The sequence below is a fragment of the Mixophyes fleayi genome, chromosome 9 (genome assembly GCF_038048845.1).
Source record: "Mixophyes fleayi isolate aMixFle1 chromosome 9, aMixFle1.hap1, whole genome shotgun sequence".
NCBI lineage: Eukaryota > Metazoa > Chordata > Amphibia > Anura > Limnodynastidae > Mixophyes > Mixophyes fleayi.
The window spans coordinates 122,999,710-123,141,299 of NC_134410.1; the positions used below are offsets into that span (position 1 = coordinate 122,999,710).

At 42.7% G+C, this 141,590-nt stretch overlaps 8 protein-coding genes across 8 annotated transcripts; 3 read left to right on the plus strand and 5 right to left on the minus strand.

Moving 5' to 3' along the window:
• Positions 1–7,030: 7,030 nt before the first annotated feature.
• Positions 7,031–46,969, plus strand: TPRN (taperin). The gene is made up of 4 exons (XM_075185471.1): positions 7,031–9,880; positions 35,142–35,346; positions 42,176–42,285; positions 43,594–46,969. Exons 1-4 carry the CDS (start codon positions 7,220–7,222, stop codon positions 43,654–43,656), a joined length of 3,039 nt encoding a protein of 1,012 aa, XP_075041572.1. The 5' UTR covers positions 7,031–7,219; the 3' UTR covers positions 43,657–46,969.
• A 10,093-nt stretch (positions 46,970–57,062) lies between these two features.
• Positions 57,063–60,045, minus strand: TMEM203 (transmembrane protein 203). Its single transcript, XM_075186095.1, has 2 exons — positions 59,961–60,045; positions 57,063–57,650 (listed from the first exon to the last, which is right to left on the minus strand). Exon 2 carries the CDS (start codon positions 57,555–57,557, stop codon positions 57,147–57,149), a length of 411 nt encoding a protein of 136 aa, XP_075042196.1. The 5' UTR covers positions 57,558–57,650; positions 59,961–60,045; the 3' UTR covers positions 57,063–57,146.
• A 117-nt stretch (positions 60,046–60,162) lies between these two features.
• On the plus strand, positions 60,163–78,993 carry NDOR1 (NADPH dependent diflavin oxidoreductase 1). The gene is made up of 15 exons (XM_075185472.1): positions 60,163–60,244; positions 60,786–60,920; positions 61,050–61,127; positions 63,805–63,902; positions 64,713–64,811; positions 69,357–69,458; positions 70,518–70,718; positions 71,065–71,186; positions 71,919–72,139; positions 72,513–72,620; positions 73,143–73,257; positions 74,255–74,398; positions 74,496–74,614; positions 75,082–75,176; positions 77,530–78,993. Exons 2-15 carry the CDS (start codon positions 60,786–60,788, stop codon positions 77,672–77,674), a joined length of 1,782 nt encoding a protein of 593 aa, XP_075041573.1. The 5' UTR covers positions 60,163–60,244; the 3' UTR covers positions 77,675–78,993.
• Positions 78,994–83,067: 4,074 nt separating this feature from the next.
• LOC142101713 (ring finger protein-like) lies at positions 83,068–87,296 on the plus strand. Its single transcript, XM_075186096.1, has 2 exons — positions 83,068–83,474; positions 85,793–87,296. The coding sequence occupies exon 2, from the start codon at positions 85,850–85,852 to the stop codon at positions 86,993–86,995; it is 1,146 nt and encodes a 381-aa protein (XP_075042197.1). The 5' UTR covers positions 83,068–83,474; positions 85,793–85,849; the 3' UTR covers positions 86,996–87,296.
• Positions 87,297–97,988: 10,692 nt separating this feature from the next.
• On the minus strand, positions 97,989–99,053 carry LOC142101884 (P2Y purinoceptor 4-like). Its single transcript, XM_075186313.1, has one exon. The coding sequence runs from the start codon at positions 99,051–99,053 to the stop codon at positions 97,989–97,991; it is 1,065 nt and encodes a 354-aa protein (XP_075042414.1).
• A 5,347-nt stretch (positions 99,054–104,400) lies between these two features.
• Positions 104,401–107,521, minus strand: LOC142101714 (P2Y purinoceptor 4-like). Its single transcript, XM_075186097.1, has 2 exons — positions 107,438–107,521; positions 104,401–105,520 (listed from the first exon to the last, which is right to left on the minus strand). Exon 2 carries the CDS (start codon positions 105,501–105,503, stop codon positions 104,439–104,441), a length of 1,065 nt encoding a protein of 354 aa, XP_075042198.1. The 5' UTR covers positions 105,504–105,520; positions 107,438–107,521; the 3' UTR covers positions 104,401–104,438.
• Positions 107,522–110,707: 3,186 nt separating this feature from the next.
• On the minus strand, positions 110,708–113,939 carry LOC142101715 (P2Y purinoceptor 4-like). The gene is made up of 2 exons (XM_075186099.1): positions 113,832–113,939; positions 110,708–111,827 (listed from the first exon to the last, which is right to left on the minus strand). The coding sequence occupies exon 2, from the start codon at positions 111,808–111,810 to the stop codon at positions 110,746–110,748; it is 1,065 nt and encodes a 354-aa protein (XP_075042200.1). The 5' UTR covers positions 111,811–111,827; positions 113,832–113,939; the 3' UTR covers positions 110,708–110,745.
• Positions 113,940–127,430: 13,491 nt separating this feature from the next.
• LOC142101716 (P2Y purinoceptor 4-like) lies at positions 127,431–128,658 on the minus strand. Its single transcript, XM_075186100.1, has one exon. It carries the CDS (start codon positions 128,652–128,654, stop codon positions 127,530–127,532), a length of 1,125 nt encoding a protein of 374 aa, XP_075042201.1. The 5' UTR covers positions 128,655–128,658; the 3' UTR covers positions 127,431–127,529.
• Positions 128,659–141,590: the final 12,932 nt, after the last annotated feature.

Genomic DNA, 141,590 nt, shown 5'->3' on the forward strand with positions numbered 1-141,590 from the left:
TGGGAGGGGAGAGGAGAGGAGAGGAGAGGAGAGGAGAGGAGAGGGGAGAGGAGGAGAGAGGAGAGAGGAGAGAGGAGAGAGGAGAGAGGAGAGAGGAGAGAGGAGAAGAGAGAGAAGCGAGGAGGAGATTTTTTTTTTTCATATTCCAGCTTTCAGCCAATGAAAACTGCTCTGGTGATGACTCCCACAAATTGCCAGGGCACAGACTCGTGCAGTATGAATGGGGTCAACCCGGGAAAGTCCCGGGTCCGAGGTGCAGTATGAATGGTGTTTCTGAGCTGGGACGCTCCGAGCCCCTGCAAAAACCCGCCTTGAAAAACCCGGGATATTGCCGGGGTAGCAGTATGAAAGTGGTATAACTGACTGATAGCGTGGTCTATATCCTAGATAGCCTACATCTGGCTGTATTAGGGCATAGAGCAATATATATCATAAAGTGAGACCTAGCTGTATTTGTATAAGACTAGTCGACCAGCACACATGATTACAAAGCAATAAAACAGAGAGATAAAAGGTTATTTACGAACCATGCTCAAAATCTGCAAATAGGCACTAAAACCATAGCAACCAATCAGCAATTAGCTTGTACTTATCTGGTGCAGGTTAGACAATGAAAACAAAAGTCTGATTGGCTGCTTTGCTTTTAATGCAGAGTTGCACTTTTGAGCAATGACATTAAATAGCCCTCAAATACTAACTCAATGTTTTTATTTGATATTTTTCTATTGTATATATGAATGGACAAATTAATAAAATATTCTAGTGGCACATTACCTAGTTACTATGATTGGCATTGTTTGACCTTTCTTTCCTATAATCCCTATTCTATAATAGCTTACGTGACATTTTGTTATTTTTGGTGTACGTATAATTCTTGTTGTTACAATGATAATGGGGGTACCCTATATTTGGATTTACAAACTTTGTTGCATTTGACATCACCATCTTCCTGAAAGTTTTGACACAAATGCGGCACACATCATCATCAATTTATATAGCACCACTAATTCCGCAGCGCTGTACAGAGAACTCACATCAGTCCCTGCCCCATTGGGGCTTACAGTCTAAATTCCTTAACACACACACAGACTAGGGTTAATCTGATAGCAGCCAATTAACCTGCTAGCATGTTTTTGTAGTGTGGGAGGAAACCGGAGCACCCGGAGGAAACCCACGCAAACACGGGGAGAACATACAAATTCCACACAGATAAGGCCATGGTCGGGAATCAAACTCATAACCCCAGTGCTGAGAGGCAGAAGTGCTAATCACTGAGCCACCGTGCTGCCCAGTAGCTTTGTGCCGTTAACATTTAGATACTTGAATTGGCTTCATGTGGGTCTAGCCCCTATCCCTACAAGTGTGCTACACAGCGGTTCCCATACCCGCTACAGTCTCTCAGCTCTCCTGCTGTGCCTGCATATCCTCGTTGGACAAGCTTCTCTACTCAGCAGCGGTATCCATGGCTGCACGGTGGCTCAGTGGTTAGCACTTCTGCCTCACAGCACTGGGGTCATGAGTTCAATTCCCGACCATGGCCTTATATGTGTGGAGTTTGTATGTTCTCCCTGTGTTTGCGTGGGTTTCCTCCGGGTGCTCCGGTTTCCTCCCACACTCCAAAAACATACTAGTAGGTTAATTGGTTGCTATCAAAATTGACCCTAGTCTCTACCTGTCTGTCTGTCTGTCTGTATGTGTGTGTCTATATTAGGGAATTTAGACTGTAAGCTCAAATGGGGCAGGGACAGATGTGAGTGAGTTCCCTGTACAGCGCTGCGGAATCAGTGGCGCTATATAAATACATGGTGATGATGATGATGATGATACCCGCTATAGACTATAAGCTGTTAAGCTGCATATCTGTTTGAACAAGCTTCTCTACTCAGCAGCGATATACATACCCGCTATAGACTATTAGCTGTGACGCTGCATAGATGTTTGGGACTAGCTCCTCTACTCTCCAATTGTATTTATACAGTTATAGACTCTTATCTCTCCTCCACTTATTCGCACCTGGACAAGTCCTCACCTCATCACAGCAGTGGTACAACTTGCTATCCGCAGACCACTGACTGTACCGCTACCTACCTGCACCTGGACAAGTCTTCCCTTCACAGCAGTGGTACAACTTGCTATACGCAGACCACTGACTCTCCCGCTACCTACCTGCACCTGTTCACGTCTACTCTACTCTCCTACCAGTACAGCTGCAAGTCGCTGACTCTCCTACCAATATAGCTGCAAATCACTGACTCTCATCTATTCCATTGGCATTCTCTCTCCATCTGCTGTTATATACGTTCCTACTATTCACCCTACTGCCAGAGGACCGCTGTGTAAACCCCGCCCCTCTGGTAAGCATTATCAACTGGTGAATCCTGGGCAGAACTCCTAGTGCCCGTGACAACATTAAAATAGTGTATTACCTATAAGAAGGTCTCTATGTGTAATGAGTCCTGCATAGGCAGTAAAACATTTCCCACATTCTGAGCATACAAATGGCTTCTCCCCTGTGTGAATCCTTTGGTGCGATGTATTCCCTGACCAACCCGTAAAACACTTTCCACACTCAGTACATGAAAGTGTTTTTTCACCTGTGTGAATTCTTTGATGTGCTACAAGACCTGTCTTATAGTTGAAACGCTTCCCACCTTGGGAGCATGAAATTGGCCTTTCTCCTGTGTGAACCCTCTCATGGCTGACAAGATTTGATTGACTAGCAAGACATTTCCCACAACGAATACAAGTGTAGGATCGCAGTTCGGTGTGAATCCTCTTATGTACGTAAAAAACCCTCTTATGTCTATGAAGTCCTGAACTGTTTGTAAAACATTTCCCACATTCAGAACATGCAAACGGTTGTTTCCCTGTATGATTTCTCTCATGCACAGTAACATTAGAGCAGGTGGTGAACCTCATAGCACAGACAGAACAAGCAAATGGTTTTCTCCGTGTATCCTATGGTGAGCGGCACGTTCTGATTTCCAGATAAAACATTTCCCACGTTCGTTGCATGAGAATGGTTTATGGCTTCTGTGAATCTGCAGATGTGCTTTAAAATGAGTTTCATGCTTATACGACTTCCCGCAATAAGAACATTTAAATAGTTATATGGATTTCTGTTGTTCTGTAAGACCAGATACATCAACGAGTCGTGTTAAACATTATCATCATTGTGAATTGCTCTATGTGTAAGAAGATCTTATTTGCTTGCAAAATGTTTCTGGCACTCTGATTGGTTAAGTACTGCCTCTGCTGTAGCAGTTAATTGGCCAGTTGTATTTGCTTGCTTTCTAGTGCGGTCACTGCTGTAGTGAAGCTTGGCCACGTATTTAGACGGTATAATCTGGACCAGTTAAGTTTGCAATGTCTGTAAGACTTCCTTCAACAGAAGACATGGCTTCCTCTTTAACCTCAACGGTTTTACATTCTGTCTGTGAAAGCTTTGCAGGGGTAAAAACTCTAGTATTTGTTAAGTGTTCTTCATCGTCCCAGTCTGGTTCCTTCTTTACGCAAAGAGGAACATTCAGTTGCTGTAAAAATGGGGTGTAGAATGTGAAAAGGACTCCTCCTTAACGCGAGTTGTGGAAAGCGTTTTACGTTCTCCAGGCGCCCCAACAGGGTTACCCTCAAACTCTCTCTCGGAGTCAGATTCTGATTTTGTAACTAGGGGGTATATTTACTAAACTGCGGGTTTGAAACAGTGGAGATGTTGCCAATAGCAACCAATCAGATTCTAGCTGTCATTCTGTAGAATGTACTAAATAAATGACAGATAGAATCCGATTGGTTGCTATAGGCAACATCTCCACTGTTTCAAACCCGCAGTTTAGTAAATCTAGCCCTAGAAGTATATTTTGTCCGTGTAGGTGTCATGAGTGGGTAAGCACTGGTGCGCGTGTGATAATGTGTTCCCCCAAATGATGCAGATTCACTGGTTACACATCGCATGGGCTGCCCTTCTCTGTTCCATGGTTCTGCTCCGCCGTGAATGGCGCCAACATAATTTTTATATTCAGTCCCTGAATCTGGCGCCGGAAGAGTGGTGTGAAAACCGTCTGGCGTGTTACTGGGCATGGCTTTATCCAATTAGAAAAAAAAAAAAAGTTCAAAAAATGTAAAAATAAACCATTATTTAATTAATTAAATAGTGATAGATTAACTTAAGTATGCTGAAGAGCAAGTACCCCAACCAAAGTTTACTCACTCACTCATAGTGGAGGCATTTATAATATACAAGGTTGTACCGAGCCAGCAGCCATTTTGCAGCACATTCATGCCAAGATCGGAAGCAAATTTCTACCCAGTTTGCAGGTAGAATTTCTTTGTTTAAAGTGGACAAGTTTTAATTTTAATTTAATAATTGAAAACTTGAGGATTTGTTAAGGAGACAAAAAAATGAACCCATCCACCCAGCAGAGGGGCCACACTACAATATACCCAATATAGTTGGCGCAGTGCCGTTTACCTTCTGCCACCCTCCTGTTTGTCACTGTTGCCGACCAGTAAGATGTACGGGGACGGTGACGCCAGTAGATAAGATGGAGCAGGGAGATAAAACTCTGCCCTCATGACTCACATGCTAAGTTAGTAACTATAATCCCCCCTAGGTGACATGCTGTTGGTGGTATAGCCTGAAAGGTGGGTGTTAGGGTATTTAGACTGTGAATTCCAATGGGGCAGGGACTAATGCGAGTGACAAATATTCTCTTTACAGCTCCAATGCCTCTGCACGGTACATGCCCCCCTCACCGCCAAACGATACATGCCCCCCTCCGCACTGTACTTTCCCCCTACTCCTCTCCTCAGTACGGTACATGTCCCCTTCTTCTCAGTACTTGTCCCCCTCCTCTCTGCACAGTACATGCCCCCCTCTCCACTCCTCAGTACTTGTCCCCGTCCCCTCTGCACCGTACATATCCCCCTCTACTCAGAACATGCCCCCATCTCCTCCGCACAGTTCATGACTCCTCTCCTTAGTACATGGGCCCCCTCCCCTGCGCATGGTACATTCTCCCCTTCCCCTCTCCTCAGTATGGTATATGACCCCCTCCCCTCAGGGCTGTCTTTCCTATTGGGCACACTGGCAAATGCCCAGGGGTCCCACATACATAGGGGCCCCATAGCCAGGGCTCTGAAGTAATTAAAGCAAAAAAAACAAACAAAAAAAACTTACCTTTCTGCAGTCACACGGCAGCAATCCAGCTCCCTCCCTCCCTCTTCCCCTCCTCCCCGCTGCGGTCACACTGAACGTTGGGTGTGACGTCATCACGCCAGACATGAGGAGCGCAGCACCGAGAGGAGCCAGGAGGGGACGGACAATCAAGCGAGGAAGAAAGAAAAAAGAGAAGAAGGCGATAGAAAGATAAGTGAAGGGGAACATATAGGAGAATAATGGAGACAGTGTGTGATACTGAGGGAGACCCGAACCAGGGTGAAGGGGGAAACAGAAAAAAAAACGTTTATGTGGATTAATCTCTGTAGTACTAAATGTTTTTTTAATCTTTAAACGATGACTTTTTTTTTTATCAAGTAACAATAAATATAAATTTAATTTTATGAATAATTTACATTTATATTCCTGTGAGTGGTTGTGTTAGTACAGTATTGGCTAACCTGCGACACTCCAGGTCAGGGGTAGGCAACCTGCGGCTCTCCAGGTGTTGTGAAACTACAAGTCCCAGCATGCTTTGCCAGTAGATAACCAGCAGATAGGTGGAAAGGCATGCTGGGATTTGTAGTTTTACAACACCTGGAGAGCCGCAGGTTGCCTACCCCTGCTCCAGGTGTTTGTGAAACTACAAGTCCCAGCATACCCTCCCAGCAATAAGCTGCTATATATTGGCAAAGCATGCTGGGACTTGTAGTTTCACAAACACCTGGAGTGTCACAGGTTAGCCAACACTGTGTTAGTAAGAGCCACAGTGCACTGGGGTCATAATGTTGTTAAGATGCCCCCTGCCCCTGCAGAGTACTTGTCCCCCTCCCCAGTACATGTCTCCAGTACACTTATTACCATTACACTCACCTTGTTCTCGCCGCGCACCTCCAGCCTATTAGTGATGGAGGGGTGTGTCCGGGCCCATTACACCTGTACCGCCCCTCCCCCCGATGACGGCTCTGGGCGTGTCATATGTGAAGGCGTAAGATGGAAAGGGCGGGGTCTAGTGTGAGGACCAGGTACCAGAGCCCTGGGAGGAGTGTCCCGTGTGATGACGTAAGCCCATGGGCGGAGTCTAGTGTGACAATAGCAGGTCCTGGGGAGTGTCCCGTGTGATGACGCAGCGCCGGGGGCGGGGCCTCGTGTGACAGGACCATGTACCAGAGCCCTGGAGGAGTGTCCCATGTGATGACGTAGCGCTGAGGGCGGGCCTCGTCTGACAGGACCAGCTCCAAGAGGCTTCAGGGGGAGTGTCCCGTGTGATGACGCAGAACCAGGGGCGGGGCCTCGGGTGACAGGGCAGGTACCAGAACCCTGGGGGAGTGTCACATGTGATGACGTAGCGCTGAGGGCGGGCCGCTTCAGGGGGAGTGTCCCGTGTGATGACGCAGAACCAGGGGCGGGGCCTCGGGTGACAGGACCAGGTACCAGAGCCCTGGGGGAGTGTCCCATGTGATGATGTAGCACTGAGGGCGGGCCTCGTGTGACAGAACCAGGTACCAGAGGCCTGAGGGGAAGTGTCCCGTGTGATGACGCAGGACCAGGGGCGGGGCCTCATGTGACAGGACCAGGTACCAGTGGGAGTGTCCCGTGTGATGACGCAGCCCCAGGGGCGGGGCCTCGGATGACAGGACCAGGTACCAGTGAGAGTGTCCCGTGTGATGACGCCGCTCTAGGGGCGGGGCCTCGGATGACAGGACCAGGTACCAGTGAGAGTGTCCCGTGTGATGACGCCGCTCTAGGGGCGGGGCCTCGGATGACAGGACCAGGTACCAGTGGGAGTGTCCCGTGTGATGACGCCGCTCTAGGGGCGGGGCCTCGGATGACAGGACCAGGTACCAGTGGGAGTGTCCCGTGTGATGACGCCGCTCTAGGGGCGGGGCCTCGGATGACAGGACCAGGTACCAGTGGGAGTGTCCCGTGTGATGACGCCGCTCTAGGGGCGGGGCCTCGGATGACAGGACCAGCTCCCGGAGCCCGGCTCCCTCAGTTAGGTGCTGCGGGCGGCGCGGCGGGCAGATCGCTGAGCACAGTACCGGAGATCCCCCCGCACCGAGCATGGCGGTGAGCGGCGGCACGAGCAGCTGGGCCCGGCTGGAGCCGCACCCGGGGAAGATGCCGGCCTGGAAGCTGGAGGTCCTGGAGAGGAAGCGGGCGAAGATGGCCAGTGCCGCGGCTCCGCTCTCCCGGGGGAAGGACGGGTCCCCGAGCCGCAGGACCCGCTCCCCGTCCGGGAAGGGCAGCCCGGAGCGGATGGTGCTGCAGGACAGCCTGGGGCCGCTCCACGACAACCCCTTCATCCGGCTGGAGAAGGAGCGGCGGCGCCGGCGGCCGCAGAACTACCACCCGGGCAGAGCTACGTCCCCCATCCGCCACCTGCTGGACATGTACGGCAACGTGCCCGGGATCCGCACCATCCGCGCCGAGAACATCATCATCATAGAGTCCGACCCCGGATACTTCAACCAGCCCACCCCCCACACTGACCCCGTGGAGGAGCTCCTGGCCAAGAGGGGCAGCAAGGTGACCGAGATCAGGGCCTCTGAGGTGGTCATCTACGAGCCAGAGCCCCCCAGGAAGGCTCAGGAGCCCCTCAGGAACACTCAGGAGCCCCCCAGGAAGGCTCATGACCCCCAAAGAAAGGTTCAGGAGCCACCTAAGAAGGTTCAGGACCCCCACAGAAAGGTTATGGACCCCCCCAAGAAGGCTCAGGAGCCTCCTAAGAAGGCCCATGACCCCCACAAGAAGGCACAGGACCCCCCTAAGCGGGTACAAGCGCCCCCTCACAACGAGTCTCTGGAGCACAGCGAGGTCCTGGAGGAGGCCGGCAGGGTCAGCAGACTGATGGAAAAGTTTGACCACGGACACGGTAAGCCGGTGAGGTCCAGGAGTTGGGAGAACTTACTGGAGAGAGACTGCAAGCCTCCCTCGTTGCCAAAACCTCCAACCGCCGAGCGGCATGGCCAAGTCCCCCAGAACAGAGTGCCCAAGCGGTCCGGAGACATCTCCCCTTCGTCCGCCTCTTTGCTGGATGAGGATAGTAAACGCTTTCCCCTAAACAACCCCTCCTGGCTTCCTTCCAAGCAGCCTGTTGTCCATTCTCTGCCCGATCCTGGTCAGTTTCAGAAAATGCCCTCCAGCCCGGTGACTTCACCAGTCTCCAATACCCCTCCATCCCCATCTTTTTTTAAAGGACCACTGTCCCCCAGTTATGAGATTACCACCGATGAAAAATGTGTTTCGCCCATTGTGGCCACGTTCAGGGAGAAGTTTGAAGCTGGGCACACGAGCAACAACCTTCCCTTATTGAAACTGATGAATGTCGCTCAGAAGACTGGTAGCAACACCATGATAGTCAACCCAAAAGCTGCATCTGCTAATAAGGCAAGACCTGAAACAACAGATCCACCTCTTCTTACCAATGGTCACGTTGACCCCTCTGACCTAAACTCAAAGGCAGGTAGTTCAATTAAAATTCAAGATCTTCTGTCCAAGAGCAAGCGACCTAGAGGTACCAAAGTCCAGCGTCCCTCAGAGGGAAGTGGTCTAGTGCCATCTTCGAGTGATTCTTCTAATGAGATCCCCAAAGGCGCCAAGACATGGAAGCCAAAGTCTGAGGTGGAGAACCCTAAAACGAACAGCCCTCCCAAATCCAGTGCCACTCAGTCAGAAATTTCTTTACACAACCACTGTGACCAGGCCTTCACCAGTGCCACTCCTAGCCAGCAATTGAAAGTCTCCTCTTCCACCAGTAGTAATGACTCTTTTGAGATTAAACCTGCTCCCAAGCCGGATCTCAATAGCATCCCAGATGACGATATTCAAGCAAAAGCCCTTGCGAACATCCGAATGCAATCTAAAAACTCTTTCGTTTTTATTCCAAAGAAGAGGCAGGCCCCTTCTGAACCACCGAAGAAAGGCAGCGTGGTGCAAAACTCAATCAACGAAAAGCCAAAAGTGAAAAATAGTGCTTCCACGGTTAACGGTCCCAAAGTAGATTTCACAGACTCCGCCAAGAATGGCAAATGGTCCAACGAAGGCCCTGCATCTACTAAGCTTCAAGAAGTCGCCGTCAACGGTGATGACCGGTTAGAATGGACTGTCAATTCCATGACGGTACAAGCGTCCAATGTACCCTCGCTCTCCGATTTCGACTGGAAAAGTGGCCTTTTGCCGTCCAGTTCTTCCACGGAAAGTCTTTCGTTTACTGACCCTGGAGCTAAGTTTGAGTATTTCAGTAGCGCGCACCAAGGAGATGATGTGAACGTCTTGACTGTACCGGTTACAAACCTACATGAGGACATTGTTAAAGCCGATATACCGGTCACCAACATAGATGACATAGTCAATATTGAGGACCAAGGGGTAAAGAAAGAGGCCAAACCTGCTTTAAAAACCACGGACTCCTCAACAACCTCATATCGACCTCATGCTCCCCTGTCCTCCGTTCACGGCAAGGGAAGCAATACATTTACTGTTGTACCCAAGAGGAAGCCGGTTACGGAGCAGGAGGCCTTCAGAAGTCCACTGGTGGACGACGATGATGATGATGAGGCTACGTCCAAAAGGAAATCTTCCGATGGATCTGAGGCTCCATACACCGACCTTGGGTTACTGCTCAAAAAGCGATACCCAACCGTGGATGAAATTCAGGTTATTGGTGGATATCTATCACTGTCTAGATCCTGTCTGTTAAAGAACGACTCCACAAGAAAAAAGGTACGTTATTTAAGGTCAACGCGGTTAATGCCAAAGTTTAACTTTATTTTTCTTTGGGTCACTGGACTCTGTAAACTTTTTAATAGGTCTCTCTTGTTTGTCAGATCAATGATTATTGGAGGAAGTCAAATATTGTCCAAGCTTAAAAAAATGCTGATGCTGGTGCTTTCGTTCAGTTTCAATAAAATGTGCTGTTCGGAATAGGTTAGGGAAAAAGGTGTATGTAAAAGATCTGATTAGCCTCCTAAACTCCATTAATACATTAAAGTTGTTTCAGCTAACAAGTAGATTACAAACATTTAATATATAGTCTTTTTTTTTTCCAACCAGAATGCAGCGGAAACATGAATAATAAAAAAAAAATGCCATAAATTCTTATCAGCTAGGGGATATGAAATCACTTTTTTAATGTCCTAAATATATATTTTTGTCTTTGTTTTTTTTTTTTTTTTAATTAAAAAAAAAAAAAAAAAGAGTTTATAAACGATACATTTCTTAATCATTCCTGAAATCATTGCTTTAATTTTAGATTTTTTTATTTATTTATTTTTTTTTTTTAACAGCAATTTGTATACTAGGTTTTTGAGCGTTTTCAGAACTCAGAACCAATTACATTTTCCAGAACACCCTTACCAGCACTGAAATATCTCCGATCTGTTTGTTATAGCTTGTAACACTTGTTTGAAATGCTGCTGATATGTTATTACAGTCATTGTCTGTCTTTGATTAAATGTATTCATTTAACTTACTACCGAGACTAGGTATGGCCCTTCTGAAGATTAGATAATTGTATCCGGTTGCCCATTACTGTATCGGAGCAACGTAGAGATGTTGGAAACAGAAAAATACTTTAAACTGTAGCAAAACAAGTCCAAGTCCTATCTCCAAAACAGATTTTCGTCCTTTGGTAAATAGGGGGCCAGGTACTTCTAACACTGTTTTTGTAAATATCTGCTGATATGTGATTAGATATAGATGTCTTTCTTTGATTAATGTATTGTTTTAACCCTTTACTGAGATTAAGGGTGTTGTGTGGCTCCTTTGAAAGTTAGAGAGACACCCTTTTGGTCCCTGAAGTCCATCGCTGTACTAGAGGGACTAATGTAAACATTATTTGAAATAAGATTTTGCAATAACGTTGCTCAGTCGAGTGAGAGCCATCCCGTTGAATGCAGAGTACGTTTTGGTGTGAATAGGGGAGTGGTTTAGCAGAAAAGTGGTGGGGCATATTAGCGGTACCTGTGGCACGAAATTTATAAAAGGTAAGGGCACTTTTGCCCGCCAATTTTCGGCTACTCCATTTTTTTCTTCCCCTCAAGCTGATAGTAAATTGATCGTATTATCCATTGTCATTAATATATTATCTTGAATACCCCCCTTTCCTCTATTAGACTGGGCTCTGCTTGGTTTAGTCACTGTCACGGTTTGCAATACTTGGGTAACTTTGCCTCTGTGACCATTTAAACTTTAAAAAAATCTTCATGATGAAGCTTTCACGTTGTCTGCAACGAACTAGACAGACTGGCAGATTTCTGAAATGGGTGAAGGATTATTTACAGCACACGGTCCGTCTTTACTGTCATCAGTTTTACGAGAAATGGAAAGTTACTGCTTGCTTGTAAAATGTGCATGTAACAGTGCGTGTGTTATTTAGCTGTGCAGACAAGTTGTGGTACCATCTGGTGAGGAATTTACATCTAGTTATAGCCAAAGAACCTTGGAGAAGTGACTGTGGGGTCATTTTAGAAATGCCAGTGGTGGGTTTAGGGCAGGCCTCATACAACTGCATATATAAAGGAAAATTCTGCCAGTGACATTGGATACAATTCCCTATGAAACTGAAAATACAGTAACGTGTGTGTGTGTGTGTACGTTTTGGTATGTTCAATATAACTATTATCAGTTTCTCTGTTGCAGTTTTATTGCTTTATTGGACAATACCTTGTGCATTATAGAACAAGCATAATGTCTGAAGCTCAGCTTGTAATTTATTACGCTGCAAATGTTACCATCCGATTCGTTTTCAATCTCGTAAGTTACAAAAAACACATTATGGCTTCACACACGACGGTGTTGATCTGACATGGGGCAAAGACGTTTGCAACGAGGGCACAATGTAGGACGCTTGTAAGATTGTTAGGCTGGGTACACACTACAGGGTTTTTCACCCGATTCTCGGGCCAATCACACGATAAACAACCGTTCTGTCCGATATCGCATTAGTGTGTATGCTCCAATGATCATGTTATCGTTCCAAAGCTCATCGTATCCTTTGGTTTTTTATAAACGGACTAAAAATCTCTATAAGGGATATAGGTCGACCAACCGGCGTCTCCCGCAGTGAACTAATAAGAAAGACTCTGAGACAAGTATTTGGTAAAATTATTTTGGCCACAGCTTTATTAACACTTCCAAACTTGGCAGACAAGCGGCGTGCAAAGCGAATAAAATTTACCACCTTTTCCAGTTCCATCTGGAAAAATAGGGCGTGCATTGGATAAAATTGTATCCACAGAGCAGATCTGTTCTCTTATCGAAGGGCAATTATGGTACAATAAACTTCCTGGGTGATAGAAGTCTCTGGAGGTGGAGATCCCCTTTAAGGAATGGGTAGACTGTATAGTTCATCCTAGGTTTGAAACGCAGTATAACAAAATAAGTATTAGGATTTGGGTTATGCCCGTGAAGGTCTGTAAATGTACAATATTCTTACTGTTCTAAACTTTATTTTCGGTAATTCCCCCAAATCCTGTGCTTTGTCCCTTTGATACATGGGGATAGGAAAGGCCACAGTGTATGCTGGGAGTCTGGCTGTAATATGTAGATTATGCATTGACCAGACTTCCCCGCCCGTGCAGCTACCCTCGTACTTTGTGTTCTGCTCGAAAACTACCAGATGCTTCAGTATCTCACATTCTGCCATTAACTGCAATAAAATCTACATCAGGGGGTAGACTTGACAAACCTTCTAAAACAAGGAAAAATTGGAGGTGCTGCCTATAGAAGCCAATCAGATTCCAGCTATCATTTTCTAGAGTGTATAAGATAAATGATAGCTAGTATCTGGTTGGTTGATATGGGCAATACCTCCACTTTTTCCTTTTTTTAAACGTTTACTAAATTTACCCCTGGTGTAACCCTGTGTGAGGAGGTGGGATAAACATGTACTGTTGGGTGGTCTTAAACACCGATTAGCTGGATCTAATATCTGTCAAGGCTTCTTACCCTCGTGCGCTAAGTTACAGGACACTAGATGAGGCTTTTAGTGGTAGTAGGAGGGTGCAGCGAGGTCCAGGGATGAAACGGCGGCTCTGGGGCCCATCTGGTTGCTTGGCCTTCGTATGGAGTAACCGGACGTTGGTCTACTTTGGCAGACGTGTCCGCTGTGCGTGCTCCGATCACTTAGTGACCACGTACTGGTAGATCACGTTCATTAGATGGCCACGTTTTCAGATGTTGATTGGAATTGCTGATTGCATAACGATTTGGGGCCAATGAGTATAAAAGAACCAAATTTGCTGTCCAGATGGCTGTGCGTATGGTGATCCCCTGCCAGGGGAGAAGACTGATTTAATCATGGAGGTGTTGGACAGAGAACGCTCCTGTATGGTGTAGTATTTTGGAGGTGTGCGGTGCCAGCTCTCTTCTCACACCGCTGCAAGGGCTTTTGCAACTTTCTGTTCAGGGGAAGTTTGAAATCTCCGGTCACCGAAGGTTTAAATGCCTAAAGATATATAAAGAGAGAGAAACATGTGCCATTTCCCCAAAAGCACATTATTGGGGCGTTTCACAACTAACCCAAAGTCTATAAATCTAGTTGTGTTCCGCGATACAGGTTATAGCAGCATTTTTTTGCGTTTGCTGGTATTGCACAAATGTAAAATATTTTCTGGTCTGACAAGTTTCCGCGTTTTGCGTAAATTAGAAGTTCTGTGTTGATCCTGAATAGTTGTTCCAGGTCAGCTTGTAGCAGGAGGGTTTGTACTATACCTAAAACTGCAAATTATAATTTGCACAACTGGTAAGACGAGGGACCGCGCCTGTAACCACCAACCACTCTGTGATATTTATAACTTCAGACGAGAGAGAGAGGTTTCGTGGGAACGGTGCCCGTTGCACTTGAAGCTTCAACGTCCTTAAACCACCAGTTATATCTGTATTGGGTATTTCTCTGGTAATGACACTTAGGTTGCAAATCTCTTTTCTTACACTTCAGAAATATTTTATTTGTCTCCATTATGATCAGTGACGAGTGTAATTATATTTTATTTACTAGTATATAGTGAAACGCAGCCATTTTGTCATATTTCATACTTGTGTTCATTGCTAGTGGATACGGTATATTCTGTGGCTATAACGAATACAAAATACATTACTGTATCTTGCTAAAAATTATCATTCTCGTTACCACCCAACATTGCATCTTTGTTGTCATCATCATCGTTTATTTATATAGCGCCACTAATTCCGCAGCGCTGTACAGAGAACTCGCATCAGTCCCTGCCCCATTGGAGCTTGCAGTCTAAATTCCCTAACATACACACTAGGGTCAATTTGATAGCAGCTAATTAACTTACTAGTATGTTTTTGGAGTGTGGGAGGAAACCAGAGCACCCAGAAGAATGAAGCCCACGCAAACACGGGGAGAACATACAAACTCCACACAGATTAGGCCATGGTCGGGAATTGAACTCATGACCCCAGTGCAGTGAGGCAGAAGTGCTAACCACAGAGCCACCGTGCTGCCCGTAAGTCCCATGTGTCTACGTACATGGCAGGTTTGGTTCTGCCAATCAGCCAGCAGTGTCATAATGACTGACACTGCTGGCTTTGGTAATCGCAGCTGCCCTCGATGTGATATTTCTGGGCATAGAAGCGAGAAGTTTGTCTCCTCCTTCACCAGAATTGATGACGGCAATCGATAAAATAAATATTCTCTGATTACCGGCTAGCAAGTATATATGTTTAGAGAGAGATTGTTTTATTGTTGTAATGGAAATGTGGCAATTTTAGGTATAGGTTACATGACCGGATCTCTTTAATAAAAATGTAAATTCAGACTGAATATTTAAAAATTTATGAGCATTCTAGTTGACGAAGCACAAAACAAAGTATATTATTGTTTGGCGGATTATCTGGCACCGTATCTGTTAATTTGTGTATTACTGTGTTTCTTTTGAATAGTATGTGAATTGTTGGACAATGGTTCCCCAAAGTGGTGGGAGCCATTGTGACCCCAATTGGACAGCACCCCTAAAAAAAATTGTATAATCGTTGCCTTTACCATGCGAACACTTTTCTTATATGTAGAAGCACATTGTTTTATATATCGGCAACATATTTTGCAGCACTGTACAATTCCAGAATATGTATGCATTCACGTCCGTTCCTGCCCCAGTGAGCTTACAATCTAATTCCCTACCATAGTCGCATACACAAGGGCTAGTTTCACCTCTCAGTTGGGTTTTTAGGTTGTGGGAGGAAATGTAAACACCCCGAGGATGTACAAACTCCACACCGATAACACCCTGGTCGGAGTTTATGCCAGGACCCCACGATAGAGAGTTCCATGTTCATTTATCCGCACGAAATGAATACCCGACGTTTCACCTCATTCTGTCAGCTCCTATTCGTCAGCGTAATCTGAAATGTCAACGGTGACGATTCTTAATTTGTGCAAATTGAAGCATTAGAAAATAAGCACATTACAAGTCGGGACAGGTTCCTAAAGCTCCCTATAATTTGATGATGAGCGCCAGTAATAAAACGTAATTGCCCTAACCTGCCGGGAGCCTGATGATCGGGCCCAGGAGATTTCCACTGACAGGCTGGCACAAGATCTAGGAGCCTAAGCTGACTGAGCAGAAATAGAACAACAGATTGGCTCTTGGAAAGTGATCAGATACTTGACGAGCTTGAGACTCTCTTGAACTTAAAGTTTCCTTGCCGTCTATACAAAGTGGAGGCAGCCATTTTGTGCCAACCAAAACTCAGCCTATCGATTCGCTAGGAGCTAGTGACATTAACTGTACCTCAGTGATGTCACTACTTCTCAGTGATTTGATTGGCTGCATTGTCACATGGAGGGCTGGGCAGCCATTTTGTTGGCTGACATGGGAAAGACCTCTTTTCTCCAGGCAGAATTTGACTCCTTGTACATGAAATGGGAATTTGTTGTGTGTCCGCCCCTCTTGGGGTTTCATTGTCATTTCACCTACAATAATTTGGCATAGAAGGATTTGGGAAGTCGGGGAAAACCTGTAACTACTGCCTTGCTGAATTAATGTCAGGAGCGGAGTAACGCGCTTCTGGGGCCCAACTCTTTTCTCAGGATACATCTCTCCTATGGCTCTCCAAAACGCACTGACTGGCTGGAGAATTTTTCCGCTAGTAAAACGTATGTGGTGGTTTGCGTTTGACTTAACACACTGCCAGTGGGCACCTGCGCTGTTCGCTTTTCAAACCTCAGCCGTGGAGAGGATCCGGTGCTGCATTCAAGGGGTTTAATACTCCCAAACTGGGGGGTTTGTGACTGAAAATGTACTTTGTAGGTGAAAAATATCCTTTACATTATAGGAATTGCAAACTGGAGGGACTCGGTGGAGAGATCAATTTTTGTTTCTTTAACAATAAATGATCACAACAGTGTTATGTTGGCTGAGGTAAAGGTATATAGTTTCTGACTATCTGTGTGGAGTTTGTATGCTCCACCCGTGTTTGCGTGGGTTTCCTCGGGGTGCTCCGGTTTCCTCCCACACTCCAAAAACATACTGGTCGGTTAATTGACTGCTGGAAAAAAAAAATGCTCCTTTAGGGTGTGTATGTTGGGGAATTTAGACTGTAAGCTCCTGTGAGGCAGGGACTGATGCGAGTCAGAAATATTCTCTGTACAGCGCTGCAGAATTGGTGGCACTATAAAAATAAATGATGATGGTAGTTTAATTGGCTTCTGAAGAAAATGTACCCTAGTCTGTGTGTGTGTTAGGGAATTTAGATCGTAAGCTCCAGGGGGGCACTGAACGAGGTGAATGATGCGTTATTCTCTTGAAAGCGCTGTGTAATATGTAAGTACTATATAAATAAACGATGATGATAATAATCTTAGATTAGAATCGCTAGCAGGGTAAAATTTCCCTGATGTGAGCTGCAACTTGAGAGACTTCCTCAATCCAGCGTTTCAGAATCTGGAGACTTTTAGAATTCTTCTCTGAATTATAGTATTTTTGTTTAGAGGAAAAATAAAACTAGTGCATTTGACATTTAAATATATATATATATGCATAAAATAATTTGTTTATTTTTATGATGCCGTCCCTCTGAATGCGAGCGAGTTCCTGGAACAGAAGTGTGCTACATGCAATGGGATCTACTTTCACTGTGTAGATTCTTATCTAGAGTGAAAATATTGTGCTGCAGGCGCTGGGGATATGCCGGCATATCGGGTTTCTTTTCTCCCAGCTGAGCGGGCGAGGCTGTCGGGGGAAGTCCGCAGTGACAGGCTGACAGGGACTCTGCAGGTAGGGCATTGTGTCACTCCCTCACTGATAATCCAGAGGATCGTCGCCTCTCTTACGTTGGACCTCTGTGGGTGCAGCCGAGAGAACTATAGCTGCTTTAAACATGAATTGAGCAACCTATGACCTTGCAGCTCTTGTGAAAACTACAAATCCCAGCATGCAGTTTTGGCAGGTCATGCTGGCATCTGTACCTTCACAACAGCTGGTGAGCGACATTTTGCCTAAGCCTGTTTGAATCTGCCAGGCCTAGTTTTGTAGCTCTCTGTGCAGATCTTATACCTTTGCTGTGCATTGGAAGCAATGTGTCTGTAAATTTAAACTGTACGTGAAATAAGGGTGCCTGTTTTCAGAAGACTGATGTGCAGATTTTTGATGGTACATTTGGGGTTACCGGTGATTAATAATCTGAGTGCAGGCTTCCTCGCTTTGTGGTATTAACGCTGTCTGCTGAACCTAAAATATTCATAAACTGCGCCCCCCCCCCTTCCGCGTCGCGCCCTAGGCAGGAGCCCCTCTCTCACAGATCTAGTTACGGCCCTGTTGTCTGTTCCTAGCGAGCAAGAGGCATTATTTTCGCTTCTGTGTTCATTAGCTGAGGAAATGAAACCGGATTAACCATTAGACCGGTTGGCGAGGAGTTTCTCTCCACTGATTGGTCTCTGGACCATCAGCTGATCAATGGGGGGGATCAGATTGTACACTGACTGCAGACGAAGGGGACATATTCAGTCTTCGTTGCCCCAGCGCAGTGGCGATCTTACACCTCATACACTCTGCAATTATTTTATTTCTATTTAATTGTAGTCCATTCGGATTTTTTTATCCTATACAGTATGTGCAAGACTAAACTATTGCATTATTATGCCACATATGGGGAAAATGACTGTAAATAACTAGACTTCTTGTTGTAATAACAAGACTGGAAGAACTTAAATATTTTTCATTCGTTGATATGATGGTTGTGTGTGTAATCCTATAATATTGACTAAAAGCTGCAGTTTGTTTTGATTAACGGTCAAATGATGCATTCAAGTCATATTAAATGTTGCTGGATTGAAGATGCTTTTATTCTTTATCTGAATCAATGTCTTGAACGATCATTTTTGCAAGCTGTATGTCCAGCTTTAGTCTGACAAAGTGCTTTATTGTTCCCCTCTGACCAGCAGTCTGTCCTATATCTTGTATTGGCACCTTTATTGGTCAACAGGATTTAAGCTCATGGGCAAACTGAGGGTGGAGGGGGTTTCCTAGTGCCTGGAAACCCCTCTGCAAGCCTGGGGCACTGTATAATTGAGGTGGCTGGACCCTGCTCCCGCTTCACACGGCTCTGCTTGAAAAGGGAGAGCTGCGTGCACCGAACAGTAGTGCACGCAGCAATGTATATTATGGGGATAGGAAGAGTTGGAGAGCAGCCAAGCACTGTCTAAAATTATAGCCACACCCCCATGCATGCTGGTCACGCCCACTGGTGGCGTGGTGTGGACCCCTCCCCTCTACAAATCCTGCATTTGCCCCTGAAGCTGGAGTGTTTTCTTTTACTTTACTAAATATGTCCACCCCTCTGTGGCAGATTTACATGTTAGGAGGGAGGTGCTTCTCTAACACAACAAACAGAAAGTTACTAACGGCTTGTTCTGCTGAAATACACTAGTGATGTCACAGCAGCTGAAATGACTGCAGGCTCAATGTTTGACTTGGTTTACCTCCCTGCTTCATATCTGAAAATGTAAATTTTGGGGTTTAGTTATCTCTTAAGGATGAAAGTTTGTATATTTCTTGTACTGTTGATTTATTTTGGTCTACATACGATTTTGCATTTTAAACGGTGTCATGTAGTGGCTGAATTATTCTTTTTAAATCTGCTCCAAATTGACTCTACATTGTGTGGGTGACAGGAACAGATGTTATTGTGGTAATCCCACATTGAGAGTTATACTTTAAATAACAAGTTAAGTCAATTTTTTTAGCATGAATCTGATTTTTCTTCGCTTTCCTCTTAAAAAAATAAATAAATAATGATCTGCTTTCAAAGATCTCCGTCTGGCAAATAAAAATGGCCGACAGACAGTCACCGGCTCACAGCTCTCAGTATGTCATGTGATGGCAGGGGGAGGAGGATGGAGAGGGATGTCTGTGCAGACAGAGCTCAGAGGGGTGTTCCAAAGCATCTCTGCTCCCTACATCATGTGCCATGTGACTGTGGTTGCCATGGTAGCCCAGCATTCTATATACCATTAATAGCAGCCTGAAGGGGAAAAAAAGAAAAATGGTGAATGGCAACCTTTTTCTATATCCTGCCACAGTAATTTATGTTAAAAAGAAACACATCCGATGTGTTAATGGGATTGCGGATTTAAGATGTTATTTTTCAATATAATGTACTTTCAATAATTGTGTAAATGGAATTTGCATTTTGCACCAAGTCCCTATATTTTGTTACCTTACAGCCATCGGGCCTTTGTTACATGAACACAAAAACCAGGACACGTTCTCCGTACTAAGAGACTGAGACACAACATAAGCCTTTAATCGGCTTGTACCAATCAGGACCAAAGTCCAGCACAAAGTATGTTACAGCCGGGTTATAAACGCTTGTGACGCTTAGAAACTCTCTTTACTGTTGTAAACCATGAAGATTAGGCCTAAATATAGACTATATATAAGTCCCTTTTACATGTTCCTCATACTGGGGAATTCTGAAAACAATATATAGACCTTTTTATAGGACCAAGTTCAATAAAACATAGTTTTACTAAAGTGTTCATAGATGTATTATACTCTAAAGCAGCGATTCTTAACCTTTTCGTTGATCGCTCCCCGATGAATCTCAAAATACGTTCGCACCCCCCTTGAAAAATGTGTTCCAATTTATTTGTTAGGAAATTGCATGTATTGCAAAACCATTTATTTATTGAAAAATATATATTTTATTTGTTTTATTTAACTTTTTGATACAAATAATAAAAAAACAAACATACAACTAAAAATAAACCAAAACATACTATGACAGTCATTAAATACTAATAAATAACGTTTAAATATGTATATGATCCTAAAAATAAGAAAATCCGTCTAGAGTGGGTCATATTTTCGTAGCGTTTGCCAGCGTATCGTGGCTTTCGTGTGTATATAGTACAATCAAGTCAAATTTTATAATTTTATATTATAAATCTAAAAGTTAAAAACCTATCGTTGCCATTCGCACCCCTAGAAATGCTTTCTTGCACCCTTGCTTAAGAACAGCAGCTCTAAAGTAACCTTGCGGGCTTATTTGTAACCCCTGGCCGTAAGACATAGCAGATTTATAGTCACGGGGGGCCAAAAAGTCAGGATTACAGTGTAATAATTCTCCTGCATGCATTATCTATTTATTTATATAGCGCCACTAATTCCGCAGCGCTGTACAGAGAACTCGTTCACATCAGTCCCTGCCCCATTGGAGCTTACAGTCTAAATTCTCTAACATACACACACAGACAGAGAGGGAGAGACTAGGGTCAATTTTAATAGCAGCCAATTAACCTACTAGTATGTTTTTGGAGTGTGGGAGGAAACCGGAGCACCCGGAGGAAACCCACGCAAACACGGGGAGAACATACAAACTCCACACAGATAAGACCATGGTCGGGAATTGAACTCATGATCCCAGTGCTGTGAGGCAGAAGTGCTAACCACTGAGCCAACTTGAACTATTGAGGCGTGAGGCATTTGGTTCCTAAGGAGTTGACAGGCTGCCAATTCTTGAACATAAATTCATCCCCCCTAAAAATGTCTGTCTCCCAGTCTTTGCTTTGAGTAGGCAGTGGGCACAAGATGATTTAATGGTAATCTGTAGAGCTGGTGTTATGGCAGCATGCACATGGTGTTTTGTTCCTAGAGATATGTTGGTGTCTCGGGAGAATTTACAACGACGGAACAGAAGAAACGAAATTACAGCTTCACTCGTTGCATCATTTAGGCGGAGTAGAGACTACAAATCACTTAATCCCTCTGCAACGAGTGCAACCCAGTGTTACTAAGGGAACGATTTGGCAAGAGGCGCCGGGTGTCCTCTGGCTGTAAAGACTGCTGGGTTTGTGCGTGGTGCAGGGGTGCGTTAACTAGGCCACAGGGGCTGGAAGAGTTGGGTCCTAAGGGTGCACGGAAGTTTCACTTTCTCATTCATCAAACCTAAAAAGTTAACATTGGAGGTGTCCCCCATGGCAACCAATCAGATTCTAGCTATCATTTATCTAGTACAGTCTAGAAAGTGATAGCTGGAATCTGATTGGCTGCTATGGGAAACACCTGCGCTCACAATTCTGTGTGCATGTTTGGTTTTTGCAATGCATAAAGTCAGTTTGTGGGGAGGGTTTGCTGAATATTTCAATTAATATGGGGGGGGGGGGGTCAGGTTTTTTTTTTTTTCTTTTTCGTCTTCTGCCCTGCTTATTGCAAAATACTTGAAGTATGAGACTTGCGGTTTATATTGATACTCTCCGATTGAGAATCCTGCTGTGTTTATAATGCAAATGTGAGTATAAGAGAATTAGAACAGACGGTGATTAGTAATGTAACATATATGGATGTTTTGGGGGGAGGGCGCATATTAGCTGTCCATCTGTCTATAACTGCTTTTATTTGGGGTTTATTTTTCCGAAATGGATTGTTCCCGTTCTGCTTTAACTTGCCTGGTGCTCAAAAATTTCCAGGTAGAAATTTTGAAAAGGAGTTGGGACCGTCTCTTGTTACGGTTGCACGTGATTGGCCAACTGAGGTCCCCATCCAATCGTAAGCTGATGTTGTGTTGGGAATCCCTCCCCCTGTCACACGTTTACCAAGACCCGTGGAATCTGTCGCCAGTTTAACCCAGAGGGGAATAACGTCTTTAATTATATTGTCTGTAAACATCATTTTCTGGTTTATTTGTATTTTCCAGTCTTTATCCTTCCAGTAAGAACTAATGTTTTGTGTGTTTATCCTCCCCGGCTTTTCTATCCATGTGACCTCTCTGGTTTGTTCTCGGTGTTTACACACAAACGCGTCGCATGCATTTCATCTCTGCTAGTTCGCATGCAGAGTCTGGAGACCAAACTCAGCTGCCCTTATACACCTTGTAACCTGCACCCTCCTGTTTCATGTTATTACACACTAAAATGTATTGATTGTTTGGACTAGAGGATTGTGGGAATCTCTCCGCAGCGTGTAACATGGACCTTTCAGAGGCGAGATTTATGGACCGCTTTGGACTATATTGCAAAATTAGGAAAGTCACCATGGGGTCTTTTAAGATTTGCTCCTTCTCTAAAAAATAAAATAAAAAAATAAATAAAAATAAAATAATAAACGGCGCACGCAGCGGCGTCCGTTTCAAGCTCTGCGCATCTGGCGACTTTTTCAGCCGTATTACTACAGATGGGGTGTAAGTGCCGAGTGATAGAGATGACGGACGTTTATACGTGCCGGAACGTGTGTTTTGCAATTAGAAGCAACTGTAAAAATTAATTTTATGTGCTATAGACAATGAGAACAGCTCTATAAATGTATTTGATGAAGAAGAAGAAAATATAATATACATTTTTGTTTTTTTACTTTCTTAATGATTAGATTATTAACAGGCGTATTCAAAAACGAACGTTTTGCGTTCTTTGATGAATCCGGCCCACGATGTCTTGGTAATGTCACGAGCTCTTAGTAAAGTAATTGGCTGCATTTCAGTGAATGTTGGTTCATCTGAGAAAACGGCCCTTTTACTGGGTATAGACACCGTGTGGTTTCGGGGAACTCAAATTAAATGTTCTTATCCGCTGTTCTCACTCTGACCTCAAATCCCCCTCGGACCATTTATAATCCCAGGATTTTGGGCCAATTCTGGGATTTAGTACATTCAGTTCGGAGTCTTTTAAAACCAGTAATCTGCTGCTATGGCACATAGGGGCTGCTATTCACATATCCGCCTGGTTATATAATTAATTAACCTTAATTCTTTTGGAGACGATGTTGATTTAGGTTATAGGTCTAGACAGATATGCAAATCTCTTTAGTGAGTTTGTTGTAGTGGCAATAATGTGCTTCTTAGACTTGGGGTTTTTGTTTTTTTTAGCACTTATTTAAATATATAACAGCCTTTCAGTGCTGCCCAATGTAAGATTATTTTGAATATTATAATCTGATTTACTCTGTGTCTTCCACTTATGAGGGATTGGGTGGGTCGCTAACATACCCGCTATTTATGGCTTTAGTGGTCACTGAGGGGCCCCCCTGGGGCGTGCCGCTGTTTTGTGAGTGTTTCGGAGTTGCCCGGCACCCAGACCATGGGAACGCAAGTGCATTTGACACATTCCATTCATTCCACTGATTTTTCAAGTTACTGGGTCAGGCCGCTTAAAGCGTAATTAATAACTGGAGCTGTATAAACCCAAATGAATAAGCTACAAGAAGCCGCAGCTGCGGTGTTGTTATGGAAGATGAAAGCTGGCGAGGTCTTTATTGCTGGTTGTTCGATTTTAATTAAATACAGTATCCGCTATAGGGCGCATTCAATCCATATTACGTGTGATTTATTCTAGAATACAGCTCTGAATTATTGCTGACTGACTGTGGCAGGATGCACCAGGACAATAGCTGGAGGGGGAGTGAGACCCTCCCTTCAGTCCATCATACCCTCACCCCCTGGGGTGCGTGTTCTCAGAGCTGTGATTGTTGTCCGACAGCCTGTTGGTTGGAAAATTAAATGGAGAGGAAGACATGCTTGCCTGGAGCCAAAGAATGAGGTTATTGTGAACAGGACGTAGACACTTGTTCCATGTTGAAAACTATTTCCACAGAACCTGGGCTGAGCCTGACCGTGCCAAGATGACCAGCGCTCCGTCTGATGATGTTTATATCCCACAGTCCCCGTGTGAGTCAGCGTCTTCCACTGAGGATGCGTTGCCAAATTGCATTCACAAACCATCCAAACCAGCTCCGGCTGAGGTAAAAATAATGTCCCAGCATGCTCTACTGCGGCCGAAGAACCTTCTATAAATAAAAATTTAGGGCTCTCGCCGAACAACCTGTTTTTTTCAGCGGCTGCGTTCTCCCTATGGGCGCAGCGAGCTCCTCTGTACGCACTTTGCGCTATTCTGCAAGCCGTACGCGTCCAGGGGCGACCAGTTTGCGTTGTCTGTCTGCCGATAAGTTCTTCACATTTGACATTCTACTGAAATATCTCTTCGAACGATTAATAAAATCGTGACCGGACCGATCGGATGCGTCGTTGGTGCGACTATTGTCTATTTGGGAATTTCTTGTATCGTAGCTCCCAATGTTATTAATAATTGCACAAAGATGAGAGCTGTGCTGAATTAATGGGATCTATAATCCAATAATAAGCACTTTGTATTTTCACCCTTACAATGGTATTCTCTAATACCTTTAAAATAAAAAATAAAAAAGTATTTAAGCTTTTAAAATTGCACGCTGCTTGAAATTTGCAGATTAGGCTACCCCCCCATCCAACTTCAGCTATACTTATAGGGTTAATGCCATAACCCTATAAATGCCTGCACCAGGCAGTCAAGCCTTTGCCATGTAAACGCTATTTGGGTCCCCTGTTGCTCTCACTTTCAGTATCTCCCTGCAGCCAGATAAAGTGCTGCTCACAAGGTTTCGTTTGCAGACCAACCAGCAATAATTGATAAGCTGGGGGGTGAAAGGTCATCCTGCCAGACACAGGCCCTGTAATGAGATGGGATTCCTGCTCAATAATTTAGCAACCGGTGCCTGTGGGGGGGGTGCAGGATTGGTGTTGTGTTATTTTAGTGTGGGAGGAGCTAAACTGGGTTTAATGAAGGAATGTTGTCCTAGGACAGTGTTGGCTAACCTGTGACACTCCAGGTGTTGTGAAACTACAAGTCCCAGCATGCTTTGCCAGTATATAACCGCTTATTGCTGGAAGGGTATGCTGGGACTTGCAGTTTCACAACACCTGGGGTGTCACAGGTTAGCCAACACTGTCCTAGGACCTGAGGCCATTTTAGATTTGGTGGCCCTGATTGTATCTTGGGCACAAATAATAATCCAGTGTCTCTTTCCACTCACGTGTCTGTCACTAGTTTTGTTTCTGATGGCAATATCCAACTAATGATTTGTCCCACGTTCAGGAGAGCTGTATATACTGGAATCTAGTGTACCCATCGCCTGCACACTGAGGCGGCGGCCATTTTGTGCCCTGACCCAATATTCATGCGGATACAATCTATCCATCCACTAGGATTTAGCAACCTCACATAATGTACCTCAGGTGTCCATAAAGTTGGCTAAGGGTCCGATCATTTCCAGCTTAATTGAAGCCTGTTGGGGCCATTTCCACCCACAAAATGGCTGCGACTGTTACACGTTTAACGTGACCAGGGTTTGGACCCAAAGCTTCTCGGGGCAAGACAGAAATCTAGCAGTCCCTGGCATCAAGTTTAATTACAAAAACAACCCTTTTTTTTTTTTTTTTTTTTTTATTCATTAAAGCAAATAAAATAAAACATTATAATTGGCCCAAAACACACATTAACTATTTAAATTCAGTTCCTAGGACCTGGTATTTACGATATTCCAGGGCCTATGTTTTGGCCGCACATCTTAAACTATTTTTGGAAGCTGCAAAGGAGCCCAGTTTTTGTTTTGTTTTTGCTGGTGTGTTTTATTTTGATGTCTTATTCTGGGTGATCGCTGTGTGCCAACAGGAAGCTGGCATGACACGAGATGTACGATGAGTGTTCTCTTATCCTCTGCCTCATCTGAGATTTGTACGATGGCTGTGAATCAGCTTTAGGAAAACCCTGATTACTTGGAACTCTTTGTGCTTGATCATAAACCTGTTTGTGTTTGTTTTTCAAATGCCAAGCGACAGCAGAGTACCACTTCTCTTGAATGTTGTGGTTATAACACTCGGAATTCTCACTCTGTATCACCAGCTGCATAGTACAACTTCTCGGGCTTTTAACGCATTCTGTCCTACATAGGCGATCCAATCTTCGGTATTCCTACGCTGTATGTATGGGCATCTAGTTGCACAGTACCACTGCCGTTATTCTGTATATCGAGTGTAGATCCCAGTATCTGTTCTTATACTTGTGCAGCAGCGAAGTCTTAGGCTATAGACGTCCGGCTTATTGTATTGAGTCACTCTACTTTGTTCCAAAGGCACCTTTTGTGTTGGTGTTTTCTGTAGATCAAGCTGCTACCTGAAGATGTGAAAGACACCAGCCCCTCCCTCATAGGTGCGTATTGTTTATAAGTAAATATTTAACTGTGACCTGCACTTTTGTTCCATAATCAGTGCTGGAATAGAAGCGTCTCACATGAACTCCTGCTCAGTGACTGCCCTTGTCACTTATTTGATCCTTAGTTGTTTGTTTTTTTCTGGATTTAATCTGTTCCAAAACGGTTTAAATTGCCATATTGTATAAGCCTCTACCACCTCTCTTGGGAGGCTGTTCCACCTGTCTACTACAGTAATTATTCCTCAGTTTCCCCCTAAACCTGCTACTCTCCAGTGTCGGTGCACGTCCTCTTGTTCTAATATGCCTCTTGCAAAATGATTTCCTCTTGTACCTTGTTAAAACCCCTGATCTATTTGAAAGCATCATCGTATATCTGCCACAGCTCATCCTCTTCTCTGCTGCAAGATTTTGGCGCTCTAAGGGGGAGATTCAGTTCAAGCGTCGTTCCTCTGGAACAATCCACAGAGTCTCTCCGAGATGGCGTCTGTTCTGAAATCTCTGCTGACTTGATTCTTGCAGGGGTGCGCAGACATATTGTCAGAGATTCCACTCCATAATAGGCGGCGGAGTTTGCAGCCGGATATGGCGGTGGTGTCCGGCGCCACATTGCTTGGAATTAAATCTCCTCCTAAGACTTCCAGATAATCTCATGCCAAATTTCACGGTATGTCTGGGTCACTCCCGAATTCTGAAAGTCTCTGCTGAGAGAACAGGTCGTCCTTCAGCATTTGGGACTGGGTCCTCCATGACCTGTTTTGCCAGAAATCATGCTGTTTTGGGACTGTGCCCCCACCTACCCATATTTAGATGATGCAATTGTCTTTGACCCTCTTACACTTGATGCTTTGCCTCTCCTATGGGATCAGAGGAGAGAATAATAAAGTGGGCAAGCGTGGATAACCGTCAACACAAGTGGCCTACTGGTTAGCACTTCTGCCTCACAGCACTGGGGTCATGAGTTCAATTCCCGACCATGGCCTTATCTGTGAGGAGTTTGTATGTTCTCCCCGTGTTTGCGTGGGTTTCCTCCGGGTGCTCCGGTTTCCTCCCACACTCCAAAAACATACTGGTAGGTTAATTGGCTGCTATCAAAATTGACCCTAGTCTCTGTCTGTCTGTGTGTGTGTATGTTAGGGAATTTAGATTGTAAGCTCCAGTGGGACAGGGACTGATGTGAATAAGTTCTCTGTACAGCGCTGCGGAATTAGTGGCGCTATATAAATAGCTGATGGTGATGATGAATAGGTCTTTGGTAGCCGAGATGGTCGGCTGGCCATTGGTAAAATGGGCTAATTTGATTTTCGGACCTCAGTTGGGCTGTATCATCAGAAGGGTGCCTAACTGGGGGTTAGTAGGAATCCACATTTTGAGGTGGACGTGCCCTTTAAAAATTTGGAATTTACAAGGACGAAGTTCGTCTTTAAATGTATCAAACCATCACAAAATACATCGTATGAATCTGTAACGTACAGTTTCTGTGACTAATACTACCCATTGTTTCATGGACTCAATACATCATATACGAAGCGATGTGAGCAATGTTTTTATTACCGAGCCGAGTTCGCTGCCACAAGCACTGGCTGTTGTGGATGCACCCCCCCCCCCCCCAAGGGCCCGGACCCCACCTGGACCAGCTCTTTGTGTCCTGTTCTATATATATCCCCAGCGGCATTGGGCTGTCTCACCTTCACCTGTGACGGGCTCATTGTCTTATTGTGAGTCAGTGTTGGGGACCGAGCACACCTGTCTATTTATTACACTTAAGCCTCCTGTCATTCACAAGGATCTTAAATTAACTCTCTGCTGCGTCATAGCCTGGTGTTCGTTGTGTTGCATTGTAGTGATCTGTATTTCTGGCAGTGTTTGGAAATGTATTTATTCAATGGCTGCAAAAACTATTATGGACGGTTACACAATATTGTTCAAAAAAAAGTCAAATATTGACATGGATTAAGGTCTTTCAGCTGCCAGAGGTATCATGTGCTCATACAATTGTTGGGTATTTAAGTCATTGTATATTAAAGTTCTATTTGGGACCTGATGAGGCTTTCAAGGTTTTATGTAGCCCCCAAATGCACCCGCAAAAAGTCCCTTTAAAAAGCACTAAACCTAAATAGTTAATCCTGTGTTACAAAATGTAACGCAAGTGTATTATAAACATAAATCACTGTAGCACACTATAAGAAGAATCTTGGTCATTACAATGTTCCCTTGTTGTTTTCAGTCTGCTATTAATGAATTATGATTCTAGACTACCATGGCAACCACAGGCACGCCATGTAGTAAGCGGAGAGGCTTTGGAATGATCCTCTGAGCTCTATCTGCATTGTGACATCCACATTCTCCTCCCCTCTGCCATCACACAACATACTGTGTCTGTGTCTGGCAGCCATTTTTGTTTGCCAACCAGAGAGATTTAAAAAGGAGATAATGATTTGTAGGAGGATGGCTAAGAAAAGTATCGGATGCATGCTGAAAGGGTGCTTAACATTATATATATATATATATATGTGTGTGTATCTATCGATCTATCTACGTATAATTGCTGCTTTAAGTTCAATTAAATTCATTCCTGAGCAGAAACCTGATATGCATGGGGAATAAAGTTCCTCTAATTTGATCCAAAACTTATTTCTAATATAATTAGTTGTGATAAGCTCCTGAAGAGTTTGTATATGCAATTGTGTTGCTAATTGACCTGTTAGTTGGTTCAGGATGTTGAAGTGTCTCTGGCCAGAGGCCTGGACTCCTGTGATCTGGCAGCTGAGGTGCAGAGAGTTTACACAAGAGGTGTGACCTCCCCAGTACAGATTGTGATCTCTGCATGAAACATTCCACAGACTGAGTGACATTGATGTTTGTTCACATTGTTCAGTGGTGAATTATAATAAGGCTAATTTAGGCACTATCCCGGGCCCTTGGCTGATAGGGGACCTTGTCGTGTTTTCCTATTTAAACTCGGCATTGTAATTATGTCCTTGACCACCTATGACAGCCTCCCGCTGTACGATTTCATCGCTAAAGCTAGGTACACACTACACGGTTTTCGCCCAATAATCGGCTCAATCAGCCGACATACGACCGCTCGTTCAAAAGTCGGGTCAGTGTGTGCAGTGACACATTGGTCGAAAGTCTGCCCAAATGGACGATTGTCGCCTCATTTGGTTGGTCGTACCATTTAATATTTTCGTTCCAATCTCGTTTCCGTTGTGTAGTGTGTATAAACTTCCGACCGATCCACAACAGTGAGTACGAAATTACAGTCATTGCTCACGACAACATGGCTGTAAAAAGTCACTAAAGGGACGACCGCTCTTCCCTTTATCGTCCTAAACAAGGCTAATGTGTATGCAGTCCATGGACCGAGCGATCGGAACATCAATCGCATGTAAAATCGCTCTGCATAAAAAGTTGGTGGAAAATTCTGTAGTGTGTACCCAACTTTACCCTGAACAAGGCTCACTTGGCCCTGAGGTCTGTATCTTCCGCTCTCCCAAGGGCCAGTAAGCGTAGCCTGAATGGCCGCACACTGGGGCCCTTAGAGGTCGGCTACCGCCATAACCCAACCGCATTGGGCAACATGGCCAATGATGAGTCCATGGGATTGTTATCGGATGTGGAAGTGGCCATAGGACCTCGTACTGCTCTAACGGGCTAATTGCTCTGCAGATAGCCTATTTAAGAGCTATGGCTGTTTTAGTAATTAATCTGTTAAAATATTAAGCTGGGGCCCCTATTATTATTTATTTATTTATTTTACCTGTCGCTGACATGGTGTGAATCATTTCTAATTTAATTTACTAGTTTAATCCTTCAGCCTTTGTTCCTGGGTATGATACGGGTTGGTAGCTACTGAAGCATGTAAATATCTTCTGTTTATAAGAAGGATGATACTGCATTGTACATACTGGAGGGTCTCCTCTGTACCCATCACTATATGTAGTTCCCGGTCTCTCTGCTGATTGCTGGCTTCCTGCATCATCCTGTGCAGCTTGTACACTAATCCTGTTGTGTTTTATGATGTATTCACGCCGTCTTATTCTGGCAGAGATCTGTTTTTAGCCTGTGGTTATGGCTTCGCCGTGATTGTTACTATGGGCCATTGTTTGTTAGGTGACAAGAAGTAACAAATCATCGCCCGTATTGGGGAACTTGAAAGTAGTGAGCTACGAAGTCTGTTTTGGGCTGTGGTTTACTAAACCCTGTTTTGTATTCACCAATTTGCTGAAGCACTTTATCTGGGTTGTGGCTGTGTATTGAGACGGCGTCTTGTTCATCATCACCATTTATTTATATAGCGCCACTGATTCCGCAGCGCTGTACAGAGAGCTCACTTGCATCAGTCCCTGTCCCACTGGAGCTTACAGTCTAAATTCCCTAACACACACACACACACACACACACACACACACACACACACATTAACCTACTAGTATGTTTTTTGAGTGGGGGAGGAAACCGGAGCACCCGGAGGAAACACACGCAAACACGGGGAGAACATACTAACTCCACAAGGATCAAGCCATGGTCGGGAATTGAACTCATGACCCCAGTGCTGTGAGGCAGAAATGCTAACCACTGAGCCACCATGCCTCCACTTCCATCAGGTCACTTATCCTAAACAAACAGATCTGTGCAATTTGGCCACTGTGTGAGGTACAATTGCTCACCGATCTGGCAAGTTGGCTATTAAAACACAGGCATAAAAACTCACCTGTGAATGAGATGTGGTTAGGACAGACATGGAATGTTATGATACATACAGGAACATATACATGAGCATGAATGTTTTTTGCATTGCCGTGAACCCAGCCTGGAATATTCCAATCTCCGTAGATGCGTGTGTGCATAGACAGCGATTAAACTGAACGCACTTAGTCTAATCTGGAATGCACACACAAAGGCCGTCTACTTGCAATCAATACACGCTCCCTAACTCCCAAATGTTATATACCCCAAATCTGTCATATACATTGTTAGTATCCTTAGTATATAAAGTTTCTGGAACTTGGCAGAGCTACAAAAATGCCACTTTGAGCAATAACATGGAAAATCAAGGACAGCAGTAGTTTGACCTCTGCCATATAATAAGTCCAATGTAAAATAAATGCTAAAATCTGTTCTAGGGTGACGAGCCCTAGCTGGCAGTGCATGCTGGGACTTGTAGTTTCACAGCACCTGGAGAGACACCGGTTGTCCAGGCCTGGTCTGCAGCAAGTTCCCTGCCAGACAGGGGAGAGAGGGGGACAGTAAACATTACTTTAACCTATACCTTGTGTATTTATTCTGGTGACCGGATCGGCACGGTTCCCACCTACTCGAACCGCCCCAAACTTATCTCCACTCTAACGTTTGCTGAAGGTGGAAGAGTACAGTGGAAACCAGGACTGTTTTTTGTTTCACTTGGCTGGGGGAATCGAGTGGATTTCGGGTCATTTTCCACTTACAGAACATTCATTTCCTCTTGCAAAAATGAATGGGGGGGGACTAGTAATAAAAGCTTGGCAAGTTAGTACTTTAATACAGCTGGATGATGCATCCTTTCTTTGCATGTCTCTAGAGGTCTCTGCGGACGTTTATTGTTCAATGTAAGCTCCAGGTGGGGGTTACAGACTTCCAGGATCCCCAAACTTTCTGTATTGCACTCCCACGTCCAAGGGGCTGCAAGTGCAAGACACGCTCCACTCTAAATATGTGAGCAGTGTAACAGATTTGCTGGGGGGGGGGGGTGTATGCAGAAAAAATTTACTGACGTCCCCCTCCTGGAGCCATGGGCACGCAGCTGTTTGTCCTGGGGCACTTTTAAGTAAGCCGCAAAAACATTTTTGGAAGTAGTAGTGCAGCTTTAAAAACATAGCACCCCCCCCCCCCCTTTAAATAACTAGAACTAGTCTTCATTCCAGATACTAAACAGGGGGTAATGTACAACAGGGGTTTCTAACCTTTATATCATGTACTTCTATCTAATTGCAGATGTTTAGCAAGTGTGTACACACTAAATAATTTTAGTGTGTGTTTTGTGTATATATACTCTCCATATAATTATTTTTCTATAAGTTTTCTGTACTAACACTCGGGGTGCAGATACTGTAGGCTGAATAACCCTGATGTATAGGAAATGTATGGAGGAGGGGGCAGGCAGTGCTTGTTGCCTAATGCACAGTAAATAAAGTGTGCGGAACGATGGACAAAGGCTGCATGTTTGTCACTTCTCCCCAGGCAGGGAAAGGTCAGACAGGTGCGCAGCTAAACTTAGCACAACAGCCGAAGTACCTGACCTATCTGTATAGAACCTTCTGTCCTGTGTCTTTCAACCTATAAGTCACATGACCGAGTGCCCATATACACGGCAATGTTACCAATTCAAGCATGAAAAATCAACTCTGTCAATACAGCGAGCTAGAAAAAGAATGTCAGTATTCATCATTTTGCCTTCTTTTTTTTCCCATCAGGCTGCTATTAATAATTTCTCATTCTGGAACACCATGGCAACCACAGTTACATGGCACATAATCTAGTGAGCAGCCCCTCTGAGCTCTGTCTGCATTTTGATATCCTCCATCTCCCCCCCCTCTGCCATCACATGACACACTGAGAGCTGTGAGCCTGTGTCTGTGTAGCAGACTGACTGTGTCTGTGTCTGCCAGCCCCCTTTTTTGTTTGCCAACCAGAGAGCTTTTGAAAAGGAAATGCTGATTTGCAGGAGGATAGCTAGGAAAAATACCTTGTTTTAAAGTTACTTAGAATTTTGTTTTCCGTCTTAAAAAAGTTATGTGGGATTGCTGCTTTAAGTTATTTTAGAGCTAATTAGATCCTATTGTTCTGTATTATTGCACCCACTGCCTTCATTATGCAATGCAAAAGTCCCATCCTTTCTTGCCTCTGTTTTGGGTTGGGTGGGGCTGGGTGTGATCACTCCGGCCTTTTAATTCAAACCTGTTACGATTTTATTGTGTAAAGTTTCGGCTGCCAGAGATCAGCACAGATTCAGAGCAGACTGGTTTGTTTTGTTAAAATACCTCGTATTGCAATATGTTCTTTTTCAGGACGTGAAGTCTTTCTAGTTCCCTTCACATCACTTTTTTACTTTCCTGAAAAGCGGTGTCAATTCTGGGCAGACACAGGAAGGTAACGTGTAAGCCTCTAATCAGGGTGACCGGCCGTTCGTAGATTAGATAAATGGGTTTTTGTATCTATTTATTGCATCCAGCTCTGGTAATCCTTGGCACAGCCTGGCGTGACTGAGAGATTACTGGTGACATCAGACCTCTTCTGCCTAGTACAAAGGATTCTGGGAAGTGTCTGTTTTCCAGGTTCTGAATTTTTATTCTGTTGCGGCCAATATATTTACTCCCATCCGCTTCCATAGATGGCACACTTAAATAAAATGTGCTGAAGAGCACACAGGTTGCCCAGTTTTAGTCTCTAGGCCTATTAGAGGGTTAGGGGCATGTTTCGGGATTTTTGGATAAAGCCTTGGCTCGTCAGGTTTTGTGAAACTACAAGTCCCAGCGTACCCTGCCAGTTGTCTTGTGGCAGAGCATGCTGGGGATTGTAGTTTCACAACACCTGGAGAGCCATGGCTTGCTCCAGGCCTGCTCTTGGGCTCTGCCGGGGCTTCTGTTTACATCGGCTGCATCTTGGCTTGTTGTGTTTCTGCATCCACGTAGCCGGGGAGGCTTGTGTGACTCACGTCCCCTGATATTAAATCACTGCCTATCTTCCTACTGCAGATGGAACTGGCTCCTGCCAGGCTGATAGTGGCCATTGTGCAGAGAATTAGCTGCTCACTGCATTATCTCCCGTGTACACTGCCAGCACCGCACCGAGGGAGATAGAGGCAAACAATGCTGCTGTTATCGCTATAAAACCGTCCGTCACAGTGACCTCTAACTGGGTATCTAGCTCCGCGGCCTGTTCGGTGATCTGTACCCCTCCGCTAGGACCCACCAGTTATTCTGTATCGGTGCCTTTCAGATTATGAAGCCCGGGGCAATGGAAAACTCTGGGACCTAGTTATAGGGGCAGGTCGTGTCTGTCCAGGGAGTTGGGTAACAGACGTAACCTGAACGGTCTCCTATTCTGCCCCGGGGCACATTCCAGGCCCCGTCTTAGGTACAGTCATTAAGAGATCACCATACGGAGAAACTGGTCTGGTCTGTTCTAGCTTCGTCCGTCAGGAGATCTGAGACTGATTACTGACTGTAACTAGACAGAACGTACAGAGATAATCACATATATCTCCAACTTCACAACTTGCCAGCCTTTTGAAGCCTCCCATAGTGGTCCCAGGCTTGAAGGTTATGAGTTTTGCATAGAACGTATTTTTTTGATCAAGCAAAAAGTTGAAAATTGCTTTACTGTTTTTTTTTTTTTTTTTCTTTTTGTTCTTAATCTTTCTCACTATTGTGATGTGACGGGTGGCTGTTGTATACCTGTGTATAAAGATTACTATTACTCTGTACAGTGCACAGATCTCACGTTTGCTGTCTCTTTCTCCCGCAGATGAAGATCTCCTTTAACGAGCAGAACATTCACACCATGTTCGAGTACCCGTCCGAAAACTCGCTGGCTGAAGAGGAGGGTGACGACTTGTCCAACTCCGAATCCGACGACGAAGACAAACCGGTGGCTTTCTTTCTCCCGCGCCCGTCGTTTGTGAGCGGTGGAGCGTCTAGCAACAGCCTGCGGGCCAACTCTGCGAACTCAGGTGAGCTCAGGGTGTACTATCATCATCGCCATTTATTTATATAGCGCCACTGATTCCGCAGCGCTGTACAGAGAACTCGCTCACATCAGTACTATGCTGATACAAGTGCGCTCTAGCGCCTCACGCTGGTCACTGTGTGTTTCTCTACCCATCCTAGCTGGCAGCTCCCCAGCTAATGCAAATTGGATGCCAGGTTCAACCACAATCTTATGGAGCCTCGAAGCAATGACCAGAGCAGAACCCACTCTCAAATTTTAGGTCCCAGCACAAATGTTTTGGGTGCATTGTTTATTTGGCTCCTCTGATTGGTCCAGCACTTCCAACTTTAGCTTAGACTTAAGCTGGGTACACTCTAGAGAGAATTACTACAGATGCAATTTCTATAACGATTTCACCAAGGACTGAAAGTCCCGATGATCATGCCGATTCATGTGTACTCGCCTACACGATTTACCTTCAGATCTGTGATCTTCATCTCTCATAACCATCTGCTGAAAAGATCGTGACTCCGTACACTCTACAGAGATCTGCCTACACTGCTGGTCATGGGATAGTACACACTTCTAAGTTTCCCCGACATCGTTCCATCGTTGATTGTGATTTTTAAGTTTATAAAACCAAATCAACAGATGCGATGTGTTTTGGCAACGCTAAAACAAACGGTCGTTTATCATATGAGCTGCACAATAATTGTATGAACAACTTGTAGTGTATACCCAGCTTAATCCTGGCTTGAATTAGTTAATTAATGCAGAATGTTGACCAACGTGCCCCTGGATGTAACGCTGTTGTAGAAAATTGGAAATGTCACCATATCCTCTGATTGTCCCAAAGCTAGTTACGCAGCCTAAAATATCTGCCCAATAGCGCACCCTGAGATTGTGCGCTCTGCCTTGGCGCAAGGAGGCAGAGAGCGGCCTCACCAGGGCTCTCTATAATACATGGTCTGTGTTATCTTGTCACCAATCGGTGGGAACTGAAAAGCGTTAAATCTGCTGTGAGCTCCGACTGTGATAGAAGAATCTCGGCTTAGTGTCGCCAACTTTCATTATAAATCCTTCAGTGCCAGACAATGTTATGTTTTCTAGCAATAAAACCCGTAACTAGGAGTAGTGTCTGTTATGTCTCTGTATGAGGGTGGCAAGGCCTCTCCCAAAATATAAAAAGTTAAAGGAGGTTGCTACTGTCCCCAGGAAAGACTGACCCTGATACACAAAGGCTTTTACTGATTCATGTGCATGATCTATACAGGGCCTCCTACACAAATACTACTGCAAGGTGTGTGCGAGGGAGTGCTGAGGGTGTCTATAAAACATGCTGTATCCAATTATATAAACACAGCCTAATGTACACATCTGTAAACATGATCGTGCGAGCCTGACGGCTGCATATTTAAGTTATTGCTCAGATACCACGGAGTTGAGATTTGTGTGAAGCTGGTGCTTTATTGGATATAAATCCAATATTATACCTTTTATGGAATCCCTGATCACATTTATTTCAGAATTGAATAGGAGCGAGGTTTAATGTAAGATGACAACCAAAAAATTAGTGAGACCAAAGAACCTTTATTTCTTGGACATCCCAATTGCTGTAAGAGGATGCATTAAAAAAATGCAGCGTGGTTTACGTCGCAAGTAAAACAAGCGTGTAAAATGACACACCACGGTAGCGGAGAGACGTGGCTCTAAAAGAAGCAGAGATAACAATATTCGGTTTAGAAAGCGATAATCTATTTAAGTCTGTATGAAACCATAGGCAAACCGAGGGGGGGTTTCCTAGTGCCTGGAAACCCCCATCCAAGCCTGGGGCACTGTATAATTGAGGTGGCTGGACCCTGCCCCCGCTTCACATGGCTCTGCTTGAAAAGGGAGAGCTGTGTGCACCTAACAGTAGTGCACGCAGCATTGTCCATGTATATTATGGGGATAGGAAGAGTTGGAGAGCAGCCAAGCACTGTCTAATATTATAGCCACGCCCCCATGCATGCTGGTCACGCCCACTGGCGACGTGGAGTGGAAACCCCCCTCTACAAATCCTGTGTTTGCCCCTGGAAACCGTGGCATTACTTATTGGCCGAAATATATTTTTATTTATTGAGAACGTTTTGTCCCTTCACAGCCGCCTTTTGTATTATAAACAAAACAACAAAAAATACTATTTCGGTCCTTAAATTGGTCCCAGTGTCTATAGAAAAAGGAATAATGATTAAAAAAAATTGAGTAGAGGATTTTATAGACGGAGGGGATACACTGATTGCTCCTCCTGTTCTGTACTTACCGTGAAAGTTGTACATCGCTTCTCTCCTAGAGTTCTCTATGAATGACTGTACCTGCAACACATTATACAGCGGCTGCACAGGATATAAATTAAGGGACAAGATTAAAGCGCACGTGAGGAAGTAAGAATAGTAAGTACAGGATATCAGTCTCATAACCCTGACAGTCTACAAACACATTTTTAGGAGGATATTGATTCTACATCAAAACGCATAGAACAATGGATATCTACACTTAAGAGGGGGGTTGATTTCAGTACTACGCCAGTTTGCATAGCGCATCTTGCATTAAATTGCTCAGAAGCTTCTGGTGCCGACCTACAGGCATCCTGCGATAGTTGCAAATCATCATCAGTTATATTATAGCGCCACTAATTCTGCAGCGCTGTACAGAGAACTCACTCAAATCAGTCCCTGCCCCATTGGAGCTTACAGTCTAAATTACCTAATACACACACACAGAGAGAGAGAGAGAGACTAGGGTCAATTTTGATAGCAGCCAATTAACCTACCAGTATGTTTTGGAGTGTGGGAGGAAACCGGAGCACCCGGAGGAAAGCCACGCAAACACAGGAAGAACATACATACTGATATGGATATGGCCATGGTCGGGAATTGAACTCATGACCCCAGTGCTGTGAGGTAGAAGTGCTAACCACTGAGCCACTATGCTCGGAATTGTTGCTTTTTTATTGAAAGCAATTTACAAAGAGGGATATCTTCAGAAATTGAATCATTTGGGTTCCGATAAATAGTTGACTTGATCTTGGCAATGCTCAACTTTTGCTATTTACATGCCTTACTGTAACTCCTGGTCCTCTTCTACTTTTCATGAAGTTCCTTTCTATCATTTATCGTTTCATTTGTGTTTCTTAAGTTGTGTGACTGTTCCAACTGTGAATTATTGTGACACTGAAGTAATATGGTATACATTGTATTGGGATTGTATAGGCAATACATTTTAAGTGATTTGGATTCTTATCTTTTCATCCATTAAGAACCTATGTTGATGGCTATATTATGGCGTTCTCAGGGTATATATTATTATTGTAACTATACTGCTTTTCTATTTGGATACAGGGGCAAACGCACCACGCCAGTGGGCGTGACCAGCATGCATGGGGGCGTGGCTATAATATTAGACAGTGCTTGGCTGCTCTCCAACTCTTCCTATCCCCATAATATACATGGGCAATGCTGCATGCACTACTGTTAGGTGCATGCAGCTCTCCCTTTTCAAGCAGAGCCGTGTGAAGCGGGGGCAGGGTCCAGCCACCTCAATTATACAGTGCCCCAGGCTTGGAGGGGGTTCCCAGGCACTAGAAACCCCCCCCCCCTCGGTTAGCCTAGGGGATATACGTAAGGGGGTTGCTATAGCTCAGGCTTTTCAGGTGGCAGGGCACAGTGGGACTTGTAGTTCGACAACAACTGGAGAGCCACGGGTATATTTGCTGACGCTTTCCACTAAGAATTGTGTTCTGAAGCCCCGGTATAGGGTAATACGTCAGTACGAGTACAGTCAGGTTGTACATCTAATGTTCTTATGTTGTGCCCTAGCATATCTCCGATCTGTACACGGTGTGCTAGTCTCGCAGCCCATTGAATGGGCGCAGGACAGGGAGAACGCAGTTTGTTTGTTTACTGTGATTTAAATGACACATTACGTAACCTGTGTTACTGTTTAGAACTCGGCCTTTAATTACTAATCTGCGTTTTATTATTCACAAAAGAGTTCCTGGCTGGCATCCAGCGCCGACGGGCTGCAGAGGTAGCCTGGCGTGAGCAGGAGAGGCTGGCGACGTTGAACATGAGCTTTTTATACGCCCAGGATAAGCTGCTTTAATTGGGGAGTAAAGTCACAATTCCTCGACTTCTATAAATCTTTTTATTCTGCTGCCAAGAGACTGTGTCAATACAGAAACTGTCCTGTTCCTGTTCCCTGACATTGCGGACTGTCAGACCTGAACCTTTATACAGGCCGCTGAATGTGTAATGCTGAGTAATAGACCGTCCTCAGTCCTCCGTGACGGGTGCTCTCACAACTCTTCCTCTACTCATTATGGGGGTCTAGGACCAAGGGGGTTCTGATTATCCAGTAGGCCCGAGCGCAAGGCTTTTGGGGGTGGGGGGATTTTATGCAAACATTTTGGGGGTGCAATATTGCGACAAGGAAAGGTGTAACCTGAAATTCATTTTAAAATATAAGAGAATAGATGTTCTCCCAAGTAAAAAAGAAAACGTGAAAGAATGTCGTAAGGTTTTAATCTTGACGTATTCCGTTGGTAAAGGCTGAAGACAATGGGGTATATTTACTAAATTTCGGGTTTGAAAAAGTGGAGGTGTTACCTATAGCAACCAATCAGATTCTAGCTGTCATTTTGTAGAATGTACTAAATAAATAACTAGAATCTGATTGGTTGCTATAGGCAACATCAACACTTTTTCAAACCCGCAGTTTAGTAAATATAATATTATAACATAAACTTTAGGGGAGGGAGGGGGGGAGCTGGATTTTAAATTAAAGACACTGTGTCAGCCAGGACTCTATAAAGCAAATTCTTGTTAGACCAGAACCCTGATTATATTTGGGAGGCAGAGCCGTGACCCATAGCTCTGCATAATGTTTTCCTTTTTTAATGACTATAATGTTATATATAGTTTGTTATTCATTTGTTCCCACTATGTGGTTATACATTACTTTATGAAGATGGAAATTGTGCTGTAGCTGGTTTATCAGGTTTATATCTCTCGTTATCTACTTAGACTTTGAGTGGAATGTTTCTTATCCCAGCAATATATATATATATACATATAGGTTAATGTGTGAGGACATTCCAGATAGTGACGCAGGTGACACACACAATAATACAAGTGTGAAGTGCTTTGTTTTGTGGCAGTCTTAGTCTGGGCGGGTGGCCACAGTACGGAGGAGGGTTTGTGTCTTCTGCGGGTATGTGAAGCACCCTGGCAGCCAAGGAATACTGCCCAATGTATACTAATAAACTACCAGTACACTGATGGCCAACAAGCGATGTAGAGGACTTTATATGTGTACCACACCTTTAACAAGGTAGTTTGTAGACTATTGTGGTATGTACGTATACATTGTGTTCCTATGTACTATTATATGTATAGTGCATATATCAAAATCCTTCTGTGGTGTTTTCCGCAAGTAAGGGATCAATGGCCCCATGTTCGCTTTTTTTAAAATCCTTTGCTGGCCTTGTTTTTAGCCGTATGGTCTTGGTGGAAACTCTGTTGAATCACTCTGTCAGTCTCTCTACACTGGCTGCCTGTTTTCTACCGAATCCAATATAAAATACTTTTACTAACCTACAAGGCCATCAACAAAGCTGCACCAACATACATCTCCTCTCTTGTCTTAAAATATCTCCCAACTCGGCAACTCCGTTCTGCACAAGATCTGCGTCTCTCGTCCACACTCATTACATCCTCCCATTCCCGGTTACAGGACCTTTTTCGGGCTGCACCCACTCTATGGAATTCTCTCCATCGCACAATAAGACTCTCCTCTGGTCTACAAGCCTTCAAGCGTTCTCTGAAAACCCACCTCTTCAGACAAGCTTATAATATTCCTCAACCACCCTCTTAACCTCACTACATTACCCTATTACCACCCATTACACAATCTAACACAAGACAACTACCCCCTGACCAACATTGTTGTGTGACAGGATCATTTAGCTTATGAGTCACTTTTACCTTTGCAGTCTGGCTGGGCTGAAATGCAAAATGTAGACTTAACCTTATGTATCAAACTCCCATTGCCCCATAGATTGTAAGCTTGCGAGCAGCGGCCTTCTCACCTCTTTGTCTGTTTTACCCAGTTTGTTTATTCGTTTACTGTGTTTGTCCCCAATTGTAAAGCGCTATGGAATATGTTGGCGCTATATAAATAAATGATGATGATGAAGAGTGTACAACGGTCTACAGGTGGTGATCCAGCCATGCATGTGGGTCAGACACTTCGTTCCATCACAATAGATCAGTAGGGGCTGTTTTTCCTCAAAATCCCGCTGTTTAGCCCGATCCCGAAGTCTCCCGGGATGCACCGTAAGGAAGGTCAGCCATGGCCAATTCCAGCCACGGTTATGGAGTTTCGCCGGTCTAGTTGAACAGCTGGTTGTGTGGTCGCAGTCACCTTCAGTCCGGTAAATGAAGTGCGGTTAGTGGTTTGCAGCTGGCCGGCTCATTCTGTGTTTAGTACCCTACGCGTTTCTGCTGAATGTCCTAGGTGCCAGCGCACTTTCTAGCAGTGCTAGGACTTGTCGTTCCACGTGATGCAGGGAGGAGCAGGTGGCTTATGTGAATATATCTGTGTTATGACATCACCCTAGTATGTATATATATATATATATATGTATATATATATATATATGTATATGTATATATATATATATATGTATATGTATATATATATATATATATATGTATATATATATATATATATATATATATATATATATATATATATATATATATATATATATATATATTTATATTATTTTTTTGTTGATTTTGTTTCCACAGGTCTATCGAATTACACCCCCAAACACTCCATGGAGTATAGTAAATGGCAGGATGAGAAGCCGGAGGGTGGGCCAGCGTCTCCTGTCGGCAATGCAGACAGAGAGGACATGGTGAGTACAGAGAGTTCCCTCCGTCTGCTTATTAGACCGCTAAATAAACTTGTTTATAAGGTTAGACATACTTAGTCCTTAATTATTAAGTTTGGATCTTATCAGTTAGCAATTTATGTGTCGTATCCGGATTATAACCAGACGGCAGCCAACCGTAAAGTGCTCGTTGTTCAACCGGGTCACGAGTCTAGAAAAATATAGAAGAGGTATAGGTGCCGATTAGTGTAGTATCTCACAGGTATGAACCAAATATGTCAACACACTCAAACTTATCTGCAGTAATCAAATCTAGGGGTCCTTTGTGTTGCTTCTTATCTCATGGTCCCTCAGATGCAGGGTCTCAAAATGGATATATAAACGGCGTAGTATATATGGTAAAGGCTTTTAATAATGTAAATCGATATCGAATGAACGTACTTTAAAATATTAATAAAAAGCGCTTATCTGAAAGGGTCCTTGGAGTCCTTCTTGCGATATCGATAACTATTATTGCCTATGGTTCAAATCGGGTCTTCAGGTGTTTCAGAATGAACCCAACGCGTTCCAGAGGACGTCTAATATATCGAAATGCGTTGGTGACGATTCTGATTCCCGTACTTGATTAATGTAGATGAACTGGAGTGTGTTCACATCTTTGGTGCTGGGTTCACTATAGCACAACATACCAGTGAAATAATACTCTATTGGGTGCCCGTCGCCCACCTAATCATTGCCGATTATTTAAAGGGCACCACAGATTCCGTAGCGTCGGACAATCATCTGACAGACATGACATACATGAATATATTGAACATGGTAACAGATATGTGAATAAAATTAAGCATGATAACACATACATGGCTAGTTACAGCTAGTATGGATACCGGTGCGAATCTCAGGCGTGTGAGTGAATCAACGGCAGACGATTCATCATAAGACATGACCTCGGTCATATGAGGTGGACGGATATGAGATATAGAGTAGACAGGACCCAGGAGCTTACATTCTAGAGGTAGGGGGTGATGAGTGACAGTAGTTACAAATGGGTCGTTAGTGGATGGAGGAAGTAGAGAGAGTGGACATGAGGCAGCGTTTGAAGGTTGGGAGAGACTCTGGTAGGACGAGGCTAGGCGTTCCATAGGTTAGGATCAGCACAAGAGAAGTCTTGGAGACGGAAGTGGGAGAAGGATAGAGAGATGTCAACCTCCTCAAACCCCTACTATTACCTAAACTAGAAATCTTATGAAAGGAAGTCATCTGCTTGAACAGGGGGAGGGTTGGGGGGGGGAACGTACAAGGTCTCACGTAAACCTACTCTTTCTTTTCCAGCTCACCCCAGCCGACAACAGCTCTCACACAGATTTCCGGAGCGAGCCGGCCCTGTACTTTTAAAGGAGGTGACGTGGGACGGTCAGACACATCTGCGATATGGTCACTGCCCTGACGTCTGTCCTCCGCTAAAACTCCAGCTGGTATTCAGGATCTAACAGCCAGCTGGCGTCAAGGAGACGTTATCGACATCGCGGCCGTGCTGCAGAGGATTCTGGGAATGAACTCTTGCTCTCTTTGCTCCAAGACCCACTTGCACTTACAAAATTGTTCCAAAATTAACCCGCTGTCGCTGTGCAGCTTAAGAAACTCCCTGGGGATATTGGCTAATATTTTTAATACGCCATAGTATATGTAGCAGCTCCTCCGCTGCCTGCAGTAGCTTTGTTAATTATATTAATTAACAAGCTGTGTGTTCAGAGATAAGTGAATGTCCAGGCACCTCTTGGTGACAAGGTGGGGGTACGGTCTATAAGACGTGCGTGTGAGTGACCCCTTCTTTTTGAAATTGTTTGAAAGTACCTTTTTTTTTCCCCGACGTCTGGTACTCTCTGTTTTTGTATTGGCGTCTGCTTGAGGTATGGTGAGAGGAATATGTGGCTACCCCCCCATTGTATCATTTGGGGGGGGGTCAGCGCTGACGGATGATTGGTTTTGGGGTTTAAAAACACTGATTTGTGGGTAATGAGAACTATGCAATAAATCAACCGTTTAATGCTTCCATTATGTTTAGCATCTTAACGGAGCGGAGTATGAGAGACTCCTTCACCAGGGCTTCTGGAACCCCCCCCCGCCCCGTAATAATTTGCTGTACTTAATATTAACACTCCTGTCAGTGCCACAGTGTGCACGGCTTACCCCCCCTCAACTCTTATTAATTATTATATATGTTTATATCGCTACTTTTATAGAAAAAAAATATATGCTCAGTTCTATGCAGTGATCAGGCTGTCGCTCAGCTTTGCACAGGTTCCCCAGTAACGGCGGACGGTTCTCTGTCTTATTCGAGATACTGGTTGCATTCCAGCCCAAAATCTAGAGGAGGGTTATGACCGGTGTGTGTGTGATCGGTGTGTGTCTAGTGGATGTATCCACACTTCTGTATAACAATGTAATACCTGTCTGTATTATCAGTAATGTAATAACATAGAGATTTCCATATTGTCATGGCAGCTGTGACAAGCTGGTAAACCGTCTTTAAATCCGTACAATGTATGATGCGTTGCCTACCTGGGATCCCTTTGAGATATACTGAAGTTCTATGTTCTCTATACCATTGTACTGTGGTTCATCAATGAGCAATGCATTCTGGGAAAGCCTGACAGACGCTCAGGTAGATGAATTAGGTTTTCTCTCTCACAGTACCGGGAGACTTTTCTCCGGTGTATTAATGCTTTGTACATCTAGACCTGCTATGGTAAAATTATATTCTATCTTTAATGTCTTGAAGGGGTTGCCCACTATTGTGCAAACAATTCTTGATTCAAGCTTCCCGCTATGTATAGCAAATAGACGCAGTCCTCCCCTTGTCGCCAGCAGTATCTTAGTCCGACAGTCGCCGCATGTGGCTGCTCTCGGTTTCAGGTACTAGGGGAAGTTCTTGGGGTTGGGAGGTACCTATCGACTATACGTAGGTTTTGTTTTTTTCGGAAGTAGACCGCTCCTTTAAATACTGCTTTTTCATTGCGTCACTACGAAATATGTTGATTGGTTAATTTCTTCTGTACGCTGTGATGTTCCAGCCATTGCTAATAAGTACTACCGTTGCTTGTCGCTGCCGCCAGCGCTGTTTTTCTCTCTGGGTCTCATTCTGGCCTCAAGCGTCTCGTTGGTATTCGGCCTCCGACTGACGCGTTTGGCAAATATGTGGACAGCAGTGAGAAAATACAGCAACTGAGAACCGATGCCAACAGTGGTTGTTCTTCAATGACGGTACTCCCAACTTTGCTGATTGCAAAAATCATCGTACTAAAGAAGCTTTCTACCCGCGGACGACTTTGTTTTTGTTTCCTTGGCTTGTAGATGTCGCTCAGCAACGTTTACCAAGTCTCCGGCTTTGACGGTCTCTCGTCCTTCTGTGCTGGGCAGCCATGCCTTTTATATCTCTAGGCAGCGCTGTTTATTCCTGTTGCCCAGGGAAACGACATCCTGACTGGCGTCAATTACCGGCTCTGCCTGATGATATAAATATAGGACTAGAAGCAAGAGACAGGCAGATACAGCAGGGTAGTAAGTAAAAGTGGCAGTAAGTCCCTTTTACAGAGCAATAAATGAAAGTCGTCTGAGGGTGGACTTTTTCCACTTGATTTGTAGAGGGGAGCGGTAGCTGCAACAGAGCAGGCAGCTGGCATGTAAGTGGTTAAGTCTTTCTTTGACACATGAGATACATATGTTTGTTTGCGTGCTATACTGTGTACGCTGTAATGATTTGCATGTGGTGCTTGTATCTCTAGCGTTAGCCAGACCCCATGCAAATCTCCAGTACATCCCTGGGGGTGGGGGGTCTACCGTCTCCAGATTTTGGTAATTATCTGCATGATGCAGGGGAAAAAGAGACAATAGGCATAACTCCTGGACCATTATATAAAAGCACTTTATTATTGCTATATGTAACATACTGGTCCATCGCTGAGACATGCCACGCCCTATGCTTTTTGGCTATGCTGGGCCTCCGTAGCCTAATGGCCCCTATTGGCCCCATCAGTTCTCCTTCTACTGCCTAGAAAATGTCACTCTCGTCCCCACACTCCATTAATGTCCTGCGACAGCCTTAGGCCAACCTGCAGCTCCTCCAGCTACGTTGAAACTACATGTCCCAGCATGCACTGCCAGCTTGCCTGGATAGGTGGTTCTACCACAGCCGGAGAGCCAACGGGTACCTACCTCTGCCCTACAGTTATCAACTACCTACTGATTTTACCACAAAAGGTCACACACTCCACCCCTCAGTACAGCCAATTCCTCCATTTTGTCCCCTCACATTGACCTTTGTGTGAGTCGTTTTGTGTTTGTATATAAAAATAAATTTAAAAAAAGTCACAAAAAGTCTACTTTGCACTTGATTTAGTAAAGTTTATAAAAAAGTAATGAATAGAATAATATATATAAATATATATAATTAATATTCACTTCAGACATTCCTATTCTGTCTTAGCCAGCTGTGGTTATGTGGCCAAATTCTGTATTTTCAGTCTTCTTGTGTAAACTTGGATTAAATTCTTGACTATCAATAACTATCATTTTTTTTGTCTCTTTGTTTTTTGTTTTTTTTTATTATTATGATTGTAGATTCAGTCCAAGACATTTACTGATGTTGTAACTGAATACGGATGGAAACAGCTTATTGAATAAATATTTTCACTGCAGGAACATTAAACTGAGATTCTTACTTGTATTTTATTTGTACTGTATTCGTTGTACCACAAGGCGACATATCACTGTTTCATTATTTAAAGCTTGATTTGTGCATACTCGCGAAGGAGGCGGCCATTTTGTGGAATGAACCAATATGAGAATACACTTGGAACCAGTGACACATTTTAATCCTTCACATCCATCCCTGCCCCAATGGAGTTTACAATCTATATTCTCTACCATATGAACAAGTGCAATTAAGGAGAGAAGTCTTAATATCATTGTGATGTGTTGTAAACCCAGAACAACCAATCAGATGGTTGCTTTCATTTTCTAAAACGGTGCTGAGAAGTGAATTAGAACCTGATTGGCTGCTATAGGTTACAGTATTTTTGTACACTGCAGCATTTAATTTAAAGAAAAGAAAAGCCCCTTTATGTCTAAACAGGTCACTTTGTTATATCTGGGGACTCAATAATTACCAAATAAATAAAAAAATTTATATTTTGGATGAACATAATTAAAAGTAATATCTATTTATATTTAAGGCACCGGTTGATCGTGCAAAGGGTTTCACAACAGGAAAGAGAGATGGGCGTTCAGGAATACACTCGCTGGTCTCTGTTCCTCATTCTCAGAAATGTTATGTTCCTAAAATGTCATGCTTGCTGGACTGTGCGTGTTGTCATATCATTTCTCCAATGATGGGTTATCTTTGTTTACTCAGAAAAGACACAGAGCCATAATTGTGGTAAATCCTGGGTAATACCTTAGGTCGCTAATTTGGATCAGGAGCTGCACACTTTTCATTACATTATTTCGATGTTTATCGTGCTTTAAAAACATTGGCGGAACGTTTCACTAACGAGGTGCACGAAGCGCTCCCTTTTCAAGCAGAGCCGTGTGAAGCGGGGGCAGGGTCCAGCCACCTCAATTATACAGTGCCCCAGGCTTGGAGGGGGGTTTCCAGGCACTAGGTACCCCCTCCTGCCCCCTCTGTTTGCCTATGATCTGGTCTGCTGTGTTTGGGTGACCGTCTCCTGTGTTTCTGGATTACACCAGGCTTACTTTGAACTTCAGATTGGTGTGTTAGTTGCAGTTGGTTGGATAGCCCAGCCAACCAATCAGCTGTGAGTAACAAATTAGCTGAAACGTGAAGTTCTCCTGCTTCCTGCTCCTGGAGAACTAAGTTACCCAAGCCCCCAGGGGTGAGTTTGTTACCGATGCTGATTGTCCGGTCCTCTGCTGGTTCTACTGGTGCCATTAACAGACGGAACGTTACTGGCTAAACCAATTTGTGCTTGGAGAGATTGTAGTTCTCTTTCAAAACTTGAAAAGGTACACAGGGTTCCGGCTCAGACAACAAGATAGACACAAAGGGCCTGATTCATTAAGGAAAGTAAAGGGAAAAAAAAAGGGAGTAACTTTGCACCTGTGCAAAACCATGTCACATTGGAGGGGAGGCAAATTTAAAATGCGAGGATGGATTTGTAATTGGGGTAGGGCATGTCCTACATCAATTTTTAATATTGGTGTACAAATAAAGCGATCAAGTATTTGCGTCCTACGTGAAAAAACAGCCAGTATTTAACTCGTGCAAAATAACAAACTCCTTTGCACACCTTGCATTGCAACATGGTTTTGTCAAGGTTCAAAGTTACTCTTCTTTTTTTTTTTTTTTTTGCTTTACTTTCCTTAATGAATCCGGCTCAGAATCTTTGCAATTTCCACAATGGATTTTACAGAGTGGAATATGTCTGATATAAAGTATTCCGAACAGCTGTCTGATCTTGCGCTCTGTCGATACTATGTCAATGATTAAACATTCCCTGTTAAGTTCTGCGTAAAATGTTGGCGCTATATAAATTATAACAATACGACGCCTCCAGCATGGTGGCTCTATATTCGCTTCCAACGCCCAATCAGATTGAGAGGAAATGAAGGTAATATGCAATCTCCCTCCTCGCCTGATCTGTTGTTGGAAGTAAACATTGACCCTCCAAGCTGAGGTAAGTGTGCGTTACGCAATCATTCCAATAGTCCATAGTTTGCTTGTTTTATTAGATCATTAGTATGAAAATAACATCCATGTATTAGCATTAGTCATTAATCTACCACTTACTCAGCAAGTGATATTAGGAACTGTGACGTATTTTGATTTACATTTATATGAGTTGATGTAATTTCCTGTTAATGTGGCATAATATCAGTCCGTGGAAATGCAGAGATAAAATATAAAAGCAGTGTGTGGTTTGCAGGGTGTCAGCCAGTACACAGTATGGATGTATGTATACGTCACCTTTCATTTATAAGTGATCTGATCTGCACGTGGTGAACACAGAATTTACTTGGAATAAGGATCATTGATCCCTATGGAGAATCCAGACCGCGCACACGATGCGTATATCAAACGCGTCACTGCTGTCTGATCTCGCGCTCTCTGTCGATACTACTATGTCCGTTGTGGATATTTTCCTCAATAAAGAGCAATAATATGTTTCCAAGTAATACTTTACTGTTTATAAATCCCCATTGTACTATGTGTGCATCCCACAGCTACTCACAGAAGCACATTCTTAACACATTATCTGCTGGTGCTCTTTGAAAAAAAAAAAAACGGAGAACATAATATTACCACCTCAGAAACCAGATAATTAAATCTATTTATTTATTTTTTATTTCCTTGAGATTTCTGTAAAGACAAAACACCAACAACAAACTTTAATTTCACTTGAAACTTTTCTGTAGTCTTTTTTTAAAAAATTTTAAATGATGAGTAGTGCCCCCTAGTGGCCATGAACCATATGGCTGTCGAGATCAGATAATATGACAGGAAAACGGGCATTGCCCGCAGCAACCAATCTGTCCGCAGTCCCAATTTCCTCAGGACGGACCTGGGTTTTTTTGCATGCAAAAATGGGTGTGGTGGGGACTGCTGCAAGTGTTTAGCGCCTTCCTAATAATTGCCTAAAGTTCTGCCCCAAGGCTGTGATTACGTATTGGAGATTATATCACTGGGTGCTTTCTCAAATATTTTTTTTTTACCTTCTACTTCCCTGTTCTTTTATGAACTTTAGTCACAATTATAAAAGATCTCTGGTTGAAAGAAATAAACTTTAGCTTTTCCTGTATGTGATTCCAAAGTTCATGCTCTGAAATAAACCACTTCTGCTATTTAACTTGTAGTAATAAACTGTTACGAGCGTGACGCAGGCAGCGCAGGTCATTAAAGCGCCAATTAAAAGTATTAAACGGAGTTGTCTTATATAAAAGAGATACTTTCACAGATTTATAGGTAAACGGTTCAGAATTTTATCAGGATGGAACATACATGAGAGATACAAAGGAGTAGATTTATCGAACGTTCTAAATAGGAACAGTGGAGATGTTGCCCATAGCAACCAATCAGATTCCAGCTCTCATTTTGTAGAATGTACCAGATACATGACAGCTAGAATCTGATTGGTTGCTATAGGCAACATCTCCAATTTTGCTATTTAGGTTTGATAAATGTACCCCAGAATGCCATGAGTGCACAGCCCTCCGTCATAGTATAAAAACATTTACATGTATATTTGTATTATCTTTTATATAAGGGAATGTGTATTTTATATGTAGTGGCCCTTTAAGTACACACATCCCATATTAAGTAAATGTTATTTGTACTTCTTTGTATCACCGACTTCTAGTTGATCAGAGATTCTGAAAGGAACAACTAAAGCCACATGGCAGTGTTATTATCCTGATACAATGATTAATTGCTGTCACAATATACCTGCTATCAAATGGGACCTACACCCTACACAAAGGTCATTCTGATCCAATATCCTGTTTGTGTAACTGATGTAGAGATCTAGGAGTCACTATTTCAGGTGACATAAAGGCAGGTAAGTAATATAACATAGCAATGAGGAAGGCAAGTCAGATGCTTGGTTACATAGGGAGAGGAATCAGTAGCTGAAAGAAGTAATAATACCACTATATAGGTCATTGGTACGGCCTCATCTAGAATACTGTGTTTAGTTCTGGAGGCCGTATCTCCAGAAGGATATAAATACATTACAGACTGTACAAAGAAGGGCAACTAACATGGTGCATGGTCTACAACACAAAACTTACCCGGAGAGACTAAAAGATCTTATTATGTATAGTTTGGAGCAGAGAAGGGAATGGGGGACATGATAGAAACTTTCATATATAACAAAGGTTATAACAAGGTACAGGAGGGAAACATTCTACAAAGGAAGAGAAGTATTAGAACACGAGGACATGCACTGACACTGGGGGGAAGAGAAGTATTAGAACACGAGGACATGCACTGACACTGGGGGGAAGAGAAGTATTAGAACACGAGGACATGCACTGACACTGGGGAGAAGAGAAGTATTAGAACACGAGGACATGTACTGACACTGGGGGGAAGAGAAGTATTAGAACACGAGGACATGTACTGACACTGGGGGGGAAGAGAAGTATTAGAACACGAGGACATGTACTGACACTGGGGGGAAGTAGGTTCAAAGGAAATGTGAGGAATAATGACTTCATAGAAAGGGTAGTGGATAAGTGGAATAGCCTCCATCAGAGGTGGTAGAGGATAATACAGAAGACCAATGTAAACATGCTTGGAATAGACATAAGAATATCCTTACAAAGACCTAAGGATCAAATAGGGTTTGAGGTTAACATAGGTTAAAAAATGGGCAGACTAAATGGGCTAAGCGGTTCTTATCTGCCTTCTAGTTCTATGCTTCTAAATTGCCTTCTTAGTAATGTGATTTTGCTCATGATTTTTTTTTGCCACCGAAGAGAAATTATTTTCGGTAGATGCAGCATTTGATCCAGGTCAGACGTGGTTTGGGCCTATAATCATCATTATCACCATTTATTTATATAGTGCCACTAATTCCGCAGCGCTGTACAGAGAACTCACTCACATCAGTCCCTGCCCCATTGGAGCTTACACTCTAAATTCTCTAACACACACACACACAGAGACACAGACTAGGGTCAATTTGATAGCAGCCAATTAACCTACCAGTATGTTTTTGGAATGTGGGAGGAAACCAGAGCACCCAGAGGAAACCCACACAAACACGGGGAGAACATACAAACTCCACACAGATAAGGCCATGGTCAGAAATTGAACTCATGACCTCAGTGCTGTAAGGCAGAAGTGTTAACCACTGAGCCACCGTGCTGCCCATAATGACCTTTGCCCATTGCTCTCTGATGTGGCATAATTACAGCATTAGTGCATTGCTCTTATTACTAACTGCAATGGAAAACACTGCCACCTACAGGCTACAAAACATAAAACCATTATAAATATGTTGATAACTTCTGGATGATACATCACACATCAATAGTAGCATTATTGTTCTAGTTAGTGAGAATGGCTCTACGACATACATAGAATTTTTTTTTAACAATCATATAATCCCTTTAAGTAAGTCTTGGAGGTATATTTACTAAACTGTGGGTTTGAAAAAGTGGAGATGTTGCCTATAGCAACAAATCAGATTCTAGCTGTCATTTTGTAGAATGTACTAAATAAATAACTAGAATCTGATTGGTTGCTATAGGCAACATCTCCACTTTTTCAAACCCGCAGTTTAGTAAATATACCTCTTGATGTCAGCACTCTGTCTGAGACTAAACACAAGAGAAATGACTTGAATTAAAGAATGTATTGTATAAAACAAGGTAGAAATTAACAGCCAGGGAGCTGTTCTATCATCTTGAGGAGTTACTGAGGTCCACAGAAGTTCAGTCATCAGCAGTAAAAAAGTGCCCTCAGTTGGTTTATAAAATTGTAGATTTTTTTCGAGAACCCTTCAGTAATATCTTTTTTTTCTCACATTAAATCTTGTACCTCTAATTATTTCAGCACATATACTGCTATCTACCACTCCTATCGAAGTGCTCTGGACACTGCTAAACAAACATACTTCCAATCTCTCATCTATGCTCAGGCTTCTAACCCCAAACGCCTTTATAACACATTTAAATCCAAAAACATACTGGTAGGTTAATTGGCTGCTATCAAATTGCCCTTAGTCTTTCTCTGTCTGTCTGTGTCTGTGTTAGGGGATTTAGATTGTAAGCTCCAATGGGGCAGGGACTGATGTGAGTGAGTTCTCTGTACAGCACTGTGGAATTAGTGACGCTATATAAATAGATGATGATGATTTAAATCTCTTCTCAATTCTCCCACCCCAAACCCTCCGACTAACATCAGTGCACAGGATCTTGCTTCCTATTTCAAGGACAAGATTGATAAGATCAGACTTGAAATGATATCATCTCCCTCAACTAGCAATCGGCTTAAATCCTTCCCAGCATCTTCTGACACCCTCTCTTCATTTGATCCCACAAATGAAGAGGAAGTTTCTATTCTTCTTATCTTCCTGCTCTACCTCCTGATCCCATTCCCTCACAAACTGGTAGTTCCCTGTCTCCTGTGCTCATTCCCCCTCTAACTAAAATGTGTAATCTATCTCTTTCTACTGGTATTTTTCCATCACTATCATCATCATTTATTTATATAGCACCAACATATTCCGTAGCGCTTTACAATTGGGGACAAACATAGTAAACTAATAAACAAACTGGGTAAAACAGACGAGGTGAGAAGGCCCTGCTTGCAAGCTTACAATCTAAAAAGCATGCAGTGATTATCCCTATTCAAATTCTGACTCAAACATTCTCAAATTACCGCCCCATCTCCCAGCTCCCATGCCCCTCCAAGCTTCTTGAGAGAATTGCCTACACTCGCCTCACACACTTTCTTACAGCAAACAACCTACTGGATCCTCTTCAGTCAGGCTTTCGCTCTTAACACTCCACAGAGACTGCGCTGACCAAGGTTGTCAATGATCTGATCACAGCTAAAACTAAAGGTGATTACTGTCTCCTAATTCTCTCTGCTGCATTTGGCACTGTTGACCACTCTCTCCTCATATAAACGCTACAATCCCTAGGTCTTGAAGGCACTGTCCTATCCTGGTTCTCATCCTACCTATCTAATCGCTCTTTCAGTGTTAATTTCTCTGGATCCACCTCTGCTCCGCTTCCTTTATCAGTTGGAGACCACAAGGCTCAGTTCTAGGTCCTCTGCTATTCTCTATCTACACCACTTCTCTTGGAAAACTAATAAGCTCCTTTGGATTTCAGTATCATCTCTATGCGGATGATACACAAATCTATCTATCCTCTCCTGATCTCTCACCATCTGTGTTGTCTCGCGTTACTGACTGTCTTTCTGCCATTTCATCTTGGATGTCTTCTCACCAACTCAAACTCCATCTTTCAAAAACAGAATTATTAATATTCCCACCCACCAACAGAGGCTTCCTGCCTGACATTTCTATTTCTGTTGAAAACATGACCATAAATCCCACCCCACAAGCTCGCTGCCTAGGTGTAATCCTTGACTCACAACTATCCTTTGTTCCCTACATTGACTCTATATCTAAATCATGTTACATACATCTAAAGAACATTTCCAGAATACGCACATATCTCACACCAGACACTGCAAAAACCTTAATTCATGCACTCATCATCTCCCGCATCGACTATTGTAATTCCCTCCTTACTGGTCTTCCCAAAATCAGACTCCAAGCCCTACAATCTATTTTGCATGCAGCGGCTAGATTGATTTTCCTTGCAAACCGTTCTTCCTCTGCTGAGTCGCTCTGTCAGTCTCTACATTGGTTGCCTGTATTTCAACGAATCCAATATAAAATTCTTCTACTAATATACAAGGCCGTCAACAAAATTGCACCGACATACATCTCCTCACTTGTCTCAAAATATCTTCCAACTCGACACCTCCGTTCTGCACAAGATCTGCGTCTCTCTTCCACTCTCATCACTTCCTCCCATTACCGGTTATAGGACTTTTTTCAGGCTGCTCCCACTCTATAGAATTCACTCCCTCGCACCACAAGACTTTCCTCTAGTCTGAAAACCCACCTCTTCAGGCAAGTTTATAATATTCCTCAACTACCCTCTTAATCTCCCTAGGTCCCCACGCCGTGCTTTTTGTGTGTCCACAATACATCCAGCCTGAGCTGTGTTCTGCCACACGGTGGATGCAGCTTCATTTGCAGTAAAGATCATTTATCCCTATGGAAAAACATCCACAGTATCCATAGTTAACGCAAGATAGACAATAGTGGTAAGACAACACAGCAGGTTGCAGTCATCTTCCGTCCAGGGTTCAGTATGACATTGTGCGACCTTCCTCACAGGGATTGATAATCCCTATTGCAGAGGATGTTAAAGCTGCGTTCACCGTGCAGATAAACTCACTTTGTATTTGACAGACCACAGACGTATAGAAGACAAAGCATCAAACCTCTTCTCTTCTGGGTCTCAATTATGGTAGATAATTTCAGGAAACATATGTATGTTTTATAAAGCCCCAATTTTCCGCGACAGTGAAAGTACAGATTTGTGACCTACAAAAGCATCATAGATACCATCGCGGCTCCGGTGTCACCTCCGGAATATGATACTTCCAAATATCTCACAATTATATTTCCTGGTTCTATTCAGATGTATTTCCCAAATAATGAAATGCGATCCAGGGTTTTCCCCGGCTTTGTACTCAGCCTTCCGCCCACGCTGCCTTTGTTACACTATTCTGCTCTTATAGGTATGAAAATTCCACTGAAAAGGGATTAGTAGATACAGCAGATCCATTTTATTGCTCTAAACCTGAGAAATAATGAAATTGAATATCGAGCACAAGTACCCAGGTCACATTCCTACTTGAACAACGGATGGGTTGCTGGAATTATTCAAATAATATGTTTTCAGCTGAGGAGTGGGGAGGGGGGGAGAAGGTTAAAAAGACAACTGGCTCCCCCTGCTGACCAACTTGTGCACTACACTATATTAAAACTATTGGTTAAAGTTCCTCTCTACGATAGCTTAGCTGTTTCAGTCCGATTGATCATTTCCAAATGATTGTGACAACTCATTCTCTTCTTGAACTCCCATCTCCTCCCTAGCAGGAGTTTTTGAGAATTTCCCTCTGTGAAAAACAGTTGAGGTAGTTATTGACACGGATCAATCAATGAAATCTTCTATTCGCGATCAAAGAGCAAACTGCCACCAACACACAGTGGAGGCAGCCATTGGTATAGGCCAGTGATGGCTAACCTGTGACACTCCAGGTGTTGTGAAACTACAAGCCCCAGCATGCTTTGCCAGTAGATAACTAGCTGATAGCTGGCAAAGCATGCTGGGGCTTGTAGTTTCACAACATCTAGAGTGTCACAGGTTAGCCATTACTGGTATAGGCAGTGCACCAAGACTAAGTGCCACTGTGATCTCACAGTTTACTAGTGAACTGATAAGATGCATTCACTCAATAATTCTCTAGGTAATGCAGACAGTGGAATACATTAAACAGTGTGTGTAACTCTGGACCTACTCAGTCCCGAAAAGGCAACCCTGCAGTAGTACTAGATTTGGGGGAGGACAGGTATTTGCCAAAGTTACCATTATTCTTTAAAGGGGGAGTAAATCCATTATTTGCTATTAATATATATTAAAGGATGTGTATTACTGAGTTGAATGATATACATGAAATAACTGCAGTCTCTACACATCATTAATCAAGTCCACCATCCTCACTCCTCTGCAGCAGGCTGCCATGTTAGGTGGGAGGAGCTTCTCTAACTGAGCAGGCAGTGACTGACAGCTTGGCAGACGTGCACAGTGCGGATTGGTTGATTCAAACAAAGGGGCGGGAACGGTGATGTCACAGCAGCTCAATTTTGTCTTGTTAACCCTCTAGTAGATCGGGAGACTGATCTAGGAAGGTAACAATTTACTTTTTAACAGAGCTCTGGTGTGGTGTAAGGGTAACACTGAATGTCGTATTTATTTATTCACCAAAAAACATTTTTAGTTTGTAGTTCAGTGGTGACGACGAGACCTGTTGGGATTACTAGAATTATATTATTGGCTGGTCCTTTTGGTTGGCATAACTAAGTGCTTAATCTCAGACATCTTTCATTCTCAGGCCATTGAGGATATATACAAGACAAACGCTACGATCGGAGAACTATGCACTTTGGAAAATAAATCATGGCTGGTGGTCTACATAAAGTTTTAATAAATAAACATGCAGGAAAGGACACTGTGGACATGTCTGGTTATAATACAATCTCCATCCTCCTCTAGTTCACTCTGCAAGCTCTAATCATCAACAGCTGCAGCAGGATAAATATGGGAGACATAATGAGTCCAAACCAGAGTTCCTTGGTCTTCTCCACCAACTTCTGGCACAAGAGCATCTCGAAGACAAACTTGAGGCTGAGGATGGTGAGGATCCAGAAGAGGCGTAGAACGGCCTGCCGCTTCTCCCCATCCAGGAACAGACGCACCGTGACGATAGCGGTGAAGTAGGTGCTTAGTCCATCGGCAGCGAAGAATGGGATGAAGACGTTCCACCAGCCTAGGTCCGGAAGGAAACCGTCCACCTTGATGGCCAGGAGGATGGTGAATATCAACAGAGATGAGATGTGGATGAAGATTTCAAACTGAGAAAATCCCATCCACTGTACCAGCTCCCTCAGCGAGAACAGCATTTTGGTGGATCAGAAACCGTCGTCTGAGGCTCGGGGCTCTGGGGTCAGCATCGGAGTATGTTGAGAGGGTTGAAATTCATATTAGCGGAGATGCTGAGAAGACAATAATTTGAGTACCTCAGTTATTATAAGCATATAATACATGAGTGTTTATGTAAACTGCAAACAATATGATATACAAGTAAACCCGTGCATGATACTCATGCATTCTAGTCAAATCAAGCTACTTAAGGTGTTAAAAAGGTTCTTGTCATGCATTTGGGGTAGGCCAGGCCTCCTCAGGGGAAGAGCGTTACTTCCTGACGTAAGCGCCCTTTTTTTAACGTGGTTTTGTCCACATGTCACCACCTCATCATTCTTCTTCATCACCTCATCCTTCATCTTCACCGCCACATCCTTAATCTCCATTGTCTTACTGTTCTAAAACCTCTCGATACACAACGTTTCTGCTAAACACCTTATCGCTGTGCTCAATCAGTCTTCCTTGAAGGGCAGTATTCATAACCTGCACTTTCACATCACTGCTTGTCCGTACTCGTGAAAATGCGACATACAATTGTCCATGACCAAACACAGGCTCTGGTAAATAAATACCCACACGGTCAAGAGTTTGAGCCCTCAACTGGTAAATTTAGCCTTTACTACCCCTCCCACAGGGGGAAGGGGGGATGATGGAAGTAAACTGACTTCACTATTATCATTTTTTTGTCAAATAATGTCAGTATACCAAATTTCAGGTCAATTGGATGAGCCCTTTCTGAGAAAAAAGTTTTTTCCACACACACTAACACACGCCGCTAGGCTTATATATATATTAGATACTGGTAGGTTAATTGGCTGCTAACAAATTGACACTAGTCTATGTCTGTGTCTGTGTTAGGGAATTTAGACTGTAAGCTCCAATGGGGCAGGGACTGATGTGAGTGAGTTCTCTGTACAGCGCTGCGGAATTAGTGGCGCTATATAAATAAATAGTAATAATAATATATGGTGACTAGTGATGTCAATAAGTGACAAAGATAACAATATATTTTGCTATGGTGCTCTGTTTAGGACATACTTCATCCACATCATAGAGTGACTTTTCACACTTGTTTATACACAATACCTAATTCTTCTCTGCTTTATCCCTCACTCCTTCATTTTAGTTACTGCAGCTGTAGATTACACCACATACAACAAACCCAGGAATGGTACAAAGTAATGTAATGACCACTCCTGCACCAGGAGCCATACTAGGCATTTCTGCATTGCCCTTCCACAGTGCACACGCAGCCTGTCACAATACACTTACAAAAACACAGTTGTGAGACCGCTTTCCTTTCTGTCATTAAAAAAAAATACATAAACCTTAATATCAATTAAAATGTAATTTTTTTTAGAACGGTTGTAAAATACTAAAGTGTTTTATTTCTTAGTCAAGAACTACTACTGATTTATTATAAGGAATAAAGCACCTTGTACTTTGGTATAGAAGGATTTTAGAAATCAATGAGAACTTCTGTGCCCTGTCGGCCTATGTACTTGTGCTTTTATACTGTCACAGTACTGCCCTGGGTCTTCTAATTTATTATTATTGTTTATTTACGTAGCACTAATCATATTCTATAGCGCTGTACAGAGGGTATATAGTCATTCACATCAATCACGGCTAGAGTGGAGCTTCCAGTGTTAATTCTCTACCACACAGAGACATTACGGTCCATTTTTTTTAGCAGCCTATTAACCTACCAGTATATGTGTGGGAGTGTTGGTGGAAACCAACAAAAACATGGGGAGAACATACAAACTCCACACAGATAAGGCCATGGTCAAGAATTGAACTCATGACCCCAGTGCTGTGATGCGGCGATGCTAACCACTGTACTACCCCATAATAATCGTAGATTTCACAGTAAGGGGTGCAAATATATATATATATATATATATATATATATATATATATTTATTATTGATAGTGTGCCAGCAGTGTACACAGCACAGTGTATGACACCCCCGTTCCCCCATGCATGCTGTGTATATGTATGTATGTATGTATGTATATGTATGTATGTATGTATATATATATATATATATATATATATATATATATATATATATATATAGGCACATACTGCAGAGGTATGGGGGGGGGGGGGAGGGGGGTTATGTACTAACTAAGCTTAGGGAATACCATGCCCGGTCTATACAGGGATAACACTTCCTTGTCCATGTCTGTGGCCTCTGGAGCAGCAGTAGTCACGCTGTGCCCATCCAGGTGAGGTAGAACTACAAGTCCCAGCATGACCTGACTGCACTGCAGTTCCAATCCAGCTGGACTACATCTTCCAGCATGCTGTGCGCTCCTCTCTCAGGGACTGAGACTGATAACACATTATCCCCCCCAGTAATATTATATCTCACCGAGCTCCGGTGCAGCGGTTACTCCGGATCCTCACTTCCGCCATCACCTCCCGGCGACGTCATCACCCGGCGCGGCGCGGGCTGACTGACGTCACTGAAGGGGGCGGGCCAGGTCACTGTACCTGGAGATCTGTGTATGAGAGGGACACAGAGGAGTCATGGAGGGGACAGAGCAGGTGAGGGGGCTGCAGGGGGCGGGGCATACAGGAGGCGGGGCCAGGTCACTGTACCTGGAGATCTGTGTATGAGAGGGACACAGAGGAGTCCTGGAGGGGACAGAGCAGGTGAGGAGGCTGCAGGGGGTCAGTGGTGATCATAATATTGAATGTATAATAATAATACTAATAATAAGGGGTAGTAAGGTATAGTGATAGAGGTGACACAGGGAATGAATGGGGGTCAGTGGTGATTATAATATTGAATGTATTGCAGGTGATTGGATATTATAAGAACATGGATTACCTATGAGCAGTGGGGTATAATTATAGGAGTGGGGTCTTAGGCAATGAATGGGGTGTGTGAGAAGTGGGACTATAACAGAATACTTGGAGACAGTGAGATTATAAATGAGTGAGGAAAAGGAACAAAACATTAAAGCGTAGGAGCGTATGTCCTAATGATTTGGGGGAATATTAGGCACGGGGGGTCCTGTGACTTTTTATAGAGAATGAATGGGGCACAGTGGTCGGGGGCACTCCAGGATTGGGGGTATGTGGTGAACGTGGTATAGAGATATGGCGAAGTGGTTTGGATGTTACGGAGGTGTGGGGTAATAGAATACAGCTGGTAACTGGTTTTATTCATGTTTTTCTCCTTTCACCTAAGATGATGGACAGAAAGATCCTGATCCTCTTTGGGAGTCAGACGGGCACGGCGGAGGATATGGCGGAGAGGATCGGTAGAGAAGCCCGGTGCAGACAGTTTGCCTGCAGAGTGGAGTCGATAGACAGCTACAATGTGGTGAGTCCTCTGATACTGATAGTATAGTATGATTATACCTGTATTATTATTATATCTGTCTGCTATGGGGATTATATTGTTTTATTGATGAGTGTTCTTGCAGTGATGTAGTTCTCTCTTATGATATAGGTGAATCTCATCCATGAGCCGCTGGTCATATTTGTCTGCGCAACCACAGGACAAGGAGACCCCCCGGATAACATGAAAGTAAGTGTCATCTAAATGATATATATTTATATATAAACTACACGGACAAAAGTATTTGACCAAGCTTGTTAGTTATTGAATTGAGATGTTTAAAATCAAGCACCTAGGTATGCAGTCTCTATTTGCAAACATATTCCACAGTCCCCTTCCCCACTGTCTGTCTCGCCCCCTTCCCCGCTGTCTGTCTCGCTCCCTTCCCCCCTGTCTGTCTCGCCCCCTTCCCCGCTGTCTGTCTCGCCCCCTTCCCCGCTGTCTGTCTCGCCCCCTTCCCCGCTGTCTGTCTCGCCCCCCTTCCCCGCTGTCTGTCTCGCCCCCCTTCCCCGCTGTCTGTCTCGCCCCCCTTCCCCGCTGTCTGTCTCGCCCCCCTTCCCCGCTGTCTGTCTCGCCCCCCTTCCCCGCTGTCTGTCTCGCCCCGCTTCCCCGCTGTCTGTCTCGCCCCGCTTCCCCGCTGTCTGTCTCGCCCCCCTTCCCCGCTGTCTGTCTCGCCCCCCTTCCCCGCTGTCTGTCTCGCCCCCCTTCCCCGCTGTCTGTCTCGCCCCCCTTCCCCGCTGTCTGTCTCGCCCCCCTTCCCCGCTGTCTGTCTCGCCCCCCTTCCCCGCTGTCTGTCTCGCCCCGCTTCCCCGCTGTCTGTCTCGCCCCCCTTCCCCGCTGTCTGTCTCGCCCCCCTTCCCCGCTGTCTGTCTCGCCCCCCTTCCCCGCTGTCTGTCTCGCCCCCCTTCCCCGCTGTCTGTCTCGCCCCCCTTCCCCGCTGTCTGTCTCGCCCCCCTTCCCCGCTGTCTGTCTCGCCCCCCTTCCCCGCTGTCTGTCTCGCCCCCCTTCCCCGCTGTCTGTCTCGCCCCCCTTCCCCGCTGTCTGTCTCGCCCCCCTTCCCCGCTGTCTGTCTCGCCCCCCTTCCCCGCTGTCTGTCTCGCCCCCCTTCCCCGCTGTCTGTCTCGCCCCCCTTCCCCGCTGTCTGTCTCGCCCCCCTTCCCCGCTGTCTGTCTCGCCCCCCTTCCCCGCTGTCTGTCTCGCCCCCCTTCCCCGCTGTCTGTCTCGCCCCCCTTCCCCGCTGTCTGTCTCGCCCCCCTTCCCCGCTGTCTGTCTCGCCCCCCTTCCCCGCTGTCTGTCTCGCCCCCCTTCCCCGCTGTCTGTCTCGCCCCCCTTCCCCGCTGTCTGTCTCGCCCCCCTTCCCCGCTGTCTGTCTCGCCCCCCTTCCCCGCTGTCTGTCTCGCCCCCCTTCCCCGCTGTCTGTCTCGCCCCCCTTCCCCGCTGTCTGTCTCGCCCCCCTTCCCCGCTGTCTGTCTCGCCCCCCTTCCCCGCTGTCTGTCTCGCCCCCCTTCCCCGCTGTCTGTCTCGCCCCCCTTCCCCGCTGTCTGTCTCGCCCCCCTTCCCCGCTGTCTGTCTCGCCCCCCTTCCCCGCTGTCTGTCTCGCCCCCTTCCCCGCTGTCTGTCTCGCCCCCCTTCCCCGCTGTCTGTCTCGCCCCCCTTCCCCGCTGTCTGTCTCGCCCCCCTTCCCCGCTGTCTGTCTCGCCCCCCTTCCCCGCTGTCTGTCTCGCCCCCCTTTCCCGCTGTCTGTCTCGCCCCCCTTCCCCGCTGTCTGTCTCGCCCCCCTTCCCCGCTGTCTGTATCGCACCCCTTCCCCGCTGTCTGTATCGCACCCCTTCCCCGCTGTCTGTATCGCACCCCTTCCCCGCTGTCTGTATCGCACCCCTTCCCCGCTGTCTGTCTCGCCCCCTTCCCCGCTGTCTGTCTCGCCCCCTTCCCCGCTGTCTGTCTCGCCCCCTTCCCCGCTGTCTGTCTCGCCCCCCTTCCCCGCTGTCTGTCTCGCCCCCCTTCCCCGCTGTCTGTCTCGCCCCCCTTCCCCGCTGTCTGTCTCGCCCCCCTTCCCCGCTGTCTGTCTCGCCCCCCTTCCCCGCTGTCTGTCTCGCCCCGCTTCCCCGCTGTCTGTCTCGCCCCGCTTCCCCGCTGTCTGTCTCGCCCCGCTTCCCCGCTGTCTGTCTCGCCCCCCTTCCCCGCTGTCTGTCTCGCCCCCCTTCCCCGCTGTCTGTCTCGCCCCCCTTCCCCGCTGTCTGTCTCGCCCCCCTTCCCCGCTGTCTGTCTCGCCCCCCTTCCCCGCTGTCTGTCTCGCCCCCCTTCCCCGCTGTCTGTCTCGCCCCCCTTCCCCGCTGTCTGTCTCGCCCCCCTTCCCCGCTGTCTGTCTCGCCCCCCTTCCCCGCTGTCTGTCTCGCCCCCCTTCCCCGCTGTCTGTCTCGCCCCCCTTCCCCGCTGTCTGTCTCGCCCCCCTTCCCCGCTGTCTGTCTCGCCCCCCTTCCCCGCTGTCTGTCTCGCCCCCCTTCCCCGCTGTCTGTCTCGCCCCCCTTCCCCGCTGTCTGTCTCGCCCCCCTTCCCCGCTGTCTGTCTCGCCCCCCTTCCCCGCTGTCTGTCTCGCCCCCCTTCCCCGCTGTCTGTCTCGGCCCCCTTCCCCGCTGTCTGTCTCGCCCCCCTTCCCCGCTGTCTGTCTCGGCCCCCTTCCCCGCTGTCTGTCTCGCCCCCCTTCCCCGCTGTCTGTCTCGCCCCCCTTCCCCGCTGTCTGTATCGCCCCCCTTCCCCGCTGTCTGTCTCGCCCCCTTCCCCGCTGTCTGTATCGCACCCCTTCCCCGCTGTCTGTCTCGCCCCCTTCCCCGCTGTCTGTCTCATCTCCTTTATTATCTCATTCCAGAATTTCTGGAGGTTCATCTTTCGCAGAAACTTGCCCCAGAATTCGCTGTGCCGGATGGATTATGCCGTTCTAGGTCTGGGCGATTCGTCTTATCCAAAGTAAGATGACGACTACAAGTACTGGGCCAGACGGGGGTATTAATAACTAACAGTCTTGTATGTAGTTATATATTGAGCCAACAGCGGGCAGAATGGCGGCATGTTATGATGGTATAATCTGACCCGGGCACTCCTGTCTCTACGGCCCAATCTGTTTGTTATTTACCAAGTCTACCAGCGATATAACTTGTCTTGTGGGTGATATGATACCTTGCCAAGAAAACCCCCCCCAAAAGATATGTAAAGAGATATTTACATTCTATTTAACTTTTACGTTGTGGTTTCTTATAATTTAATTGGTTATTGCAAATTGCTGGGAAAATACATAAGGGAACATTTATAAAACTAAGAAGTCCTTACAGCATTATTCACCCTCTGGTATAAGCCTTTCTTAATCACCCCCCTCCTCTTTTTTGAAGTAGGGAGGTCCCTATATAGCTAACCTGACCATCCAAAATATTTTACTACTGTTCTGTTGAGCTATGGATGGCACTGCAAGCGGCTCTTGGATTCGGATAACTGGTGACTCTCAAGTTGGGGGCAGGTCCCCTATATATTACATTATGGGGGCATAAGTAGGGGCCTCGCTAAAATGGAGTTTTCTCCTCCAGCAGTAGAGGACACAAACGGTGGGTGAGCTCACTCTCTAGCAAGCAGGGCGGTGAAAGAAAAGCCGACTGTTCCTGTAGAGGACAATGGGGATAATTTGGCTTTAGGAGCCTTTCAAAAAATACAAAAGTTGGATCTTAACTTTGTACGCCAGTACCCAGAATCCTCTCTGTAACTAGCGTTTATACTTTGTTACGACAGGTTTAACTTTGTCGCCAAGAAGCTGCACAAGCGAATCCTTCAGCTGGGCGCCAGCCCTGTTCTGTCTCCGGCCCTGGGCGACGACCAGCACGAACTCGGGTAATGGTCTCTTTGTGTCTTCTGTATTTTCTGGTTTGTCCTAGAGTGCTCAAGTCCAATTTATACCACTATAGGGCTAGTCAGTAACAGGTACTCCAATGCCCATTATACCACCATAAGACTAGTCAGTAACAGATACTCTAGTGCCCATTATACCACTATCATGCTAGTCAATAACAGGTACTCCAGTGCCCATTATACCACTATGAGGCTAGTCAGTAACGGGTACTCCAGTGGCCATTATACCACTATAAGACTAGTCAGTAACAGGTACTCCAGTGCCCATTATACCACTATGAGGCTAGTCAGTAACGGGTACTCCAGTGGCCATTATACCACTATAAGACTAGTCAGTAACAGGTACTCCAGTGCCCATTATACCACTATAAGATTAGTCAGTAACAGGTACTCCAGTGCCCATTATACCACTATAAGATTAGTCCGTAACAGGTACTCCAGTGCCCCTTATACCACTATAAGACTAGTCAGTAACAGGTACTCCAGTGCCCATTATACCACTATAAGACTAGTCAGTAACAGGTACTCCAGTGCCCCTTATACCACTATAAGACTAGTCAGTAACAGGTACTCCAGTGCCCCTTATAACACTATAAGACTAGTCAGTAACAGGTACTCCAGTGCCCATTATACCACTATAAGACTAGTCAGTAACAGGTACTCCAGTGCCCCTTATAACACTATAAGACTAGTCAGTAACAGGTACTCCAGTGCCCATTATACCACTATAAGATTAGTCAGTAACAGGTACTCCAGTGCCCATTATACCACTATAAGGCTAGTCAGTAACGGGTACTCCAGTGCCCATTATACCACTATAAGATTAGTCAGTAACAGGTACTCCAGTGCCCATTATACCACAATAAGGCTAGTCAGTAACAGGTACTCCAGTGCCCATTATACCACTATAAGATTAGTCAGTAACAGGTACTCCAGTGCCCCTTATACCACTATAAGACTAGTCAGTAACAGGTACTACAGGGGTCATTATACCACTATAGGGCTAGTCAGCAACTGGTACTCCAGTGCCCATTATACCACTATAAGACTAGTCAGTAACAGGTACTCCAGTGCCCATTATACCACTATAAGACTAGTCAGTAACAGGTACTCCAGTGCCCATTATACCACTATAAGACTAGTCAGTAACAGGTACTCCAGTGCCCATTATACCACTATAAGACTAGTCAGTAACAGGTACTCCAGTGCCCATTATACCACTAGAGGTATTCCTCACTTAACAACCTACCCATTTAATGACCACTCGGAGTTACGACCAGGTTCTCCCTGGGTCCTCATTGTTATAATTGCTGCTGTTTGTAGAGCTTTACTGTACACATGTTTATTTTCTGTTATGCAGTGTTATGTAATGTAAAGCAAACTAACAAAATACAGTTTTCTTTAGTCTATTTCTTCATTCAGAATCAATAAAAATGATTACAATACATGTAGGTGCATATAACAGTACTGTACTCACTTAGCGACCAATTCGCTTAACGACCTAGTCGTAGGAACGGAACTCGGTCGTTAAGTGAGGAGTACCTGTATAAGACTAGTCAGTAACAGGTACTCCAGTGCCCATTATACCACTATAAGACTAGTCAGTAACAGGTACTCCAGTGCCCATTATACCACTATAAGACTAGTCAGTAACAGGTACTCCAGTGCCCATTATACCACTATAAGACTAGTCAGTAACAGGTACTCCAGTGCCCATTATACCACTATAAGGCTAGTCAGTAACAGGTACTCCAGTGCCCATTATACCACTATAAGATTAGTCAGTAACAGGTACTCCAGTGCTCATTATACCACTATAAGACTAGTCAGTAACAGGTACTCCAGTGCCCATTATACCACTATAAGATTAGTCAGTAACAGGTACTCCAGTGCTCATTATACCACTATAAGACTAGTCAGTAACAGGTACTCCAGTGCCCATTATACCACTATAAGACTAGTCAGTAACAGGTACTCCAGTGCCCATTATACCACTATAAGATTAGTCAGTAACAGGTACTCCAGTGCTCATTATACCACTATAAGACTAGTCAGTAACAGGTACTCCAGTGCCCATTATACCACTATAAGATTAGTCAGTAACAGGTACTCCAGTGCTCATTATACCACTATAAGACTAGTCAGTAACAGGTACTCCAGTGCCCATTATACCACTATAAGACTAGTCAGTAACAGGTACTCCAGTGCCCATTATACCACTATAAGGCTAGTCAGTAACAGGTACTCCAGTGCCCATTATACCACTATAAGACTAGTCAGTAACAGGTACTCCAGTGCCCATTATACCACTATAAGACTATTCAGTAACAGGTACTCCAGTGCCCATTATACCACTATAAGGCTAGTCAGTAACAGGTACTCCAGTGCCCATTATACCACTATAAGACTAGTCAGTAACAGGTACTCCAGTGCCCATTATACCACTATAAGGCTAGTCAGTAACAGGTACTCCAGTGCCCATTATACCACTATAAGACTAGTCAGTAACAGGTACTCCAGTGCCCATTATACCACTATAAGGCTAGTCAGTAACAGGTACTCCAGTGCCCATTATACCACTATAAGACTAGTCAGTAACAGGTACTCCAGTGCCCATTATACCACTATAAGACTAGTCAGTAACAGGTACTCCAGTGCCCATTATACCACTATAAGGCTAGTCAGTAACAGGTACTCCAGTGCCCATTATACCACTATAAGACTAGTCAGTAACAGGTACTCCAGTGCCCATTATACCACTATAAGGCTAGTCAGTAACAGGTACTCCAGTGCCCATTATACCACTATAAGATTAGTCAGTAACAGGTACTCCAGTGCTCATTATACCACTATAAGACTAGTCAGTAACAGGTACTCCAGTGCCCATTATACCACTATAAGATTAGTCAGTAACAGGTACTCCAGTGCTCATTATACCACTATAAGACTAGTCAGTAACAGGTACTCCAGTGCCCATTATACCACTATAAGACTAGTCAGTAACAGGTACTCCAGTGCCCATTATACCACTATAAGACTAGTCAGTAACAGGTACTCCAGTGCCCATTATACCACTATAAGACTAGTCAGTAACAGGTACTTCAGTGCCCATTATACCACTATAAGGCTAGTCAGTAACAGGTACTCCAGTGCCCATTATACCACTATAAGACTAGTCAGTAACAGGTACTCCAGTGCCCATTATACCACTATAAGGCTAGTCAGTAACAGGTACTCCAGTGCCCATTATACCACTATAAGACTAGTCAGTAACAGGTACTCCAGTGCCCATTATACCACTATAAGGCTAGTCAGTAACAGGTACTCCAGTGCCCATTATACCACTATAAGACTAGTCAGTAACAGGTACTCCAGTGCCCATTATACCACTATAAGACTAGTCAGTAACAGGTACTCCAGTGCCCATTATACCACTATAAGACTAGTCAGTAACAGGTACTCCAGTGCCCATTATACCACTATAAGACTAGTCAGTAACAGGTACTCCAGTGCCCATTATACCACTATAAGGCTAGTCAGTAACAGGTACTCCAGTGCCCATTATACCACTATAAGATTAGTCAGTAACAGGTACTCCAGTGCTCATTATACCACTATAAGACTAGTCAGTAACAGGTACTCCAGTGCCCATTATACCACTATAAGATTAGTCAGTAACAGGTACTCCAGTGCTCATTATACCACTATAAGACTAGTCAGTAACAGGTACTCCAGTGCCCATTATACCACTATAAGACTAGTCAGTAACAGGTACTCCAGTGCCCATTATACCACTATAAGGCTAGTCAGTAACAGGTACTCCAGTGCCCATTATACCACTATAAGACTAGTCAGTAACAGGTACTCCAGTGCCCATTATACCACTATAAGACTAGTCAGTAACAGGTACTCCAGTGCCCATTATACCACTATAAGACTAGTCAGTAACAGGTACTCCAGTGCCCATTATACCACTATAAGACTAGTCAGTAACAGGTACTCCAGTGCCCATTATACCACTATAAGACTAGTCAGTAACAGGTACTCCAGTGCCCATTATACCACTATAAGGCTAGTCAGTAACAGGTACTCCAGTGCCCATTATACCACTATAAGGCTAGTCAGTAACAGGTACTCCAGTGCCCATTATACCACTATAAGGCTAGTCAGTAACAGGTACTCCAGTGCCCATTATACCACTATAAGGCTAGTCAGTAACAGGTACTCCAGTGCCCATTATATCACTATAAGGCAAGTCAGTAACAGGTACTCCAGTGCCCATTATACCACTATAAGGCTAGTCAGTAACAGGTACTCCAGTGCCCATTATACCACTATAAGGCTAGTCAGTAACAGGTACTCCAGTGCCCATTATACCACTATCATGCTAGTCAGTAACAGGTACTCCAGTGCCCATTATACCACTATAAGACTAGTCAGTGACTTACTAGAGTCCCCATTTTTACCATGTTAAGGATACTGAGTGATCGATGAGACCTTACATTTTCTGTTTCCCGTCTTCTGTAGCCCAGATGCTGTGGTGGATCCGTGGTTGAATGATCTGTGGAGGAAGGTCCTCTCCTTGTACCCCCTTCCTCCTGGTCACAGTATTATTGGTGATGATGTCTTGTGAGTATTGGGGGGAAAAGGAAAAACATCAGACAGTTAATTCTGTGCTCTCCATTGACTACATTTCTATCCAGAGAACAGCTTCATATCCTATCTCAAGGCAGCGAAATTAACTTTGAAAACGTTACATCTTCTCTGCTCATATAAAGACATAACTGAAAAGCACGGATGAACGCTGGAAATAGTGCAGTGTAATTAAATACATTTTAAGTGTGCACTTAGTCATTTTTTTAGCTGTCCTCCTACAAATCATTATCTCCTTTTCAAAAGCTCTCTGGTTAGCAAGTAAAAATGGCTGCTAGACTTGGTCAGTCTGCTGCACAGACACGATTCCACACCTCTCAGCATTTCATGTCATGGGGGGCGGGGGAGTTACAGTGCAGACTGAGCTCAGAGGGGCGTTTCAAAGCCTCACTGCTCACTACATGTACCATGCGACTGTGGTTGCCATGGCCATCCAGAATCTTAAATCATTAGTAGTCACCTGAAGACAATTAAAAAAAAAACCACACACCTGTTTTTATTCAATGGGTTTGCTGGTTTAATAGAAGATAAATATTTTTGTAAGCCGCAGTGGTTTTATTATGAATTGTATAAGATGTTTGTACAGAGTTGAGAGGAGCTTTCAAATATCTGAAAGAGTTTTAACAACTTACAAGAGGAAATCATTCTACAAAGAAAGAGAAGTATTAGAACAAGAGGACATTCACTGACACTGGAGGGTAGTAGGTTTAGTGGAAAATTAAGAAATATTGACTTTACTTAAAGGGTAGTGGATAGGCGACCTAATCTTCCAAAGGAGGTGGTAGTGGCTAATGCGATAGAGGAATTTAAACATGTTTGGGATAGACAGAAGACTGTCCGAAATCTGCAATAACTGTAGAAATGGTCTGTGAAGTTCAAATTCTATGTTTCTAAATTATACTTTGTTGCTCTATATTAGACATGAGAATAAATCAAGGTCTTTATTAATCAGATGTTTACGTCTGCTCAGTAAGCTGCTTATCTTCAGGGTGTGTAAATTTAAAAAATAAATGTAACACCACATTAATTTTGCAGATTACCCCCAAAGTTTTCTTTCCGGTACCTGAATAAAGAGGGGGCAGCGTGTATCAACGTGGACAGAGACGGCACACAGGAGACCCCGACGGAACTGCGCCCATTCCATGCCCCTCTGGTGACCAACCGGCGCGTGACGGCAGAGGATCACTTCCAGGACGTGCGTCTTATCGAGTTTGACATCACCGGATCTGGCATTCAGTGAGTTGGACTCGACAGTATTGTTACAGTGCAATCGTCACTTACACACACTGCAGACAGCCAAGCTGTTAGCTGAACCTATAGCCATGAGAATGCAGCCAATCAATTCACTGGGAGCTCATGACATCATTGAGCCATGCAGCCTATCAGTTCACCAGGAACTTGTGACATGACTGAGCCTTGCAGCCTATCAGTTCACTTGGAACTTGTGACATCTCTGAGCCATGCAGCCTATCAGTTTCCTAGGAACTTGTGACATCACTGAGCCATGCAGCCTATCAGTTCACTAGGAACGTGTGAATGACTATTTCTTCACATGCATATATGTATTTCTCTGTCCTCGCAGATTTACTCCTGGAGATGTGGTGATGATACAACCTCAGAATTCCCCCCAGGACGTTCAACAGTTCTGTTCCCTCCTCCGGCTCAACCCAGACGCAGCGTTTGTCTTGGAGCCCCGAGACCCAGGTAAGTGCAAGCTCCTCTGTCCAGACAATGTGATCCGGAGAGAAAATAAGAAGTATAGGCAGCCAGCATTCTGGCAGATGGACATTCACAGTTTTAAGCTCATGGTACACTCCTCCTGAAGATCATCATGTGCCTACATGCTGTGTTCCTCCTGGCGGACCTAATTTATTGCAAATTACGACACCTGTACGAGATCTTCCATCTGTCAGTCAGACGAGCCGGATCAGACGGCGCGTGCAATCGTTACCGTTCACGGCACCGTTAGAGCGGCTCGTATGCTTTGGTCCCTGCATTTAACACAATCGCTGAATGAATGGATCTGTTGCCTATTTAGGAACTGTAGACAGACCCCAATTGTATTCATGCAGAATGTCTGGATTTATTCTTAGTTTGAACTGACGGAGAAATTTATCAACTAATATCAGCAAATTGTAGTGTTTTGAAAGATATTTCTCTAGTTTTTAGGGGTTTGAAACCTATTATGTTATTTTTTCCAATCTTACCCCCAATCTTTATGCTTTCTGCAGTATGTTCTATAACGTGATATATTATATTAAATAATGTCCGGGAAGCTGTCAGGCGCTGTATATATAACATTTAGGACAGAGCGTGTTAGTATACCGGTCGGAGTATGGATATTATAGACCACTGTTGAGCAGTTAGCGCTTGTTAGATAAACGTAGAAAGCGCCACGTCTGTGTTATCACCGTTTCTGTTATCGACACCTTCCAGACACCCCGGTTCCCCCACATCTGCCTCAGCCCTGCACGGTGCAGCATCTGGTAGAGAAATATCTGGATATCCGCTCCGTGCCCCGGCGCTCGTTCTTCCACCTCCTCTCCTACTTCTCCAAGGACGAACAAGAGAGAGAGAAGCTGGAGGAGTTCAGCTCGGCCGCCGGCCAGGACGAGCTTTATACTTACTGCAACCGGCCCCGGCGGACCACCCTGGAGGTAAAGCATCATCGATATAAACGTGCCGTGAAGCCCACCGTCATTTCAGGTGGGAGATGACACGTTGTGTCTGTACAAGTCAGAAGTGTGACGCAGTGAATTCACTGGTGGCCGGATGGTTATCCAACGTGGTGTTCTCTAATGGTATTATCGGGTATATTATTTTTGCCAATACAATATATACCATAGCAACCCATCAGATTCTAGCTGTTGTGTTCTAGAATGTACTAGATGAACCAATCAGATTCCAGCTGTAATTTATCTAGTACATTCTAGAACACAACAGCTAGATTCTGATTGGTTACTGTAAGCAACAACTCTGCTCTCCTTTTTAGAAGTTCTATTCCATCTAATCCCTGTTTATATTGACCAGGTGCTGTTTGATTTCCCGCACACGACCTGCAGTATTCCGGCTGATTACCTCCTGGATCTCATTCCCCGCATCCGCCCCCGAGCGTTCTCCATCTCCTCCTCCATGCAGGTGAGAGCCCCAGAGGGGCTGTATGGAATGTGTATATAGGAGATGGACAACAGGAGCTTACAATCTATTGTCCTTTTACTGTATTACACCTTAGTTACATGACAGATTTCTAGTTTGTCCTGTGTGGATTTTTTTTTAGGTGATATCTGTATGTGCACATTGTAGATTCATCATCACCATTTATTTATATAGCGCCACTAATTCTGTAGCGCTGTACATAGAACTCATTCACATCAGTGCCTGCCCCATTGGAGCTTACAGTCTAAATTTCCTAACATACACACACACAGACTAGGGTCCATTTTTGATATCAGCCAATTAACCTACTAGTATGTTTTTGGAGTGTGGGAGGAAACCGGAGCACTCGGAGGAAACTCACGCAAACACGGGGAGAACATACAAACTCCACACAGATAAGGCCATGGTCGGGAATTGAACTCATGACCCCAGTACTGTAAAGCAGAAGTGCTAACCACTACGCCACCGTGCTGCCCAATATCTAATGTTACTCTCTCTCTAAAGGCCCATCCAGACAAACTGCAGATCCTGATGGCCGTGGTGCAGTACAAAACGAAGTTACGTGACGTCCGCCAGGGCTTGTGCTCCACGTGGCTCGCCTCCTTCCATCCCGGAGATGGTAAGTTCGTTACTTAAGTGGGAGCAGAATATACAGCAGATTTATACTCCATTAACGCAGATTAGTGATCAGTCTTAATGTGCAAACAGTCCAAGGCCACCCGATATGTTTTATAATCACCAGAGATGCACCTTCCAGTCCTGGCTCTAAGTTACAGAGCACAAACCTTTAGAAAAACTGTTCCGCAGGTAACGCCAGAAAAGGTACTGTAGCCCATAGCAGCCAATCCAATTCTAGCTGCCATTTTTCTACTAAAGGTTCAAAAATAAAAGCAAATGTCTAGTTGTGCTTACAGCAACTTTTACCTGTGCACAAATTTCGGAGATGTCTGCAATAATGTTTTGCTCTAAGTTTTAAAAAAGCAGCTATTCTGACACCCTGGCATGGCGCAGCGGTGCAATTTACGATGCTATAAAAGATTAACATCATGCTCTTCAGGTCTACACAGAATGGAGAGGGGCAATTTGTGTTGAACCAGTAATCATGACATTCCAACCAATCAGTACACTAGGCACCTGTCAGTGATGTCATGGGTTCCGAGCGAAGTGATTGGCTACCTCCTCCTGATAGCTCCCTCCTGTGCCTGTAGGAGACAAATACACGTCAACTAAAAATGGATTCTCCTGCAAACACAGGGATGGCAATGGTAGAGAAACCCATAAAGAAAACAGGGACTATTTTAGTTTGTTGCTGTAATTAACGCCACAGAATATAATAGATAAATCAAGGTTTTTTGTTTTTTTAATTAAAATAGAAATGTATGATGGACGCTCTATAACAGTGTTGGCTAACCTGTGACACTCCAGGTGTTGTGAAACTACAAGTCCCAGCATACCCTACCAGCAATAAGCCGCTATATATTGGCAAAGCATGCTGGGACTTGTAGTTTCACAACACCTGGAGTGTCACAGGTTAGCCAACACTGCTCTATATACCCTCACTCTGGTACCCAAAGCCACTCGCCGATTTATATTCTCCCTTTGTGTTTTCTATGCAGACCAGCGGGTCCCCCTGTGGGTGAAAAAAGGGAGTATGAAGTTCCCTAGCGATGCAGACACCCCACTGGTCATGGTGGGGCCAGGGACCGGTGTGGCCCCGTTCCATGCAGCTATACAGGAGAGGGCAGTGCAGCAGAAATCAGGTGCGGTATTATAATGCGGATTTAGCTGCAATGATCCTGCACTGACCCCTGCTGGACGAAATGAGTATAACATCCTTTTCTTCTTGTCTCGTTACAGGCAACTGCTTGGTTTTTGGCTGCAGAGGGAAAGAAAAAGATTTTTATTTCCAGGAGGAGTGGGAAGGTCTGGGCAAGAGAGAACTTCTGACCCTATTCACGGCTTTCAGCCGGGATCAGGTCAGTGTGCCGTGTAATGGAGTGTCATGTGTATATATGTACGTGTGTGTATATATATATATATATATATCTGTTGCAGTTCTGTGAGTGAGTGTTACCACCCAATATCTCTGATTACTTACAGCTGTAAATAATTCACCAGCTCAGAGGCTGCAGTAACCTATACTATAGTTGGATATTCCGGCATCACCAGCTACAGTCGCAGCCAGAAGTATTGGCTCCTTTGCACTTTTTGTTTTTTAAATAACTCACAATTTCCTCTAAACATAAGTTCAAGTTAACAGCAGTATTTGGCGTCCACAATTCTTTTCTGTATTAATATTACAGAACCTTTTGGATTTTTTTTATACTGATTTTTATTCGGTGGAAGCCTTGCGTCACGTTATAGATAAAAGATAGTGATAATAAGTGACAAACACAAACTGAAAACAGTTGACCATGAATCATTTTCTTTTCTCTTTCCTCAGGAGGATAAGATTTACGTTCAGCACCGAATCAAAGAAAATGCTGCGTTTCTGTGGGACCTGATTAATAACAAACACGCCTACGTTTACCTAGCCGGGTAATAATCTCATATCAAGCGTAATGCATGTACCGGGGGGTTGTTATAGGGACCTAATTTAGGAGGTGGCCTCTGTTTCGCTCCGTATTTTACTAGGAACGCCCTCGTTTCGCTCAACTCCTCACATCTTCTGCCGCAAACACTACAATCTTTCTCTTTAAACCTGCGCACTTTGGCGGAAATCTAGGACTTTGCAGTACTGCACTTCATAAATATGACCTAATTACTCTTTACCATGAACGCGTCGCCTTAATGGAATTGTACCATTCTTTTGTGATTACTGCCAACCGTGGCTTATGACTGTGATTGACTAGTAGGGAGTTAACAGCCAAAACTTTATTTAATACTGTAGAGGGCGGCATCTGATTGGCTGTGAGCTGCTCACCAATCGGATACAATCTTCCCCGACCTCTGGCTGTCAGAATCAGCGAATGTCGTTTACTGAAAGAGGAGCGTTCAACGTCTTTATCATTTCTGTATAGAACGATACAGGGCAAGGTCTATGTTTCTCATGTTTATTTATTCTAGAAGTGCGTAGTTTTCTAGTTTGATGTTCGTCTGTCTCCTTCGTCTTCCTGGTATTTCCTCCCTAAGGCCATTGACGCTAAATGAGACCGGAGACAGACTTTCTAACCGTATGAACAGAACGATCGCTTTTACTGTTGTCGGGAAGGAAAATAAATTTACAAGAGTCTTTTACTACGGCCAGAGCCGGATTTAGACCTCATGGGGCCCTAGGCAAGATATTGGTTTGGAGCCCCCCCCCTGAAACAATCCATAGCACTATATTTTAGTGTAGCATATACTCCTATAGTTAAGTAGAAGGGTAAGCTATGTGCCGTCGCACATCACACTGCTCCTCCTGCATCACCATGCGGCCCCTCATTATTGTCCCTCTCATCACACATGCTCCCTCTCTGTGCCCAGCACCTTCACACATGCCCTCCTCTCTTTGCCCAGCACCAACACACATGCCCCCTCTTTGTGCCCAGTACCATCACACATGCCCCCTCTCTATGCCTAGCACTTTCACACATGCCCCTTCTCTATGCCCAGCACTTTCACACATGCCCCCTCTCTGTGCCCACACTTTCACACATGCCCCCTCTCTGTGCCCAGCACTTACACACATGCCCCCTCTCTGTGCCCACACTTTCACACATGCCCCCTCTTTGTGCCCAGTACCATCACACATGCCCCCTCTCTATGCCTAGCACTTTCACACATGCCCCTTCTCTATGCCCAGCACTTTCACACATGCCCCCTCTCTGTGCCCACACTTTCACACATGCCCCCTCTCTGTGCCCAGCACTTACACACATGCCCCCACTCTGTGCCCAGCACTTTCACACATGCCCCTTCTCTATGCCCAGTACTTTCACACATGCCCCCACTCTGTGCCCAGCACTTTGACACATGCCCCCACTCTGTGCCCAGCACTTTGACACATGCCCCCTCTCTGTGCCCAGCACTTTGACACATGCCACCCTCTTACACTGCAGCTTCAATCTCACACACACTAGCTCTCCATCACAGTACCCCTTATTCTTACCTTTATCTGTGACTCCAGGAACAGCTGCAGCTCCTGCACACTGACTATACCATAGAGATCCGCCTAACACTGTACCATGTGACCGCTGCCACATGACCCTGTGATGTCAGAGTGACCTGGGAAGGTAGCTAAGCTGAAGCAGCCCCTCCCCAGACTCGCGACACCCAACTCAGGTGCCGCGAGTCGAGGGAGGGGCCGCAATTTATTTATTTATTTTTTTCCTTCTTCTTGTCCCCCTGAGAGCCGCTAGGCCCTAGGCAGGTGCCTAGGTTGCCTAGCGGTAAATCCGGCCCTGACTACGGCAGATAAGTAAATATACCGGCTAGTGATATATACAGAGTATTATTGCCGTTTACAGCGATTACTTCATTTAAAGGAACATAAATCCTGTGGATAAGAAAGGGATTTTTGATTCTTATCATCAGCATTTATTTATATAGCGCCACTGATTCCGCAGCGCTGTACAGAGAACTCGCTCGCATCAGTCACTGCCCCATTGGAGCTTACAGTCTAAATTCCCTAATATAGACACATGCACACACACTAGGGTCAATTTGATAGCAGCCAGTTTTTGGAGTGTGGGAGGAAACCGGAGCACCCGGAGGAAACCCACGCAAACACAGGGAGATCATACAAACTCCACACAGATAAGGCCATGGTCGGGAATCAAACTCATGACCCCAGCGCTGTGAGGCAGAGGTGCTAACCACTAGGCCACCGTGCTTCTTATAGGATAACCAATAAGCATGATTATATTATTTGTTAATCCCGCCCCCTCTCCTGTTTTTTTCTCATTGGTAGAAATGCTAAATCAATGCCCACCCAGGTGTCGGAGGCCTTACACTACGTCTTCCAGTCCGAGGGGGCGAAGTCCGTCTCGGAGGCCGAGCAGTATCTGGTCACACTGGAGAAGTGCGGACGTTTCCAGAGTGAGACGTGGTCCTAACCCACCAGCACTGGAGCGGACGTCTCTGAGATGTCCTAACAAACATACCTCATCCCGACTGCTGGAAACGGACTTCACGCCAACAGCGACATGTTACACGACGTGATACACGGGTTTCATACGACAGAACCCGCAACTGGTGCAATACTCTAGACCACACCGAAGATATAAATATTGGGACCACGCCTAGAATCATTGTTATAGAGATATTAAAATATTTTATTTAAAATACACTGGTGCTTGTTGTTAATGTAAAATGTAATCGCACTGAATGAAAATAAGTTGGACTCCGTTGCTCCTAATTCCTGCTGTCAGTCGTTCTATAACAGGTCTGAGTTTGTTTGTGACCAGGCCCAATTCTGTTTAAGGCCCAGAGGTTAACTTGCTTTGTGTCTCATTGAATCTTGTGCATTATAGGAACAACAAGTCCTAGAGCTGAGGACAGTCCTGACCCGAACAACCAAAAGACCTAAAGATTCACCAGATATCATCATCATCATCATCAGTGATTAAAATCTATATATATTTTTTATATCAAGTCTTTTTATTTCCAATTGAAATGATTATGCATTATAGTAGCAGAAAGACCTACAGCCGGGACAGTCCTGGCCCAGCTTATAGAAAGTCTAGATGTTGCCTATAGCAACCAATCAGATTCTAGTTATCATTTATTTAGTACATTCTACAAAATGACAGCTAGAATCTGATTGGTTGCTATAAACCACATCTCCACTTTTTCAAACCCGCCGTTTAGTAATTATACCCCCCAAGTCTTTATTAATGACATCTGAAATCTCCAGTGTCCTGTGTTTAGTTTCACAATTCCATTATTTCTGTAAAGTTTAACGATTGAACGTGAAAAGAATTTAGGAGATAATAGAAAAGTTAAAAGGTTCAAAAATTGACCGTTGCAATTACTCCGTCTAGAGAGACATTTACCGGAACGTTTCATTCACCGCTGTATTTACAACCACTGACTCTGGGATAAATTTCGAAGTTATGTCATCCAAAATCATTTAATCACATAACTAATTATCTCCTCTTATTTATTTTTTGACATAATTGTGGACTTTTTACGGATCAAACCACCACCCATCATAGTTTCTGTTTTGATTACAATGTAGTATTATATGTTGTGCATTACTATATGCTCATTCTATTGTTCTATATTATTATACCTGTCATGATCCCTTTAATACTGTCCACAAATAATCTATTTTCTGGCTTTGGTTTATTCACAGGACAAAAGTTCTCATCACGTTAAAAACAGTAAAAATAAGACCAAATTAAACATTTTTTTCCTAATGATATTAAACATATTAACCCGTGTTTCATTCTCTTTAATGTTATGTCCGTATCCTCAATTCTCCATATATCTAATGTAACAGCTTTGTGTATCCAAACCCCAGTTTGTATATATAATTCCATAATAAAATTCTTTAAATCACTTTTATATCCATATAAACTACAAACTGAATCGTTATCCATACGGTGCAGTTATATAATTGATTAGAGCATCTGTCCTGTGATAATAGAAGATACAATTGTATTATTCTCCTATACCCCATATATCCTGCTTTAGTGTATTATTGTAACGTCGCTGGATACAATAGATATAACTGGGAAAGATCCTTCTCCCTTTATACATCGGTTCTAATCGTATCATTATTCTCCTGTAATCTATCCTGGTCGGAAGGATAATACCAAGATGACACAGGGTTAAAATGATAAAAATTTTAGTTTAACAACAGGTTGTTTCAAATGCTCCTTTCATGATATAGAACAGAAACTTTGAATGACTTAACATTTTCAGAGCATTTCCCCCCAGGGGCTGCCAGGTTATGCTGGGACTTGTAGTTCCACAATGGTGAGCACACCACAGGTTGCTTATTTAACAAGTTTTACTGTTTACAGCCCTATCACCTGGTCATAAATGTTAATCTCCCCATTAATTTATCATTCACTATCCTGTAATTATAATACAGTCTATGTAAATGGTCAGATGTTAAACATACTGGATCTGATTCATTAAGGAAAGCAAAAAAATGAGTAACTTTGCACTTGGGCAAAACCATGTTACATTGGAGGGGGAGGTAAATTTAAAATGGGATGGATTTATAGCTGGGGTAGGACATGTCCTAGATCAACTTTACATTTCAGTGTATGAATAAAGCTATCAATTATTTGTGTCCTACATGAAAAAACAGCCAGTATTTAACTTATGTGCAACGTAATAAACAAATTTGCACCCCTTGTATTGTAACATGGCTTGTCCCGGAGCAAATTTACTCAATTTTTTGCCTTACTTTCCTTAGTGAAGCAGACCCAAAAGCTCAGAAAAAATAAGTTTAGAAAATATTTGTTGCCAATTCTTGAACTGAATCCACCCCAGGTTACTGGTGGGAACTGGATCTGACTAAATACACCCGGCTTAGTCTCACCTCCCAGGTAATACAGGTACAGGGTGGATGGATGAACACACAGCACCGTCTCTATCGGAATATGGTACATTGTGGAGAGATGAAACACAGCAATAACAGGACAAAGGAAATGGTTTTGTGTTTTATTTCCAGTTTTCCACACCTTGTAATTATATCATTTGAAACCCACAAGAAACATTTGACAAGTTAATGAATGTACAGTTCTACAAACAATGGTTATTTAGCCTGATAAAAGTGAGTAAACAAAGGTTCTACATGTTATATGGTTACCACAACCTCATACACTGTGTCAGGTAAAGTGATTGTCTCAATAGATCTTGATGAATACTCGTACTGGGTCCCAGATTAAGGTCTTTGTCAGGCTGAGAGAACACAGAACTGAGTCCGCCCATCTCAGGGACATAACGTATTTTATGTTCATCTGTAGTTTTATGTCTTTCACTTTACAATATGTAAATATCTAATTTGGGCCCTATGCAATATGACTACTTATATCTCAATGTAAATGTATGTATAGTACAGGTCAGTTACTGTCCCTATATCTGTACAAGGATGGATTACACATCTGGTGTGATACTGAATTTGGTAAATAGTATATATTATATATGGTATAATGGTGTAGTATATATTATATATGGTATAATAGAATAGTATATATTGTATATGTTATATATGTATAATAGTATATATTATATATGATATAATAGAATAGTATATATTGTATATATTATATATGGTATAATAGTATAGTATATATTATATTCGGGTGCTCTGGTTTCCTCCCACACTCCAAAAACATACTAGTAGGATAATTGGCTGCTATCAAATCGACTCTAGTCTCTCTCTGTCTGTGTGTGTATTAGGGAATTTAGACTGTAAGCTCCAATGGGGCAGGCAGAGCCGGATTTAGACCTCATAGAGCCCTAGGCAGGATACTGTTTTTGGGCCCCCTCCCTGCAACAATCCATAGCACTATATTTTTGCAGCCTACCATATACCCCTATAGTTAAGTAGATATGAAAGCATGTGCCGCCGAGGTGAGGGCGTGGCTTGCATCTTTGGGGCGTACCTAACATGTGAAAAGAGCAAGGCCACCCTGCTGCAGAAAAAGGCACCCCTAAATAATTACCAAGCAGTCCCGTTTTTTTAAGTAGTTGGGTCAAAACAACATAATAAATATTGAAGTCAGGGCAGAAATACTTACTTAAGTTGTTTGCAAAAATAATACGCATAAATCCAAGTATGTGCTCTTGTCACTTTTGTCCCTCTATCATCACACTGTGCCCCTTCATTGTCACTTTTGCCCCTTCACAATATCACATGTGCCCTTTCACCATCACCTCTGTGCCCATCACCACCTCTGTGCCAATCACCATCACCACCACTGTGCCAATCACCATCACCACCTCTGTGCCCATTACCACCTCTGTGCCCTTCACCATCACCACTTCTGTGCCAATCACCATCACCACCTCTGTGCCTCTTCACCATCACCACCTCTGTGCCCTTCACCATCACCAATTCTGTGCCCCTTCACCATCACCACCTCTGTGCCCATCACCATCACCACCTCTGTGCCCATCACCACTTCTGTGCCAATCACCATCTCTGTGCCCTTCACCATCACCACTTCTGTGCCCTTCACCATCACCACTTCTGTGCCAATCACCATCTCTGTGCCCTTCACCACCTCTGTGCCCCTTCACCATCACCACTTCTGTGCCCCTTCACCATCACCACTTATGTCCCTTGTTTTACTTACCTTTCTATTGTGCGCTGCTCCTCCTCCGTCAGTCCAGATGTAAAAAAGAAAAGAAAGAGTCACGTGATCGCTCGTCGGGTCCCGGCAGCCTCTCCTCCTCTCTCTATCACTGAGAGGAGAAGAGGCTGCCGGGACCCGATTCGCGGCACCCGACCCCCCCTCCTCCGATTCGCGGCACCCCCCCTCCTCCGATTCGCGGCACCCCCCCTCCCCCGACTCGCGGCACCCCCCCCCCCAGCACGAGTCGCGGGGGGGGGGGGGGGGGGGGGTGCCACGAGTCGGGGGAGGGGCCGAATTTTTTTTTTTTCATTTTTTTTTAAATTACTCCTGTCCCCCCCAGCTGTGCCCCCCCAGAGCCGCTAGGCCCTAGGCAGGTGCCTAGGTTGCCTAGCGGTAAATCCGGCCCTGGGGGCAGGGGCTGATGTGAGTGAGTTCTCTGTACAGCGCTGTGGAATTTGTGGCTCTATATAATAAATGGTGATGATGATGATATGGTTTAATGGTATAGTATATATGGTATAATGGTATAGTATATATTATATATGGTGTGATGGACTTTCACAATGTAACAGTCCATACATACAAACATATATACATACATGCATGCATTTACACATATATACATATATATATATATATATATAAGGACAGCATGCACTCGGTATACACAGACAGAATCACTGTGCAGAGTCCCTAAACAATAGATGTAGATCCACAATCAATATATTGAAAAGACCAACACAACCATAGGAGATATTGAATAGGTAATGAAAAATATAAAAATAGTGTTACATAGTCATCCCATATACACAGACATACATACATTTATACTTATATACATACAGACATGTATGCAGGGGCTGAGTCTGCTCTCCCACTACTAGTGTCTGTCTCAGCATTATATCAGTAGGTTTTGCCCCTTGCAGCTATTGGCTGGACGCACCTGGTATAACTGGCCGGACCGGTTGTTTCACCTCCCTGTACGTGAGGCTGTGTTTGTGTACAGGGAGCTGGACGCAGCTGCTGTGTGTGTACAGGGAGCGCAGAGAGGAGTCTGGACGCAGCTGCTGTGTGTGTACAGGGAGCGCAGAGAGGAGTCTGGACGCAGCTGCTGTGTGTGTACAGGGAGCGCAGAGCGGAGTCTGGACGCAGCGGCTGTGTGTACAGGGAGCGCAGAACGGAGGTGGACGCAGCGGCTGTGTGTGTACAGGGAGCGCAGAGAGGAGTCTGGACGCAGCGGCTGTGTGTGTACAGGGAGCGCAGAGAGGAGTCTGGACGCAGCTGGTGTGTGTGTACAGGGAGCGCAGAGAGGAGTCTGGACGCAGCTGGTGTGTGTGTACAGGGAGCGCAGAGCGGAGTCTGGACGCAGCTGCTGTGTGTGTACAGGGAGCGCAGAGAGGAGTCTGGACGCAGCTGCTGTGTGTGTACAGGGAGCGCAGAGCGGAGTCTGGACGCAGCTGCTGTGTGTGTACAGGGAGCGCAGAGCGGAGTCTGGACGCAGCTGCTGTGTGTGTACAAGGAGCTGGACGCAGCTGTGTGTGTACAGGGAGCGCTAGGGATGCGGCACTGATACAGTGAGATTAGTGCGACCACAGAGGTGAGTGATACGTTCCGGGTCCTGATATCTTCCATGTAACTTCTACTAACTCCGTGTAATCTTTGCAAACACCAGGGATCTCTCAGCAACTCATTGTGTGATCTCTGTAAGATGTCACAGGGCAGTCTGTGGGGGCTGATATGTTTTGGGGGCCTCAAGGGGTGTTAGCATGTAGTGGTCTCTTTCCAGCCCACCCCTGTTATTTGTATGAATATAGTTGTACAGTATAATGTTACTAGATAGTACTATATCACAGTGTACATAGGGCATGTTAGTGCAGGATCACTGGAGGACATAGAACTGGTGTTATAGGAGAATATAGACCAGTGATGGGCGCCAGGCGGCCCTCAAGGCCCTCCCCTGCGGCCCTCAGGGCCCTCAGGGCCCTCCCCTGCGGCCCTCAGCTCCCTCCGGCTGTATTGTCAGATGTGTGTGTTATAGCTGGTAACACTTGTGTATAACACCTGCTGATCTGTTATTACAGATCGGTGTCTCTTTCTTTGATTAAATGTCTTGTTTCAACTTATTAGTGACATTAAGGATAATGTGCGGCCTTTCTGAAGGTTAGAGAGCTGCTCCATGCAGTCCCCGAATTAATTTTGCCCCAGTATCTGCAGTAAGAAAATATATGGGACATAGCATGTTGCTTTTTTTTCCTTTTAAATAAGAAGTGCTTGCACAGCACTCAGCATGTCATGTGATGGATGAGGGGGGACAGATTCACAGTACACAGAAAAGAAAGAGCTCACAGGGGTGTTCCAAAGCTTCTCTGCTCACTACAGCACATGCCATATGACTGTGGTTGCCATGGTAGCCTATGACACTGTGCAGAATTAAAAATCATTAATAGCAGCCGGGAAGACACAAGACAAGAAAAAATGGTAAATATCAACATTCATCTTACCGCCACCCACAGTAATTCATTGTTAAAAAAATACACCACATTTTCATTGGGCTGCTGGTTTAAGGAACATGGGATTTTGTACCAGATAGGATGGGTGATGTTAGAAGGTCATTGGCATAAATGGGGCAGGGACTGATAATATATATAAATAGCTGATGATGATGATATTGTTACCCTACATCTGCCTGGATCAATCATGCGTTACCCCTGCAGCACTGAGAGAGTTAACTGGAGATAACTGATTATTACAGTGTTTCAGTTATAAGAAGTTATATCTATGCAATCATCTCTGCACACGTGATATCATGATGGTGTCTCTCCCCTCACAGTCTATCCAGGAATCCAGATAGGTTTAATTTAGTTCAAGAAAGAAGTTTGTATTTAGCTAATAAAACAACGGTGAACATTTAAGAAATCTGATGTTAAAAAAGTGCTTTAACCTCATAGCAGCTAATCAGATCCTGTCATTTTTAAAGAGCAATTAAAGACAAAGAAGTCATTGGTTATCATGAGTTACACCATCTTGTTCCTGGAGCTTTTCTGCTTAGGCTACGAAAGTTTTTTGCATAATATTTCTTGCTCCACAGCAGCTAGAACCCCCTGAAAATAATATCCACATTAGGGCTACCGCATCAGCCATGTAAATTTAGACACGTATGAATGACACATGCATGAAACTAATTGCAATGCTGCCCGTGTAATTCACGTGTGTCCGTATTTACATAGTTGATCTTTTTTTCAGTGCTGTAAACATTGCATTTAATGTAATTAAGTGATATTGTTCCTGTGTTCTAGCTGGACTGAGCCGGGTTAATTGAGGGACTACTTAAAGGGATATCACCGAGTGCGACTGACACCACTGTGGGCACAGTGGCCTAGTGGTTAGCACTTCTGCCTCACAGCACTAGGGTCATGATTTCAAATCCCGACCATGGCCTTAGGAGGAGTTTGTATGTTCTCCCCGTGTTTGCGTGGGTTTCCTCCTGGTGCTCCGGTTTCCTCCCACACTCCAAAAACATACTAGTAGGTTAATTGGCTGCTATCAAAATTGAGCCTGATCTGTGTGTGTCTGTGTTAGGGAATTTAGACTGTAAGCTCCAATGGGGCAGGGACTGATGTGAATGAGTTCTCTGTACAGCGCTGCGGAATCAGTGGCGCTATATAAATAACTGATGATTATGATTTGTGAAAATAGAAAATGAGTGCGAGTGTCTCATTGGTTGCCTCGGGAAACACTACTGTGTATTATAAAAGCGTAGAGCAACAGTGATTTCTTTTAATAACCGTTTTTAGTACAAAAATCATACTCTGACAGCAAGGTGGTCTTAAGTTTGATCTATTAACATTAGTTATTTACGAGTCATCTGACAAGACTGTCAGAATTAACATGTTTTTTTTACGCTGTCGTACGCAGGTCGCCAGTAATGTAGAACCACAAAGTTTCCGGCTGAGAATTTCATCATTCTAGACAATGGATGAGCCAAGTTTTGAATGTGGGGATCGGATAATGGAAAAGGAACCAAAATCTCCCCCAGAGTTTGGTGAAACCAGTAGACCCTCTGAAATCTGTGATGATGTCTACACTGAGAAACGGCTTAAGGAACCGGAGGAACGGGACTCCGAGCTTGTACAGGTTATCATTTTGGAGAAAAGAGAAGAGTTAGTTCTTCTGCCACCTAAAGGAGGGGGGCTACAGAATGACGTTGAGCAAGAAAGTCTCACAAACCCTCGTAAAATAAATATAGGAAATGGTGCAATTAGAGATTTTCACATCACCCCCGTGTCCCTCGACCAAAACATTGACAGTGGTGGATCTATAGCAGAAGACAGACACATAATGTTGCATGGTGGAGGGAGTCCGCTTATCGGGGACAATGTTGGGTTTGTCCAAAGAGCCTTTCGGGATACTGATGGTGAGGACGGAGGTTCTAATGAAGGAGCTAGTCGTGTTGTTGATCTGTTGGGTGTCTTTGACTTGCCGAGAACTTCTCCTGGTTCTTCTGGGTCTCAAGTTGGCACCAATAAAGACCAGAATGAGACCAGAGAAGGAGTTGAGGCTGAGAAGCCTCCAGTGTCCTTAAGACCACTACTGGAAGAAGAGCGGGAGTGTCCGATATGCACCGAACTATATGACGCCAGTCTCCATAAACAGTCCTTCCTCAACTGCAATCACGTCTTTTGTGACAACTGCATCAAAACCATATTGAGCAAAGCCAATCAGGCCAACCTCGGCCGGCTGGCGTGCCCTATCTGCCGGCAGACGACGCCCATGCCCGACTGGGAAATCCGTAAGATGCAGGAGCGCATGATGGACAGTGGCGGCGTCCACGTTCAGCAGGCGTTCATCCCACCGCCGCCGATCGTCAGAAGACCCGGTCTGTGCGGCGCCCTGGAATACAGGTTCCAGAAACGTTACCGGAGCGGCCGCTTGTTCATCATGCGGCCGTGTGTCCGGTATCCGCACAGATTTATGGACCGGCTGCTCAGGCTGGAGCGGCGCTGCCGCTGCTTGTACCTTTGCGTTTTGGTGTTTTTCCTCTTTGCTGAATTTTTCTGCTTTGCCTTCCTCTTCCTCCCTATTCTGATTTTTGTCTTAATGATTGTCTTTGGTAAGTAAAAACAATGATCTTGGGAGAGCCCGTAGAATGCCAGCTGCGTTTTATAAAACAGCCACTAATAACAGTAACCATGGTTTAGTTGTTTATTGGTACTAAACATATTTTGGAAAGCGTGATTTCCTATGTAATTCACACTTTCTGTTTGTAACCCAGATCACTGATAACAGAGGATAGTAGCTTGCCGGGTTGGCAATGACAAGGTTGCTGGAAAATGGAAAAATCTTAAATGAGGTCGCCGCCTTTAGACAACTTCAGTTTATTGGCTTGTGTGCAACTTTTATTAAATATTGTCTATATATATATTTCTCTTGTATTTTTCAGTTTGGTGGTTCTTATATCTGTATTTTGAATTTTTGACCATTTATAAGCCAAATTTCTACTACATTTTACAATAAAACATCACTTCTTAGCTTTTCTGTTGACTTCTAACACAAGGGCTTCTCGTTTTTTAAAAGAAATGTATTTATAGGTGCAGTAACTTAAGTCTACCAGTAGATGCTGCTGCCATCTACTGTCTGATTCAGCCCCCAGCTAGAACTATAGCTCCACCTACTCCACTACACTGTTAGGCAGATAACAGAGAGCAATAGTTTGCAGTTAAATCTACAGTAAGTGTAATGTTTGTATCTCAAGTTCTGTTGAGGTATGACATCTTATACATAAATCAGCTTTTATTTTAGGCTTAGTGGCCTCTGTTGTTATAGTTTGAGAAAGACGTTTGAAGCATGCAAAAATATATTTAGATTAAGTAATTTTTCGGCAGTGACACGGTGTAAGGGGCCGCTAATTCTAAAAGTCCAGCTTCCTCTTCCACTTTGACTGTTGCTCGGACCAGTCACAAATATATTTGCAAAACGTTTCAGGAACGTTTCTGAACAGAATGTATTTCACAATCTGGAGGGGAAGAGCTATTTCTTACGCACACTTGACTTCCTGTTTTAAACATATTGAATATTTCTGAACCATTCCTGACGGCTGTTCCTATTTCTGACAACCGATAGGGGCATGGTCTAGCCTGTAATGGGCTTGGATTTGGGTGCTCCTGGTTGGATGGGGGCGAGGTGTGGGCTGGTTCGACCCGGATCTTCAATTAGGAACGGTGATATGAGACGAGTTGGCTTCACCCACATAACGAGGGTGCCCTCCGTTTATGTTCTGTTGTGAAGTTCTGTTATCGGTTCACTGAGCTTCTAAAGGTTCCGTGAGGTCTCCAGCTACTAGTGAATTGATTGGCTACTTTCTCATTATATTGGCGCAGGTACCTCTTCATTTTAAATCGACCTTTCTTTTTTTAGGCTACATGTTTCTTTAAAGCATAAAATCCTGAAAATAATCGTCAGCTTAGCGATAAGTTATCAGGATGGTGTCACCGCTACTCCCCAAGGTCACCCTCTTCTGCAGCACATTTAAAGCAAACACTACTATCAGTTTTGTGTATAACATCTCTTTCGGATTAATCATATTATTAATGAAAGCTTAGGATCGTAAAATGTATCTTGTGTAGCACTAGTTATCCCCAAGACCCAGCAGTGGAAACCAATGTATCCTTTTTTTGGATAAGTTAATGTGTTCAGACAAGACACGTTAGTGCTTGGAGCAGATGGACAGTTTGGGTGAATGAAAAATAGAGGTAGTGTTAAAATGTGAACTTCTATTTTCTTTGTTTATTGGTTCTAAGCATACAAGGCAGCAGACCCCAATCTGGTAGCTAGTATACAAAACAGACCACAATCCAAGGGCTTGAATTCACAGACCCTGATCTAACTGCTAATATAGAAGGCCGATCTCAATCCTGTTGGCTAGTAAACAAAGCAGATTACAATACTGGGGAGGGCCGGTTTGCAAAGTAGTCATCTATTCTAAGGGCTAGTGCACAAAACAGTCCTGGTGGCTATCATACACATAGACCCTAAAGAGTACAAGCAGATCCCAATGACTAGTGTAGAAAGCAAATGCCAATTCTGGTGGCTAGTGTACAAAGCAGATCCAAATCATTGCTACTGTATAAAGCAAACGCAAGTCCTGGTGGCTAGTACACAAAACAGATTCCAGTCCTGGTGGCTAGTACACAAAACAGATTCCAGTCCTAGTTGCTAGTACACAAAACAGATTCCAGTCCTGGTTGCTAGTACACAAAACAGATTCCAGTCCTGGTGGCTAGTACACAAACCGATTCTATTCCTGGTGGCTAGTACACAAAACAGATTCCAGTCCTGGTGGCTAGTACACAAACAGATTCTAGTCCTGGTAACTAGTGTATAAAACAGATCCCAATCCTATTGTAAAATGTAGACCCCAATTCCGGTGGCTAGTAATACAAGTTAATCATTTAATTCAAAACATTTATTGTTACTCATTAACAATTTATTATTTTGGACGATTTCTCTATGTTTTGACCCGGGTTTAGTCGATTTTGCAAGGTTCAGACTCCCGGAGAGTGACTGAAGATTCATCTTCATCCAGCAGGGGGCGTCAGCGAGACTTAAAGCGTTTCCTGAATGGGAAAAGATCAGTAAGTGTAATATTCCAATGCAATTTGAAAAATGTCACAAGCAGAATGTTAGGCTATAATTACAAACAACAAGTCACGCTTAAAAGTAACGCTCACAGTTTTCATCTGGCAACTTTTTACATTTTATCCAAAACGTGAAACATTTGCAACAAATGCAGATTTGCATAATCCTGCAGCTCTCGCGTAGGACAAGTACTATAATGGCGTGATTGCGCAATTGCAAAGATGCAGAACAGGGCAAAAGTCGCATGTACGCCGAGAAAAGCCGTATTATTTGCGGGTGGTCAGGGGCAGGTGCAAATAGTGGACAATGACGGACTACGTTAGTAGCAAACCACTTGTCATTCGCTGGTACTACTTGGTGATTTCTTCACCGCCCGGTCATATATAATGTATTTATGCCACTGTTGCTGACCGGCATGCATCTTAAGATAGTTTCTGCTTTGCAAATGTTTGCAGTTCCGTCTTTTTTTTTAATGATCGCACCTGCGATACGAAGCGCTATTAAGTTAAAATTAAGGTAATTTGTTTCAAACATCTAAATTTCCATCATGCCAAAGTCAAAATGAGTGCTACCTACCTCGTGGCCGCCTCAGGCAGTGAATGACTGGCAATCGTGCTGCACTTTCTAAACAGAATTAGGAAGGGGTAGGAAGGGCGCACCAGGGCAAGCCGGGGTCCATGAAAGATCATGTCTCTAAATGGGGCACTGACCCTGGTAATTAGGGCCATTTGGCAAGCATGGAGGAGGATAAGTTAAATATTGCAAAAATATCTCAGACTATTCTCTCTCTTTTTTCAGTGTTTTGTTATTTTTTATTTTGTTTGCACCCAATCTGGGAAAGTTATATTTTTTTGTCGCAAGAGAGTCTTTGTGCACATTTATTTGCACGCTTTAGCTCAGTGTTGGCTAACCTGTGACACTCCAGGTGTTGTGAAACTACAAGTCCCAGCATACCCTTCCAGCAATAAGCTGCTATATATTGGCAAAGCATGCTGGGACTTGTAGTTTCACAAACACCTGGAGTGTCACAGGTTAGCCAACACTGCTTTAGCTGAATGTAGGAGTGTGAAACATAATGCCACGCCCCCACACAGTCTGCACGCATGCACTTACACACGGCTGCCGTTGAACATATCTTCAGCCTTCATCTACGATGAAGCAGCCTAGCATAACATAGATATAAGGGACGGCGTAGACAATGGTGGGATACATCTTTATGTGATGGTTTAAAAACAACAATGTATCTTTAATGACAATTTTGCTTTTAAAACAGCATTGAATACAGACAGGGTTTTAAGACACAAGGGAGGAAAAAGGAGGTTTCTTTTCATTTGTTTTGATTGTGTCTATAAATATTGACGGTAATGTTTGCACAAAGCAAAGTAAACTAACTCATAGCAAAGTCAGGGCAGCATTACCCTGATATTGCAACGCAATGATTGTCTGGACAAGTGATTCTGGCTACAGTGCTCCCAGCTGTGTATACTTAGGGGAACTGGATGCAGATTTATATGCTACACAGAAGATTAATCTGACCCTAGGGTGAGGATGAAGGGATCGGCTTCTAGGTGTAAAATGCTAATTTTACAAAGGTGGAAAGCGCTAGTTTGATTGTTAGCTTGTTGGTTGCGTCTAGCGGTTAGCGGACACCTTTGGTGGACATCGGGTCGCTTTGCATTTTCTAGATGTATCTTGTGGTCTAGGAACATAAATTCTACCCAACCCTCTAAACATTTAACTAGACAAAACTCACCTCATTGGCTTGTATGCACCTTCGTGCAACTTTTATTAAATATTGTCTTTTTGAATTTCTTCCCTTTACATAATTTTTATATCACCTATTGGAAGAACCTGATTCCTACAGTGTCTTCCAACAGGATTACTGCCAGCAAGTCTGCTGTGTTTGGGAAAATATATATAGATATCTCTTGTATTTTTCAGTTTGGTGGTTCTTATGTCTGTATTTTGAATGTTTGTCCATTTATAAGCCAAATTTCTACTACATTTTACAATAAAACATCACTTCTTAGCTTCTCTGTTGACTTCGAACACTAGGGGCTAGATTTACTAAGCTGCGGGTTTTAAAAAGTGGGGATGTTGCCTATAGCAACCAATCAGATTCCAGCTTTCATTTATTTAGTACTTTCTACAAAATGACAGCTAGAATCTGATTGGTTGCTATAGGCAACATCCCCACTTTTTCAAACCTGCAGCGTAGTAAATCTAGCCCTAGGGCTTTTTGTTTTTACAACAAATGTATTTTTAGGTGCAGTAACTTAAGTCTCCCAGTAGGTGCTGCTGTCATCTACTGTCTGATTCAGTCCCCAGCTAGAACTATAGCTCCACCTACTGTTCATGGGCATGTATTGCACCGCATGACATTTCAACTAACAAAATGCCGCGCCACCCAGAAATTGGAGTACTTGCGTTTTAATATCAACAAAACCCTTTAAAAAGCCAATCAAAAATACTAGTGTATGTTTTTTTAAAATAAATCTAGATATACTTTCTGTATTTGACAACAACACGTGCTTTGTGGTACATGTATCCTGAGATGCACCTCGGGCAGACTCAACCTAAATTCTACCCAGCCCTCTGAACATTTAACTAGACAAAACTCACCTCAAGTAGCTCATTGCCCTTCTCAAGAGTGTTTTCCTCTTGGCTGGCCGTGATACGGGATTCTGGGCCGCGGCCTCCTGTACCTTGGCTTTTGAAACGGACGTCTCGCTGTCTACATCCGCGGGGTTGGCGGCAGGTAGCTCTTGCAGCTCAATCTCCATCACTTCCACACTCATCCACTGGCAAGTGTGGCACTGAGTGATATCGGCATCCAAACCGAAAGGAGCGAAAAGGGTTATGCTGTCGCACATGGGGCAGGACGGAGCGCTCGGATCGACGAAGTCTAAGATGTCCGGTTCTTCCGTCTCTTCTTCGATGGTCTCAAAATAGGGCACCCTGGTGTTAATGGGCAGCACCTGTATTCCATCCTTGCCAAAGACATCATTCAACACTCGACATATTGGGCAAGATATACTATAGGCGTTGTCCACCCCCAATTTTTCCAGGCAGCCTTCGCAGAACGTGTGTAAGCATACGGGCAGGATACGAGGCTTGAGGGGTCCGTGCGGCCTGTAGTCCTCCAGACACACGGTACAGCGTAGGACATCGGGAGAGGTGTCGCCCTCCACCTCCACTGACATAATGCCGTGGGTCAAATAACGGAGAACAAATCTTATATCTGAACTGAAGTCACGATAGTCCTATTAATCAGTCTGTGGAATCATCTTCTGTCTGTCACGTCATCCATTGAGCAGTGGAAACCTTGTGGCTGTTGGTTGTTCAGTGCAATAATCGTTGACTAACTAGACCGGTCAACAACGTGAAGTCATAATAAATGGTACATCCATCAATCACACCCAACAATGGTCTCATTCTATTAAAGTTTTCCAAAATCGATCAAAAGTTTTTGCAAAGTTGAAAGTGTCTTTTCCTTCAAACCGTTCTCCTTAGATAAATGTATTTCTGTGTCAGTCGTACATTGATGCCGTGTTACTGTCTCTCCTCTCTTCTAGCTCCAAGTTACTGATCATTAACAATGTAACAGGAGATCACATGTCATTGTATTAGTTTCAATACAATTTAACCCCATCCTGGAGGATAGACTGAAAACCGTTTACATAGGATTACATATTGTTTGTGAGCAGAGGGTTGCTCGTTACCCAGCTGTTGTCAATCTGCCGTCAAGTTGTCGCAGGGGGACCAGCAATATAATTTAAGAGAGGACGCTGTTTGTTGTATTAGAATGGTAAGAAGACGTTGTATTATAAAGACAGGGATTGTCAGCCCAAATTCAGAAAGGGAAGAGTGGACCTTGGGCTGGGTCACCAAAATGAGTGGGAAATGCCTTTCTCATGCATTACAAACGCTAAAACATTTCTATGCATTAGATACATTTGTATTTTTGTTTGCTGTAATCCAATGGGAATTTTTTAATCTATAAGGAGAAATAAGAAAAAACCCATGTACGAAACAGACTGCTGCAAAGGAGCACCCGCAGCAAAATTATTGACACCCCAGTGAGCCAATCTGATAGGCTACCTGTGATTGGCTGAGCGGTCTTAGTGACTGCTCCTGGTTGGCTGACGGTTACTAGCTGAGCTTAATTTTGTGTGGGGTGCTCCTCGCTACCCCAAAGGCCAGGGGTATCGGGAAGGGATTGTACTACTTGGCATTGGGTGCTCGTTAGGGGCATGGCATGATCATTTTTCTGGATTTCCCCAGAATCAGATCACGTGGCAGACTGAGACGGTCTCTCCGGCCTGTTCTTGCAGCTTTGGCTAGCTGCTGCCTATGTCTGCTTGCCTGGATCCTGGAATGTTGGCAACCTGTTTGGAAAAGGGATAGGTGCAATTCAGCTCCTGAAAAGCCCAGCACTCTACCTCCCCCTGCCCAATCAATAACACCCACATTTAAAAAATAGGCCTACTTCCGCCCCAACTAGCCCAACTAGTCCTGACGTTAAGTTATTACTCCCTACATTTAATACAGACCCCACTTTACACCCCACTTTACATTATTAGCCTTGCAATCTATTACAAGCCCCCATCAATCTCACATCACATTACTTGCCCCCACTTTTTATAAGAATAGAAACCCCATATTTAATTAATAGCCCCACAGTTACTGCAGCAATAAATAGTCCTCATATTACATTAATAGAACCCTCCAACTCCCACATTACATTAATAGCCCCACATTACATTTAAAGCCCCACTACACTGTCACAATTACAGGGGGTGGAGGGGGTGGTGGATATGGAGGGGGAACCATCAGTGTCCCCACAGCCAAGAACTTCTATAATATTTACTACCATAAATGACTTGTAGTTAAAAAATGAAACGCAGGCAAAAACGGTTTTGTGAACTATTTGCAACACTATACATATAGAGCCGCTTTACATTTTGTAGTGGGAGACGCTGGTACAAAATGCGTGGGTGGCACAAAATATCTGGGACAATATATCGATCGTGTAAACCGAATAATGGAGAATTTCTCTTTTTTTTAATTTTTTGTTCCAAGTCTTCAAAGTTTCTTTTTTGATGTTTTAGAGTAATATTACCTGTGTTTTTCCCCTATATCACATTGTCTTACACTGATTTAACGTCACTTTCACATTACAAAAGACTGTAAGTGTCAATATAGTACAGAAGATATTTCAACCAATTTTTGGGGACCATTATAGTCTGGTAGGTGATGAACCAATTGATGTAGTGAAGAAAACGATTCCTATAAAGTCCACAAATACACATCACAATCCACATTGTGCTTCTTTAATTACTGAAGTGATTATGAAATGAATCTTAAAATATGACTCATTGAGCAAACCACAAACCTCAATAGGTTTAGTTGATTGAGAGAGCCATTATGCTCTCTCAATTGCTTCCTCAAAACTACCCAAATGTAGACCACGAACAGGAGTATGGTTAACGAGTTAATGGTGTGAAGTGTAAACTTCTATCTGGTATTGAGAAATAGGACATTTCTGCTCCGCTCGGTCAGTATATTTTGCATCAGCTGCACAACACTTACAAAGCCCTCACCAACACTTCTCCCCCTTACAGCTCCCACCTTGTCTCGAGGTTCGTACCTACCCGGCCACTACACTTCACCTCTGACCTCCGCCTCAATTCACCTCATTACCTCCTCCCATGCTCGCCTGCAAAACTTCTGCCGTGCTGCCCCTAATCTTTGGAACTCCCTACCCCATCTGACTCGACTCTCCCCCAACCTTCAGTCCTTCAAACGCTCACTCAAAACTCACCTTCTGAAGCTCGCCTATCCTACCACCTCCTAACCATTATATCCATCACCTCCTCTTCCTCACCTACATTTTCCCCCAGTTGGTCCTACTATCTCTTACCACCCCTGCCTCTAGAATGTAAGCTCTCACGGGTAGGGTCCTCTCTACCTATTGTCCCACGTCTGTCCACTGTCTGACTCCTCGTACATCCTGTCATGTCTTTTGCTGCACTCAGTGTGAGTCCCCATAACATTACTCACACTCATCTGTGCTACTGATGTGTATTACCGCATCTATTTTTGGCACCTTTCGGTAATAACTTGACTGTGGCTACAGAGTGGTTTGTGGTGTGACTGCAATGCAACATCAGCAATTACTTAGCAGATTAAACACATATTTATTTATTTGTCGTGCATATACATGTATATAGTGCATAAATATTTGAAAAGAAAAAGCACAGATATATGCAGCAATACAGAAGTGCGCCATGGTCAAAAATGCAATACAATCATTCACATTTCTTCCTTTAAAACATGCTGGACATTTCTGAGAAGAGATAAGATCTTGTAAATGCGGATGCCTTAGTGAAGCTGTACATAACATACACATATATAACTCTCTAAGGTTCCATATTCTTAGTTACTCTTTCCGCAGGAAATGTTCACAATTCATTGGGCAACATTAGACAACAGTAGCTGCAACTTCCAGCTCAGAAATATACAACGAGTTACATAATTCCTATGCATACGAAGCAAAGGTTTTATAGTAAATGGGGTAATATCTGCGCAAAACCCAGTAAAGTAGGAGGTGGCTGCCGATCACGGGGACAGTGTAAAGGGGGAGACCCCTCCCCCTAGTTGAAATTGTAGAGAACCACAAGAAAAAACTTGGGGTAGTCCCCAGGCGCCTGTAGTGTTACAACAAAACAAAAACAAATAAAGGAAATATAATAATATATAGGTGTTTATTGGTCAATGGCCTGACCGCAGAAATGAAGAAAGATGTGTATTACATCTTTCAATGCTGCGATGGCGCTAAAACTTAAAATGACAGGCACACAGCAATAATGCTGGCATGCAGATAAGTATAAACACTGGATGTAAACACAGTCTGTTCAGTGAACATCATAGGAGGGGGAATAAGGAAGGTAAACTCACGCGTTTCACCCAGTGATGGGCATCCCTGAGGAAGCCCATCACTGGGTGAAACGCGTAGGATATCGATCCCAAACGGATTTGCCAACATTCATCTGCATTTGCGCTATACACTGTCAAGCCGGCTGCACGTTGACACAGACCGGACACACACCACCGCATGCGCATGCGCGAACTACCAACTTTCACTCGGCAGCTGGATGCCAAGCAGCGTGGACTAGGACTCGCACAGCGGTCTCCCCAAACGGACATCTGTGAGGCGGACTTTCTAGGAGTGGGGTGAGTTTACCTTCCTTATTCCCCCTCCTACGATGTACCGGAGCTGCTACCCTTTTAGGAAAATTTATTGACTCTTATTGACCTATTGTGACTCTTAATTGTGCAACTCAGCACGGGAACTTTATGAATTTTATGTGATCCTATCACCCACAATTATTTGGGGCCTTGTTTATATGGTGACTGCAACACTGGATTGGATTTTATTATTATGTCTGCCAACAAGGTTCACTGAACAGACTGTGTTTACATCCAGTGTTTATACTTATTATCTGCATGCCAGCATTATTGCTGTGTGCCTGTCATTTTAAGTTTTAGCGCCATCGCAGCATTGAAATATGTAATACACATCTTTCTTCATTTCTGCGGTCAGGCCATTGACCAATAAACACCTATATATTATTATATTTCCTTTATTTGTTTTTGTTTTGTTGTAACACTACAGGCGCCTGGGGACTACCCCAAGTTTTTTCTTGTGGTTCTCTACAGAAGCAAAGGTTTTACTGATTACAATCACATAATTAGCGGTCATTTGCCTTTCATGTTCTACAATACATTCAAATAGACCTTCATGTTTAATTGTCTTAAATAAAAAGAATTGACATATAGACCATAAAGAAATTTCTTTCCCTTTTATTGCTGGTTCTGATTTACATTGCAAACTACTTTTCACCCCTAGCTGTCCCCATATATCCCCATTTCTGTCTGTTGGGTAAAGATCTTCTGAAGCTGACACTACTTGATTACCTTGAGCGTTGTCTGTTGTGTTTCCTTGATCTTTACCATGGCTGTGCAGAAATCGACACCAGCTGGCAAACGTGAACTTAAATCTATACTTTTGGTATGAGAGAGATTATCATAAGCAAATCAAGGGCACAGCAATGGGCACATGATTTGCACCGAGTTATGCAAACCTCTGTCTTAAAATGGAAAGATGATAACATTTGGACAAATAATGAATTACTCAACAAAATGTGCTGGCATCAGGGGTGGAAAAGAATAAGAACTGGAAGATTTTGTAAAACACCATAAATTTCAACCAATTGAATTTAGAACACACTTCACATTCCAGCAAAGAACAGGTAATTTTTTTTTGACCCGAAACATTTTTGTAGAAATAGTAGACAAATACGGTCTCTACGGATTTCGACACCATGATTTGAGTGGAAGTTGATGTCTTATTGTCTTTATTGAGCAGTTAGTGATGACACCATCCGGAAATGTTTTTCCATTCTCTTGTCAGTTATTTACTAGATTGATTTTCACTGGCATCTATCTCCATCGAGCTCCCAGTCGGCGGAGGACCCTGGTGAGGATCTTCTGAAGTCTGTTCTGGATTTCCTTGATCGTTGTCTTTTGTGATTCCCCAATCTTTATTACGGCTGTGCAGAAAGCTACACCAACTGGTAAACGTGTACTTAAATCTTTCGGAGGCAAAACAGTATAATATGCAATCCAAACAGCAATTTGTTTCTGTTAATAACCATGTAATGTAATAGGCAACCTCAAGTCTTTCCAGTAAAGAACATGATGTTGGAAAGAACTGGATGATTGCAACTCCCATTGTTCTGGTGATATGTATGGGAATATAACAGATTATAAATATGATTAAGGAGAAAAATATGGTCTGTACGGCTTTAGACACCATTACTTTACTGAGCGTGTTCATAGGATTCACCTTGAGAATATATCGACTCAGGAGACTGTAGCAGACCAATGTTACGGAGAAAGGAACGAGGAGGCCAAAGAGGAGGAGCAAACTATTCAAGACAAAATATGAAAGGGTGTTTTCATTTTGATGAATACTAAAGCATTTTGTCACGCCATGAACTTCAGAAGTTTTTAGAAGCAAGAAAAATGGGATTCCGTGTAAACAGAGACAACCCCAAATAACAAAGCACAGTTTGGTAATGAACGACTTGTTGGTCAAGGCAGTTCTTTTGACATTGTGAGCAACAGTAAAATATCTGTGAATACTGATTAAAGTGAGGAAAATAATACTCCCGTACATGTGAGTGCTGAGCAGGAAGACCTTAAATTGGCAAAAGAATGTCCCGAAAGTCCAGTGGTCAGCAACAAAATAGATAATGATCACTGGAGCTGCCGGGGTGATGATGGCATCGGAGATGGCCAAGTTGAACTGGAGGACTACAGTTGAATCCCACTGTTTGACCCGAAACCAAAATATCCATAAACTGATACAGTTCAACGCAAAACCAACTAAGAAGATGAGGCTCAGACCGATGGAGAAGAAAACGTTAATTGGTTGAGGCTTACAGCCGATGAAATCCTCCGATGTGTTCTGCATCCCGAAAGGTTTCTGAGCTGAAAATCAAATAACAGGATTTTGCTTTTAATGTTTCAGACACAATATAACACAATCATTTCATTTTAATCACTATCTTCTACTTTTTCAACACAGTCCCTTTGCCTCCACGTTGTACAACCTATGATTAATATCTTGTAAACGGGAAATGTCACACATCATCATCAACATTTATTTATACAGCGGCAGCAAATTCCGTAGCGCTGTACATATCGCAGTGTACTGAACAAGAAAAGTAGCACTATGCAATTATCAACAATTTGGGTTCATTTTGTCTTATCATAGTGATTCATTCTTGCAGCCACATAGTACTAGTGCTTTTTAAAAATTAGCCAGGCCCAGAGACAGATAAAATCTCTGAGTATTTTTAGTATGCAGAGGAGTTAGCCTTAGCCAGGCCGAACGAGCAGAGGTGAGGACTCGGGTCTTGTGAAATGCCAGGTCTCAGGACATCCATAATTTACTTCGAAAGCCCTGTGTAATTTTGGGCATCTATCCAACCCCAAGGTGGGAGGTGAAGAGCCAACAACAAATGGTTTTAAAAATTCCTTGTATCAGTAGTAGGGCAGCACGGTGGCTTAGTGGTTAGCACTTTGGCCTCACAGCACTGGGGTCATGAGTTTATTTCTCGACCATGTGTGGAGTTTGTATGTTCTCCCCATGTTTGCGTGGGGTTTCCTCCGGGTGCTCCAGTTTCCTCCCACACTCCAAAAACATACTGGTAGGTTAATTGGCTGCATTCAAAATTTACCTCTCTCTCTCTCTCTCTCTCTCTCTCTCTCTCTCTCTCTCTCTCTCTCTCTCTCTCTCTCTCTCTCTCTCTCTCTCTCTCTCTCTCTCTCTCTCTCTCTCTCTCTCTCTCTCTCTCTCTCTCTCTCTCTCTCTCTCTCTCTCTCTCTCTCTCTCTCTCTCTCTCTCGACTGTAAGCTGCAATGGGACAGGGACTGATGTGAATGAGTTCTCTGTACAGTGCTGCAGAATCAGTGGCGCTATATAAATAAATGGTGACGATGATTGTACAGTGTTCATTTCTTTGAGGGAGTCTATCAAGACTGAAATGTCACATCCTTCTCAATTGTGTTCCCTCCCACATCAGATCTTAACTAGTAAGTAGTGACTCTGATTTTATTTGCTATTTTATTTTCTGAAACTCATTTGTGCAATATATGGTGGTATGTCTTTGTTATCCATTTTTGTAAATAAGACTTGGAAATATTTTTCAGATTAAACATATTTAATCTAGCTTAATTTTGTAAACATAGTGCAGACGACATTTCAATCAATGGTTGGGAACCATCAATATATAATTTTAGTCAGGTAGGTGATGAACCATTTAGTGTAGTGAGGAAACAATTTCTAGAAAGTGCACAAATACTCACCACAAACCTCAATATGCTTCAATGATTAATTGTAGAGTTTACGCACAATCTCTTTTAATCTCTTACTCAAAAGTACCCTAAACTGAGACCACAAACAGAAATATGGTTAATAAGATAATGGGTGTACCATGTATATGCTTCTAGTAGGTAATGACGATGAGAAATAGGACATTTACACCCAGGTCAGCCTCTCCGGACTTCACCCACATAAACAATTGCTCCCAATGTGCAACAACTCAAAACTATGCGCTATACTGCGCTTTGACATCCAACTCTATGGGGGAGATTCAATTTGGCGCGAGGCGTTTCCGGAACGTCCGCAAGCCGATGATCTAGCCGGAATCTCTGCTTGATTTTCCTCGCAACCCAAACTACCCCTAACAGGTAATGAAACATGACCTGTTGGGGGTAGTTAGGGTATGTCTTGAGTCGAGAATCATTGCTTTAGAACATATCACTCTTGTTTCCGTTGATACATATGGAGAAAAGTTTTTTCCTGAAACAAAATATTTTCTTTAATAATTTCAGTTTCCTATTGAGATATTTCTCAGACCAGAATCCCATTGTCTTACTGACTAATCGCTGGAGTCCCAGACGAAAAGGATGAGGGAGACCATGAAATTCAGGTAACAATAATGATTGGATCACTCACCTGTTCACTTTACAGACACAGGATTCGGAACAATGCCGCAGAAAGAATTGTTTAGATAATGTCTTGCGATAGCTGAGAATTACCTTCCTGTAAGTTTCTGAGTAACTAACCTCTGGTTCTTCCTTATTTTCTAGAGAACTGGCAATTACAACGCAGCTATTGCACTACACTATTTTTAGTCAATAAAAGGGAAGTGAGGGAAGTCAATTGTAAATACTGAATATTTTCAGAAACAGAGGTAATGTGCTCAGTTGTACTGCGCGTTGGCATGTGTCTGTGCTAAATTGATTACTAGTCTAAGATCTAAAAGTCTAAGGACCTGATTCCTCAAGACATGTGTTTGTTCAAATACGCACGTAACTCTACTCTGCGCACTCTGCAATTCAACAAGGAGCGGATCTGAAGATACCTACGCTGATAAATACGGGTGTAGGTCTGTTCTACTACACCAGACACTGCAGGATACATCCTATATATATGTGGAATATAAATTTGCAAAAGAATGCACAGATTTTTTTTTTTAAATGAATGTCACCTGATAATAATACAGGCATTAGTGACAAAACAATAAAAAGTATTTTTTTTTCAAGTTTTTTTTACCCCATGAAATAACTTTATTAGGATGATCTTAATGTCTACAGAGCATAAAATTAGAGATGCTCACTGACCCCCTTGAACTGGTTTTGGATGTGGATTAGCTTTGTGTTTTGGTTTTGGCAAAACCGCCCTCGTGTGTTTTGGCAAAACCGCCCTCGTGTGTTTTGGTTTTGGTTTTGGATTTTTGAGAAAAAATCCTAAAATATGGTAAAATCGCATTATTTTGTTCTTTTTTTGTTTCTACGTTATTATTAACCTCAATAACACTAAATTAAAGTCATTTGCAGTCAATTTTGACCACCTCACAGATCACAATATTATTTTCATACACTTTCGGACAAATACTGCAGCGACCTGGCTGGATGGTAAGCGACAGAGCAATGACACAAACACACGGCAGTTCCTAGCACATCTAGGACACATTGGCACACAGCAGTGGCAGAAAAGAAAAATGGGGGTCCACCCTCCCTCCAACCCATCGTTATTTTAGATCTTAAAAAGGAATCCAAAAATTGCGAGATCTGAGATCCGACGACGTCACAATGATGTTTTGCTTCATTTTCAAATCCGAAAAAGATTGAAGGTACCGAGCTGGCTCGGCTCAGTACTCGAATCTGCTAAGTTCGGGTATATTTGGTTCTCAGGAAACCAAGCCTGAGCATCTCTACATAAAATACATTTTTACAGTTGCTCCTAATTGCAAACACTTATTATAGCATGCATACGAGACTGTCATCACTACTGATCAGGACTTAGACTGCCCCTGTAGCTGGAGCAAGAAATACGGCAAAAATATAAGTAACTTTGAGATGCCCAGAGCGTGATTAGGATGTGACTGTGTGTGGTTGAGTGTGGCACACCCTTACTGTACATTGACAACGTTAAAATGCTCCTGTAAAGAGCTCTTCTAAACAGAACTTATTAAAGGTGCTTGTGGACAGGAGTTGAGAAACATTGAGGGTGTTATAGGATTCAGATTGTGGTCAACACTGTAAATTATAGAAAACCAGAAATAGATGAAGACGATTATTGGGCAACAAGACAAATCCAGACATGCCGGGTTAGTTTGGGCACCAGTGGAAAAGATCTGTTGAAATAACTTATACAGGGCGGAGAGTTTTCAATGAAGTTTACTATGTTATAAATGTTCATAATAATCATATGATTTTGATGGGACATTTATTCATTTATTAAATGTTAATGTATGTTTTGATTTCTAATTTAAGTTCTAATATTATTGCAATTATCATGAGTTTTATCATAGAAATGTAGAATCTGTCTATCCACCATAACTCCTGCTGAACAAATATTTTGTTACTCTCTGCAGTAACCATTAAATAATATGATGTTTTCTATATGATATGTTGCAAATATTGAACTGTTCTAATCTCAGTTGATGCTGTGTATAGATATATTGTGTTAACGTGTGAATTTTACACCTATTATTTTTGTGTTTAGTATCCTGTGAGCATGTTAGTGCACTTAACTATTTCATTGCTTACTAATCAATCTGATTGCTCTAATTAAGTAATTAGTTTGCAACTTTATAAGTCCTCTTTCCCCCCTGATAGCTACTCAACTTCTGACAACCTGATGGGAGACCTGATGGGCAACATCAGCAATTACTTAGTGCATTAAACACATATTTATTTGTCGTGCATATACATGTATATCATGCATAATATTTAAAAAAAAAAAAAAGCACCGATTAATGCAGCAATACAGAACTGCGCCATGGTCAAAAATGCAATACAATCATTCACATTTCTTCCTTTAAAATGTGCTGGACATTTCTGAGAAGAGATAAGATCTTGTAAATGCAGATGCCTTAGTGAAGCTATACATAACATACACATATATAACTCTCTAAGGTTCCATATTCTTAGTTACTCTTTTCGCAGGAAATGTTCACAATTCATTGGGCAACATTAGACAACAGTAGCTGCATCTTCCAGCTCAGAAATATACAACGAGTTACATAATTCCTATGCATACGAAGCAAAGGTTTTACTGATTACAATCACATAATTAGTGGTCATTTGCCTTTCATGTTCTACAATACAATCAATTAGACCTTCATGTTTAATTGTCTTAAGTAGTAAGAATTGACATATAGACCATAAAGAAATTTCTTTCCCTTTTTTTGCTGGTTCTGATTTACATTGCAAACTACTTTTCACCCCTAGCTGTCCCCATTTCTGTCTGTTGGGTAAAGATCTTCTGAAGCTCACACTACTTGATTACCTTGAGCGTTGTCTGTTGTGTTTCCTTGATCTTTACCACGGCTGTGCAGAAATCGACACCAGATGGCAAACGTGAACTTAAATCTATACTTTTGGTATGAGAGAGATTATCATAAGCAAATCAAGGGCACAGCAATGGGCACATGATTTGCACCGAGTTATGCAAACCTCTGTCTCAAAATGGAAAGATGATAACATTTGGACAAATAATGAATTACTCAACAAAATGTGCTGGCATCAGGGGTGGAAAAGAATAAGAACTGGAAGATTTTGTAAAACACCATCAATTTCATCCAATTGAATTTAGAACACACTTCACATTCCAGCAAAGAACAGGTAACTTTTTTTGACCCGAAACATTTTTGTAGAAATAGTAGACAAATACGGTCTCTACGGATTTCGACACCATGATTTGAGTGGAAGTTGATGTCTTATTGTCTTTATTGAGCAGTTAGTGATGACACCATCCGGAAATGTTTTTCCATTCTCTTGTCAGTTATTTACTAGATTGATTTTCACTGGCATCTATCTCCATCGAGCTCCCAGTCGGTGGAGGACCCTGGTGAGGATCTTCTGAAGTCTGTTCTGGATTTCCTTGATCGTTGTCTTTTGTGATTCCCCGATCTTTATTACGGCTGTGCAGAAAGCTACACCAACTGGTAAACGTGTACTTAAATCTTTCGGAGGCAAAACAGTATAATATGGGATCCAAACAGCAATTTGTTTCTGCTAATAACCATGTAATGTAATAGGCAACCTCAAGTCTTTCCAGTAAAGAACATGATGTTGGAAAGAACTGAATGATTGCAACTCCCATTGTTCTGGTGATATGTATGGGAATATAGCAGACTATAAATATGATTAAGGAGAAAAATATGGTCTGTACGGCTTTAGACACCATGACTTTACTGAGCGTGTTCATAGGATTCACCTTGAGAATATATCGACTCAGGAGACTGTAGCAGACCAATGTTACGGAGAAAGGAACGAGGAGGCCAAAGAGGAGGAGCACACTATTCAAGACAAAATATGAAAGGGCGTTTTCATTTTGATGAATACTAAAGCATTTTGTCACGCCATGAACTTCAGAAGTTTTTAGAAGCAAGAAAAATGGGATTCCGTGTAAACAGAGACAACCCCAAATAACAAAGCACAGTTTGGTAATGAACGACTTGTTGGTCAAGGCAGTTCTTTTGACATTGTGAGCAACAGTAAAATATCTGTGAATACTGATTAAAGTGAGGAAAATAATACTCCCGTACATGTGAGTGCTGAGCAGGAAGACTTTAAATTGGCAGAGAAATGTCCCAAAAGTCCAGTGGTCAGCAACAAAATAGATAATGATCGCTGGAGCTGCCGGGGTGATGATGGCATCGGAGATGGCCAAGTTGAACTGGAGGACTACAGTTGAATCCCACTGTTTGACCCGAAACCAAAATATCCATAAACTGATACAGTTCAACGCAAAACCAACTAAGAAGATGAGGCTCAGACCGATGGAGATGAAAACGTTAATTGGTTGAGGCTTACAGCCGATGAAATTCTCCGATGTGTTCTGCATCCCGAAAGGTTTCTGAGCTGAAAATCAAATAACAGGATTTTACTTTTAATGTTTCAGACACAATATAACACAATCATTTCATTTCAATCACGATCTTCTACTTTTTCAACATAGTCCCTTTGCCTCCACGTTGTACCACCTATGATTACTATCTTATAAACAGGAAACGTCACACATCATCATCAACATTTATTTATATAGCGCCAGCAAATTCCGTAGCGCTGTACATATCACAGCGTACTGAACAAGAAAAGTAGCACTATGCAATTATCAACAATTTGGGTTCTTTTTGTCTTATCATAGTGATTCATTCTTGCAGCCACATAATACTAGTGCTTTTTAAAAAATAGCCAGGCCCAGAGACAGATAAAATCTCTGAGTATTTTGAGTATGCAGAGGAGTTAGCCTTAGCCAGGCCGAACGAGCAGAGGTGAGGACTCAGGTCTTGTGAAATGCCAGGTCACAGGACATCCATAATTTACTTTGAAAGCCCTGTGTAATTTTGGGCATCCATCTAACCCCAAGGTGGGAGGTGAAGAGCCAACAAGAAATTGTTTAAAAATTCCTTGTATCAGTAGTAGGGCAGCAAGGTGGCTTAGTGGTTAGCACTTTGGCCTCACAGCACTGGGGTCATGAGTTCATTCCTCGACCATGTGTGGAGTTTGTATGTTCTCCCCATGTTTGCGTGGGTTTCCTCCGGGTGCTCCAGTTTCCTCCCACACTCCAAAAACATACTGGTAGGTTAATTGGCTGCTATCAATATTGACCCTATTCTCTCTCTCTCTCTCTCTCTCTCTCTCTGTGTGTGTATATTAGGGTATTTAGACTGTAAGCTGCAATGGGACAGGGACTGATGTGAATGAGTTCTCTGTACAGCGCTGCAGAATCAGTGGCGCTATATAAATAAATGGTGATGATGATTGTACAGTGTTCATTTCTTTGAGGGAGTCTATCAAGACTGAAATGTCCCATCCTTCTCAATTGTGTTCCCTCCCACATCAGATCTTAACTAGTAAGTAGTGACTCTGATTTTATTTCCTATTTTATTTTCTGAAACTCATTTGTGCAATATATTGTATGTCTTTGTTATCCATTTTTGTAAATAAGACTTGGAAATATTTTTCAGATTAAACATATTTAATCTAGCGTAATTTTGTAAACATAGTGCAGACGACATTTCAATCAATGGTTGGGAACCATCAATATATAATTTTAGTCAGGTAGGTGATGAACCATTTAGTGTAGTGAGGAAACAATTTCTAGAAAGTGCACAAATACTCACCACAAACCTCAATATGCTTCAATGATTAATTGTAGAGTTTACGCACAATCTCTTTTAATCTCTTACTCAAAAGTACCCAAACGGAGACCACAAACAGAAATATGTTAATAAGATAATGAGTGTACCATGTATATGCTTCTAGTAGGTATTGACGATGAGAAATAGGACATTTACACCCAGGTCAGCCTCTCCGGACTTCACCCACATAAACAATTACTCCCAATGTGCAACAACTCAAAATTATGCGCTATACTGCGCTTTGACATCCAACTCTATGGGGGAGATTCAATTTGGCGCGAGGCGTTTCCGGAACGTCCGCAAGCCGATGATCTAGCCGGAATCTCTGCTTGATTTTCCTCGCAACCCAAACTACCCCTAACAGGTAATAAAAACATGACCTGTTGGGGGTAGTTAGGGTATGTCTTGAGTCGAGAATCATTGCTTTAAAACATATCAACTCTTGTTTCCGTTGATACATATGGAGAAAAGTTTTTTCCTGAAACAAAATATTTTCTTTAATAATTTCAGTTTCCTATTGAGATATTTCTCAGACCAGAATCCCATTGTCTTACTGACTAATCGCTGGAGTCCCAGACGAAAAGGATGAGGGAGACCATGAAATTCAGGTAACAATAATGATTGGATCACTCACCTGTTCACTTTACAGACACAGGATTCGGAACAATGCCCCAGAAAGAATTGTTTAGATAATGTCTTGCGATAGCTGAGAATTACCTTCCTGTAAGATTCTGAGTAACTAACCTCTGGTTCTTCCTTATTTTCTAGAGAACTGGCAATTACAACGCAGCTATTGCACTACACTATTTTTAGTCAATAAAAGGGAAGTGAGGGAAGTCAATTGTAAATACTGAACATTTTCAGAAACAGAGGTAATGTGCTCAGTTGTACTGCGCGTTGGCATGTGTCTGTGCTAAATTGATTACTAGTCTAAGATCTAAAAGTCTAAGGACCTGATTCCTCAAGACATGTGTTTGTTCAAATACGCACGTAACTCTACTCTGCGCACTCTGCAATTCAACAAGGAGCGGATCTGAAGATACCTACGCTGATAAATACGGGTGTAGGTCTGTTCTACTACACCAGACACTGCAGGATACATCCTATATATATGTGGAATATAAATTTGCAAAAGAATGCACAGATTTTTTAAAAAAATAAATGTCACCTGATAATAATACAGGCATTAGTGATAAAACAATAAAAAGTTTTTTTTTTCCCCATGAAATAACTTTATTAGGATGATCTTAATGTCTACAGAGCATAAAATTAGAGATGCTCACTGACCCCCGTGAACTGGTTTTGGTTTTGGATGTGGATTAGCTTTGTGTTTTGGTTTTGGCAAAACCGCCCTCGTGTGTTTTGGTTTTGGTTTTGGATTTTTGAGAAAAAATCCTAAAATATGGTAAAATCGCATAATTTTGCTCTTTTTTTGTTCCTACGTTATTATTAACCTCAATAACACTAAATTCAAGTCATTTGCAGTCAATTTTGACCACCTCACAGATCACAATATTATTTTCATACACTTTCGGACAAATACTGCAGCGACCTGGCTGGATGGTAAGCGACAGAGCAATGACACAAACACACGGCAGTTCCTAGCACATCTAGGACACATTGGCACACAGGAGTGGCAGAAAATAAAAATGGGGGTCCGCCCTCCCTCCCACCCACCTTTATTTTGGATCTTAGAAAGGAATCCAAAAATCGCGAGATCCGAGATCCGACGACGTCACCATGACGTTTTGCCTTGTTTTCAAATCCAAAAAGCGTGAAGGTACCGAGCCGGCGCGAATCGGTACTCGGATCTGCTAAGTTCGGGTATATTCGGTTCTCGGGAAACCAAGCCTGAGCATCTCTACATAAAATACATTTTTACAGTTGCTCCTAATTGCAAACACTTATTATAGCATGCATACAATACTGTCATCACTACTGATCAGGACTTAGACTGCCCCTGTAGCTGGAGCAAGAAATACGGCAAAAATATAAGTAACTTTGAGATGCCCAGAGCGTGATTCGGATGTGTGTGTGTGCGGTTGAGTGTGGCACACCCTTACTGTACATTGACAACGTTAAAATGCTCCTGTAAAGAGCTCTTCTAAACAGAACTTATTAAAGGTGCTTGTGGACAGGAGTTGAGAAACATTGAGGGTGTTATAGGATTCAGATTGTGGTCAACACTGTAAATTATAGAAAACCAGAAATAGATGAAGACGATTATTGGGCAACAAGACAAATCCAGACATGCCGGGTTAGTTTGGGCACCAGTGGAAAAGATCTGTTGAAATAACTTATACAGGGCGGAGAGTTTTCAATGAAGTTTACTATGTTATAAATGTTCAGAATAATCATATGATATTGATGGGACATTTATTCATTTATTAAATATGTTAATGTATGTTTTGATGATTTCCCATTTAATATTCTAATATTATTGCAATTATCCTGAGTTTTATCATAGAAATGTAGAATCTGTCTATCCACCATAACTCCTGCTGAACAAATATTTTGTTACTCTCTGCAGTAACCATTAAATAATATGATGTTTTCTATATGATATGTTGCAAATATTGAACTGTTCTAATCTCAGTTGATGCTGTGCATAGATATATTGTGTTAACGTGTGAATTTTACACCTATTATTTTTGTGTTTAGTATCCTGTGAGCATGTTAGTGCACTTAACTATTTCATTGCTTACTAATCCATCTGATTGCTCTAATTAAGTAATTAGTTTGCAACTTTATAAGTCCTCTTTCCCCCCTGATAGCTACTCAACTTCTGACAACCTGATGGGAGACCTGATGGGCAACATCAGCAATTACTTAGTGCATTAAACACATATTTATTTGTCGTGCATATACATGTATATCATGCATAATATTTAAAAAAAAAAAAAAGCACCGATTAATGCAGCAATACAGAACTGCGCCATGGTCAAAAATGCAATACAATCATTCACATTTCTTCCTTTAAAATGTGCTGGACATTTCTGAGAAGAGATAAGATCTTGTAAATGCAGATGCCTTAGTGAAGCTATACATAACATACACATATATAACTCTCTAAGGTTCCATATTCTTAGTTACTCTTTTCGCAGGAAATGTTCACAATTCATTGGGCAACATTAGACAACAGTAGCTGCATCTTCCAGCTCAGAAATATACAACGAGTTACATAATTCCTATGCATACGAAGCAAAGGTTTTACTGATTACAATCACATAATTAGTGGTCATTTGCCTTTCATGTTCTACAATACAATCAATTAGACCTTCATGTTTAATTGTCTTAAGTAGTAAGAATTGACATATAGACCATAAAGAAATTTCTTTCCCTTTTTTTGCTGGTTCTGATTTACATTGCAAACTACTTTTCACCCCTAGCTGTCCCCATTTCTGTCTGTTGGGTAAAGATCTTCTGAAGCTCACACTACTTGATTACCTTGAGCATTGTCTGTTGTGTTTCCTTGATCTTTACCACGGCTGTGCAGAAATCGACACCAGATGGCAAACGTGAACTTAAATCTATACTTTTGGTATGAGAGAGATTATCATAAGCAAATCAAGGGCACAGCAATGGGCACATGATTTGCACCGAGTTATGCAAACCTCTGTCTCAAAATGGAAAGATGATAACATTTGGACAAATAATGAATTACTCAACAAAATGTGCTGGCATCAGGGGTGGAAAAGAATAAGAACTGGAAGATTTTGTAAAACACCATGAATTTCAACCAATTGAATTTAGAACACACTTCACATTCCAGCAAAGAACAGGTAACTTTTTTTGACCCGAAACATTTTTGTAGAAATAGTAGACAAATACGGTCTCTACGGATTTCGACACCATGATTTGAGTGGAAGTTGATGTCTTATTGTCTTTATTGAGCAGTTAGTGATGACACCATCCGGAAATGTTTTTCCATTCTCTTGTCAGTTATTTACTAGATTGATTTTCACTGGCATCTATCTCCATCGAGCTCCCAGTCGGTGGAGGACCCTGGTGAGGATCTTCTGAAGTCTGTTCTGGATTTCCTTGATCGTTGTCTTTTGTGATTCCCCGATCTTTATTACGGCTGTGCAGAAAGCTACACCAACTGGTAAACGTGTACTTAAATCTTTCGGAGGCAAAACAGTATAATATGGGATCCAAACAGCAATTTGTTTCTGTTAATAACCATGTAATGTAATAGGCAACCTCAAGTCTTTCCAGTAAAGAACATGATGTTGGAAAGAACTGAATGATTGCAACTCCCATTGTTCTGGTGATATGTATGGGAATATAGCAGACTATAAATATGATTAAGGAGAAAAATATGGTCTGTACGGCTTTAGACACCATTACTTTACTGAGCGTGTTCATAGGATTCACCTTGAGAATATAGCGACTCAGGAGACTGTAGCAGACCAATGTTACGGAGAAAGGAACGAGGAGGCCAAAGAGGAGGAGCACACTATTCAAGACAAAATATGAAAGGGTGTTTTCATTTTGATGAATACTAAAGCATTTTGTCACGCCATGAACTTCAGAAGTTTTTAGAAGCAAGAAAAATGGGATTCCGTGTAAACAGAGACAACCCCAAATAACAAAGCACAGTTTGGTAATGAACGACTTGTTGGTCAAGGCAGTTCTTTTGACATTGTGAGCAACAGTAAAATATCTGTGAATACTGATTAAAGTGAGGAAAATAATACTCCCATACATGTGAGTACTGAGCAGGAAGACCTTAAACTGGCAAAAGAATGTCCCGAAAGTCCAGTGGTCAGCAACAAAATAGATAATGATCACTGGAGCTGCCGGGGTGATGATGGCATCGGAGATGGCCAAGTTGAACTGGAGGACTATAGTTGAATCCCACTGTTTGACCCGAAACCAAAATATCCATAAACTGATACAGTTCAACGCAAAACCAACTAAGAAGATGAGGCTCAGACCGATGGAGATGAAAACGTTAATTGGTTGAGGCTTACAGCCGATGAAATTCTCCGATGTGTTCTGCATCCCGAAAGGTTTCTGAGCTGAAAATCAAATAACAGGATTTTACTTTTAATGTTTCAGACACAATATAACACAATCATTTCATTTTAATCACTATCTTCTACTTTTTCAACATAGTCCCCTTGCCTCCACGTTGTACAACCTATGATTAATATCTTATAAACAGGAAACGTCACACATCATCATCAACATTTATTTATATAGCGCCAGCAAATTCCGTAGCGCTGTACATATCACAGCGTACTGAACAAGAAAAGTATCACTATGCAATTATCAACAATTTGGGTTCTTTTTGTCTTATCATAGTGATTCATTCTTGCAGCCACATAGTACTAGTGCTTTTTAAAAAATAGCCAGGTCTAGAGATAGATAAAATCTCTGAGTATTTTTAGTATGCAGAGGAGTTAGACTTAGCCAGGCCAAACGAGCAGAGGTGAGGACTCAGGTCTTGTGAAATGCCAGGTCACAGGACATCCATAATTTACTTTGAAAGCCCTGTGTAATTTTGGGCATCCATCTAACCCCAAGGTGGGAGGTGAAGAGCCAACAAGAAATTGTTTAAAAATTCCTTGTATCAGTAGTAGGGCAGCAAGGTGGCTTAGTGGTTAGCACTTTGGCCTCACAGCACTGGGGTCATGAGTTCATTTCTCCACCATGTGTGGAGTTTGTATGTTCTCCCCATGTTTGCGTGGGTTTCCTCCGGGTGCTCCAGTTTCCTCCCACACTCCAAAAACATACTGGTAGGTTAATTGGCTGCTATCAATATTGACCCTATTCTCTCTCTCTCTCTCTCTCTCTCTCTCTCTCTCTCTCTCTCTCTCTCTCTCTCTCTCTCTCTCTCTCTCTCTCTCTCTCTCTCTCTCTCTCTCTCTCTCTCTCTCTCTCTCTGTCTGTCTGTGTATATTAGGGTATTTAGACTGTAAGCTGCAATGGGACAGGGACTGATGTGAATGAGTTCTCTGTACAGTGCTGCAGAATCAGTGGCGCTATATAAATAAATGGTGACGATGATTGTACAGTGTTCATTTCTTTGAGGGAGTCTATCAAGACTGAAATGTCACATCCTTCTCAATTGTGTTCCCTCCCACATCAGATCTTAACTAGTAAGTAGTGACTCTGATTTTATTTCCTATTTTATTTTCTGAAACTCATTTGTGCAATATATTGTATGTCTTTGTTATCCATTTTTGTAAATAAGACTTGGAAATATTTTTCAGATTAAACATATTTAATCTAGCGTAATTTTGTAAACATAGTGCAGACGACATTTCAATCAATGGTTGGGAACCATCAATATATAATTTTAGTCAGGTAGGTGATGAACCATTTAGTGTAGTAAGGAAACAATTTCTAGAAAGTGCACAAATACTCACCACAAACCTCAATATGCTTCAATGATTAATTGTAGAGTTTACGCACAATCTCTTTTAATCTCTTACTCAAAAGTACCCAAACGGAGACCACAAACAGAAATATGTTAATAAGATAATGAGTGTACCATGTATATGCTTCTAGTAGGTATTGACGATGAGAAATAGGACATTTACACCCAGGTCAGCCTCTCCGGACTTCACCCATATAAACAATTGCTCCCAATGTGCAACAACTCAAAATTATGCGCTATACTGCGCTTTGACATCCAACTCTATGGGGGAGATTCAATTTGGCACAAGGTGTTTCCGGAACGTCCGCAAGCCGATGATCTAGCCGGAATCTCTGCTTGATTTTCCTCGCAACCCAAACTACCCCTAACAGGTAATGAAAACATGACCTGTTGGGGGTAGTTAGGGTATGTCTTGAGTCGAGAATCATTGCTTTAGAACATATAACTCTTGTTTCCGTTGATATATATGGAGAAAAGTTTTTTCCTGAAACAAAATATTTTCTTTGATACTTTCAGTTTCCTATTGAGATATTTCTCAGACCAGAATCCCATTGTCTTACTGACTAATCGCTGGAGTCCCAGACGAAAAGGATGAGGGAGACCATGAAATTCAGGTAACAATAATGATTGGATCACTCACCTGTTCACTTTACAGACACAGGATTCGGAACAATGCCCCAGAAAGAATTGTTTGGATAATGACTTGCGATAGCTGAGAATTACCGTCCTGTAAGTTTCTGAGTAACTAACCTCTGGTTCTTCCTTATTTTCTAGAGAACTGGCAATTACAACGCAGCTATTGCACTACACTATTTTTAGTCAATAAAAGGGAAGTGATGAATATGGGTGCAGGTCTGTTCTACTACACCAGACACTGCAGGATACATCATATATATATGTGTAATATAAATTTGCAAAAGAATGCACAGATTTTTTTTTAAAAATAAATGTCACCTGATAATAATACAGGCATTAGTGATAAAACAATAAAAAGTATTTTTTTTTCAAGTTTTTTTTACCCCATGAAATAACTTTATTAGGATGATCTTAATGTCTACAGAGCATAAAATTAGAGATGCTCACTGACCCCCGTGAACTGGTTTTGGTTTTGGATGTGGATTAGCTTTGTGTTTTGGTTTTGGCAAAACCGCCCTCGTGTGTTTTGGTTTTGGTTTTGGATTTTTGAGAAAAAATCCTAAAATATGGTAAAATCGCATAATTTTGCTCTTATTTTGTTTCTACGTTATTATTAACCTCAATAACACTAAATTCAAGTCATTTGCAGTCAATTTTGACCACCTCACAGATCACAATATTATTTTCATACACTTTCGGACAAATACTGCAGCGACCTGGCTGGATGGTAAGCGACAGAGCAATGACACATTTTTACAGTTGCTCCTAATTGCAAACACTTATTATAGCATGCATACAATACTGTCATCACTACTGATCAGGACTTAGACTGCCCCTGTAGCTGGAGCAAGAAATACGGCAAAAATATAAGTAACTTTGAGATGCCCAGAGCGTGATTCGGATGTGAGTGTGTGCGGTTGAGAGTGGCACACCCTTACTGTACATTGACAACGTTAAAATGCTCCTGTAAAGAGCTCTTCTAAACAGAACTTATTAAAGGTGCTTGTGGACAGGAGTTGAGAAACATTGAGGGTGTTATAGGATTCAGATTGTGGTCAACACTGTAAATTATAGAAAACCAGAAATAGATGAAGACGATTATTGGGCAACAAGACAAATCCAGACATGCCGGGTTAGTTAGGGCACCAGTGGAAAAGATCTGTTGAAATAACTTATACAGGGCGGAGAGTTTTCAATGAAGTTTACTATGTTATAAATGTTCAGAATAATCATATGATATTGATGGGACATTTATTCATTTATTAAATATGTTTAATGTATGTTTTGATGATTTCCCATTTAATATTCTAATATTATTGCAATTATCATTAATTTTATCATAGAAATGTAGAATCTGTCTATCCACCATAACTCCTGCTGAACAAATATTTTGTTACTCTCTGCAGTAACCAATAAATAATATGATGTTTTCTATATGATATGTTGCAAATATTGAACTGTTCTAATCTCCGTTGATGCTGTGCATAGATATATTGTGTTTAGTTTCCTGTGAGCATGTTAGTCCACTTAACTGTTTCATTCCTTACTAAATGACCTGATTGCTCTAATTAAGTAATTTGTTTGCAACTTTATAAGCCCTGAATCATCAAATTTTATGCACATTTCTTATTTTATTTTGATACCCAATAAACCTCTCATTTATGGTTTTCTATCGTTTACAGAGACTTTCAGATTCTGAAGACAAACCTCATGTTACTTCCCCAAATCCTGTCCACAAGCACCCTCAATAAGTTCTGTTTTGAAGATTTCCTAACTGGAGTTTTAATTGACAGTGACAGAATTTGCCCTACTTGTTCCCACATCAGGAAATCCTGAAATCGTGACCTGTTGGAGGTATTTGAAGTAGCCCTGAAGCTGAGAAACTTTTTAGAACATACAAAGGGAGAAAAGTTTTTAGTTTGATTGAAATGTCTTATTAAGGATGATATCTCATCATCTTACTGGAGTTTTAGAGAAAAATGAAGGCTGTAGGATACATAGCGATATAGAGCAGAGTATAATTAGTAGTAATTAGAGAACAGATTACTTACCTGTCCCCCTTGCGGATACAGAATTCGGAATAGTGCCAGAAAATGACTTGTCTAGAAAGTGATCTCTTGAGGATAAACTTTGTGCAATTCCATCCCGAACGAGGAGAGGCGACTCCAATGCAACTATTAAACGACACCATTTATTATACTTTTTTCCAGGAAGTCAGAGAGGGCATCCTGCTAGTAAATACGTCAAATATTTCTAGAAATAGAGCATTACTACGATCTCAGATTAGGTGATGTGATGTTATCTTTATCCTGGGCTGTGTTTAAAGTTACCCAAGTACTTAGACATATTAAATGAATATTCCCTAAATTTACTGTGTACCCCACATACTTGTGCTCCTGTACCAAACACTCCTTGTCCCATTATTTGCACTTAGAATAATAGGTGGTTAAAAAAAAAAAGTAAATAAAATGAACAGAAAACCATTCTCTACCCCCTGTACTGCCTTATTCATAAGCTGGGTTTAGCCATATGGTAAATACAGCTCTTATAATTCAGTTTTTTCAAAGTGGTTGCAAACTGGGTTGGTTGAAGTTCCATTCTTGTTTTATATTGCTTGAGAATATTATATTGTAGTATAATGCAGGTGGACTATATGTGGCGCTGGTTGCTGTAGAGAAAATAGCCCTGGAAGTAAATGGTATTTACTCATCTTGTGTGGTTGGGAAAGGTCTTCTGTTATGTAGTAGGGTTTTGGTGGTGGATCTTCCAGTGGAAAGAGGGAAGCTAGGTGGGGAGAGACAGGAAGAGGTGCACTATGTAGCCCGTTACTGTTCTTGAAATAATCTGTGCATGTGAATAGCAGGGGTGTGGAGTGTAATCTGGAGAGAATATGAATTTTGCATCAATTATCCTTGTAGTGGAGAAAGTAAGTCTGAGTAGTACTGATTGTACATCGGCAGTTCATCTATGCTGCTGGTGGGCTTCTTGGAGTGGGCGGCTGATTTTGGTTCCTGTTCTTTCTTGCTGGTGCCGTGAGTCAGTCCCTTCAGGGGGGCTATGCCATGAAGCTCGTTGTTCCATGTTCCCTCTGGATGATGATACTGCAGGGTGGTTTCTAGTAGTTTTGGTTTCCAAGTTTAATGTGTGCAGCGGGTGTATCAAGGTGCATCCAAAGCTTTCAGTCTGTGAGTATGTGGACCTCATCAAGACTGTGTTTGGATCAGTTATATTTATAGGTGGCTAGTGGAGGTTTTGTGTGCCTCCCTCCAGCTGATTTTGGTCAGGACTAGCACTGGAGATGTAATGCAGTGTGATAATACAATATGATGTAGGAGAAAATCTATATTAATAGTTATGGATCTGTGAATGTGAGGATGTCATAACAAAATTACAATGCAAAAGAATTAAGTTTGTTGTGTCTGTGGGGATGGGGCCCCCTATTTTGCTTCATGTGTTCCCCCACCCCCCTCCCCACGTTCACTGGTCTATTTAAGCAGAAGCAAACCTCACACCCACAAATCATCCTCTCTCTTCCACTTTCTTATCTTGCTCCATCTCAAGGCTGTTGGAGACATCTCACCCACCCACGGATAATGTGCAATCCCCACTCTCTGTTCATGCTTCACGTCCCACCCCAAAACATTCTATCCACCTCTTACTGCCAGTCCCTCCAACCTTATCCCCGCTACCCCACTACTTGTGCACTTTGGAAAACAATATCTGTTTGTAACAAACCCACCTCCATCCATGATTTATTTATTTAGAACTCCTCCATCCTCCTTGCTGTTACAGAATACTGGCCAACCTCCTCTGACACTAAGTTCTCAGCATCCATCTTCTACAATAGGTTCACATTTAGCCGCACTCCCACAGCTTTAAACAAACAAGGAATCCTACTGCCCCTTCTGAATCTACCACCGAACTCCATTCCCTTCTCTTTTTGAAGTCCTCCAATAATACTAGGCAATTTCAATATCTTCACTGACACAAAACTTCTTTCACTTCCTTCCTTCTTTGGTCCCCCCCATTGGACACTTCCCACCCACTGTGATGAACACTTCCTAAACTCTTTCCTGCTCCATCTCTAGGTTCGCCAACGTGGCTTTCGCACTCTCCATCTACGACTTCCTTTTCTTCAGCCTCATCTTACCGCATACAGCCCCCTTGCACCCAAATCCACACACAGCAACTAATAAATAGTCTGGCCCGGGTCCATTGCTCATTTTCACTAAAACACCAACTATCATCATCATCATCTATTTATATAGCGCCACTAATTCCGCAGCACTGTACAGAGAACTCACTCACATCAGTCCCTGCCCCATTGGAATTTACAATCTAAATCCCCTAACATACACACACAGACAGGCCGAGAGAGACAAAGGGCAATTTAATAGCAGCCAATTATTCTACCAGAATGGTATTTTGGAGTGTGGGAGGAAACCGGAGCACCCTGGAGGAAACCCGCGCAAACACGGGGAGAACATACAAACTCCACACAGATAAGGTCATGGTTGGGAATCAAACTCATGACCCCAGCGCTCTGAGGCAGAAGTGCTAACCACTAAGCCACCGTTCTGTCCCAACTCTCTTCTATAACAACACTGTCTAACCCTGATCTGGCTGCGTCTTTCTACAAAACAAACAGTTTCTTCAGCCCTGGATGATGCAACTCCAGCCACAGTCACCGACAATCCGAACCTCAGCCCCGGCACACCTAACAGTGCCATCGATTATCCCACTTGTTCCCATATCATGAAATCCTGAAATAATGATCTGTTGGGGTATTTGAGGAATGACTGTAGCTGTGAAACCTTCTTCTAGAACATATTACTCTTGTTTCCTTTGATGCATATGGAGAAAGATTTATCTTGATTGAATTAAATATTATCTTTGAGGCATACAAGTTCCAACTGCCAATCAGATTTCTCTCAGACCACCCCCCTCATAGTGCTAGAGTAAGACGTCTGACAAAGGAGAGAGTGTGATGCAGATTAGAGTACAACTAGTAATAATTAGAGAACACATCATTCATGTGTTCATTTTGCGGTCACACGATTCGGAATATTCATTATGAAAGTTAAAATTAGAATGTGATCTGGTATAGTGTCAGTAGACTTCCTGTAAGTGTCGTTGTCTCAACCTCTGGGTCTTCCTAGTTTTTCTTAGAGAACTGGCATAGACAACTCTAATGTTGTCTAAAGTATTATAAGTCTCTGTAAGGGAAGTGAGAGCAGCCATTCTGATACCATATAGAATATTTTCTGAAATAGAGCAGACACACTAATGCACATAGCTGTAGAGGGGGTTAGATGTGCATGTGCTACAACACCATGTCCATCATGTAGTAAAAAGTGATACTTAACAGCTTTGTGAGTTGTGAAGGTATATTAAGGACAATAGAAGAGACATATAAGGCAGGAGAAAATATAAAGTAGTTGAAAGTGGGGAGGGAGGTGGGAAGGAAGAATAAAGTTAGTGGAAAGAAGAAGAAGTGAAAAGAAGAATGGGAAAGGCAGTTCAGAGTGATGGAAAGAAGAAATACAGAAGAAGAAAAAGGCTCCAGAGAGATGGTGGAGTGGATAGAAAATTAGTGAAAAATAAATGTATATAGGAAAAATTAGAGCATTTGGTATTACCAGTGATTGGATGTAGCAATATAACTTATAAAAAGATATAGTGCAGGTAATGTCTCACCTCCCTGCGTCTGGAAGTTGTGGATTCTTAGTGTCAACCAAGATTTGCTTCGGTAGAATAGAGGCGCAGAGACTAATGGACCCTTCCCCCTTCCTCCTGGGACATCTGCAATGAAGTTTCGCTGCCCTCAGATGCGCCATTTGATGTGACAAGACGGTATAGCAGGCTGGTTGGTAAATAAAGTATGAAACACAATCAGGAGAATGGTGAAACAAGCCAAGGTCTGTAACATAGGAAAGCAGCACTGGAAACCGGCACACTGGTGCAAGGATGGAGCCATACACTGTGGCACAGAGACACGGAGCCTGTATTAATTTGGCGCATGATGACGTCAATGGTCACCGCACCACAACTCTGGGAGGTGTATAAGAAAACAGATGAGACTCACCTGCTCCTGTCATCGGGTAAGTGACATAATGGAAGTGAATTTAGGCTCTTAGACTGATCATAACAGGATATGAACAAAATGTTGGCACATAAATGTGGTTAAGAATGAAAGCAGTCAGGATCAATACAGCCCTATATGTCTGCTCTCAAATTATGTAATGTGATATTTATGTTGTCAAGGGCTATATCTGAAGTTGGCCATGTACATTGGCATCTTAAATAAATATGACATGAATTAGTAAGTATCCCACATACTCATGCCCATCTATCAAACAATCCTACTACCATTAATTTCACTGGGCATACCAGCTGGTTTAAAAACAAGACAAAAGAAAAGAATAGTTCTGAAGCATTTGACTGAATAGGAGCAGATAATATTGCCCGAATTCATCCTGCTGCTTTTGTCAGCAGTCACATCATCAATAAATACAACTGAACCAGTTCCATTGGCAGCCATACATGCCCACGCCATGACACTACCACCACCAGGCTTCACTGATGAGGTGGTATGTTTTGGATCATGAGCAGTTCCTTTCCTTCTCCATACTCTTCTCTTCCCATCACTCTGGTACAAGTTGATCTTTGTCTCATCTGTCCATAGGATCTTGTTCCAGAACTGTAATGGCTTTTTTAGATGTTGTTTGCCAAACTCTAATCTGGTCTTCCTGTTTTTGTGGCTCACCAATGGTTTACATCTTGTGGCACATCTTCTATATTCACTCTTGTGAAGTCTTCTCTTGATTGTTGACTTTGACACATATATACCTACCCCCTGGAGAGTGTTCTTGATTTGGCCAACTGTTGTGAAGGAGTTTTTCTTCACCAGGGAAGAAATTCCTCTGTCATCCACCACAGTTGTTTTCCATGGTCTTCCGGGTCTTTTGGTGTTGCCGAGCTCTCCGGTGCATTCCTTCTTTTTAAGAATGTTCCAAACAGTTGATTTGGCCACACCTAATATTTTTGCTATCTCTCTGATTTGTTTGTTTTGATTGTTCAGCCTAATGATGGCTTGCTTCACTGATAGTGACAGCTCTTTGGATCTCATATTGAGAGTCGACAGCAACAGATTCCAAATGCAAATGTCACACCTAGAATCAACTCCAGACCTTTTACCTGCTTAATTGATGATGAAATAATGAGGGAATAGCCCACACATGTACATGAAATAGCTTTTGAGTCGATTGTCCCATTACTTTTTGTCCCTTTAAAAAGTGGGAGGCACATATATAAACCGTTGTAATTCCTACACCGTTCACCTGATTTGGATGTAAATACCCTCAAATTAAAGCTAAAAGTCTGCAGTTAAAGCACATCTTGTTTCATTTCAAATCCATTGTGGTGGTGTATAGAGCCCAAAATATGAGAATTGTGTCGATGTCCCAATATTTATGGACCTGACTGTATATCTACACATACATATTTATTCTGCTGTTAACATTGTATTATTAATGTATATATTGCCACAGCATGTATGATGTGATAAATAGCATGCCGTTCACATTTTACACTTAGAGTACTACTGTCATCTACTGTCTAAAGTTAGTATTGCATTACAATTGAGTACATTTCTAGAGAATAGCCTAAAAAGACTGCAAAGTGAGGAATTCATTGGACTCTCTCTTTGTAACTGTAAGAGACTTTGTGCATCAATTTGTGCTGTGAACATGATTATTTTGTGAAATCTGCTCAAAGAGGAAATGTTAAATAACTTTGGATTTTGTGTATCCATGTAATGATTTTGTGGCATTGTTTTTGGACTATGTTGCTATCATTATTGCAGTTTCAAAGTGACTCTTTCTTTGTAGTAATCACAAAAGTGGTTCAGTACTTTGTTGTAGTACACAGTTGTCTGCTCTTGCCAATTATGTGTTGATTCTTTCTTAAACAGTGTTGTATAATAATCACAAAAATAATGGCAGAAATTAACTTCTGATTTAATTCACTTGATTGAATGTGATGTTTACGACTGTAGAGGAAATTGTGGTAGTACTATTTGTATTACTGTTGGTGTCAATATACAGCTTGTGGTCTGTTTCTAAAGGAGTAGAAAATGTTTAAAATGTTGCAAAATAGATTGCTAGAGGTAGAGTATCTTGCAAAGCCACTGACTAGTAGCCCATGGTATAGTACTGGGCAAGACTTATTTAATTACCAACTTCAATACTAGTACGTACAGTTGCATGGAACAGAAACACACTTCATGAAATTACTCAGCAACAGGTGACTGTTCAAACTGAGCTTGGGGTAGCGGAGGAACAACTGGTTATGGTAAAAGAGTGTTTTAGATCGTCAAAGCTTAGATTAGAAAAAGTAGAAAAAGCGTATACAAAATATGTAGTAGATAAATAACATAAATATATAAGCAAAGCAAGCCAAGAGGGAGAAAAGAATTACCAACAGCATGGGCTAGAACAGTCATGCAACAAAAGGGCTGGGAGGATGAAACCTTACAACATAACTCGTAGACAGATAAATCAGGTTCAGAAGTAGACTTAGACCCAGATGACATAGACCACATGTTATTTTCGGCACAGCATATTCAGTTATTAACAGACATGCTAGAAAAAATGTAGAACACACATTTGTATCCAGACTAGAATAATATCTTTCATGAAGTTTTCTTCCTAGGCACAGCACAACAAAGTATTACAGGTGGTTATTATACAAGTTGGTTGGAGGAATGCAAATAAGTGTCTATTTTTGCAGATCTCTAAAGTTGTGCGATGATATGATTGGTTAAGCTTCTATCTCCAAAATGTGCACTTTACCAGACAATTATCCGTAATTGCCATTATGGTACGTCAGGAGGGACTGGAATCGATGGCCTTCGTGATCAGCGGTAGTGGTTTGGTGGTTCCGAGGAAACCTGAATGGGATCTCCTGTGAATCTTTATTTATTCTAAAGCACAGCAGAGTATAATCGGCAATTAAATCAGCTAGTAGTCAGCATGCAAGTGTGATGAGAGAATAAACACACATAGAAGAATATAGTAGCTTTTAATAAATTTGTGTTTATGTAGCCATCGTGGCATGATATGATTAGTTAAGCGGCTATCTGTAGTAGCTTAACTAAAGATCATATTTGCTAGCCTTAATGATTATCTGTAGGAGTAATCTTTAACAGCCTTGAGCAACTTTCTGTAAATTGTATGTTTTCCTAGCTCTGCTTATCTTTCCATTGAAATGACTATTTCTTTCCCCTATTTAATTATCTCAAAAAACTTCTCAGTATGTCCCTAAAACTCTCTAAATCCTTTGAATGAGCTTCTTCTTACAGACAATCTGCTGAATTGCAAAGTAGAATAAAAAGTAGAATAAAATATACAAATTAAGCTTTTAAAAACAAAATGGAGTTTCATCATTTACCATCCCACCCTTTTTGAATGGTAAGTCTAACCAATACAATGAAATGATGTCAGTACCAGCAGTCAGTGGTCGGCCTCCAACACTCCGCAGACACTGATTGGTGGACTTCCCGATTAGAATCCTCAGTAGAACCCAGCTGGGCTCAGCCTCAGGGTAGAGATGACATCACTCCTATCTCCGATGTTACCACCAACCTCCAGTACTGATAACACATGCGGGGAATCACCAACCGGCAACTATAACAACCTGCTCAGTGCCTGAGTATAAATTGTGTCCAACATCCATATTCCGGCTCCAGGACAGAATATGGATGCTTAACATTGTCACTGGCACTAGGAGTCTTTACCCAGGAATCACCAGGTGATGGACTTACCAGAGCAGTATAGATGGTAATATGGTACTCTGGTAGCGGGGTGATCACGGAACAGGAGACAGCAGATGGTAGAGAATGCTCGTGGAAAGTCTATGACTAGCAGCACTGGTAATATACAGGTAGTAGTACACGAGGAACTGAATGGACAAAGGAAAAGTGAGGGTAGTCAGTGGTCTGCGGATAGCAAGTTGTACCACTGCTATAGTGAGGAGGAATGTCCAGCAGCAACGAGGAGGTGATGAGAGTCGCGGTCTGCGTTTAGCAAGTTGTACCGCTGTCTATGTGAAGGAATGGAATCCAGGTGGAGGTTTCCGGGAAGTCAGTGGTCTGCGTTAGCAAGTTGTACCACTGCTATGTGAAAGGATACTAGAAACAGATGACTCGGGAAACAGGGATCAGTGGTCTGCCTCTAGCAAGTTGTACCACTGAATATATATGTGAGGAGGAGCACGGGGAGAGAAATGCAATACAGAGTATACACGGGCACCCTGAACTTGATCCCACAATGATATGCACAATATAGTAATGACTGAACAGCACTGCACAATAATACAAAGTCACAGGAACTATCCGGGCAAAAGGTAACACAGTCAATTGATGGCAATAGTCTCAGCGGATAGTAAACTCGAGAGGAGAACAACTCAGTCCAGCAAGATATGCAATACACCAGCACAGTCAATGAGAAGTATGCATACCGTGGTTCAGGAGCAGGCTGTCAGACAGGAGTGCAGAGATACCTGAACGGCTGGAGGCCGGCAGGATGCGAAGTCCCAGGAGGGTAGAAGCGGAAATCAAGTAGGTGCAGTGCACAGGTAGGTAGACCAGCGGAGATAGGAAAAAATACTCAGGAAGCAGTAGTATATAGAACTGGACACCTGGAGAACACTGAAGTGTAGAGATGGTCTAGACGAGATGAAAGCAGCGAGGCGTTGATCCGATGCAGACAGGCGAGTTGACACAGGCAGGAACACTGTAGAAGCACGGAGAGCGGATCAGCTGGCTGCAGACACGAATAGAACTGAAGGGTAGCGGCAAGCAGGACACTGCAGGTACACGGAGGTAGCGGATAGGAATCAGCAGGTGCAGTCTCGATGAAACACAGGAGAGTTGAAGTGAGTTGATAACTGTGGTGCACGGAGGCAGCGGATAGGAATCAGCTAATACAGTCACGATGAAACACAGGAGAGTTGAAGTGAGTTGATAACTGTGGTGCACGGAGGCAGCGGATAGGAATCAGCTAATACAGTCACGATGAAACACAGGAGAGTTGAAGTGAGTTGATAACTGTAGTGCACGGAGGCAGCGGATAGGAATCAGCTAATACAGTCACGATGAAACACAGGAGAGTTGAAGTGGTCTGGAAACCACAGGAGAGTTGAAGTGGTCTGGAAACCACAGGAATCAGCAGAGCTGAATACACGAGGAAACACAGGAACACCTTCAGAGGCTCATGGGAATGAGACTCCAAGATCAGGCAACGAGGTATGGAACTCAGGTGCTTTAAATAGGGAGTGTTGCCTGATCAGCCAATTAACTAAAAGGAACATGAACAGAAGGTTTGAAAGGGCTGCACATGCGCAGACCCTCAGGATGGTGGACGGCCACAGTTCCTAAACACACGGGAAGAAGCACTCACAGTCTGGTGAGTGACAAACAAACATACAGCAGAAACATTTGTTTCCTTTCTATCTTTAGATTTTTTCCTTTCCACTAATTCTGTACATTTCTGAGCTGTTTTTTGTATAAAAAGTAATTATTAATTTACAAACTGCTGCTATTATAACTGTCTTTACTTATTTCCCAATGCTCATACACTTCTATAAAAATAATTTGGAGCAATTTATCAAAGTTAGGGCATAACTTGTACCATACAAATACATTTCATGCTTGTTTTAAGAATCCCTGTTTTCTTATCCATTTCATAATCTTATAGTGAAGGATGTATCTGTGTGCCCTCAGATATGTAGCACACTGGGCACTGCTATGCTGCAGATCACTCTTGTATCATTTTGGTGACGTGACCCTTCTCTCTTTAAAGCATTTTTCCTTGAGAGGTTGTGCTCTATTTCACATTTTCTAGCAGGTTCAAAGTTCCAATGGGTGCCTAAGAGAGTTGCATCTCACCAATACTTTTTATATTTTAGAAAATGTAGATCTACAGAGTATTCTTCCACTTCAGAAGTTTCAGAAAGTTTTATGACTGGATATGAAGCTTTTTTGTTTCAGAGGTACAGCAACAGCAGAGTTTCCTTTGGTTTCCTATCTTTGCTTATCTTTCAAGTCAAAAAGCCACCAGACTGTGATTCTGCTTTATACACTTGTCACCAGATTACACGTATATTCTACACTGCCTACCAGATAAGAGGCTTGCTAAACACTAGCCAATAGATTAGAGGTTTGATGTACATTAATCATAAGTTTGGAGGTCTGCTGTGTATATCAGCCAATGGAATGGGCTCAGTTTTATATATATGAAAAGAGAATGAGCTCTGCTCTGTATACTGTTGTCTACAATGGGTTCTGTGTTGTAGTCACCAGAATGAGGTGAGGTGAGTCTACCTCGTCAGGTTGCTTAAGGCTTCAAAACTTTTGATGGTGACCCTCTGAAGTAGCATGGCGATGGCGGTAGAGTGGACTGTGACATTATTGTAATACACTGACATAAACCATAAACTAGCGCATTAAACATTTATTTATTTTTGTACAGATACACTGTATATCATACACAATATTTTACAAATAAGAGCAATAAAGGTATAATGACAGAAGTGTGATATAGTCAAGACTAGAATAAAATTATCACATGTCTAAAAATATTTTGGTATTTTCTCAGAAATATTCCAAAGGGAACTGAAGAGACCTTAAGAAAGAAATACAACTATTCTTTCTCTTCCTGTCTACAGAGTAATTACACATAACCCTCTAACGTTCCATAATCTCCAGTTTCTCGTCTTACAGTAAATATTTTCAGTTCATTGAAGGGTAGAGCTGGTTGTTCCAGCTCTTTATTTTCTATGCAAGGAAATTTAAAGTATTTACTATTTACAGTTCTATAATTAGCTGTAATTGCGTGTGAAAATATACCTGACCAATTCAGAGTTGACTTTTATGTCTTTTCACCTTGATTGATTAGTCGGCATTAGAAATACCATGCAGAAATATTATTCCCTTCCATTGTTCCTACTGATTTATTATGGAAATCACTTTTCACACCCAGTTGACACTGATAACCCTGTATCTCTCCTGCTTGGGAGAGGACCAAGGTGACAATCTTCTGAAGCTGACTCTACTTGATTTCCTTGAGGTTGTCTGTTGTGTTTCTTTGGTCTCTCCTACAGCTGTGCAGAATACTACACACATTGATGTGGCTGAAAAATGGATAGTGGTAGGACTATAGTACAGTAACTTAAACCATTTCCTGGTGCATTAAACATTTATGTTATGTACTGGTCACAAATACAGTATATCATACACAAATTTGTATAACTAAGAGAGCAATACAGGGATAGTGACAGAGGTGGGGTATTGCCTGCAGTAGAAGAAAATTATCACATTTTTTCATGTAAAAATCTTCAGATCTCTTTTCAGAAATGTTCCAGATTAGCAAAAAGAAGATGTCTCTTCCTATCTACAGAGTAATCACCTGTGACTCTTAGATACAAGCATCACTGTCTCTAGTTTCTTTTTCTGCAGTATATAGTCACAGATTATTGGCCATTTGTTGAGAGGACAACAGCTGAAACTTACTGCTCCCTAATATACAATAGAATCAATCAAAGAAAAGTATTTGCAACTTAGTTACAAAACAAACAGTAATTTCTGTAAGAAAATACCCAAAAAGCTGACCATTTTTGAGTGGACCTTGACGTCTTATTGTCATTATTGAGAAGTATTGATAGATGCACCATACAGAAATGTTGTTCCCCTCACTTGTTGCTGTTTTACATTGATTTCCACGGACATCTTCATCTCTGTCGTACTCACAGTCGGGAGAGGAGCATGGTGACGATCTTCTGAAGCTAACTCTACTTGATTTCCTTGAATGTTGTCTGTTGTGATTCCCCGATCTTTATTACGGCTGTGCAGAAAACTACACCAGCTTGTAAATGTGTACTTAAATCTGTCCGAGCCAAAACAGTACAATATGGGATCCAGACAACAATTTGTTCCTGACAACACCCATGTAATATAATAGACAACCTCAACTCTTTCCAGTAGAGAGCACAACGCTGGAAAGAACAAAGTGATTGTGACTCCTATTGTTCTGGTGATATGTACGGGAATATAGCAGATTATAAATATGATTAAGGAGACAAATATGGTCTGTATGGATTTGGACACCATGACCTTGCTGAGCGTGTTCATAGGATTCACCTTGAGAATATATCGACTTAGGAGACTGTAGCAAACCAATGTAATGGAGAAGGGAATGAGGAGGCCAGAGAAGAGGATCACCCAGTTCCAGACAAAAAATAAAACCGTCTGTTCAGTTTGATGAATACTGAGACATTTTGTCACTCCGTGAACTTCAGAGGTTTTTAGAACAAAGAAAAATGGAATCCCTTGCAAACAGAGACAGCCCCAGACAGCAAGGCTAATTTTGGTGATGAACGGTTTCTTGGTCCAGGCAGTTCTTTTAACATTGTGAGCAACAGTAAAATATCTGTGAATACTGATTAAAGTAAGGAAATAGATACTTCCATACTCGTGAGTACTGAGCAGGAAGACCTTAAACTGGCAGAAAAATGTCCCGAAAGTCCAGTGGTCAGATGCAAAGTAGATAATGATCAGAGGAGCTGCCGGGGTGATGATGGCATCGGAGATGGCCAAGTTGAACTGGAGGACTACAGTTGAATTCCAGTGTTTTACCCGAAACCAGAATATCCATAAACTGATACAGTTAAAAATGAAACCAAAGAAGTAGATGAAGCTCAGGAAGATGGGGATGAAAACGTTAATTGTTTGAGGCTCACAGCCGGTGTAATTCCCCGATGTGTTCTGCATCCTGAAAGGTTGCTGAGCTGAAAATCAAATAACAATATTTTACTTTTAACGTTTCAGACTCACAAATAACACAATAATTTAATTATAAGCATTATCTTCAAACTTTTTCAACATAGTCCCTTTGCCTCCTCTGTTGTACTAAATATTACTCTTGTTTCCTTTGATACATATGGAGAAAAGGTTTTTCAGTAAACAAAATATTTTCATTGATACTTTCAGTTTCCTATTGATGTATTTCTCAGACCAGAATCCCATTGTCTTACTGACGAATCGCTGGAGTACCAGAGGAAAATGATGAAAGAGACAGTGAAATGCAGGTAACAATAATAATTAGATCGCTCACCTGTTCACTTTACAGACACAGGATTTGGTATAATGCCCAAGAAAGAATTCTTTAGATAATAACTTGAGATAGCCGAGAATAACCTTCCTGTAAGTTTCTGAGCAACAACTTCTGGCTCAACCTTTTTTTCTAGAGAACTGGCAATTGCAACGCAGCTATTGCACGTCATTATTTTTAGTCAATTAAAGGGAAGTGACAGCAGCCATTCATACTGTAAATACTGAACATTTTCAGAAACAGAGCATGGTAGATACACTAATGTGCTCAGCTGTACTGCGTGTTGGCATGTGTCTGTGCTACAAACACTGCGAGCTTGATTCATGTTTGGACGTACGTCCATTACCATAGCGTATCTTGTGTGAAATAGCTCTGCCCGTGCCCAGGAAAGAACATTACGCCAATGAACGTAATTGCATGGAATTCACGACTGATGCTTAGGACTGCCAACGTCCTGGAAGGTGGAACTAGGGAGGGAAGGGGCAGACTAATGTTGCCCATGTACAGTTAGGGCGCTCCACTGCAGATGTGGCCGATTCAAGTGCTGTATTCGATCTAAGTCTGCTTGATGTCAGCTGTATCATTTACACTAGAGATGCTCAGGCTCGGTTCCCCGAGAACCGAACATACCCAAAATTAGCAGATCCGAGTACCAAGCCGAGTTGATTCGGTACTTTTGCGCTTTTTCGGATTTGAAAACGAGGCAAAATGTCATCGGATCTTGGATCTCGCGATACTTGGATTCTTTTTGAAGATCCATCATAACGGTGGGGGGGGGGGGGGGGGGGGTAGGGAGGGCCCAAGGACAATTCCAACTTGCACCATTTTTCTTTTCTGCCACTGCTGTGTGCCAATGTTTCCTAGATGTGCTAGGAACTGCCGTGTGTTTGTGACATTGCTCTGTCGCTTCCCATCCAGCCAGGTCGCTGCAGTATTTGTCCGAAAGTGTATGCAAATAATATTGTGATCTGTGAGGTGGTCAAAATTGACTGAAGATGACTTAAAATTAGTGTTATTGAGGTTAATAATAATGTAGGAACAACAAAAGAGAAAAATTATGTGATTTTAGCATATTTTAGGATTTTTTCTAAAAAATCCAAAATCAAGACCCAAAGCTAATCCAGATCCAAAGCCAAAACCAAAACCAGTTCATGGGGGTCAATGAGCATCTCTAATTTACACCCACTACAGGGTTGGTGTAAGTGCTGGCTGACGATGATGGTGGACACGCCATAGTCTTTGGAAAAAAAGGACACGTATGGGAGCCACTAACTATCACATAACGACTATATGCAACTAAGATATACTATAAAAATGCATTGAATGCAGAGTACTCATTGAAATATTATTTATTTATGTAATTAATATAATACATTTCTATATAAATTGTTGTACTGTTAACAGTTGTTTAATTGGCAGTGGATGGATGTTTGATTATTACTTCTTTTATGTTTGACTTTTTTTTGCATACAGTGATTCATCAAGGCACGTATCTGTTGATTGTGAGCGTATGGTACACAGAATCACTCTGCGCATGCCCAGAACAGACACAAACGGGCTGCGAATCAGAGAGAGACGGACATGTATGGAAGTAATCAGAAAATAGATTGTGGGGGATCCGCGCTATCCACGTGTGGGATGAAATAGGCAGCCAGAGGAACAAACAGAAGAGGTGGTCTCAAACCCCTATGGGATACAACAACAATGGATTCCCCAGCGCGATAGAGGGATGGAAAAGAGCGTGTATGCAGAGGGGGCGCAGAGTGCGTGTATGCAGAGGGGGCGCAGAGTGCGTGTATGCAGAGGGGGCGCAGAGTGCGTGGATGCAGAGGGGGCGCAGTGTGCGTGGATGCAGAGGGGGCGCAGTGTGCGTGGATGCAGAGGGGGCGCAGAGTGCGTGGATGCAGAGAGTGCGTGGATGCAGAGGGGGCGCAGAGTGCGTGGATGCAGAGGGGGCGCAGAGTGCGTGGATGCAGAGGGGGCGCAGAGTGCGTGGATGCAGAGGGGGCGCAGAGTGTGTGGATGCAGAGAGTGCGTGGATGCAGAGGGGGCGCAGAGTATGTGGATGCAGAGGGGGCGCAGAGTATGTGGATGCAGAGGGGGCGCAGAGTGTGTGGATTTATGTGTATTATTTTTGCATACAAGTAAATAAGTATTTCTGTCCTGACCTAAATACTGATTACGTTTTTTGACCCAGCTACTTATAAAACGGGACTACTTTGTAATTATTTTGGAGGGGTGCCTTGAAAACATTATGGAGACTCTGAGGGTGCCGCTAACTGCAAAAGTTTGGGGACCACTGGGCTAGTCTAAGTCCCGATCAGCAATAATGACTGTCTCATATGAATGCTGTAACATGAGTTTGCAATCCCGAGCATTGTAAAATTTATTTGTATGGTCAGTAGACATTAACAACATTTTAATAAATGTATTTCATGCAATTTTTTTTTAAATGAAACAAAAACACTTTTTTTCCCCCACTGTTTTTTTTTTTAACTTAGAAATGATTTTATTTATTTCGAGTTATAGGGGTTTACTTATGAAAACTCTTGTTATTCATGGCAGGAAGTGTCATTGCTATCATAGCAATAAAAGTTACCTCTGCATTTAAATGACTCTATATTAGCCTAGTTACTCAGGGTACGCAACATGTATTAAGGGTTATCAACATTCAGACATCTCTTTGGAATAGAATCTTACACTGGTTAGCTGTGACGTTACATCAGTACATTCAGTCATTAAACATGAGCATGGTATATTATCTGCTGAATGGTTCATGAATCCGTTCTTGAATATTTCGGAATGGCTTCTTGACACAATTAATTATTTTTCTACTTAATAGAAATTATTTTAAATATGAAGATTTTTTTTTTTAACAAACAATGGGTACAAGTTGCGATGGGCACTCCTGTAGCTTCATGTCTATCAAATGTATTACTAGTCTAAAATCTAAAAGTCTAAAATTTGAGTTACAGGCTAATAAAAAAACTTTTAAAATAATTGGATTGTAATTCTTCTTACGTAGGCTATTTAGTCTTCTATAGAATTTATTGGGAGGATTGTCTGTAATTCTAAAAGAAGCATTTCTGAACACCAATATAATATAAATAAAAATAATACCATTCACTTTTTTACAGACACTTTACAGAAAAGCGAAAGGCAAAATAGGCCATTTGTAGGGCAGTAGGTGTCAAACCAAATTTTTAATTAAATGAAAAATATTTTCAAAAACAAATTTTCTCAGCTTCATGCGTACCTCAACTAACCCCAACAGGTCACAATTTCAGGATTTCCTGATGTGCGAAGTGGGGTAATTTCTAGCATTGTTAAATAAACATAATCACCTCCAAAATATTATTAAGTTATTATAATAATTCATTCTAAGACTGATTTTATTTTTGCAGTGTTTTAGATTTCAAAGATCTCATACTTAAGTCAACGAAAAAGTTTAATTTTACATGAAAAGTTTATTTTTCCTTAAGATATTAGCAATAACACAGAAGTTGTCAATTTTGTAGATTTTTTTATTTTGAAGACTATGTAGAAATAGACAGAAGTTCCTTCTCTGTTCTCTATTAAACTATAAACAGATTGCAGCGCTTAAAACCTAACCGGCTATTATTGAATGCTAAAATAATAAAACTAGGTAGGTGTGGAGTGTTGTGTTCATGACTGTTTATAGTTTACTAGATTGTCTATAGGTGGTTTGCAGCCACCCTGGTTATTGCAGCTGCTTGACCATTTGGCTATATAGTGTTTGTATCTAATTTTTTTAGGAGCCTAATCAGAGGTTCAATTTTTTCTCTATTCTCTATGACTTTTTTTTTTGGTCAAAATACCTCATTCAATAGTTTATTATTCCAAATATACTAAAAATCATCCGTAAAATGTCAAAATCAGGCATAATATATAACTGGGTCATAATGACCCACCTCAACGGCCGTGTGACAACTTTACACCATAATGATGCCGGGTTAATGGAGTACTAGAGAAAAAGGAAGGCTGTAGGATGCATAGCGATATAGAGCAGAGTATAATTAGTAGTAATTAGAGAACGGATTACTTACCTATCCCCCTTGCAGATACAGAATTCGGAATAGTGCCAGAAGATGACTTGTCTAGAAAGTGATCTCTTGAGGATAAACTTCTAGTAAGTGTCTGTTACTCCTTCTCCTGCTCTTTGTGCATTTGCCTCCCGAACGAGGAGAGGCGACTCCAATGCAACTATTAAACTATACCATTTTTATACTTTTTTCCAGGAAGTCAGAGAGGGCATCCTGCTACTAAATACGTCAAATATTTCTAGAAATAGAACATGACTGCGTTCTCAAATTAGGTGATGTGATGTTATCTTTATCCAGGGCTGTGTTTAAAGTTGCCCAAGTACCTAGACATATTAAATGAATATTCCCTAAATTACCAACTGTGTACCCCACATACTCGCGCTCCTGTACCAAACACTCCTTGTCCAATTATTTGCACTGAGAATAATAGGTGGTTAAAAAAAAGAGTAAATCAAATGAACAGAAAACCATTCTCTACCCCCTGTGCTGCCTTATCCATGAGTCGGGTTTAGCTATATGGTAAATAGATCTCTTATAATTACATTTTTTCAAAGTGGATGCAAACTTACAGGGTTGGTGGAAGTTCCATTCTTGTTTTAATATTGCTTGGGCGTAGTATAATGCAGGTGGACTATATGTGGCGCTGGTTGCTGTAGAGAAATTAGCCCTGGAAGTAAATGGTATTTACTCATCTTGTGTGGTCTGGAAAGGTCTTCTGTTATGTAGTAGGGTCTTGGTGGCGATTTTGGATCTTTCTGTGGAATGAGAGAAGCTAAGTGGGGAGAGACAGGAAGAGGTGTGTTATATATACTTATACTGTTCTTGATAAACCTGTGCATGTGAATAGCAGGGATATGGAGTGCAATCTGGAGAGAGTATGAAGCATCAATTATACTTGTAGTGGAGAAAGGAAGTATGAGTAGTAAGTAGTACTGAATGTACATCTGCAGTTCTTCTATGCTGCTGGTGGGCTTCTAGGAGTGGGCGGCTGATTTTGGTTCCTGTTCTTTCTTGCTGGTGCCGTGAGTCAGTCCCTTCAGGGGGGCTGTGCTATGAAGCTCGTTGTTCCATGTTCCCTCTGGGAGATGATACTGCAGGGTGGTTTCCTGTAGTTTTGGTTTCCAAGTTAAGTGAAAGCAGTGGTTGTATCAAGTTGTAGCCAAAGCTTTTCATCTTTGAGTATGTGGACCTCATCAAGGTTGTGTTTGGAACCAATGTATTTATAGGTTGTTAGAGGAGGTTCTGTGTGCCTTGCTCCCTATGATTGGTGGATGAGTCTAGCTCTGGGGGGGGGAAATAATGCAGAAAATGTACGTTTGATGTGTCTGTGGGGATGGGGCCACCTATTTGGTTTCTTGCGCCACCCCAAGCCTCCCCACATTCACTGGCCTATTTAGGCAGAAGCAACCTCACACCCACAAATCATCCTCTCATGTCCACTTTCTCACTATGTTCCTTCTCATGGCTGCTGGCGATCTCTCAAACACTCATGGATACTGTTACAACTCTGCCTATTCTTTGTATGTAGCAGCAGTACCTCAAATCCACCAGAGGTGCTGCTGTTCTGTTCCTGAACTTTTCTCCATGTCTGTAGGAGTTAATCCCATTGCCTGATGCCTGATTAGAACTGCACCTGTCCCACAGCTTGAAATACATGCCTCAAGCTGTGGTCTGTGCAGTTCATCTTTAATCCCTGGCTGCTGCTGGCTCCTCCCTGTTCCAGTGTTTGTGCATCTGCTGTTGATCTCCTGTTGTGACCCTCTGCCTGATTCCTGGACCCTGCTTGTTTGCCTGTTGCCTGACCACGCTTGATCACTGGACTATGCTATTTCGGTTGTGATCCCGACCTCCGCCCGGCTATTGGACTCTGCTTAACCTGATCTCTGCTTGATCACTGAACTCAGTTTGTCTGCTTCCCTGGACAGCCTTGTGCCTCCTGGACTGGGGTAACTCATAATACTTGTCCCTGCTATTTATCTGTATCAGTCATTACTTGGAACCTGTTGCTCTGTGGACTTTTTCTGCCATTGATCTCACCTGTTCATATCTGTGGATTTGAGTTATACCTGTTTATACTGCAACCTGGAAATCTGCGTAACCTATGTACTGCATCCTTGTTTATGTATTTTGCCTGAATAAAGACATTTGCTTTATTATACTTCTCTTGCTGCTTCCTGAATGCACTAGTAATCATAGCAGATACCGTGCAATCCCCACTATCTGTTCAAGCTTCTCGTTCCACTCCAAAATATTCTATCCACCTCTTACTGCCAATCCCTCCAACCTTATCCACTTTATCAACTCTATATCCAACCTTTATCCCCACTACCTGTGCACTTTGGAAAAAGATATCTGTTTGTAACAAACTCGCCTTCATCCATGATTTATTTATTTGCAAATCCCTCACCCTCCTTGCCATTACAGAAGCCTGGGTCACCTCCTCTGGCACTAAATCCTCTGCCTTTCTCTTCTACTCTAGGTTCTCCTTTAGCCGAACAACCAGACCTTGAAATAAACAAGGTGGAGGTGTAGGAATTCTATTGCACCTTCCAAATCTTCCTCCGGAACCCCCACTCCCTTCTCCTTTTTTAAAATCCTCCAATCATACTAGGTGATTTCAATATTCGCACTTTCTTTGCTGACACAAAACTTCTTTCACTTCCATCCTTCTTTGGTCTCTCCTAGTGGACATCTCCACCCACTGTGATGAACACTTCCTTGACCTCTTTTGCTTCTTCTGCTCCATCTCTAGTTTCACCAACGTGGAGTTCACACTCTCCATCTATGACTTCCTTTCCTTCAGCCTCACCTTACCTCATGCTGCCTCCTTGCATCCAAATCCACACACAGCAGCAAATACATAGCCAGGTACTGGACCACTGCTCATTGTCACTAAAACAACAACACTTTCCATCCCTGAACTGGCTGCATCTTTCTACAAAACAAACAGTTTCATCAGTCATATAAAATGCTGCTCCAGGCACAGAAACCGACAATCCAAACCTCAACCCTAGCACACCTAACAGACCTGTCACCAGCAATAGTGCTCCACACTACTGAGTACCACTGGAGAAAATTTCACTCCAAAGCTGGCTTCCTCCTCTACAAATTCCTCCTTTCATGTTATAATACTGCCCTTTCACTTCCCAAGCAAACATACTTCATTCAACTAATATTGACCCAGTCTTCTAACGTTCAATGACTCTTTGTCACTTTAAACGATCTGCTTTGCCTCAAGGACCTTCTCTCCCTCACAACTCATGATTTTGTCCGCTACTGCAAATAGAAGATTGACGCCATTCAACAAAATATTTCCTTATGCCAAATACAACCTTCTCCTACACTTTACAATCCACTCAAGAATTGTTCTTTCCATTAACCAAAGAGGGAGTCTCTGCACTCATCTCATCATCGCAATATATATCCTGCCCCCTTGACCCTATTCCCTCACAACTCATCCACACCCTTTACCCCAATGCATGTCTATCTCTAGCTCATCTCACCAACCCTAAAGAAATCAGCTCTCAACCAAGCCTCTCTCTACAGCTACTGCACTGTTTCCTGACTCATCTTGGCCGCCAAACTAATTCAAATAATTATTTACAACCGCCTATATCGCTTTCTCCCCTCTTACCCCTGTCTTGACTCTCTGTGGTCTGGTTTCCACCCCAACATTCCACTAAGACAGCACTCACAACAGTGATCCATTAACTACTTACAGCAAAGTCTAAGGGTCAACTCTCCACATCATCCTCCTGGACCTCTGTGCTGCTTTAGACACTCTTCTCCTGCACACCCTTAACTCCATTGGCCTTCATGACTCGGTTGTTTCCTGGCTAATATCCTATCTATTTAACCGCCACTTCAGTGTCTCTACCTCGGGCACATCCTGCCCACCAGGCTCCCAATATCCGATGCGGTCCCACAAGGCTCTGTTCTCATACCTATGCTTTTCTCACTGTACTCTTCTCTTGGCGAACTAGTTTGCTCATTTGGTTTCCAGTACTACCTTACACTGGCAACAACCAATTCTACCTCTCTTCTCCTGACCTCTCCTCTTAAGTGCTATGTTGTGTAAACAATTGTTCCTGAGCTGGATGTTAGAGCCGGTGAAGGGATTGTGGCTTTCACTGGACTGACTGGAGAAACAGGGGCTTACTGAAAGACTGCGAGGATCGGCAGGTCTACGTACATCACCAGGGTCTCCGCATGTGGATCTGTGTGTCCACCAGAAGTGTCAGTGAAGCAGGACTGCTGCCTTGCTGGCAACGCCAGGGCAGATGCCACTTCTGGTTCCCTCTGACTCTTGGTGTTTGCTAGAGAAAGAGTCACATCTCTGCTTTAATCAACATGTGCATTAAATGGACATATAAGAGGTGACTTATAATTTGCACTGCAAATAAAAAGCTAGGAACAAATTATAACAATAAAAAATAAGATTGTAATTTATCAGTGAAAAATGAAAGGTGACAAAAAGGGATTGTACAGTACCCGTATTATTAACTATGGGGACTACGTATTAAGGCTAATCAACATTCACACAATAAAAGTGTTGCCAAGGAAATGTATTAAGATAAACATCATAGTTCTTCCTCAGTGTTTCTTAACTCCTGTCCACAAGCACCTTCAGCAAGTGCTGTTTTAAAGAGTTCCTTGCTCATGTCAGGGTGAATTAATTTATTTGAGAGTGCCAACAATTATCCCACTTGTTCCCACATCATGAAATCCTGAAACCATGACCTGTTGGGGTAATTGAGGAATGCCTGTAGCTGTGAAACCTCTTCTAGAACATATTGATCTTGTTCCCTTTGATGCATATGGAGAAAGATTTATCTTGATTGTATTAAATATTTTCTTTATGGCAAACAATCTCCAATTGCCAATCAGATTTCTCTCAGACCATCCCCCCTCATAGTGCTAGAGTAAAATGTCTGACAAAGGAGAGGGTGTGATGCAGATTAGAGTGCAACTAGTAATAATAAGAGATCAGATCATTCACATGTTCATTTTGCGGTCACAGGATTCGGAATAGTGTCACTATGAAAGTTAAAATTAGAAAGTGATCTGGTATAGTGTCAGTAGACTTCCTGTAAGTGTCGTTGTCTCAACCTCTGGGTCTTCCTCGTTTTTCTAGAGAACTGGCAAAGACAACGCTATTAAAGTATCATAAGTTTCTGTAAGGGAAGTGAGAGCAGCCTTCCTGATACCGTATAGAATATTTTCTGAAATAGGGCAGAGCAGAAACACTTATGCACATAGCTGTAGAGGGGTTTAGACGTGCATGTACTACAACATCTAGTAAGAAGTGATACTTAATCCCTAACAGCTTTGTGGGTTGTGGGGGTATGGTAAGGGCAAAAAAAGAGAAAGAAGGAGAAAATATAAATTAGTTGTAAGTGGGGCGGTAGGTGGGAAGGAAGAATGAAGTTAGTGGGAAGAAGAAGAAGTGAAAAGAAGAAAGGGAAAGGCAGTTCAGAGTGAAGGAAAGAAGAAATACAGAAGAAGAAAAAGGGTCCAGAGAGATGGTGAAGTGGATAGAAAATTAGTGAAAAAGAAATGTATACAGGAATTAGGGCATTTGGTATTACCAGTGGTTGGATGTAGCAATATAACTTATAAAAGATATAGTGCAGGTAATGACTTACCTCCCTGGGACAGGAAGTTGTGGATTCTTAATGTCAACCAAGATTTGCACTGGCAGAATAAAGGTGCAGAGACTAATGGTGCACCCACTCCCGGGACACCTACAATGAAGTTTGAGGTTAGCTGCAGGGAATTCGCAGGTTGCTGCCCATTTGGTGTGACAGGCTGTTATAAGAGGCTGGCTGGTAGATAAAGCATGAAACACAATCAGGAGAATGGTGAAACAAGCCAAGGTCTGTAACATAGGAAAGCAGCACTGGAAACCGGCACACTAAGGATGGAGCCATACACTGTGGCACCGAGACATGAAGCCTATTTGAATATGGCGATGACGTCAATTGTCACCGCACCACAACTCTGGGAGATAGATGAAAAAACAGAAGAGACTCTCCACCTCCTATGCATCGGCTCAGGTAAGTGACATAATGGAAGTGAATTTAGGCTGTATCTAAAGTTGGCCATGTACCTTGGCATCTTAAATGAATATGACATGAATTATTAAGTATCCCACATACTCATGCGCATCTATCAAACATTCCTACTACAATTTTTTTCACTGGACATACCAGCTGGTTTTAAAAAAAAAAAAAGAAGAAAATGTAACAAAAATGAATGTAAAACCATTCTCTACTCCCAACTGTGCTCCCCTAGGCATGCTTAGTCATTTGGAAAATCCAACACAGATTGACCCCGAAAAAGAATAAATAAATTGTTCACCATATAAACTTAATTTATAGTGTTTTTGGTAATGTGAAGAATTTTACAAGGATTATTTCCTTCATAAGGTTTGTGGGTTAATCCTCAATTTGAACACAACAAGAATAAAATCAATGTAAATGAATAAATAATTAAATGTAAATCAATAAAAAATAAACTAACACAGATGTTTGACAAAAATGCATTCAATTTTGTTAATACTGCATATACGAAGATAGTTTATTTTCGCTGTTTACCCACAAAGGTGTTACACAATTGTGCCATTAATTCGCCAAATTACACTGAGAATTAGTTCCTTGACAATCTGCTCTTAACAGTCAAATTGACTATTCTTTTACAAAATCTACTGGTAGAACTAGTCTCCTATCTAGAAGATTCCACACTAATAATGAAGATTTTAAAAGATTTTAAATAGGAGGCAAATGTTATTTTGGCACAGTACACTTTCAACTTTAAAGCATTAATTAAAGCATCAATTTTAGGAAATGATGGCATACTCAATCAATTACAATTCAAACTTATTTTAGAAGCATTGATAGCTACATTGAATCTTAATTATTTAAAATTTTATGAAAAAAAGCAACTTTCTGTTGGCGCTATTTAGTCTATCAGAAGCAGGTCTAAAAATAACATTTTTTTTTGTGGATTGCCAACAATTTTCCGTCGATTTTGACTAAACCGGCCAGAGGAATAGGTGTTTTTGAAATCGTCACACATCACTGGCAATTTGAGTTTGGATCCTACAAACCAGAGGATTATACATCCATCGGATTGGAGATGCAAATCATCAATGGTTTAAGGTGAGTTGCATTAAATTGAAATCGTAAGAAAATTCACAGCTTGATATTCTTCTCCCTTGGTGTGAAAGGAGCAATTACATTTTAAAACATTGTAGTAATTTATAAGTCAAGTGATATTAAATTTGTATATGTAACCTGATAAATATGATATTACAATTATATCTATAACATAAGACTTCAATGCATCTATCATGGCTTACTAGACAAGTGCAGCTATAATTATAATGAAAGCACATATATCTACACATACATATTTATTCTGCTGTTAACATTGTATTATTAAGATATATATTGCCACAGCATGTATGATGTAATAAATAGCATGTAGTTCACATTTTACGCTTAGAGTACTACTGCCACCTACTGTCTAAAGTTAGTATTGCATTACAATTGAGTCAATTTCTAGAGAATAGTCTAAAAAGACTGCAAAGTGGGGAATTCATTGGACTCTCTCTTTGTAGCTGTGAGAGACTTTGTGCAGTAATTTGTGCTGTGAACATGATTATTTTGTCAAATCTGCTCAAAGAGGAAATGTTAAATAACTTTGGATTTTGTGTATCCATGTAATGGTGATTTTGTGGCATTGTTTTTGGACTATATTGCTATCATTATTGCAGTTTCAAAGTGACTCTTTCTTTGTAGTAATCACAAAAGTGGTTCAGTACTTTTTTGTAGTACACAGTTGTCTCTTGCCATAAATGTGTTGATTCTTTCTTAAACTGTGTTGTGTGATAATCACAGAAATAATGACAGAAATTAACTTCTGAATTAGTTCACTTGATTGAATGTGATGTTTATGACTGTAGAGGAAATTGTGGTAGTACTATTTGTTTCACTGTTGGTGTCAATATACAGCATGTGGTCTGTTTCTAAAGGAGTAGAAAATGTTTAAAACGTTGGTTGCTAGGGGTACAGTATCTTACAAAGCCACTGACTAGTAGCCCATAGTATAGTACTGGGCAAGACTTAATTAAGTATCAACACCAACTTCAAGACTATCCTGACCAGCCAGGAGCTTGTCCCGACATGAGGGACGGCTGGGACGTATTTCCACTCTTCACTTTACATACATGATGTGTGAACCAGTTAGTGGTGCACTCTTTATATAAAGGAAGATGGGAGGGAGTGTCACTCACCGGACTGTGAGTGCTACTTCTCGTGTGTTTAGGAACCGTGGCTGTCCACCATCCTGAGGGTCTGCGCATGTGCAGCCCTTTCAAGCCTTCAGTATCTGTTCCTTTTAGTTAATTGGCAGATCAGGCAACACTCCCTATTTAAAGCACCTGTGGTCAATACCTCGTTGCCTGATCTTGGAGTGTCATTCCCCATGAGCCTCTGAAGGTGTTCCTGTGTTTCCTCGTGTATTCAGCTC

What these genes read in the sequence shown, in the direction of transcription:
- TPRN (XM_075185471.1), top strand. Translation starts at nt 7,220, where the DNA reads ATGGCGGTGAGCGGCGGCACGAGCAGCTGGGCCCGGCTGGAGCCGCAC. An exon ending in ACGACTCCACAAGAAAAAAG is followed by an intron (nt 9,881 to 35,141) that starts GTACGTTATTTA and finishes TTTCTCCCGCAG; the next exon opens with ATGAAGATCTCCTTTAACGA. An exon ending in GGCCAACTCTGCGAACTCAG is followed by an intron (nt 35,347 to 42,175) that starts GTGAGCTCAGGG and finishes TTGTTTCCACAG; the next exon opens with GTCTATCGAATTACACCCCC.
- TMEM203 (XM_075186095.1), bottom strand. Translation starts at nt 57,557, where the DNA reads ATGCTGTTCTCGCTGAGGGAGCTGGTACAGTGGATGGGATTTTCTCAG.
- NDOR1 (XM_075185472.1), top strand. Translation starts at nt 60,786, where the DNA reads ATGATGGACAGAAAGATCCTGATCCTCTTTGGGAGTCAGACGGGCACG. An exon ending in ACCCCCCGGATAACATGAAA is followed by an intron (nt 61,128 to 63,804) that starts GTAAGTGTCATC and finishes ATCTCATTCCAG; the next exon opens with AATTTCTGGAGGTTCATCTT. An exon ending in CTTGGAGCCCCGAGACCCAG is followed by an intron (nt 71,187 to 71,918) that starts GTAAGTGCAAGC and finishes GACACCTTCCAG; the next exon opens with ACACCCCGGTTCCCCCACAT.
- LOC142101713 (XM_075186096.1), top strand. Translation starts at nt 85,850, where the DNA reads ATGGATGAGCCAAGTTTTGAATGTGGGGATCGGATAATGGAAAAGGAA.
- LOC142101884 (XM_075186313.1), bottom strand. Translation starts at nt 99,053, where the DNA reads ATGCAGAACACATCGGAGGATTTCATCGGCTGTAAGCCTCAACCAATT.
- LOC142101714 (XM_075186097.1), bottom strand. Translation starts at nt 105,503, where the DNA reads ATGCAGAACACATCGGAGAATTTCATCGGCTGTAAGCCTCAACCAATT.
- LOC142101715 (XM_075186099.1), bottom strand. Translation starts at nt 111,810, where the DNA reads ATGCAGAACACATCGGAGAATTTCATCGGCTGTAAGCCTCAACCAATT.
- LOC142101716 (XM_075186100.1), bottom strand. Translation starts at nt 128,654, where the DNA reads ATGCAGAACACATCGGGGAATTACACCGGCTGTGAGCCTCAAACAATT.